Genomic DNA, 110,336 nt, shown 5'->3' with positions numbered 1-110,336 from the left:
TCAGGAGCCTGTAATTCATTGTTTGTCGTTTGTTTATGTGTCGCATATTTGTTGTTCGTTAATGTTTTGTATATAACATGTATAAATTATGCCGTTAGTTTGAATTGTTTTACATTGTCATTTTTGGGCCTTTTATAGCTTACCATGCGGTATGGGCTTTGCTCATTGTTGAAAACCGTACGGTGACTTATAGTTGTTTGATAATTTCTGTTTTATTCGGTCTTTTGTGAAGAGTTGACTCATTGGCAATCATACCACATCTTCTTTTTTCTTATATTTAGTAACATAATCAAAACGAGGATACCTAAAGCATTCCAAACCTAGGAGTTTACTCATAGAATACAATACATTTCAGTGATGATCTCTGTAGTATTCTATAAAGGAAATGCAAAATAAAACGAAAACAATCTTTGAATATGTGTTAATGTGAAATCGACTATCAAACCACAATATTAATGACATGAACAAACTTTATCTTTTTTTTTTGTTCGTGCATGTGACTTTGAGATACACATGCGCTGTTTCTTTTTGTGATTAAGTACGGCATATTCTTTGTCTGCGTACTTTTGTTGGTGCAACTCAATGACATGCTCTAAGTTTTGGATCATTACAACAATTCAAATATTCGACAAAAGCGTAACTCACAAAGGTTATCCTGAAAAGCGCGTCTGATGCATGCAATATATATCGTGTTAATCCCTTTTTTTTACATGTACTATATTTAACACGTATACACTCTTCTTTACCTTTGAAGATCATACATTTCTGTTCTTTTTTATCTCAAAATAATACTTTTTTGTTGTTATATGGTGTTGTTAAGTATATAACACCTATCTCGTTCTCTATATTGTGTGATACAATATGATGTTACATTGGATGATCATTCACGGTATTCTCGGTTATCACAAAATGTATTGAACTCACTGTTACCTTGTGTTAAGATTGCACTTAAGAAATTGAAAAATTATTATACTATTGAAAAATTATCTTCCACTTTTCACAGTTCTCCTGCAAAAGGTGAAAAAATAGAAAAAAAAATGGGAACCATTTCAACAACTTGTTTTATGATACAAGAAAGATAACTCATACTTGACTGAAAATAAATGTGTAACACAACTGGATAAACATCACAATTGGACAGTGGTTAGTGTGCATCCTATAGATATTATATATATATTTATGTATGGAAGAATTAAATATGAGTTACTATGTTATGATAATAGGAGTTAAATACTGTTTTTATATATATATGATTTCCAGATATTGTTGGGAGAGAGAAAATAACAACAAAATATAAATGTATGTCATTATATATATGCATTTCTTTTTTTTGCTTTTGTTTATGAGCACATGTATGAATAGAATAATTAGGTTGCATTAATGATAATTATAATCGTTTAATATCTATTTAATCGGATATGAATATAAGTCAATGATTTTTGATATTTATTTTATTTATTTTTTGTTTGTTTGTTTTTTGTACTTTTTGTGTAGTTTTTTTTCTTTGTTTTTTTTTTTTTTTTCTTTGTTTTTTGTTTTTTGTTTTTTTTTTTTGTATGGGGAGGGGGATGTGCATATAAGCACTGACACTGACAGGTCAAAATGAATAAACATGTTTTGTACTTTTCTTTGATAAAATGCATATAAGTATTGCATGAGAAGAAGAAATACAAAATAAAAAATTATGTATAAAAAAAAAATTCCAAAGACCATAGGTCTTAATTATATATGGTTCATAAGTTATATCACTTTATGCCTAATTTTTAATATAGGAGGGGAGAAAACTCCAATATAATATTAGCGTACACTTTCTACCACACTTCATGTGTTACGACATGTCGCAACTTACAATTTAGTAGAAATATGTTGTCGATATCTTATACGATTTTTACAAAGTATTAAAAATAAGCCAAAATCAAAATTTAAAATATGACCTTGACCTCTGACCTTGACCTAATTTTTTTTTTTTTTTGGATCAAGGACCTTAAATCAAAAGATCCTAGGTCTCTATCACTTATTGTTTACAAGATAGAAATGTATATCCCTTATATCAAATGCATAAGGGGAAATAACTCTCTTATGGAGTGTTCATATCGCTTCGGTCAAAATAGGACAAATCATGCGAAGGATATAACGAGCAATTTTATAAAATAAATTTGTCGCTTTCGTTTACGGTTACGGAGAAGATGTAGTCACAAGGAAAACAGTGCTCGGGGAGATAACTCCTACAAAGAAAATTGTTCGGCTAAGTATGGGTGAAAATAAAAATCGCATAAACTGTATGATACTATATAGAAAATATCTTAGCGATATAATGCGAAACAAATATTTTACGCGAGAACAAAATTTGCTCGAAAGAAAAATAATAATAATCAGAACAAATACAATAGGTCTTTCCACAGAAAATTGAAAAGACCTAATAACAAAACTGACTGAAAATGCAAACAAACATACAAACATACAAATTAACTTAAGATCCCAACAAAAATTTGATGTAGTTGATTGTAAACTTGTCAAACACGCCAGCAAAAAAAAGTTTTGTAGTTGGTGATAGACTAACAAATTGCGATTAAAAGATGTTGTAGTTGATAGTACATACCATATTTTGTATTGAATTTCTCGAAAAAGTACAAATTAGGTAAAATAAAGATACAACGGTAAACAAAATAGAAACAACACTGTAACATGTGTAAAACCCTCGTTCGTTCGAATCGTACCTCAGGACCCACCTGCACAAGAAATGTATGCGATAATGACCAAGGAACTAAATTACATAAGAAAAGTAGAAAAAAAACATGATTGCTTTCTATGTTTAGTGTCGTGACTTTGTATATAATATGTCCACCTTTATACACCGGCCTTTCTCTAGTTGTTTAACATGTATATGCTTGTCTGTGTTGTTGTTACGGTAACTATTCCTACCTGTTGATAAATTTTATTTTATTTCAAACTTTCACGTTCGATCAAATTTTAAGATTAGAGAATTTGCCTATATATATACCAATGCTTCAATTGAAAAGATATCGCAGCTCTATATATAGAAGAGATTTTTACCAATCCGCCGTTTTAGTATATCTTATCACCGCAACAGACGGGCTCGAGTTAAATGAAATGTGTTATCCAGTGAGGAAGGAACTAAAGAGAGTTTCAGGGTCATCTAAGTTCAACTTAGTAAATTGTAAGAAATAAAGCAATTCATGTGTGCGTAACACGGTAAATATGATGTATCAGGCTAGGGATATCGTCTGAATATTCGATACTCGTATCACTAAACCATTGATATATGTCGCATCATAATATTTCTTGTGGAAGAAATGTAGAACAATCGGATCATTAAATAACAAAATTCAACATTAAGACACTGTCACTAATTTACTTTTGAAAGAATTCAGTAAACCAATCTTAAAATACCTAATTTATGGTACAACATGTAAAAACTTTCTTCATTCTGACGGTTAAAAGACGAACAACTCTGGATATGCCGATATAAATATAGTCAAACTCAAAATACGGCTTCAATTTATAAATTCAAACAAAACATGCAAAAGCGTAAAGAAATTAATCCAAAGACCTAAGAGTGAGTACGCAAAAATGTTCTCTTACATTTATTTGACAGTTAAATCCAAAAATGGAATGTATGCACTCAAAAATTTCGAAAACAAAAGTCGATTTGTTCTGTCAATCCTGATGAAGACTTGGGGTGGTTATAATTTTAATCATTAATCAGTTGTAATCTATAATAGCTTTTCAAGTAATTATTGTAATCATTAATCACCCAAAATCTTAGTTTGATCAATTACTTTTCAATACATCTTGTAATCCTGATTTCCGTTTGATTACATTCTGATTAAAAATCTAAAATTGTGTTTATGGTAAATATATCATGTCTTAAATGCATATCTGATATCTTAACATTCTTATTATTTATATTTGATAAATATATAACTTGTTAATATAGTTTTATTTCTTTAAGAATGTTAAGATATTATGAAATATGGATACACATGTAATTAGATACCAACAAAATGTTATTTTAATGATTTGTATTAACTTTTATTAGTAACCATCACTGAAATGGACTATTTTTAAATTCGTCATAATCAGATGTTATCATGATAACTAGCTAATTCAATCCTTAATTCAATTAATCATTTTTGAAAGTGGTGTAATCATTAACTTACATTTAATTTACTGTACAATGACAAAGTAATTGTAATTCAATCAATGATATTGAATTTTGAAAACGTTATACATAATAAAGTAAGCTTATACAATTACAAACCGTATGTATGTAAGTAATAATAATGATTCATATCAATAGATAGGACACCATATATGTAGTCACCAAAAAAATAAATGTATTTGCATAGTTTCAGTGTACAATTTTATCACATAACGATACAAGTAAGTTGCAAGATATACTTTTATTTTAACGTTTATTTTTATCAAGTTCTGCATGGACATTATTGGCTCTCATTAAAGAGCTTTCGCTGGCCGTGTGCAGAGAGCCCAGGTGGTCGTGTGGTTTAGCGGGACGGCTGCAGTGCAGGCGATTTGGTGTCACGATATCACAGTAGCATGGGTTCGAATCCAGGCGGGGGATGAACCAAAAATTTGCGAAACCAAATTTACAGATCTAACATTGTTGGGTTGATGTTTAGACGAGTTGTATATACATTATGTACACAGCCATGTATCACCATCATTGATGGCGATCCGATGGATACATATGTTGTAGAGTTGTCACTGACTCAGACGTACTTATAAATATAATTATTTTCTGTGACTGAATATTACATTAATTTGTAGGATCCTTTACTATAGATGATTTAGCTGATCTGTAACAATAACATCTTCATGCCTTATATATCATGTACTGTAGCACGCCGCTAGATTAAAACTGACGAGGAAAGGTAACACACGGCCAGCGAAAGCTCTTTTTTGAGAGCCCAGGTGGTCGTGTTGTCTAGCGGGACGGCTGCAGTGCAGGCGATTTGGTGTCACGATATCACAGTAGCATGGGTTCGAATCCCGGCGAGGGAAGAACCAAAAATTTGCGAAAGCAAATTTACAGATCTAACATTGTTGGGTTGATGTTTAGACGAGTTATATATATATATATTTATAACTTTCGTACCTTGAAGTGGACTTATAACACACGTTCGAAAGGCATCCATTTTGATTTAATGAACGAAAAATGTTTTTAGCAAAAATCAACAGTTTCAGATTAATGTTTATTCTTATTGGAACTGAAAAAAACAACAATTTATAGAACAGATTGAACCACCTATTTCATTCCATTTGTCCTTAGGGAAATGTGGATTCTGTCTATTCGAAATAACTTACAAAAATGTGGTGCACACTGTTAAATAATCCGCTACGCGCGTTATTCAGTGTGCACCAAATTTTTTATGTTATTTCTTCATAGACAGAACAAATATGACAGTTATTCCTTAAATGTCATATCAAAAGCTCAAACATATCGAACTAATGGATTACAACTGTTGTATTCCTTACTTGCATTGGTACAGGCATATTCATGCAGAAAATTGTGGATTAAACCTGGTTTTATAACTAGCTTAACCGCTCATTTGTATGACTTAGATGACATTTATTGCAACTTTAAATCAATATTCTTTTAAGTTATTATGACTGGCGAGATTGGAATAAGCGTCCAAAACACTTGATACTTTTGTGTATTAATACAACCTTACAACAAAAAGAAATCCCTTTTTTATAAAAGATAATCTGCTGTTTATAGAAGACGTCCAGGTATGGTCACATTTACAAATAGTAGTCAAGCTGTCTGGGAACTAGTTAAATGAAGTATTTGTTACATTTATACAACATACATACATCATAAATGTAGACCTATACTCTGGAGAAACAAATCGTGTCACATAATTAGATAAGGTAACATATATAGCACGGAAAGGTTCAAATGGTTTATTATATAGAACAAGAATTATAACTTGAACGTGGATTATGTGTAAAATTATTCTTCTTGGTAAATAGTTTAATGTTATATACTATGATACCTTTCGTACGATCGATACAGATGTGAAGGGAAAAAAAACACGGAGGAAAAAAATGCGGTATATCATCTTAACCTTTAATAACAATACGAGCATTCACATTATTTTTCATAATTCATAAAAACAGTCGAACAGTATACAACATACCAATCCAAACACTTAAAAAGTGAACAATATTTGAAATAAACGGGACAGATCTCGCGTGTTCTGGATAATAACGCAATCCCATTTTAACAGTCAGGATAAATGTAAAAAATGTTTCAGATAAATTCAATACTAGTATGTTAAAAATAATCTTCAATTACAATTCATAATTTGTTAAGATATTTCAGTCGATCAACACATACTAGAAAAGAATGGAAACATCGGGCTGATGGTGGGTGTATCTTTCATTTATACATCAAAACAAAGAAAAATGATAGATATATTGGTAGGTATGAGCAATTGTTTTCTTCAGTTCTAATCAGAATTGGCATTTCCCACAAATATCCATTTATTCATATTGTGAAATGGGATATACTTGTATAATTTGTTTGGTAAAAGTATTTTTCATTTCAATAGCATTAGCAATTTTTGTAACAACGGCAGAAATATGTGAAGATGTAGATACTACAGCATGTGAAAGGGTTAAACTCATCAGACCTGGCATGTGCAGTGAACCATATATGTCAAAACAGTGTAAGAGGCATTGTGGAAATTGTCGTAAGTTTCCAATATATCACCATATTTGTTTAATCGTTTATGTAGAACAAATCAGGTCGTTGGTTTGGAATATCATCATAGCATATCAAAAAGTAAAAACACAAAAATACTGAACTCCGAGGAAAATTCAAAAAGGAAAATCAAAAAAAAGGAGGCATCTAAATGTTTCCTTAAAATACAGTAAAATACGGTAAAAGGTTGACTCAGAGTTACAGCCATAATGTTTTGAGTTTGTTATGAATATTAGACTAAGTTGGCAATCAAATCACACCTCCTTTTGACACCCTTGGCTTTCAACTGTTGATTTTTTTTTTATTGTATGGAGTGAAGATTAATCCGTAAAATCGATTTGAACGAATACGCCATTTGGTATTCGTAATATAATTATTTCCTTGTATTATTGACGCGATACATTGTATATGTGCTATGATTGTCACAATGCAGTATAAAAAAGCACATTTAATATTATTTAGAAGAAACAGCTGAATCTGAAAAATTATCTGAAAATTTTGTTAGAATAAAATGGGCAATTATGATATTTAGCTGCCAATTCCATTATTCGTAAAACAGTTTACATTTTTTATATTATCATTATTGGCATCTGGACGAAATAAAAAGGCGACAAAAAGAAATGTTCCTTCAATGGTCTCTTCAACACAGTAGCATCAGTTTCGATTCTGATATAATTTGTAATGAAATTGTCATGAATCTTCCGTTCACGAATTAAGAAATTTTAGGAAACCATGGTTTAAACACGCAAAGTTGACATTAGGTGAATTAAGCAATGTTTAGGTTATTTTTAAAATGCAGCTGGTTCAGTTCAGAATATTTATGGGTTTGTGAGTTCCTCATTAATGTAGATACACGCGGGTACGTTAAGGCAGTTTTTCTATTTCTTCCCCGGATTTTTTACCAAGTGCTGATAACTCTATGTTCCTCACTATTATTCATTACGTCATCAGATAAACCTCAGCGTCGCAAGGCTACATTTGTTAGTAGCACTTCTTTAGACGCCCAACTGTTAATAAAACTATTGAAATATGATGCATGTATATTGTTGTGACTGATATTTAACCTCATATTCAAAGATTTACGTAAGGTTTATTAAAATTTAGCTGTATCGCGGATTAGGCCGTGCCTACTTTTATCAAACGACCAATCAAATTTTGTCGGTGTCGTAAAGATGCTTGCAGTATGAATGAATCGAGCACCTGTCTTGTTTTTCAACAGAAAGGAATTGTCGTGTAAAAACGTGAAATGTGCTTTTGTAGTTTATTTGGCAGCATAGTCAGTGTTGATAGCAAGAATGATCGTTTTCAATAGGTAAGTTGTAATTCAAGCGATAAATACTCGTATTTACATAGAATTAATCGCAGAATGTCAATTTTAACGGGCAACCACGAGTGAAATGCCATGCTGTCGCAAGATTAATCATCCGGCGACAAAATGTCCCCTATATATGATTGATTCTAATTGAATAAGTAGTGTTATTAAGCGTGAAGTATTTGAGAGACCCCCTTGCGGCATTAGTCCAAGACTTCGATGGCGCAGGCGATGATACCAGTGTAATGTGATGTTTAGTAAACGTGCGCTTGTTTCTGTCAAAGGGGGGTTACTATCCACACTTGTACGAAAAATCACCAAATTTCGTACGAGTGAGCACGTGGATAGAAACCCCTCCCCATTTACAGAAAACAAGTGCCTGTGACAGAAAACGATATGTGATATTGCCACATGACTTGAACAAGTATATTGTTGACTGTAAAGCAATGCATGCATACTTTTTTCTAACCAGTAAATAACTATCATTTCCGTATAGTCTGCTATGTACACGGTTATTAGATGTTTCCCTGGAATAAGCAGTGCACTAAAAAATTGTCCGAATAGTAAGGAGTAAGAAGACCAGTATTCCCACATGTAATTTTGTTGTGTGTCTGAGCACGGGTTTTCCAAAATTTACTAGTCCGAATGAAACTTTACTATAGTCTAGGGCATCGGACTAGTTGCTAACTGTCCTGCAGATTAAATACGTGCGGAAAACTATCAAAAATGTATAAACATTAACCAAAGGTCATTATAATTTCAATTACTTGTACATGTACATGTATATATATGAAAAGCCCTGACATTTTTCTCACCCAAAAGTCTTGCTGTAAGTAATCATTACTGCTAAAATAAACCACTCCAAGGGTGATGTAATAGAATCTCTGGGGCACCGCCCATCCATTAAGTATTGAAATTGTCTTCTTGGAAATGATGGGTTTTTCTTATTATAGGTCATTTCTGGAATCATGTCTTTCACCGGAAAAGATCGTCAATTTCGCACGCCTTTATGACGTCATTTGCCAGACAAAAGGCGCGCCTGTATCCCTGCTCTCTTAAAAGTTTATAGCACTTTCATAATCGTCATTCCGTAGGGTAGTACATGTATAGAATTAATTAATATTCCGTAAGTACATTATCGTATGACTGAAAGGGGGGACCATCCTTTCAGATTTCAATTTCCTATATATTTTGTGCAGTTTAAAATAAAACCTGTTCACCCGTTTGATCAACATGTGTAGAAAATTTCTATGCATACATTTTTGCCAAGTGGTGATAGAAGTCACATGACAGAATCGTCTTATTTGCCTCATTTGTAGTCATACATCATCTCCTTGTTTTCCCATACAGTCTAGTTGCTACCTTTTTTCCTATGATATAATATATTATCTGTTCTGTAAATAAGAAAGGAACCTTACTGCTACAATCCATCAAAGTACATGTAGCTTAAGACATGTAAGATAGGAAATTATTGCACATACTGATAAAAACAGAGAATCGCAAGTAATTATCTTTGAATCTTTACTAAAATTACTAACTGGTAGGACATAAGTGTTAACTTTGAACTAGCTATATATATAGTCTAATATATTGTTGTAATAATGTTCCGAGTTTATCTGTTTATCCGGGTTAGATTTCATTATTACACGCACCATGTGCTGACACATGATAACATCAGAATTCCATGTAGTACAAAATTTGTCAATTTATATGTATGTAATGGATCATTATTTTAACCCACAGCATCAGGGGTACCAAATTATAAACTTAGTTGAATAATTTCAGTGGAAATATATGAAAATAGATCTTTTTGCTTAACTTGCCTCTGTTACAAAAAAAAACTTTTTTACATCTGACAAGTGTCTTTTGTATCTAAATAAGCATTGAAATGGATTATTCCTAAAGTTTAATTTACTTTCGATTGACACAAAAACAAATCAAATATACATTGTACTAGAAATGCAGAATATTAATATTGTCACAAAGATCATAGTGGGTCTCATTGGGGTCTAAGCGTGACGTTGGATTGGCGATTTTTTTGTATGCGTGACACGTGAAAGTCGATTCTTTGTGCAGTGAAAACAGGAAATGAGCGGGGTACGGAAAATTCACAAAAACTTACAATTGCTTACGTACATAGTGTAAGCAGGAAACGGTAATCTGACAAAACAGTTAGCGGATCTGGGATCAGAACCCCCTAACGAGACCCCCATTAGATCCTTATTAAGGCAGTCAAACTGTCATATTTTCACCAACTTATCTTCAGTTTTGTTTACTTTTCCTTATTTGATACATTGTATTAATAACATTTTGCATCCTAAGTAGTATACAATAACATGTTCTAAAAAGGCGAAACCAGGAGAGGGTTGTGTGCTTGTTAACCCCTAAACATATTGTTTTTGTACCAAGTGTTATCAGCTTTAATTTTTTATGAGATGCTGTACATGTATCCGGTAACATCGGCAATGGTCAACATGATAAAGACAAAACTTTAAATGAATCAATAACGCTTAGAAGTGAACATCAATAATTAGGAATATGGGCCCCTGTTTCATTAAAATTAAGAAAAGTTGTCAATTGTTCGTTGATATTTTGTTAATTTGCCATTATTTGGTTCATAAATTGATATCCGACAAATATTAAACTCATTGTCTGTAGTAAATCTATATTGATTGTTCGGGATGTAATCTTCTATGGACTCAGAGTTATCATCTGGAATAACGTTAATGGGATTAATCGTGCAAGTGCACTTGAAACTATCATGGTAGAGTGATAAAAAAATAACTGATTAAAATTTCAATACATGTATATTGTATTAATCCAGTATGAATGAGAACCTATTGTATAGTATATTATATTATTTTAACATTACTGGTTACATGTTTCATGACTGTAAATAACATGAATTCAAAGGCATTTCCCCAAAAAAATCCTCCATAAACAATTAAAAACAAAAACATGAATGTTATATATATTGGTTTCATTTTCTTGATCTATTGTATTTTTAAGAAATTTATTTGCCTCCATTTTCAAAATGTTGTTTGTTTAATTCCCGCCAAAATTTAATGGCTAACATCTCGAAAACAAGCACATAGACATATATATTGTTTTGCTCTTTTGATTCCTTTATTAATCACCCATCAATAAATACAGATTGACATGTATCATTTGTTTCATTCAAATTGCAACATATATTTCATGTATATATTGAATAACACACCTGACTTGAGATTTGTTCTTTTATAGATCAATTTTCCATCTTCCGTTGTTTTGACATGTAATAATGGAAGGACAAATTCAGATGATTGTCCACATTGGTTTACCACATGTCGTCAATGATAGCTTGTTATTTTTTCAAGGATGTTGATCTGAAGTTTGTAGTATCAGGACCTTGCATTCGGAATTCAGGCTCATCCACAGAGTGCCACCATATATTATATCCTGGAAGCAAAACGTCAGCAATGCGCTCAAGGTGTGACTGGAAAAGAGAGGAATTGATTCCAAAAATCTCTTTTGAAAAGATGGTGTTTTTCCGCTTTGAAAGTAATTTTGATTGTTGGCTTATGACAGAGTTCTGTTTAGAGAAGGAGCATATACGGTTTTCCGTTTGCTGGCTGTTAAATCTTAAAATGGTGTTGTCAACGATCCAACCAGGTTTTCGGTTTGTTGTACCTTTCGCGAGATGTCTTAGTGATTCAAAAGTTCGTTTTCCTGCTCGGCAAGGATAGATTTCGTAATGATAACTATAAATCGTTTGCAAATGCACAACCAAGCTATGGAAATGACAGCCGTAAAATTTTATCTGTGTCATCTTTACTGGAATTCCTATGATGGAATTAGACAAAACAGCGAACAGAAAAGTTTGATTATACAACCGTAAAATTTGTCTGGGAGCTGTTAGCAATATTAATTATTTCTACTATAGAATTAATAAGTTGTGAAATATCTGACGATATTTTTCCATCCAATTGTACATTTTCTATGAACTTTGAAAGTTTAATGGCCTAAAGACGTACGTCCGATCCCTTAATTTGGTTTTGTCTCCGATGGTGTTGTTACAAAATTTTTCCAACTCTAGTTCATGTGACAATTCTTGTATTATGTTTTGAACTATATTTGAAATGTAATGTAGTAGCTCACACGAGAGTACCTCATAACAGCTAACGTTACTCTCTGTCAAGGATTTGTTTTTCTGGATAATGTAGGAGAAGGGCAGGTGGGCGAGATATTGCATGCAGCAAATCTGACATTTCTTCCTGAAGTCTTGCTCTAGTCTAAAGCCTAAAAGTATCAATACCTCTACATTCGAGTTCTTCAATTAATTCGTCTTTACTTAAATTTTGGAATGGGTTGATATTTGCTTGTTTTATTTTGACCAGACTTTCCCCTTTCAAAAATACTGCCCTGCGGTCTTCCAAATCAGAAGGTGTTCGCTTAAAACAGCATTCCAAATTAATGTGTTCTTAACTATGAACACCGAATAAGTAAGAACAATTTCCCCCTCTCTGCTGACCAGTTTAAAACTGTCGTGCTAGTCCATCTCCGCTGAAAAATCTCAGTTGAAAAGTATATGGTATTCCATCAAATATTACTCATATCCTCAGTTCCTCTATATCTTTAGTTCTGGTATGTGTATACGATACTTGTTCGGTATTCTTTGAGCCTGCAAAAAAAAAATTAAAAATTAAAAACATTTTCTAGTCATAAGTTATATAGAAATTCTATTATTACAATTTTCCAATTTCCAAAATAACTGAGTATATATAAAACTTGCAGAATTTCAACATTTTATAGACTTTAACAGTGCTTGTTCAAAATATTTATGAAATAAATGAAGTAGGTACAAATACATTTATACATGATGTATTTAAACTAGAAATTAAAATTTATTTTGTTCTAGACCTTAAACATTGTTAAAATTTTAATTTAAGAAAACAATTAACAAAGGATTTTAGATATGTGCTAAAATATTGTCCAACAAAACCCATAGTTATTCATGTTACCAGCGCATCGATTTGAGTCTGGTCAGCAAATTGAGGGATATTTAGAAGTCCTTGGTTGTTATAAGTAATTGTATAGATTTTATAATATTGTTTGGCCTCATTTTCATACGTTTACTTCACTGGTAATGTTGATTTATTGCGATTATGTTTAAATCTCTTAGCACAAAGTTTAAATTATTTGGTGTATAGGCGAGTGTAATATTTGAAAAAGACGTCTAGTTAAGGACTTTAATGCACCCATTTAATACACGGCTAATTTCTTTTTTAAATGAAAGAATAATGATTTAACTTTGATTTTTGCCTGGTCGTCACAAAATCGTCATTGATTCCGCTATTTGTTGGTTTGTCTCTCTAATTAATGTCATAATTTTGTTCTTTCTTCAACGGCCGATTCTCTAGGTGACATGTTCATAACTTCTGCTAACGTTTTCTCAAAATTAATGTTATATTGGGTTTGAATAATTGGTTCTAAATCTTTAATACCATTTTGAACTGTCTCCCCCCTTTGATGAAGACGGTGACACAATAGTCTCATTGATGTTGTTTAAAAGGTCTTTACATGGCTGTACTAATAATGAAGCGTGAGAATATGTCTAATACAGAGATGATATGCTGCCATGGGTGGTCAAACAGGTGGAGCAATCTTGCAATTTGTGGCTTTCTTTTCATTTTCTGAAAGTTTAAGCCAATTAAATACAGAGAAGTTATCAGTAAACCTCATTTTTTCACCAGCTTTGCCATTAGGCACAAAATATTTGCTGTTTGTTACATAATTTTGAAGTTTAGGGAGATGGTTTTTGAATATGTCATATGATGGTATCTGTAGATTTCTGTATTTTGTCATAAAAATGTTGCAGTTTTCATGCCTCTGCCGAATTGATATACTATTTACTTTACAAAATTTGATCTAGTTTTGAAATTATCGTAAGTATTAAAAAAATCAATTACTGCACTGTTTTTCGTTGATCTGGCAAAAATAACCTTTGAAAAGTTGAAATGGAAATAAAATATGAAAGAGTGGAATACACATTAAAAGTTATTGTGGTAAGTTATGACATAATATAACCAAATTTGCCTCCTGTAATCAGTATGGCTGCTATGTCCTCGAATGATCCCTAATTAATGGAAAAGCCCCTTCCTACGCAGAAAAAAATATATCCATAAAAAGGCAAAAGACGCAGGGAAAACAGGTGAAAAAAATATACTTAATCATTAAACATACAAGTGAAATTTACATCATGTTATTGCAATGATAAATGGTTGGGATATATTTTCCTCAACTGTATATGGGACATTATACATGTACATGTATACCAAATTGTTAATTTATACACATTAACACCCTTCAAAAAAAAAATAGTATTTCAACAATATTTCACTCAAAAGCACTCAATAAAAATGTTGTCTCTTGTGTGTGAGGGTTTATGTTAGTGTTTTTCAGATAATAATAGGGCCATTAAATTGGCTTATTTTCAGTGAAAAGGTTTACTCTATATTTATAGTAAAGTTATATCATAAATGATTTATATATGCATACACAATTTTATTCTCAAATATGAAGTTTTATAAATATTTAATGAAGATTGAAAGAATCCTGGGCCTTAAATATGATGACTCAGCATAAATTCACAGTTTACAGTATGCATAGTTTACTTCAAGTCCTGGATACACAAAATGAATTCATTATATTTGCATATTTGTAAGCTAAATTACTAAGAAGTGCTTATATTTACTCTTCGCAGTCATTGAAACGCATAGATCTGTCCTGAATATTATTTATGGGGTGTTTGTGTCCTTTCGATAATCCAAAATAAGCCGCAACACCTAAATCAGTTTTTTTTTATCTCGACGGCATAATAAATACAAGCTAGATAAACAAAAAAAACCTGACAATAGTGTGTTCTTTCCTGAATATGTACTAAATATTCCAAATTGCTAGACACAGCAGAATGATTTAGGAAATTGGAGGCCCCAGGGGCAAAAAAACAGAGAAATTGCCTACCCAAGGGTCATAAAACAAATACTTTAAATTGTAAATGGTATGATTTTATGATTTTAAAGATCTTGATATAGAAAACAATAACTATGCTTCGAAGTTTTGCAAAAATAAGATGTTAGCAGTCATCTCTATAAAATTTTAAGTGAATTTATATCTCAGACTTGTATCTGCATACATACAGTTATTGCAAATATGGCTTTGTTTGAACTATTCTAGTATATATATTAGCTAAATTGTGTCAGATATATGGTTACAGATGACACTGTTGTGACAAGAATTCTAAATTGACCATTTGAGGCAGAAAATGTGTACTTTAATTGACATACAGTAAGATGTGGACTGGAGACAGAGGCTGAATTGGATACTTTATATAATATTGAATGTTGTAATGATTTTCTGCTAAACATTGCATTTATAGAATTCTGATATGCTTTCAATATATGTTATCAAAACAGTTTTAAACAGGTTCTAGGCATTTTTTATCAGAAAATATGCAAATAAGGTAAGCTGGCAATAATTAAAGTCTTGTTTTCAAATTCGTTAAAAATTTAAAACTGAGGAGGGGGTATAAAATGTACAGTAAAGAAAAACTTAGAGTATATGCAGTGATTTCTTTAAGGCTATAATGCTGATAAATGAGTATTAATGTGAGAAAAACTGATTTTAAAGAGTTTTCTATTTGAATAAATGTTTGTATAGGTTGCACTTTGTAAATACAGCTGTTTCTCAAAACACGCTTCTTTTGGGGAGATCTTGAATATTCATAGAAAAATAGTTTTGTTTACATACTTGATCCCAGTTATGCTCTCTGTGTTCCATCTCACACAGACATAACTTGGGAATGTTAACAGTAAATATACATGTGCATATTGTTTACATTGAAATCTGTGATAACCTTTCATTCGAGGTAGGGGTAATTAAGAAAATTAGTGTTAGTTTAAACTCTTAGAAGTTCAGGTCATATAAACGTTGAAAATATACCGCATAGCCCTATATTTTGACCTATAAAAAAAATTATGGTGCATATGAACTTTCAATTCTAGGATAAGATTTTTTTCAAAACTTCATAGTAAAAGTGGTAAAGTTTTAGCCATAAAAGGAGTATTTATGGAAAATTGCATTGTCAATATTAACAGTTATGCAACCGTAAGCATTTCAGATTCAGATAAATCCAGACGGTTTTTTTTAAATGCTGTTTGATTTGATGTATGTCTCTTAAATATACACATGGAAAAAAGTATTGCAACACCTAATTGAAATTGAACTTAAAAAACACTCTTTATTTTTTTGTGATATAATTTGGTAAAATAGAAGTAATTAAACATTATTTATGTATCACCTGAGTTTAATCAATAAATATCGACTCGATGAGTTTTTATCTGCACATGCAGCTACTGTACCCGTAAACAGCAAAACAGCTGTTTTTATCCTCATTGTTTTCAACACTAAAAAATAACCAAGTTTTTTAAGTTATGTGATTGACACCTTGTAATGGGTCCTTGACAACTTTTAACTGCAGCAAGATGGCATATTATCAGCATAACAGAAGCAGGGGTGTTGTTGTAACGACTGAACGTATTTTTGGTCATCACCATTCCACTATAAGTCGTTTTGAGAATAAAAATCAGGCAATAAACGCTGTTAAGACCTTCCGAGAAATCAAGCATAATGAAGGTTGGTCAGAAGGAAACCAATTGCATACAAGACAATCTTAAAAAGAGAGTGGTGGCCATCCAGGAAGCTTTTAACAAGAACTGTTCGAGATCGACTCATCGCTACTGGTTATCGTGCGATAAGACCATTTCGGAGACCTTTGCTAACGAACAGACACACAGTTTTCTGTATCCAATGTAGTGCAGAGCTCGCCAAAGTTGGAAATTAGCATCGTGGAGGAAGATCCAATGTTCAAATGGAATTCGGTTCATCTTCCTTGGCCCGATCGTAGCCCGAATTTGAACCATATCGAGCATATTTTGGACACTATTTGGCGGAAAGTGCGCGAAAGGACACCCCAGTTCAAACACATCATGACATAAACAATGTCCTTCATCAGAAATGGTTGCTGCTACCTTAGTAACAAATTAGTCGATTTATGGAAGCAATCAGAAGACGTTTAGATGCAGTTATCCGTTTGAATGGAGGCTGCGCACAAAGTACTAATTCTTTGGCGTATAACGATCAACCATGATGTGAACAGTCATCAGAAGATTAATTTTGAAATGTCTGACATTGCAAAGTTCGACTACAGTAAAAGTTGTAAAATGCATTTTTTTGTACAAATAACACATCATTTTGTTATTAAAATTGTGGTTATATAAATCTTTTTTTTTTTCAAACATTTTTTGTTCGTTTCAATGCCAATGTTATCATAAACTATGTTTCAATAATATTATACACATATTTTATTATATTTCATTTAAAAAAGAGGCTGATTTTTCAAGTTTTAAAAAATCAAAGGTGTTTCAATACTTTTTTCCATGTGTATAGTTTAATTGATTCATTTATTTTTTTATTACATAGAGCAGCAAGTTAATTAAAAGAGGGGCGAACGATACCGGAGGAACAGTCAAACTCATAGATCGAAAATAAACTGATAGCGCCTTGTCCAAATTTGTACTGTCATTTAAAATGTAAACGTGCACAGAGACATGTTCTGATATATATATATATATATATATATATATATTTATTTTTTGTCTTATGTTTAGATTTGTCTAATTGTCTATTTCACACAGCTTCAGTTTTTACTTTTTTTCGTTTTATTCATGAGGCAGGTATAAACGTATAAAATGAATTTGTTAATAACATATAAGTTATAGTGCAATTGTATACCCGAAAAATGAGTAAACATTTATTGTCTGTTGAAATACAACTTTTTGTTAGAATAACTGAAATACTGTTATATATATATATACTGTGAACCACTCATAAAACCTGCAAATTCTTAACAAATGTCTAACATCTATTAATTTTTAAAAATGTTATAGAACGATTTAAATTGTATTCGACTTCCCTACAATAACTTGTGAAATATTGCAGACAAAAAAAGACTCGAATTCCTTTATTATTAAGTTGCGGTCAGATTTCTTGTTCAATTTGTATAAGGACTGCGTTGTAAACGTGTTTGTCCTTTCGTTAGTTTTCTTTTTTTCATGACATTGTTAGTTTCTATTGATTAAGATGTTTGGGTTGTCTATTATGTACTGAGAAACCAAGTGTAAACAATCTTGTTTTTCTCATTATAGCTTTAGCGAAAAGAAACCCAGGCACAGCTAGCCAAGAGAGTCGTAAGTTATTCTTACTCATTAGTAAAATCGATGTCTAAATATACACGACCAAAGAACAACTTAAAAATTGATGATATAGATAGGTTGAATTGACATAAAAGTACGTAAAGAGGCCAACATCTATTATATATATATATATAGAGATTGTTAACTACGGTATTGATGGCCAGTTGAGTCTCAACAAGTTCACAAAGTTAATGAATATTTGTAGATTTATGGTAAATGCTTTGAAATGGGGAGGGGTTATATATGCAGTTTTGTGTGGACTAGTTTATTTGTTTGATTTATACATGTTATACTACATTTGTATTTGAAAACAAGTATTACAAGCACACGAGTTTGGTTATTATTACGTATTACAAGTCAGTTTTCAAATCGTGTTGAATATCAAGTTGGAATGTAAACAATTTCCTTTCTCAGTGACCTGCTACCAGTGCTCAAGGCATCTTGCAACTCAAGACTTATGCACGAAAACTACACAATGTCAGTCTGGATACGTAAGCATATCTCTATTTTTTCAGTTGAATAGAACCATAACCATATAGCCTTTATATGTAATACAAAGATATAGAAGGATGTGGTATGAATGCCAATGACAGAAATCTCCATCCAAGTCACAATTTATAAAAGTAAACCGTTATAGTTGAAGGTACGGTCTTCAACATGGATCCTTAGCTCACACCGAACAGCAAGCTATAACGGGCACCAAAAAAATACTAGTGTAAACCCATTTAAACAGAACAACCAATGGTCTAATATATATAACAATGTATATGTCCTTGTTGATTGCTTGATGAAAAGTTTTCTGAATATCACGTGCTTCATTTATGGTGGGTTAGTTGGTCGGTGTGTGTATTATTGTCTAATCCTTAATAATTGATAGATTTATTGACAGTTTCCATAACGTGAAGATATGCATATTTCAGTTTGATTAAATCATTAATAATTGCTTGATGTCCAGAGAAAAGTTTTTATTGAACATTTTGTAATCAGAGAAATGTGTAAAATTAATACCTTCATACATAATAGAGATTCGTCAGAGACCGCGTCCTGAACTAAATACTGAAAATCATCTTATTTTCGCGGATACTTTATTTCGCGTTTAACCCGTTCTAGTCCACTTTGCGGTTATCAAATTTCGCGACTTTCTTATTTTCTTGATGTAGTTTAATAAGAAAATATCCACATTTTAGATATTTTCGACGATTTATTTTCGCGTAATTTGTCTGCTTGTGATCAAAGTCGCGAAAATAAATCATTCGCAAACATAAGTTGGTACATGCACATGGGGTACGGTCTCAAATTATTAGCAAAAAAGAAAAAGAAAAGTTAGTTTCATATTGGAATGTCATAACAATAGAAAACAAATTTTGATATATATAACAAATGTTTAAAACATAACGTTTCAGGATCCCTAGACAGAAATCAAATCCATAAAGAAAAAAAAATTGAGAGGAGGTGCTATTTCTTACATATTCCCATTGAGGTCTATAAATTATCATGAAAAAAAATGTTTGGTAAGGGACAGGGGATGGGTGCTTCTCATGAATAAATGTGATTGTTTTTCGGTTCTTATTGCTTAATAGGATACTTATTTTGTATGTCATTTGTTTGCTATGCGTTTTTTTAATATTATTTCGAAAGGCTTGATAACTTGAATCGACACAAGACATGAGAACCAGCACACACACAAACATGCAAAATGACAAAAGACATTGAAAAAAGAAAAGAAACCAACTATTCAGCTGTTTTCTGTTCTTTGGTCGGGCTGTTGTCTCTTTGTCACATTCCCCATTTCCATTGTCAATTTTATATACATTAAAATACTGTCAATAGATATAGGAAGAGGTGGTATGAATGCAAATGAGACAATTCTCCATCTAAGTCACAATCTATAAAAGTACATCATTATAGGGTAAGATCCGGTTTTCAAACGGAACCTTGGATCACATCGAACGCAAGCTATAAAGGGCCCCAACAAATTACTAGTGTAAAACCATTCAAACAGGAAAAACAACTGTCTAATCTATATAAAACACGAAAAACGAGAAACACTTATGAACCGCATAAACAAACGATAACTACTGAACATCAGATTCCTGACATATGACATGTAAAAACAATTGCAGCAGGATTAAACGTTTTAATGGTACTGTTAAGCAGTTATTAGCCAAATTTCAACAAATCAATACAGCTTGTCTACTAGATGGATGTTATAGTTTTTATTGAACAAATGAAGTTGTCGATAATTTCTATTTGTAGGTTTGTGCCATTAAGAAGACATTATCTGGTGGTCATATATTTTGGCCTTTAATTGAAATGGGATGTATTTTGGAACAGGTATAATAAATTCATTGAAAACTTAGAGGGACCAAACAACTTGATTTGTCTCGTTTAATTTTCATCAAATTTAGAATTGTTTTTTAATTTGACAAAAATGTAGCAAGAATTTTGAACCCTAAAATTTACCATGTTTACAAAAACATTTTTGGGGGAATATAGCAGTTTGTAAAGCATTAATTGTGAGTTGCTTGAATTCTTTTAACTTATACATGTTATAGAAGTTATTTTAAATTAGTGTCATGTTCTCTAATGAGTCATGATTGAATAATCATAAAAAGTACATCGAATTATCATTCTAACCTTTTCTTTTTTGTGCATATAAGCAAAAAGTAAAATCACAAAAATACTGAACTCCGAGGAAAATCCAAAACGGAAAGTCTTATCAAATAGCAAAATTAAACAATAAAACACATCAAATGAATGGACATCAACTTTTATATTCCTAACTTGGTACAGGCATTTTATTATGTAGAAAATGGAGGATTAAATCTGGTTTTATAGCGCTCAACCTTTCACATGTATTACAGTCGCATCAAATTCCATTATATTGACACCGATGCGTGAACAAAACAGACATAATAGGTAAAATTGGCAAATAGGGGTACATCAGTCATCTACGTATCATAATCTCAATTAAACAAAAACAAATAAATTACGTCTCTACATTCAAACAATGACATCTTGTTTGGTCGTTTAATGTTAAGTTTGGATTTGATTTGAAATTAGTATATCACTACTTATCAGTATCTCTTATATATCTGTGTTCATTCAGAAACATTTTCGTTTCTCATATAGGTGAAATACCAGTATTGTTAGGGCAAATCCATCTGTGATACGCCCTATAGAAAAAAAGATGTGTTATGATATATAAAAGGCAATTTTGTTTTCTTACTATTTTCACAATTCAGTTTATCAATCCTTTCTAGTATTCTTGTACAAGCAACTAACGTCTTAACCATTTAACATACATTTCAATTAATCGTTTCATATTTTGATGGAATTAAAACTTGAAATTGATTTATCGATACTTTTCGAGATATTTCATTTCTGTAATAAGTTTTCACACAATGAATTGTAACGATGTAATGATTTAAAAGAGATTGCTTACATATATCTCTGTGATACATTATGTTCTGATTTAACCGATATGGTCACGATTATTGTCAAATTTATCGATTATTAATCGATAGCTTGTACGATTCTAGTGACAGTGTTTACTCTGTTTTGATTTTGTGCGTAATTGATAAGGATAAGTAATTACACATCTTTTTTATACACTGTCAATTACTTCAACAGCATTACATTGTTCAGTTCAGTTTCTTGTATGTTCCTCCATTAGTTGTGGAGCACTACCCAAAGGGTATAATTAATATCAAAATAAATCTAATCACAAGAATGCTGCTAATTGAACTTATGTCCGTTTTTTCATAGATCCACTTTCACAGAAAAATACATGAAATAAGGGGAAGGAAATTAGAAAAAAAAATCAAATCTGATGCTATGTGAAAAACAGAATATACGATTAAATCATAAAATGACAAAACAAAATTAAAGCAGTAAAGTATGAAACTTTATTCACCTAATCAACATATGTATGTTTGCCATTATATATCATTAAGAATTAATAATAATCATTGTAATAATTTGTTTGTAATTATACTACCCCCTTAGGACGTCCTTGATTGACAATAAAATTATTGTATTGTATTGTATTGTATTGTATTGTATTGTATTGTATTAAATTGCATTGCATTGTATTGTATTGTATTGTATTGTATTGTATTGTATTGTATTGTATTGTATTGTATTGTATTGTATTGTATTGTATTGTATTGTATTGTATTGTATTGTATTGCATTGCATTGAATTGTATTGTATTGTATTGTATTGTATGATCATAAGAAAATACCCGTTTCTGAGTGTATTTCTTGAGCTTTCATTGTACCAATAAATAACTCGTGTTTGTTTAAATAGTCTTGTAGCAAGATAGGAAGTGGCTTTGGACGTCGATCAGCAAGTTTTTTTGACCTTACTCCGTATTGTTGTAAAAATAATTTATGTAACGATCATCAACCTGTGGCACCTACTACACTCATGCCTACTATACCGCCAAATCCATGTAAGTAAATGTGTATTAGTTGTTCTAACACAATTATTATGTAAGACATTTTGATACAGTTTTTTTTTCTTCTAAAAACGCAAAATATTAGGAGTAAAATATATAATCTATACACTGTAGGCAGTACGATGTATGAAAAATGACTTATATCTTCATTTGATAATTTCTACTGTCACTTTCACATTTTTGTATTGTTTATTGATCCGTGTTGAAGATTATTAAGTATTATGTGAAATCAACATGTCAGAGTTTGTATTCCGATATATACAAATTATGTTACCCTATCAGATGTCTTAATTTGTAATAATACGAAGCGTATGCACACCTTTCAAAGCAAGAAGAAAAAGAAACATGTAAACTACAGAATAACAACAGACACCTCCAAAACAAGTAAATCTTCATTTCAAGGACTATGAACATAAAAGCATAATGGTTTGTTAAGCAGGCTAGACATGTCATCGTGTCCACTCTTATTGTATGTGTCCTTGATTTGTCATAGTAATCCATTAATGAGATTCGAACGCTGGTAAACTATTTTTGCCTTATCTTGTCAATCTAATAATTCCGACAAGTTTACCTTTATATATGCATGTTCATGAAATAATATAATGTTAAGTAACTATATGTTAATTCAACTATTTTCCAAATGTGTAATATAGATTGTCCAAGTGGATTCCAATATGTCGGTGGGTCGTGTTATTTGGTGAACTTAACTACAATGACATGGTCAAAGGCACAGGTAAATGTTATTTAAGTACATAGTATATAACATACATAAATGACAATATTACGTGATAAATTATCAGGACACTGAAATGCATAAATAAATAATGGAATTCTGATTAAAGGTTGGATGATAGATATTCACACATTTATTATTGTGCTTTTTCACTGAGTATGGATTATCAACCTTTTTGAATGTAATAATGTTAGATTTTACGAAGTAAGTAATAATCATGTTCCCCCATTTCTCTTATATCTTTATTTGATATAAACATTAGAATAAGACAAGATGACTCCACCACTAACCTTTTGAGATAGTAGTACGTAACTATGTATCACCGTACGGTATTCAACAAAGCACAGAGCCAATAGTTATCAAAGGTACCAGGATTATAATTTAATACGCTAGACACGCGTTTCGTCTACATAAGGCTCATCAGTGACGCTCAGATCAAAACAGTTGTAAAGCCAAACTAGTACAAAGTTGAAGAGCATTGAGGACCAACAATTTCAAAAAGTTGTGGCAAATACTGCTAATTAGGTAATCCAATATCATAAATTTAGGTTTAAAAGGACCAGAAATCAGAAATTATTTCAACTTAAATAATCGGAAGTTCTGGATTTTGGCGAATTTCTCTGAACAATTGGTCTTTTATTAATCGAAAGTTTCACTTATTTTAAACAAATTTCAAACGCTTAAACATGTTAAACATAGCACTTTAAGCACTGTTAACATTTTATTATCAAATTTGTCTTTCTATTTTTTGTAAAAGCTTTTGTTATCCCATGTTGATACTGTTTATTTTGTGTTATAGTATTGTTCAGCCGAGGAACAAATAGGAGCACCATAGTATTTTTTTTTCATAAGGGTGTTAATTAAAAGCTCTAACTGTAACAATATTAGTTCATATTGTAAAATTTTGTTCGTGTAGTGTACTGTGATTTGACTTGATAAATTCAAATAAATGCCGTATCTTCTTCGCTTTTATTTTTGATTTAAGGACTTTTGCCGAAGTCACGGTGCACACTTAGCTGATTTCACTACAAAAGATCAGATGGGACATGTACTACGAAAAGCAGTAAAACCACTGTCATCTTATTTTGAACTCCATGGTATAAGTTTTTCTAATTGCTCTATTTTATATTTATTTATAACGAATCTACGTCTTGTCATATGCATGTAATGAATAGCTATATTCATTAATTTATTAAATTTGTGTTTTCTTTTCTGTATAACATTAAGATAACCTTGCAACAATTTAAATGCCTTGACTAATGTTGATTCATTATTTTTAGCCGGATACCAATTTTCGTCGATTTCTTGGGTACAGATGAACCACGAAATTAAATGTTCAATGAATGACGCATGTTCTATAGGCTTGTATGCAGACTTTGACAAAAACCACACAATTAGATATCCATAAAACCAAACTCCGAAACAGTGGTGACGTTGCTTCGCTAAACTATCATTAAAGTGAACGTAGCGTAGTAAAGAGGACGTAACCGCTGTTTCGGAGTTCGCCATAAAACATCAAAGTGTGTCTTTATGCATGACAACTGGTACCCACGATATAAAATATCCAAAGTATGCGACAAGCTTATTAATTATAAATTTAAGTATAAAAGAGTCATAAGATAACAAAACACAATACAAAGAATGAACTCGAATTCAAAAAAGATTATACCTTGTTCAGAAAGAAAATTAAAAAATAGATAAACGGATGTCAAGAACAACTCCAAAGAACAAGAACAACTGAATAACACAAACCAAAAAGCAACTGGCGGCATTTTCAGATAATCCAGTAGAGTAGGTATACAATGCTTGAATACATGTACTTAATAGTTACTAATTGCAAGTATATGTTTGTCAAGTTTCGACAGAACGACATAAGTGCATCTCATTTCAACAATTCTCTGTAAGCGGGGCTTCATATGAGGGTTAAAAAAATCATGATAAGAAATGCATTCTATAAAATATTGTATCAACTGGGAGATATGTAATTTTTTTTATGTTTTGCTGACATTTTGCTACATTAAAAGGGAAATTGTCTTACCCCCGTTATTACTTTAGCTGCGCGAAAGTTTCCGCTTGTAAACATGGTGAGATACAATGTAGTTGGATACTACTTCATCAGGAACGTTCAAATCCCACTAAAAAAGGAAAACACATGATGCATACGAACTTAATATGTTAGGAGCTATACAACCAAAAGGCACATAAAAGATAGGGCAAAAATCAATCCCATCTAAGGCGAAGTATGTAACTAATAATTTCAGACAGGTATGATATAACCCGTACCATTATTGAAGCATTGCCTACTGACAAATGCATATAAACATGGAGTAGGAGTCCTCTATTAAAGAAGTATGTGGTACCCTTGACTTCAAGATCGATGAGATACATGAATGTGCATTTAGGAAAGTCCCAATATATATGTAGCATGAATGTTGATATGATCACGCTACATTGTCCTATTATACTCTATATTAACAACAAAATATTCATACCTTATTCTGAATTAGTATCTACAGTATCTACAGTTCATTTCACGTTTTGTACAAGGCACAAACGAAAGACGCCAACAAGAAAGTGTTCTCGATATCAAACAAATTAAACACACAAAGCTTAAAAACTATGTTTCAGTTTATTTTTTCAGATTTTTAGGGTTTTTTTTCCAACTTCAGATCCGCATTGTTGGATAGATGCTGTATATTCTGACAGCCAACACCACTGGATTTGGTCGCACAGTTCTGCCTTAATTGATTATCATTATTTTACCCAATTAGCACATAGTAGTGGTAAAACTTCAAAGTGTGCATTTGCTACCTATGCTGCGGGTATTACTGCATTTATATTTGAAGTCGATGTTGATTGCAGTCTAAGTTACATTCCTTTATGTGAAGTTAATCCCTTGTAATAACATTAAATAATCGTCGTAATGATAATTGCGAGGATATCAAGAATTATTTTTTTCTTCTTTTTTCCTTAGTTCTTGACCAAATTATACGTTTTTCGACATGATCATTTCGTTCTTTGACAAATAAGTTGATCAGGCTTAATGACGTCACACAACAAAAAGGATGACAAAACAAATTGGATATATTTTGCTAACAAAAAAAATCAAAAATTTAGAGAAACAGATTCTACCGCTGTATGTCATGCAATACGATTTTTGTCTATATCGGATATGTTCCTTACGTCGTAACTACAATCCCCTTCCCTTTCATGAATGTGACCTACCGAATTAGACTTTTTACCGGATTTGTAATCACATAAGCAACACGACGGGTGCCACATGTTGAGCAGGATCTGCTTACCCTTCCGGAGCACCTGAGATCACCCCTAGTTTTTGGTGGGGTTCGTGTTGTTTATTCTTTAGTTTTCTATGTTGTGTCATGTGTACTATATTTTTTCTGTTTGTCTTTTTTCATTTTTAGCCATGGCGTTGTCAGTTTGTTTTAGATTTATGAGTTTGACTGTCCCTTTGGTATCTTGCGTCCCTCTTTTGTCTAAGTTCGACCAGATATTTGTCTTACATGCATGACCTTTTTATTAGTTGTTAGTGGCTTTGAACTGGCTGTCAGTAACTGCGAGTACTCTCAGATGATCTGTACCAAGTGCCTTTTTTGTTGTTGGGATATACAAGTACCCGGCGACGTCCACTTTGTGTAGTATTTGCATTCGTATCTATATAAGCCTTTTGTAACTGATTTTTATAGTTCGTTCTTATGTTTTACTGTTAAACCACTGTCCCAGATTAGGGGAGGGTTGGGATCCCGCTAATATGTTTACCCCGCCACATTCTGAATGTATGTGCCTGTCCCAAATCAGGAGCCTGTAATTCATTGTTTGTCGTTTGTTTATGTGTCACATATTTGTTGTTCGTTAATGCTTTGTATATAACATGCATAAATTATGCCGTTTGTTTGAATTGTTTTACATTGTCATTTTGGGGCATTTTATAGCTTACCATGCGGTATGGGCTTTGCTCATTGTTGAAAACCGTACGGTGACTTATAGTTGTTTGATAATTTCTGTTTTATTCGGTCTTTTGTGAAGAGTTGTCTCATTGGCAATCATACCACATCTTCTTTTTTTTATATTTAGTAACATAATCAAAACGAGGATACCTAAAGCATTCCAAACCTATGAGTTTACTCATAGAATACAATACATTTCAGTCATGATCTCTGTAGTATTCTATAAAGGAAATGCAAAATAAAACAAAAACAATCTTTGAATATGTGTTTATGTGAAATCGTCGATCAAACCACAATATTAATGACATGAACAAACTTTATCTGTTTTTTGTTCATGCATGTAACTTTGTGATACACATGCGCTGTTTCTTTTTGTGATTAGGTACGGCATACTCTTTCTCTGCGTATTTTTGTTAGTGCAACTCAATGACATTTAATACAATATTTGCAATAATTGAAATCAGTTGTTAAAGGTGTCCATGGCACACAAATTAAACCTGAAAAAAAAACCGTTGAAATTAATTCACAAACATACAAATAGCAAACAGAATCGCTCAATATGCATGATGCTACGAACAGAATGGCCTTTCATGCACATCCTCCTTTTGTTTTTGTAATTGAGAAATGATATAAGTAACAGCAGATTTATAATTATGCCTGATTGCACAAGACTAACCGAAATTATTCACAACATGCTTTGAGTTTGAGGAACATTTCAACAATTCAAAAATTCGACAAAACCGTAACTCACGAAGGTTATCCCGAAAAGCGCGTCTGATGCATGCAATATATATCGTGTTAATCCCTTTTTTAACATGTACTATATTTAACACGTATACACTCTTCTTTACCTTTGAAGATCATACATTTCTGTTCTTTTTTTATCTCAAAATAATAATCTTTTGTTGTTATATGGTGTTGTTAAGTATATAACACCTATCTCGTTCTCTATATTGTGTGATACAATATGATGTTACATTTGATGATCATTTACGGTATTCTCGGTTATCACAAAATGTAAAGATAGCTTGTAAAGTGGAGGTTGTACAGAAATAATATATCTGTCGGTAACCAAATCATAGTGATGTGTGTAAGGGTAACAAATTAAGTGGACGTATTTATAAACATATGATTGTCAATTGTATCAATAACTTATAAAATTGGTATGAATATCGCTCATGTCAAATAGTATGTGTCTTCCAGTAAGTTTTAACTACTGTAAACCAACTTATTTTCGCGAGCGATTTATCTTCGCGACATTCGCGTGTAGAAAAATAACGCGAATATGTATAGCTTGGATCAAACTATATCAAGTAGAAAACAAAATCGTGCAATTAAATAGCCGCGAAGTGGACTAGAAATCGTAAAACGCGAAATAAATTAAAGTATCCGCGAAAAAAAGTTGGTTTACAGTATTTGCATATATAAAGACATACTGTTTACTCATTAGTATGTCAATAAAATCATTTCAACGCATATTTGAAACATGGATACTTATAGAAATCGATTCAAGTTGAAATGTAGATTTATATCATTGCCATATTAGCGGATATTTGGGTAGCCATTAAATCAGGTTTAACCTACCATTTTGTCTTAAAATGTCCTGTATAAAGTCAGGAATGTGGCAGTTGTAATCACAGTCAGCTTCTATGTATGTTGTCGTTTGCTTTTGCTGTTGTTGTCAGTGTTTCTTCTGTTCCTCTGTGTCATGTAATAGTTCACGTGTTTCCACCGGTTATCCGACTGTCATACATGAGAGGGGTTTAGCTATCTAAAAAACCAGTTTAAATCCACCATTTGCTACCTAAGATAATGCCTGTACCACGTCAGGAATATGATAGTTGTTTTCCACCCGCTTGGTGTGTTTGAGTTTTTGATTTACTGTTGGATTAGGGACTTCAGATTTTTTATTTTCCTTAGAGTTCAGTAATTTTATCATTTTACCTTTTTTTTTAAATCAAAATATGACTATTGACCATCAAAATACTACTGTTGCTTTTATGTAGGTTAAAAAAACAAGAAACCGTTTTATTTTATTTTCTATCTTATGTTAATTAATAATTAATGTGCAACACTTTTTCATTTTCCAGAGTGTTTTCTAAAGCAGTTATGTTATTAAATGCATGATTCCGAAGAAGAAATATTAGCATCAGCTTATATAAAAGCATATAACGTGTATAATTAACATGTTCATCATTATGTTTCATATTTGCATTTAGTGTTATGTGATATGTGATAGAAATTCTACTCGCGATGATTTGTCAATAAGACATCGGCTTCCTGAATCAATCCCCAAAACTTTTTTCTCCTTATAGCAAGAAAGTACCATAATGAGTTTTTAAAATTTAAATCATATTGGATTAAACGGAGAACAATTTTGATATTAAACATTTGCATGCATTGAAAATAAATAGGCCTTTGACATTCAGCTGTGCTTTTGTATAAGGTACACGTTTACATACTACTTGACAAGTAATAACATCATAATATTCATTAGATGCACTGAAGCTTGCTATTTGATATACGCTCATGAACGCTAAAACTGGTAGGTTAGAATTCAATGAATTATTATATTTTTAGAGCTCTTTGACCAAAAAGAAATTTGTGAGAGCAACAATTTCAACCTAAGAATATCCATAGTTTCTTAATTGCTTATAAATGTTTTATAGCATATATACAAAATAAATAAGTTCAGCTTCTTTATAAGGAAGCTGGCTTGTCATGTTTTGGATTTTTTGTCAGATTTTCGGAATCCTCTGGTTTTATCATTTTGAATGCCTTGAAAAAAATTGCCCGGTGACCTCCATTTTTCTTTTTGAAAATCTTTTACATGTTTAATGATAAACCATCTGTAAAAGTCTTATAAAATTTTAATTACTTTTTAACAGTTTTTGAGAACTTTCACTTGTCAATGATAAAGCTATGAAAAGTCAAGAGAGAATTTTTTCCCGCCAAAACTTCAATGGCTCATATCTCGAAAACAAGCACGGTGACCTAGGTATTTTTATTACTCTTTGGATTCCTTTATCACTTCCCTATCAATATAAACTAGTGCTTTGAAAAGTTAATTACTTTGAAACTGAGAAGCGAACTCCCTTATAAGAAGATACTGAAGATCCGTTTAGGAGGGTCCATTATTCTCCCTGAATTGGTATGCACAAACATCTTCGAGTATTTTTTATCATTATATCTTAGTACGATTCATTTCTGCACGCTGATCACAAGTGTAATACATACAATATGCACTCTTGATGATCTTCACTTATACATGTTATATGAGGGTGCTAAAGGGTCATTTTCGTGCAACGTGTTTGCCATTTTTATTTCACGTGCAGTCGTAAAAGAGTTTCGTTTTTCACCTTGTTTCGTGAAATCGGTACAAGGATCAATGTGCAAGAAATATTTAATTGTTCGTTCATCGAGAAATGGCAATTTTATTTCTCGTTCTTCCGTGTAGATACTCCCTTTACGCCCCTCTTATAATGTACATATCAAACCATGACAAATACAGTGTATTACATAACATTTCATTTTCGTTGCTAGATGAAAGAACAGTAATCAGTTTTTTTTTAAATAAAAATAACACATAATAAATTTAGAGATTACGATGCGAATATATGATTCTTTTTTGTCAGCGCTCAAAACACCTTTATTTTATTTCCTCTACGGTTGTTTGATTTCGCTCTAGCTTAGGCAAATAGTTATCAAAAGTACCAGGATTATAATTTTATACGCCAGACGCGCGTTTCGTCTACATAAGACTCATCAGTGACGCTCAGATCAAAATAGTTAAAAAGCCAAACAAATACAAAGTTGAAGAGCATTGAGGACCCAAAATTCCAAAAAGTTGTGCCAAATACGGCTAAGGTAATCTACTCCTGGGGTAAGAAAATCCTTAGTTTTTCGAATAATTCAAAGTTTTGTAAACAGAAAATTTATAAAAATGACCATATCATTGATATTCATGTCAACACCGAAGTGTTGACTACTGGGCTGGTGATACCCTCGGGGACGAAACGTCCACCAGCAGTGGCATCGACCCAGTGGTGTAAATAGTTATCAAAAGTACCAGGATTATAATTTTATACGCCAGACGCGCGTTTCGTCTACATAAGACTCATCAGTGACGCTCAGATCAAAATAGTTAAAAAGCCAAACAAATACAAAGTTGAAGAGCATTGAGGACCCAAAATTCCAAAAAGTTGTGCCAAATACGGCTAAGGTAATCTACTCCTGGGGTAAGAAAATCCTTAGTTTTTCGAATAATTCAAAGTTTTGTAAACAGATGCCAATACGTGAATGTTTTTTTGACAAATCAATGAAATTAGTATGTAAAAAACGTTTTACTGAAAGTTGACTTATCATTTAACTAGGTTTTGTCATATCTGTTTTAGGTTATTAAGTGAATTATATAGAGCATTGTTTAAAAATGTCGTGAGTGACATTTTCTCTGTTAGGTAGGTCAAAGAAGCTTCTTATCTCAAAACTTTAGCCCAGTTGTCATCATATTTGTATTGATATGAGATACGATTAATATATAATATATCAGTACAGTACAAACATTGTTTAAAAAATGCTGAAAGTGTCGATACACTTAAATTTTTTCATCCCGAATGCATAGTGTTGGGGTTTGACCGCCACTGAAGAATATTATAAAGATGAATGAAACAGTTGTATACCCCTGTTCAATAGTTATTAATCAATTCACCCATGAAATTACCAATGATTCTTTAGATTCTGAAACGACTAATTGTGAGAAAATAATTCATGTTATTGAAATAAAACCGAGGAAAACACACCAACTATAAGAGGAAAAGCAATGGACCCCAGTCTTTGTTTATTTAATTCATCATATGTTTTAATTAATTGAGTAAATGAATAACAAGTTCTCTATTTTTTCCTGCAGTTTTCATATTTCGTGATGGATGTGAGAAGAATATTTCTCCTCACTCCTGAAGTATTTGTTCTCTGCAGATGATTGGTCGGCATTTAGTTATAACGTCAAATTTTCTTCTAAATTGTTCATTGTGTCGTAACAAAAAAAGGCGACAATTTCTGAAGACATTACATATAAAGAGCACACTTTTCTACAAATCTTTCAAAAGAAAGGATACAAATCATTAGAAAGAAAAATTCACCATGAATATAACTTGTGTATAACGATATTCCAGCAAGCCTCGAGCTTCAAATAGTAAACTGTGGCTGTCTCGATTGGAGAAATATCGTTACACACTTGTTGCAGTGATAAAGTCTATATTTCTCAAACGAAATCCCAGACATTGTTTACAGAAAACTCTTTATTTAAAATGTACTTTCGGAATGGTATGTTAAGTAAGTGTTGCATTTCTTTCAGTTTAAAAATATGTTTGTGTTATATCAATACAATAACATGTGAAAAAATATAACTTGTCTAGTCAAATTAACAAATTGAACTACTAACACTGTAACATGTTTAAAACCCTCAGTATATATATGTACATTTAAGGTATAGCATTTTTAATTTTTGAATAGTTTTATCAATAACACGAATAAGTAAAGTATAACAGTAATGAAAAGTTTTTATTTCAAGATTGTATATGTCACCAATTTTATAATTAGTACTTTACTATTGATAAACGATTGAAGATATAGGGAGTTCTATTAAATTCAATACCAGTTCTACATGAAAGTCCAGTTTTCAGTATTTTTCCTTTGTATAAGGTGCATATATTTTTTTCATTTTTTTTTTTGTATGATAAAGAGGTGAGGGCATTTATAGTTTAATTGAAGATGGACTAAAATTAAATATTTCTGTGCACCTAACTTTTAAATACTCTTCATCGGATATGACTTTGATTTTTTTCACTAGTGTATGCTCAACTTATTCCAGGGTTCTTCGTCGAAATGAATGATCTTGTATAAACATTTTATATGTCTATGTTTTTTCAAAACAAAACAAACAATCATACCAATCCCTCGCTTTTGAAAATATAATCTCGTCTAAGAAAAAACTAGAAGCTCCAAAGAGCTAGTGTGGCTACCTTTTTTTCGCTGTGGTTTCAGGAATCATGTAGAATAAGTTTAAAAGAATTATAATAAGTATTATATACCCTTATAAGGATTGGGGTCAAGTTTTGTTTAATTTGGTCCAGTAGTTGAATCAAAAGCAGAATATTTTTCGGTTGCATGTTAGTCAAAATACACTTTGCATGTCTTATTTTGCTGAACATTATTGTTCCAGGTGATCTTAAAGCAAAATCGATTTCTTTTTTCTCGAATATGCATGCTAAAAACAATATTCATCATATCTTTTAAGTGTATTCAATAATCATATGCAGACAAAATACGTTAATTAAGGATGAATCTGTTCATTCGTCACAGTATTCCAATTGCGTACACATACACCCTTCTCAAATTGATATAAAAAGGTCAAACAGAACCTTGATAATTACGTCAAGTGCTATGAAGAGTAAACATTATTTGACTATGATATTATTGTTATTTATCTTAATATAGTATTTTTTCCAAAAACATTTAAATTTTGAAATAAATCCTTTGAATATGCTTTACACTGACACGTAAGATAAACTCTGAACCAATTGGATGTCTCTGATTGTTTTTTAAACATAACAACATAACAACAAAAGGTTGATATGGTATTCGTGTAAAATAGATAGTTTTATCTAAAATATATTGAGCGAAAACTATTTGCATGCAAAAACACGTTTTGTATTTCACAAACGCAGAAAAGATATTCGTTTAGGTGCATAAATGGTTTGACCTATTCCAAAACTGATACATGATGATTTTAAGATTGTTGCTTCTTTGTTGTACATACGTATGCATTCAAGGTAAGCGTCCTTTGGGTACCATGTATTCAAATACCGCTATTACAAAAATTTTCCTACAAAAGTGACAATACATTCTTATTTAGGCAAAATATCATTTTTTATCAATAAGTTTTTAAAGTTGATATAAATAAATGATAATTTCTTATGCTATTTTATAAGATAAACTTATGGGAGAGTTCAAATCTACCTATTACAGAAATATAATTATTAGATTATTATCAGAATTACATAAATGTCGTGTTTTTCCTATATATTTAACCTAGGAAATAAGGAAAAACAAAACAACTAAACACAAAAAACGAAATAAGAGCAATATATATCTAATATATGTCTAAATTTTGATTTTGTGAGGCTGAAATTACTATCTAAAGAAATTGAAATTATTCCACAAACACGCCTAATTGACACCCTAATTTTTAAGAAACGTGATGCGACTACAAATTGACATTGAATCTATGGAAATAACTATTTCCAACTTAAGATGAAAATAACAAGAAGTGCTCTAGCTTCTTTATGGATATTTTTTTTTATTCCGTTAGTACTAAATGTAATTATTTTTTGTTTTACATTTTCGGTTGCAATAATTTGGGTTTCAATTACATTATTATGAGCTTCGTGTAATTGATACCAAGAAAGACATAACATGCCATTAGTTTGTATATGAATTAGGCCGTTTATATTTCGAGGTATGTTAAAGTGGACTATGTGGTATGCTTATTACTTATTGTTGTAGACCATACATTGATCTATCTTAAGTTGCTTTTTTCTCGGTCATTTGATCTCATGTGGTCAGTTGTCTCCAACGTAATCGTACCACATCGGCTTATTTGTATATATTTGTAGCAACAGATGATGAAAATGAATTATCAATCCGTAAAAATCCCAGGCATCGGCTCACAAATTAAATCCGACTGTTAAAAGGATATACGATAATATAAAAGATTTTTTTTTTTTGATTTTTTTTTTTTTTTTTGCATTTCAAACAAAAATCTCTGAAAAAGTTCAAACTTCATAAAAAAGGATTTGATAAATCAAAACTGCGCTGTAATAATCTTGGTTTACATTAGACAAAGAAATTTAAACTGGTGACAGAAAATCATTAAATTACAAAATTCCTTAGAGATAAAATATACCACTAGGGGGTTATCATTTGTGTAGAAAATAGATTTTTACTTTGATCATCTTGCTATGCTTGCACTTATATGAATCACTGTGTATGACTAAACTAAATCAAGAGATCAAAAAATAGCACTTCATAGATATGTTTATATTTTCGACTATACCCGCAGTTATTTGGACTACATCTTTTGGGTACACAATTTATTTATCTCTAACTATTCAAACGTCTGTTACTTCTATTTAAACGAAGAATTCTCCTTTTTTTAGAGTATTTTTTCTCGATCCATTTTTTGTTGGCGTTTGTCAACTGTTATGCACTTTGTTTTCTATAATTTTATCTTGTGTGCGGGAGATACGGAGCTTGTATATTGTAGCGACAGAACTTTATTGATACGGTTAAAAAGTATGTACTAAGAATTAGTATAACTTTGAATATGAATCTGGCTTTGACAAATCTAAATCATAATACAAAAATTAAACTTCTAGATCTTATAATCCGAATGTGGTCGGTATCTCACTTTGCATGAGTACACAGTTATTGTTTTATCACCCATTCTAGAAGAGATTTTTATTTCAAGAAGCTACTGTCAGCAATGCCAGAACAGGTGTAAACCATGCTATACTCTGATAAATTTAGGGTTATTAACACGAAATTTAAATTCTATTTCATCACATTTTAGCCCAACGCCTAGGAATTTACACATTAGCTGGTAAGAATCATACCGCCCTTCAAGGACGAGTAGAAATAAGAATAAATGGAACCAGTGGAACTGTATGTGATGACAAGTTTGATAACAACGCAGCCACAGTAGTTTGCAGAGTATTAAACCATAAGTATGTATGCCTTTTACCTATACTTATTGACAAAGATTAAATTGGAATTGATGAAAACTTTTTATCTAGTTTGAGGTTTTTATGAATACTATCATTGTATAAATAAATGTCTTTTTTGTATCATGTTAATGTGATAAGAAACTTAATATAGCGCTAATGGATTAAATTTAATTAAAATATAACATATCAGGGTAATTGTTTTTAATAATGAAAAATATTACCGTGGCCTAGTGCTCCAAGGAGATACTCTACAGTTATCATTTACCTGTTAAGATAGAGGTTAAACGTTATGATCCTGTTGGTCCCCGTTGCATTTAATTGTTTGTTCTCAATTGACAACGATTGAAATGTTTCCTCTCAGAAGTTGTAAGTTCACACTGGATTAATATTTGTAACGTTTAACAATTTAAAAAGTTTTACACTTCGTTCGAAATGATTATAGGTGAAATACGTAGATACGGAAACAATATTTTTGCATAAGCTACTTGTCACGGAAAGTGTCTTTTAAAAACAGAAATAACTTTTTTGCAACCTTATTTTCTTGCGGCAAGATCTTTCATTTGTTAAACATAATATACAGAATTTGTTTTTTATCGTTTACTGTTATAAAAATAGTGAATATTCATATCGTGTTCAGTTCATCATAATCGTTCATGAAGCTTACTTTAATTAATATGTAAATAATTGTGATCATAATAAATTTTTCCGTATTATATTTTATTTTGATTATACCCACCATGATTTTTAAAATATTTTTTAGCTCAATTTATACAATTCTTCTTTTTATTATTTTAGTGGTTGTTTAAGAGATATTTAAGTTATCTTTCCTTGTCTTTTCTTTGTAGTAGAATTTATTTTTTAATTCCCTTTTTTACTATCCGTCTTTCAATTTAGTAACGGTGGTATAGCAGTGCTTGATCATAGATTTGGGCCAGGAACTGGACCTATATGGCTTGATGACCTGGTATGTCAAGGGAATGAGCAATACTTAAATCAATGCCAAACAAATTCAAAGTATTTGAATGCATCAAACTGTAATCACAAGGAAGACGTTGGTGTTATCTGCAACATCGATTCACGTTCCATGCAAATTTCGAATTCGTCAATAACTTCTCAAATAATACAACAACCATCAAATTGTAAGTAAAAATTATCTATCTTGTTTACGATAAGGACAATAGATCAAACTCGTAAATGAATTACCGTCCTGAACGTCGCTTGATCATCATCTTCTTATATAAATATAAATCAAGCACTATGTGTTAAAATAATTTTCATATATATAAAAGAAGAAGATGTGATTTGACTGCCAATGAGACCAGAGATTAATTACATTAACGGTACCAATTTTTCTGCACCAGATGCGCATTTCGACAATACATGTCTCCTCAGTGATGCTCGTGACCAAAATATGTAAAATCCAAAGCTTATATAAAAGACGAAGAGTTATAATCCAAAAGTTTCAAAAAGTATAGCCACAAAAAGTTCCAAAAAGTATAAATAACACAGAAATTAAAAACTACAGGTCAGCTATAGAAGGCGCCGAAATGACAAATGTAAAACAGTTCAAACGAGAAAACTAACGGCCTTATTTATGTACAATATATGAACGTTAAACAAATATGTAACACATAAACAAACGACGACCATTCAATTACAGGCTCCTGACTTGGGACACGCACGGGGTTAAACATTTTAGCGGGATCCCCAATCTTCCCCTAACCAGGGACAGTGTTGTTACAGAACAAGATAAGAACGAACTTAAAAATCTGTTGAAACAGTCTTAAGGCAAATAATTCACTGTTGTTTGGATTTGTTCAACCATTCATTTTTTTTGTGTTCAACATGTGATAAATAGTGAATCAATATAATTGTATACTATTGATTTAAACAAACTACTACACACACATTTGGCCTGGTTAAAACGTTTTATTAAAAGTTTTGCATTATAAACATGATTACATATATCTTTCCTAATGCTCGTTATTGAAGCGTTAAATAAATAAAAATGCATTAAAGAAGTTAACTTGTGTTCTAAATTCAAAACATGCATTAACGATTTTTTTCTTGTGTTTCAGTCTAATAAACCTTTTTTTAGACAGCAAATTAAAGTGTTTAACCACAACTTTTAATTACACAGCAGAAATTACTTTTTAGTTCTGTAGTTTGTTTTTTAATCATAGAATAAACTTTATAGGGGCTAACATTTTGCGTGTTATGCGCATTTGATTAAAACTGAGTTATGTCCGAGTAGTGTCTTCAAATTAAGACGCATCGTTCTTAAAACAATAACGCCATATATATATATATATATATAATGAGTAATAAGTTATACGATCAATAATTAAAAGAACATGATCAATTGTATTACTAAATTAGTGATAAAGAAACACATCTGTTTTAACTAAATGTGAAACTTGTTTTCTTGTTTTCTTAATCTATCTCAGCATTGACTTTGTAGGTCCAAATTATAGAACTAACCTTGATGTACGCCTTATCGGGCCCTTGAATCTTATTGGAATAGGCTATGTAGAGATAAAACACAATGGTGTATGGGGATCCATTTGTGACGACCTTTGGAGCCTGAACGATGCCAAAGTGATATGTCGAATGCTCTGTTTTGAGTAAGTTTTGAATATTTAGTTTTTGTATGTAATTGACATTTACTGATAAAAAGGCATGAAATTTAATGTTCAGTTCTGTTATTTAACATGTCATTATTTTGTGTCTGAACAAGTTATTCTTGTATAATTTAATTTTGGATGTAACGCGTCTTCTGATTGGTTGACGTTATTTTTTTATTAGCCCATAGACATAATTTAGTCATGTGACCGTGACGTCATCAACGTTTTTTTCATGGTTTTCTACGGTTTAAAATGGAATTTAGAATTAAATTATAAGAAATAACTGTAATATTATTTTCTGTCTATTCGAAATAACATAAAAAAAATGTGTTGCGCACTGTTAAATAACCCGCTACGCGCGTTATTCAGTGTCAAATTTGTTATGTTATTTCTTCATAGACAGAAAAAAAATTCCTTAAATGATCGTGGGTTTTTCAGATAAAGGGAAATAAACAAAAAAAAATATTCAATTTGATAATAAATTATCTAAAAAGCACCGTAGCGACTAAATAATTTGCAAACCTTTGACAATATAAGGTCTTACACGATTGACAGATTTGTTTTGTTGATTTTTCAAGCCCGTAATATCCTGTGTGTAGACAAATTGCAATCAACAATTACACAGTCAATCAAAAAAAAACATAAATCCGTAAGTAGCTAAATGTCATCAGTAGCTAAATGTCATCAGACGGCCTAAAACAATAAATAAACACATACCGTAGATATATGTTTTTGTGCAGCATTCAAAGGTAAAACTAAAAGAATGTCAAATACAAGGAAAATTCAAATAGGAAAGTCCCCCTTCAAATGGCAACATCAAAAACTTTAACACATTCAGTTTATATACGACGAAAAGATGAAATAATGTTTAAGCACTTAATTGAAAGATTATTGAAGTTCATTAAACAAAAACCAATTGAAATAAGGGAGTTATTTATTTGAACTTGGAAGTTTACATTTACGGAGGAGGGGTAGGTTCATTAGCCAGTAAAATGGCCTATCCTAAAAACTAATTTCAAAGTAAACAACAAATTGTTAATTTTGATGTCAGTGATACAAAAATACTTATAATTTTAAAAATCATTACTTATCTCAGATTTCTCGGACTTATATTTTAATTTCTTTTAAATTAGATCTAATGAATAAAATACTATGAAGAAATCACACACACAAAGTAGCATGCCTTAAGATAAGCAGCTGAGATCAACTTTATCATGATGCATATGGTATTTCATTGCATACTAATATAATTGGTAGAATAGAAAAACTTATACAAAATCAAGGATTTTCGGAAATCCTTTAGAATCTATTTTCTTTGTATTGAGTCAATAATACCTCCTAGTACTATGACTTATGATAAGAAGCTTATATAAAATACTTCATATTTTTGGGTTTTTTTTATCCAAAATATATTAATTTACCTTAAGTTAATACTCATATTATTAATAATATTTGACAGGTTGTATTGTGTTCAAGCTGGTGGACCTAAAGAAATGATTGCCGGTATTAATCAAGTTAGCACTAATTACCTGCTGGATGATGTAGAGTGTACAGGCAATGAATTAGACATAAGAGATTGTAAAAGACTAGATTGGTCCATACATAACTGCAGACCAGAACATCAAGAATTTGCAAGTGTCACGTGTATTCCTCTTAAGAATGAAAGACCACCAGGTGAATTCAATATTTTTCTTGAAACAGTTTGATTTCCATTCTATTTGTATACTAGTAATTGAAGATAATGATTCAGTTGATGAAAACAAATGGATTTAATTGTTATATTTGAATCTGTTAATTTCTAGACCCTGTAAATTCATTCAACTCACCTTATGACTTCATATAAATATACAAACATATCATAGGGTACAGCTGTTTTTATATTTGCTAAAAGCATTTGTTTGTTTTTAATTTAAATGTTGATTGTGATTTCATTTTATTGAGAAAAATATTGTGAAATCATATAACTGTAAATATGGAAACAAGTAGAGTTATGAAATAATAGTCGCAGTAATTAAAAGTACGTTAAATTAATTTTAATTCAGGAGTAAATAAACTCATCATAGATACCAGGACTGAATTTAGCATGTTAAGTATATACGCCAGACGCGCGTTTCGTCTACAAAAGACTCATCAGTGACGCTCGAATCCAAAATAGTTTTAAATGCCAAATAAAGTACGAAGTTGAAGAGCATTGAGAACCAAAATTCCTAAAAGTTTTGCCAAATACAGCTAACTTAAGGTAATCTATGCCTGAGGTAGAAAAGCCTTAGTATTTCATACAATTCTAAAATTTTGTAAACAGTAAATTTATAAATATAACCATATCAATGACAATTCATGTCAGTACAAAAGGTGCTGACTACTAAGCTTGTGATATCCTCGGGGAAATAAATCTCCACCAGCAGTGGCATCGACCCAGTGGTTGTAAATAAAGTCATTATAGATACCAGGACTAAATTTAGCATGTTTAGTATATACGCCAGACGCGCGTTTCGTCTACAAAAGACTTATCAGTGACGCTGGAATCCAAAAAAGTTAAAAATGCCAAATAAAGTACGAAGTTGAAGAGCATTGAGAACCAAAATTTCTAAACGTTTTGCCAAATACAGCTAAGGTAATCTATGCCTGAGGTAGAAAAGCCTTAGGATTTCAAAAAATTCCAAAATTTTGTAAACAGTAAATTTATAAATATAACCATATCAATGACAATTCATGTCAGCACAAAAAGTGCTGACTACTGGGCTTGTGATACCCTCGGAGAATAAATCTCCACCAGCAGTGGCATCGACCCAGTTGTTGTAAATAAACTGATCATAGATACCAGGACTGAATTTAGCATGTTTTGTATATACGCCAGACGCGCGTTTCGTCTACAAAAGACTCATCAGTGACTCTCGAATCCAAAAAAGTTTAAAATGCCAAATAAAGTACGAAGTTGAAGAGCATTGAGAACCAAAATTCCGAAAAATTGCCAAATACAGCTAAGGTAATCTATGCTTGAGGTAGAAAAGCCTTTAAAGTTAGTATTTCAAAAAAATCACAAATATTGTAAACAGTAAATTTATAAATATAATCATATCAATGACAATTCATGTCAGCACAAAAAGTGCTGACTACTGGGTCAAACATTTACGAGTAAACTCAAAATAATGTTGTTTTTTAGAAAGTCAGATGAGAAAAGTTAATACACGAAACATAACATGGATCTGTTTTCAATACATTGTTTATAACAAAATCTGCTATCCCTTTAATTCTAGTTAAACTTTTATTTCTAAATGGAATTTGAGAGACTTGTCCGCTCATGTCAAATTGGAACATTACTTTAAAACGAAATTAGATATAGTATGTCTTGTAACACATAACTTATATTTACAGTACCAGTTCCAACCATGGAGTGTACAAATGGGACATTCAACGTTCAATTTAGTCGATACCAAGATAGATTCCTACTCACTGAACATTTATCCGTAAAAAATAATAGCAGATTGTGTACTTTGACAAAAGCTATTAATTCTTCAACTGTGTCGATTATCATACCTTTTACTGAGGAATGTGGATCTCATGCATCGGTGGGTTTCAATGTTATCCTTTAATGCTCTTGAAGTTGGTTATATAAACCCCTTGACTAAAATAAATTTGGTTCCTTTAATTTTGATAGAATTGGATATCATGCATCGTTGGGTTTGAATGTTAGCCCTTAAAGCTGTTGAAGCTGGTTATATAAACCTCTTAACTAATATAAATTTGGTTCGTTTAATTTTGATTAAATTTTGACAAAACATTTCCTTTGCCCATTTGGCAAAAATATAGATATTTCAAAAACGTTAAGCCACAACCTAATATTCCTGAACAATATATCGTGATTAAAGCGTTACACTGACTTTTACATAGTTATCTCCCTGTAGTGTTATGTGACATTTTTTAAAATATTATTTTCTTCATTATATTCATCATTCCTTCACATAGGTATTTTCCTTTTTTGTTTTTGTGATTTCATTTTTTTTAGTTAATAAATCATTTCATACTCCCCTTTTAACGATTAACCATTACATTTTTATATACTGGAAATCATACCACACCTTCTTATTAATATGTGAGTTGTAACATTTGTAAACAATGGAAATTAAAAAAAAGCAAGTCCCTTATCAAATGGCAAAATCAAAAGCTCAATCACATCAAACAAATGGATAACAACTGTCATATTCCTGACATGGTACAGGCATTTTCTTATATAGACAATGGTTGATTTAACCTGATGTTAAAGCTAGCTAGACCACTCACTTGTACAACAGTCATGTATTGAAATCATATCAATTCATATTGTTTCAAACTTGTAAATGCCATTGTAAGTGTTAAAACAATTTTTTAATATTTTTCAATGGTTTTACTTTTCACAGGGAAATGCAACTCATATATTTTACACCAACCAAGTAGGCTATAAATACACAATGGTACAACTTCATGTGATACGTGATAATACTTATTGGATCGATGTGACCTGTATATTTGCCCGTAACCTTGAGGTATCAAAAGGATTTACACCAATCACTGACGCGTTTACAAAGACGGCTTTTGGAAGATTTTTTATAACAATGTCATTTTACCGTCAACAGGGTCCATGCAATGACACGTGTTTTATCGAATTACTTGATCCAGTCAGGTTATATGTCGGCGAATGGTTAAATGTGGCTGTATCGCTTACATCTTTTGTACAAGATGACTTGAAGCTTATAGTTCCAATGTGCAGAGCTACACCAACTTATAATCGCTACGATGCCATTTCTGCAAGTTTATTTAGCAATAAGTAAGTTTTAAAACAGCTAATACCATCTCTTCAATCACATCCAGCAATAAGTGAGTTTTAAAACAGCTAATACCATCTCTTCAATCATATCTAGCAATAAGTAAGTTTTAAAACAGCTAATACCATCTCTTCAATCATATCTAGCAATAAGTAAGATTTAAAACAGCTAATACTATCTCTTCAATCATATCTAGCAATAAGTAAGATTTAAAACAGCTAATACTATCTCTTCAATCATATCTAGCAATAAGTAAGTTTTAAAACAGCTAATACTATCTCTTCAATCATATCTAGCAATAAGTAAGTTTTAAAACAGCTAATACTATCTCTTCAATCATATCTAGAAATAAGTAAGTTTTAAAACAGCTAATACCATCTCTTCAATCATATCTAGCAATAAGTAAGTTTTAAAACAGCTAATACTATCTCTTCAATCATATCTAGCAATAAGTAAGATTTAAAACAGCTAATACTATCTCTTCAATCATATCTAGCAATAAGTAAGTTTTAAAACAGCTAATACCATCTCTTCAATCATATCTAGCAATAAGTAAGTTTTAAAACAGCTAATACCATCTCTTCAATCATATCTAGCAATAAGTAAGTTTTAAAACAGCTAATACTATCTCTTCAATCATATCTAGCAATAAGTAAGATTTAAAACAGCTAATACTATCTCTTCAATCATATCTAGCAATAAGTAAGTTTTAAAACAGCTAATACCATCTCTTCAATCATATCTAGCAATAAGTAAGTTTTAAAACAGCTAATACCATCTCTTCAATCATATCTAGCAATAAGTAAGTTTTAAAACAGCTAATACCATCTCTTCAATCATATCTAGCAATAAGTAAGTTTTAAAACAGCTAATACCATCTCTTCAATCATATCTAGCAATAAGTCAATTATGCAAGTATCATCTCTGCAAGTTTATTTCGAAGAAAGCTAGTTATACAATTATAGACTGTACAAATTTCTTTAACAAATAGTAAATAGTAAGTATCAGACTTATAATTTGATACGTCAGACGCACGATTCGTCTACATTTAACTCATCAGTGCCGCTTATTTTATAATTCATAACAGAACACAATAACAATTGCATTTGCTGTTTTTAGGGCTTAAGTATAAAAGTTTAAGTTTCAATGCACAACTATCCTCTTTTCTTTGTGCTTAAATCTATTATTTCTGTTCTCTGTTTGTGTTTTTAAGGTGCACTCTCTTTATCTTAAAGTTTGAAATTTGAAATTTTTAATGGAGAATTTCCATCTTCTAACATGTCTAAACTTTAAACTTTTTGAAAATATACTCTTCATATGCAAACTCTTTCTGTCTGTCCTAAAATTCGAGACAAACACGACATATATCATTATAATCTTTTTTTTTTCTTGAAAGATGTCAAGTCGAGCCAACACTTGGTTTCTACCCTCTGAATTCTACATCATTTGGATTCCGTTATCGGGCATTCAGGTTTGATACCACTGATAGTGTGTACATCCATTGCGATGCTTTCGTATGTCTGAAATCAGAAAAGCATAATATTGACGACTGTGACAGAACTTGTAACTCTACCAGAATTAACAGAGGAAAACGGGAAGCTTCAAGAGAAATATTCCATCTAGTTAGCAAGCCAATAAAAATACTACGTCGTAAAGATAAAATGGATGGCCAGACAAATGAACTGGAGTCACATTTAAGTAAGTAGAAAAATAAAATGGCAGACGATAATTTGTCATTGGCACTTTATGTGTCGTTCTTAATCAAAGTTGTATTTTCATAGACATGTACTGTATATACAGAAATGTTAACATCTTGGTCGTTTGTCAATTGTACAAGAGCATGACATTCAAACTCATAAGTCGAAAATACTGACCACGCCTTTGCTAAAAATGAGAAAAAAACACAGACAAGTAGTTGTACACAAACCATAATATAGAAAACTAAAGACTGCGCAAAACAAACCCCACCAAAAAATGGGATGGATCTCAGGTGCTCCTTTTTCAATAAAAAATGCACGCACTAATTGCTGAATTTTCTACTTATGATGACAGGGTAACAAGTTGTTTTTTTCGAGGCACATGTTCTCAATAAGGAAAGGCATTGTTCTATGGAACGCCACAGCTGTCTTATGTGGAACTATGATATTACTTTATGTTGTTTTGTCTTTACTTTATCTGGTTTTGACACTATGTAATGATGTTTTAATATAACTTAATATTGAATAGTCATTACTTAATGATGTTTCGATATTACACGATATGGTTTCGTATTGACTTGATATAGTTTTGTCATTACTCAATATGGTGTTGTCATTACTCGATGTGGTTTCACCACTATTCAATATGGTTGTGACATTAGTCAATGTGGTTTTAACATAACTTGATGTGTATGTGACTTAACGTAATGTAGTAGTTTTATTACATGATGTGGTTTTGTTATTTCGTAATGATGATTTATCTATTCTTTATATGGTTTAACATTACGTAATGATGTTTCAAAATTTGACGATTTTACACTACTTGATGTGTTTGTTTCATTATTTGATGTGGTCTTGTCATTCTTTGATGTGGTAATCCCATGGTAAAACCATATGACCAATTCGGAAAAAACCTGTTCTATACGGAGTGTTGAAGGCTGTACGGTTGCCTATATATAATTTCTTACACCTACTGTATTTAATCTCTGGTGGATAGTTGTCTCATTGGCAATCACAACACAGCTAACTTTATTTCAAATCCTATGTTGCGTTTTGTATACGGCAACATTGTTTATTTAGTACGCATATCCCAGAATCTTCTTTTCGGAAGCCCTTGTTCCGCGATAGAAAATTTAATGACGAACTCAGAAAGACATATAAAATAGCTCGAATTTCAACTCGAAATCTTAATTTATCTAAATAAGACTTAGATTTGAATCTTACTCAAACTCTACCTGAAGAAGTGACTCAAATTTAAAGTTGTAACTAGAACTCTGCATGCCTTTTAATGTGACTCAAACTCGAAGTCCAACTAGAAACTCAATGCTAGTTAGAACTTTAATTTTAAGCATGACTTGAATTCGAAAACTAACTCAAAGTTTAACTCAAACAGTAACCCGAACTTTAATTTGAACACTAATTAGATCATTCAAGGCACATACAACATAGAAATTTATCTAAAAATAGAATAGGTTTTTCCAAATTGGTCTCGTGGTTTTACCTCATCGAGTAATGGGATAACCACATCAAAGAATGACAAGACCACATCAAAGAATGAAACAAACACATCAAGTAGTGTAACATCGTCAAATTTTGAAACATCATTACGTAATGTTAAAACCATTTATAGAATAGACAAATCATCATTACGAAATAACAAGACCACATCATGTAACGAATCAACTACATTATGTTAAGTCACATACACATCAAGTAATGTTAAAACCACATCGAGTAATTACAAAACCATATTAAATAAAGACAAAACTATATCAAGTCAATACGAAACCATATCTTGTATTATCGAAATATCATTAAGTAATGACTATTCCATATTAAGTTATATTGAAACATCATTACGTAATGTCAAAACCATATTAAGTAAAGTAACAATAAAGCAACATAAAGTAATATCAGAGTTCCACATAAGACAGCTGTGGCGTTCCATATTGTTCTATCTTCGTTTTAATATATCCATTTGAGAGAACATAATAAATAATAGCAAAATACCATTTCTCTAATTTTTGTTCTATTTTTACATTTCCTGACCGGTGTGAGAAAAATATTTCTCCTCCCTAGTGAAAAATCTGTTCCCGCAAATGATTAGTCGAAATTTGATGATGACGTCTAAATATTTGGTTTTCTTCTGTTTTTGACAATTTTCCTATTGTGACGTCATGAAAAAAGGCGACCATGCCTGATGACGTCGCATATAAAGAACACAAATTTCTGAAAATTTTTGAAAAAGAAGGATAAAAATCATTAGAGAAACAGATTCCTACACTATAACACTTGTATTACGATATTTCTCCACTCTCGACAGTTACATTTTAGTTATTTAAAGAGCTCGGCAAGCCTCGCGCTTTAAATAATAAAATATAACTGTCTCGAGTAGTGAAATATCGTAATACATTTGTTGCAGTGTAGGAATCTATATCTATATTATTAGTAATGATAAAAACAATATACTGTATATGTATGATGAATACCAACTTATTGTTCATTTCAGCACAATCAGTGACCTTGTCAACCTCGGCTGATATGACATCGGCGAGACCATTCACGTCACTATTGTCTTCAAGAAAAGTTATCGACGGTACTACTAGCAATTTTAAAACTGTAACGTCAACTTCTAGTATTACCTCGCCGATTATAAAAACCAATTTAAAATCTACATTAAAGCAAGAAGGATCAGAAAACGGGTTCGCTCACATTACGTCTACTGCATCAAGGGAATTTGATAAAAGTAAAACAACATTTCACCCGACCTTGAAACTTTCGGAACACAATCAAAGAGACACTACTATAATTGCTACAACAGAGTCTGTGGAAAACGTGAACACGAAAAGGAAAACAACGTCATCAACTGCAATGTTATTTGATGCAATGAATGGAAAACTATCTACATCACAGTCACAAAAGCGCCGTTCAAAATCAAAATCCGAAAAAATTTTACCAGATTCGAACCAATTATATGCAGGTGGCCTAGGAGGGAAATTAACTATTCTGTCTGGAGGTGCATATCCAAAGTCTTCTTATATTTTGGTATTTTGTCTAATGATGTTTTCATTGTTTGATCTTTTTATTGTTTAATTTTGAGCTTAGGAGTGCGTATTCAAAAATTCGAATGTTATAGCGTTTTGTGATATTTACATTAACCGGATTATGATTCGTATGCAATTAGATTTTTACTTTTTAGATCAACTAGCGAAACAAACATTAAATTAGAAGATTATAACAAATATTGTTTACTGTAAATATATTCTCAAACAATATAATTTTCTGACGTGATATTAAAAGCATCATTGCATATAACGTACATTAGTAGGATGGTTTAACAATGTGTTACACCTTTGGTGTTTCTACAACAGGTTAAAATGAACTCTTAACAGTTTACAACTCATAACATAAAAGAAATCCATCGTCCAATTTTAAAGATCAAGTTTCTTTAAAACAAAAGTATTGTAATACCAAAATCCAATGCAATTCAAATAGGTGTGGTTCACACAAAATGACAAAATTAAATGTTAGACATTACCAACCAACGGAAAGCGATTAACGAATGAACAGCAACTGTTAAGTTTCTGTTTTGGCAGTTACCAAAGAAATTTGTGTATCAAAAATTAGCAAAACTTTGCAATTGTATGACAGTGGTTTACATGTAAAAACATACATTACAGACATAAAGCATATTTGACTAACATATTTAGACAAACAAAGCATTAAACATTACAAGGACGCAAAAAAGATTTGTAGATTTGTAGATTTGTGAAAGACGCAAATATGAAATAGAAAAAAAATATTAGAAAAAGACGCAGAACAGTTTTTGTAATTTATATTGCAAACAGTTTACTAGTATAGTATATAATTCGTCGATACCGTCAAACTTAGGTCATGAAATATGGTCGACTGTTCGGTCAATGTATATTTGGAAACTTGCAAGTTCAAAATATACATTAACTGAATACTCGAACATTCAACGAATAACAAAATCAACATGAGTATTCCAATTTTTTTCTCAAATAAAATATATATATATATATTCTGTTAAAATACAGCAAGTAAATAACGTACGATACCTTTGAATGGTAAAATCAAAGTGTTGTCCATTTGATAACTGATGCTATTGGTCCTTATATCAAGTTCCTTATATAAAAATGAGCAATAGAATGTGCTGAACAACAGATGTTAAAAAAAAAACAATTAAAAAAGACTGATCAAAGTAATACACAAAAACTGAGACAATTGCATGAACACCAACAGTGACAATTGCATGAACACCAACAGTGACAATTGCATGAACACCAACAGTGACAATAATTGTTGTAGTGCTATTGTGGGCATCTCCTACTCTGCATAAATCACCCGCCAAGTTTGTGAATCCATATTCAATCAAACTGTTACAATAAGGAATATGACATAATCGGATAAAAACGGATGATACGATTGTAGTGGTATTTAAGATTAAGAAATACAATAGTAAACCGCTGTTCAAAAGTCCTAAATCAATTGACCGAAAAATTAATCTGGGTAACAAACTAAAACAGAGGGAAACACATAAATTATAACAGCAAAACAGCAAAACAACGAAACGACAAATACTCTGAACCGCAACAAAAAAACGACAAATAAATGCGTAAGTTGTAGCATTCAAATAAACAAATATTATTCTTCAATTTTGTTGATTGTGTTTAAACTAAGGTTAAAAATTAAGGCCATCTAATCATGTTTAATATATCTCAGATATTTACATAGTATTGTGAATTCATTATAGATATTGAAACCTTTAGAGTAGTATTAGATAATAAATGCATGATACTGTATATCTAATAAATCATTTGAACTTCCTGTTTTATATTGATAAAACGCCAAAGTCTACATCCTTTCTACCTCTCATGTCTTCAAGACAAAACAGAAAGAACATCAATCTACTCATTGTCAAAGAGGTAAATTAAAAAAAAAATTATTCGAAACTATATAGCTATTGGCGTTGATTGTCCGATGTCTTTTTTTAAAATTATGTGAAAACGATGTACAATTTTCCTTTAGCATTTTTGCCGCTAAGAAAAAATATTTTCTTTTTATAGGTGTAAAAATGTGTTTTTTTTTCTTCAAAACATCGAAGTTACCATAAAAAAATGAGATAAGGAGATGTGATAAAATTGGAAATTGGACAAATATCCATCTCATTTATACAGTTATGTGTTATTCAGCAAAACGCATGTATATATTGACTAAAAATCATGACATTTAATTTATAAAAGGTGCAATCACAAGTTGGTCTATCGTTATGGAATATCCGTTTCATAAAACGAATAATATGTTGCAATTGTTGCAACCCCAAATAAACTCATCATAGATACCAGGACTAAATTTCGTGTATACGCCAGACGCACGTTTCGTCTACAAAAGACTCATCAGTGACGCTCGAATTCAAAAGAGTTTAAAAGGCCAAATAAAGTACGAAGTTGAAGAGCATTGAGGACCAAAATCCCTAAAAGTTTTGCCAAATACAGCTAAGGTAATCTATGCCCGAGGTAGACAAGCCTTAGTTTTTCAAAAAATTTTAAAATTTGTAAACAGTTAATTTATAAATATAACCATATCAATGACAATTCATGTCAGCACAACAAGTGTTGACTACTGGGCTTGTGATACCCTCGGGGAAATAAATCTCCACCAGCAGTGGCATCGACCCAGTGGTTGTAAATAACTCCTATTTTCCTCGAGTGTGACCTACCGAATCAGCCTAACTACCGGATTTGTACTTACATGATCAACAGCAGGTTCTGCCTACCAATCAAAGCACCTGATATCAACCATAGTCTTTGACTGGGTTCAAGTCTTTATTTTTCTATGTTGTGATTTCTGCACTGCTGTTTGCCTTCTCGTCGTATTCGTTTTTGTACATATCGTTATGTTGTTGTAAGCTTTTAGTTTTGAACGCTCTTTTTTTAATGATAATTTTTCATTGACCATTAAGAATACCTCGTTGTTCTTAAAAGGGATATTCTATTGAACACTACATTGTAATACATAAACATGTATATCATTTTATTTAAATGTTCGTATAATGTATTTTTTCAAAGAATTTAGTCACTTACTTATTGGTAATGGGAAGGTTTTATAATGAAATATACAAAGCGAAAACGTTTGCTTATAGAAAAATCAATATACATCATTAAAAAAATAAGACTATAAATAGCATGTTCTAAAGATATCACATTACATTTATTAGATTCTTTTATTTGTTTACCAAGTCAGTAAATTAAAATGGCCATTGTTATATTATAGTTCGTTTCTGTGTGTGTTACATTTTAATGTTGTGTTTCTATTTAGTCGTAGGTCTCTTATATTTGATGCGTTTCCCTCAGTTTAAGTTTGTAACCCGGATTTGTTTTTTCTCTATCGATTTATAAATTTCGTACAGCGGTATACCACTATTGCCTTTATTTACCACGTTCTTATCTTTCAAGTTTTGATTTGAATCATTTTTGTTGCCTAATTTGTTCAAGAGTAGGAAAGATGGATAGCAAAAATGCATTATTTTTGTAAATCTAGTCTATTTTGTCTCCCAAATACATCATTGTCAAAACAAAACACGTTCAACCGTGATGTCCAATGAAATGAAATGCAGCTTAATAAAGGATTGTTAAAAGACAGCAAGAAATTACTCTTTGGTAATCACAAAATAAGAAAGTCCATATAACACATTCGGGGTTTTTCCGGTTAACTCGCATCGCACAACCAAAAAACTTAATGTGGTATTTCAAAATGTTCTGTACCAAGTCAGGAAGATGGCAGTTGCTATCTTAAAGTTCGTTTCTGTGTGGGGTTTTTTCCTGTTGCACTTCAGTGTTTCTGTTGTTTCGTGGTTTGTATTTTATAATTAATGTGTTTCCGTTGGTTTAAGTTTATAACCCGGATTTTTTTTCTCTCAAACGATTTAGAACTTTCGAACAGCGGTATACTATTGTTGCCTTTATATATTATGTCTTAATATTATCGAAATACCTGTCAATCTAGAGGCATCTATAAACAAAAAATAATAATTACTCATCATCTAATGATAGACGACATATGAGCATAATACAATAAAAAAAGTGGTTTCAAACCTTTAATGAAAGAGGTACAAAAGATACCAGAGGGTCAGTCAAAATCATAAATCGAAAATAAACTGACAACGCCATGGCTAAAAATGAAAAAGACAAACAGATAAACAATAGTGCACTTGCCACAACATAGAAAACTAAAGAATAAACAACACGAATCCCACCAAAAACTAGGGGTGATCTCAGGTGTTCCAGAAGGGTAAGCACATCCTGCTCCACATGTGGCACCCGTCGTGTTGCTTATGTGATTACAAATCCGGTAAATAGTCTGATTCGTTAGGAAACGTTGTTTAGGAGTAATTATAGTGTATAGTAATACCATACGATACCTTGAATTGTGTTGATGTCTTATTGATTATGATATTGTTTTGTTTAGAAACAAGAATAAAAAGAAATAAAAGTTTTATGAAAAAAAATAAAAATCTAAATTTCAGGATTAAATTTATTCAAGTGAATTTGGAACCAAAATGATCAAACTGTACATACATAGTGATAAAAGATCTAAGATTATGATTGCAGTCATTATAATATAATACAACACAAAAACCAGCATTTCAACCGACAAAGTTCTTTGCGATCAAGAAACAAGTGATAACTTATATAGAGAGGCAACATCGAGACAAGAACGAAATAGGTTAAAATGGTAGATAAAGAAATTATGTAGAACTACATCATGTACATGGAAAACTAGTTCTAACATGGAATTCCTTGATCGTTTTTACAAACAATTGGTTTGTGCAAAAACTTGCAATTACTGGTTTGATGCATGTGTATATATTTTTCAGATCATTCACTTTTGTTGATATGGGCCATGATAATTCTAAGCGTTCACAGCAACAAGACAATCCAGTTGACCATAAAGAGAGTAAATCTGAAGGCAACGTATAATTTCATCATGATTTGCATACATCTCGTAGTCAATTTGTGCATAACAAAACAAAACAATGAATCTCTGCTATTATACCATTATTTCTCTATACAGTACTCCCAGGAACCTAGTACTCATTTCACAATTGTATCAGAAACATTTCTTTCCCCCAATATAATCAAACATGATATTTCATCAAGTAATGTAAAATTATGAAGTAAAATATTTCCTCGGGATGTAAATCGTAATTCTTTAAACAACTGAATGTTAACGAAACGCTTATCATGTACTAGTATGAGTAATTAGGGAAAACCTGTAGTATTTACAGTTAACAATACTTTTAAACATATAGTTAACTATAAAAGTTACTCATGCAACAAAATATATATAAATTATGGTTTTCGGTAAAAGAGGAAAAAGAGAAACTATAATGCTGTATTCAAACTCATCAGTCGAAACAAGTGACAACATCACGAATCGATAATGTATCTATGTGAAACCTGGGTTCAATGCATTTTTACTATAGATGGTACATGTACATTATACTGATTTGGTTTATATAAGCATATCCGAGTTCATTAATATGTCACAACGGGCAACTAACTACATCCTATGCCTAGTACATCATACGGATCACAACGTAGTCCACAGTTGAATTTGCCATTGCTTTTTAAACAAAATTGTGAAGTTATGAACACGGCCTTACCGATAATTTTCATCAATTAGATTGAAATATAAATAATGTTATCGCTACTTTACGAAATTTTCCCTTGATATTGCTGACTGATAATTTTCTTTCTCAGCGAAGTCGGGTGATATATGAAACAGTATTGCTAGAAACTAAGGATGCACGCGTACGTGGGGTTTTCAACGAAATTGACATAAAATCGACAACGTCGTCATAGGTAAAATAGCGATATACATATTATCATTGGTCATCTCACCTCGATTACTTTTCTCACTTAAGCCGTACCGGCTCAAGCGAGAGATTCAATGCTGTTGAGATGTTCAACGACAATCTATAAATATAAAACATTTTATGTATAAATTTTAAAAATCAATCAATTTAGAATTCCAGAGAAAAATACGTTTTCTAATCTTATCTTCGTCTTTGTCGACACAATATATCACTTTAATATTGGAGGCCTCGACATTGTACGCAATGGACATATAGCGAGTTCATGGCAAAACTTATAACATACCGAATTCCACAGTCAAGTATTCCTTAGAAGAAGATCGTCATATTACTGATGAATACAGTTATAAACAATGGGAAGTCACACTTTAAATTGAGCAAAATTTGTAACTTTATCTAAAACTAAAGAAAGTATCTGCAAAAGTTGTCGAAATTCCAATTAAATAAGATAAAAGGAAACTTTTTATACGAAACTGACAGTTAAATCAAAAGGGGATTTACATGAACTCAAACCTATAAAAAGAGTCCTTAGTATAAGACTTATGCGATGCAGTTATATAATGGCGACACTGTATCTTATATTTAAAGTCGCGTTACGTTGCACTACTTAACGTGTTTGTTTTACTTTGTTCAGATCAATTGCATGTTGGGCATGAATATTCGGAGCACACAGAGGGATCAGAACCATTACAGGACGGAGATCAAAATATATATGAAGGTGATATATAATTTTTTTCGATTTCAATACGACAAATACTTTATGCGTATTGTATCATATGATAAATAAGTGTAGTGTATGCTTTGTACTAAACATAAGGGCAAAAGATACCAGAGGGGCAGTCAATAGTTTTAGTCACATTATTTGTTCAGGGCAGAACATAATCGCATTATATATCCCCAAAAAATGTGTGGATGTTGCAAACGTTGGTATGTAAACTTTAAACCCAAACCGTTTATCCAAAGCAATGGTTTGATGTACATTATACGAAACACTCCAGATATAAAAGAAATACTACACACCTAATCAGAAATATAATATTTTGTCATGTCATTGGCGGTAAGTCGTCTTTCATTTACAGTCTTATCGTTAGAGATGAGATAAAATCATTTCCAGGGGACATTTCTTTCGAGAGGGTACACTGAAAATCCTGAAAAACATAGACATTATCAAGTTTCTGCCAAATATAGGCCTTACAAGGTTTTTTTTGGTTAAATGTTTATGAAAAATTCATGAAAAATTCAGGGAAAATTCTTCTTGAACTTCAATCTCGCATGCATGTATACTTTTGTACATTGACTAAAAAAAATTGCACACAGTCAAATGTTATTGCTTTGCAAATAATGATCAAAATTTTGCAGACCTTACCATGAGTCATCAGGAAACTTTCAGAAGAATAAAGTATAATGTTTGCTTCTGCAATGAAATATTCATCCAGTATTCATCCGTACACTGCTATATGTTATCCCCAACTTAGTTGGTAGAGAAAAATTAGAGATACGGGTGTCATTACAAATAAATGCACACATTGATATGCACAGCTTGTTTAAACGAGAATGCCAAATGTCTGTTAATCAAGATGTCTTTCAAACTTATATGTACACAATGGAAAAAAGTATTGCAACACTTCTATTGAAAACAATGTTAAATGACATAATCGTAGAATGTGTATAATTTGGGTTATATCAAAAACTTTTAATCCGTTTAAGGTTTAAAATTAATTTTGTGTTATTAACTTGCAATTCAGGCAAAATTAAGACTAGAGAGACACATCATTAAAGCTGCACTGAAAAAGTTACCCAAGCTGTGTCTTGTCTTCTATACCGAAATTTTTATAAATTAATTGTTAAAGCAAAACCTCTGACACAAAGAATGTGTGTCAAACTAGGCATTTCAAACAGTTCTGAATGAGTTTAATGCATACAAAAATGTATTTATTGCAGGACTATTGTTTTGAGAAAATTCGTCTTGCAAAATTTGCATTTTTTGTGAAAAACACGAAAAACTATTTCCGTGCAGCTGTTATGACCTATCCATGTAGCATTGATATTGGATAAAAAGTAAGTTTATATCGTGAATTCAATTTTAAACCATAAGCGGATTAAAGGAATTTGGTAAAAGCCCAAATTATACATATTCTACAATCATGTCATTTTGCACTGTTTTCAATGGAGGTGTTGCAATACTTTTTTCCGGGTGTATACATGCATATATGGTGTCAATCTAAAGACAGCACTTTGAGGGTCCCAATTTCAGTTAACTTCCTGTCAGAATCAGCATGATTATCACATAGTATATGTATCATTTGTATTTAATTTTGAACAAAAACATATTCAACAAAATAATTAATATAAACATGTTTACTTTTTGTTGGTTTTTTGTTTTGAACTTACCTTTAATGGGAAACTTATGAGATCTTGACTTAATTTCAGAACCAATAATCAGTGTTACCTATCCAGAAGCACAGATACCAGTGGCGAGACAGGATCTTCCTGTTTTTGTAGTTTTAAACAAGAGGATTGATTTATCGACGGACGATAAACAAAGTTTTCCTGATTGTGTTTTACTTGAAAATAAACTTGTCTTTACTGACATCAATAATACCAGGTTGGTGATTTTTAATGAGGATGATAGCGATATTAGTTATATATCCTTATCGTACAAACCTTGGGGTGTAACAGGTGTTTCAAGTGATACCGTAGCTGTATCCTATCCTTGGGTCCGCATTATTCAGATTATAAATGTTTGCACTAGAAGTGTTAAGTTTCAACAGAATTACAGAAATGAATGTTGGGGACTTTCATACTATGAACATTTGTTGTATTTCGTTAGTAGCAGTTCAATTTTAAAAATCTGCGATATTAAAGGAAAAATGAAAGAAAAATTTCGTTTACCATCATGCGATGTTACCTACGTGACTGTCAGTGATGATAGGTTATTTTGTACAGATCGCGACATATTGTATTGCTGTGAATTAAATGGTGCTATCATCTGGGAATTCAAGGTTGAAAAACTCAAAGGATTACATGGAGTGACCGTTGATGGACACAGAAATGTATATGTTGCTGGCGAATGGTCAAACAATGTCGTCGCGGTATCTCCTGATGGTAAACGATGCAGGGTCATTCTTACAAGTGCAGATGGGATCGACGCACCAAGGGGGATTTATTTTGATAAGAATGATAATCGTCTTATTGTTTGCAACTGTAACGGAAATACAGTTCTTGTGTTTGATTCCAAAAGTGATAAATTGATGGAATAATAATATTCATTTTAAATCAAAAATGTAGAAAAGTAAACATCTTTATCTTTCTTCTTCTTTGTTTTTTTCACAGTCATTTTTGAGTTGGTATTTCAAATCTTATTTAGATGTTAAATAATTATATTTATCAACTTTATTAAACCGCTTAATACAATGTAATACATTCTACACTTTAAAAAAGTAACGCAGTTTGCTATGGAGTATTCATATATTACCAAACAATATCTAATGAAAAAGAGGAAGAAGATAAGAAGTCAAGGGAAAATTCAAAGCGTAAAAGCCGAAGAGGGACTTACAATGTTACGAAAAGACAAATAAGTGACTGTGTAAAACACTAGAAATACATTTTATCATCGGTATAAGGACACCATTCGTAAATATAACTCAACATGCCGGCATCTTAAACGTTCGGGTATTTGACATCCAATCTGTTATGGTAATATTCTTTACAAAGCACAAAAATGTCAGTATTCACCTCATAAGCTAACAAAACCTTTAAACAGATTATTAAGAAGGGATATAGTTACGATACTGTTGTCGGGTCATTAAAAATTACATATTTTGGCTTTAATAGTCTTGTATCATATTTAATTTTAGTTTCTTGTGTATAATTCGGAGTTTAGTATGAAGTCCATTATCATTGAACTAGTATAATGAAAAATGTCGCAAGATAATGGTGTCACTTAACGTTACCTACTGGAAGACGTTATCCAAAAATAAAAACGTTAGAATGCACGTTTTTCAGATGGCTTTCTAAAATTAACGGATTTTATGAGCGAAATTTATGAACTTTAGATTCATGTTTTCTTAGATAATATACTAAGCTTTTTATTCAAACAAATAAAAAGATAAAAAAATGAATTGAAACTTTTTGTATATACATTTTACAAAGGAGGCGCGGGAACAATAGCTGTTTTCTTTTCTATGATTTTGTATTGTAGCGGATCGCCCTGTCGATCATAATAAGTTCCGGAAAACACTTCATGCAGTTCCGCGAGGAATTATTGCCCCCTCCCATGAATCAGTATTGAGCGTTTACCTAAAACATTTTAAGTTTTCTCAACAAGCAACAAAAATTATCCGTATTCTAAAACGTCTGTGAAAACCGCAATAATGACAATTGACGTAAATTTTGTATATTTTGTTACATAACGTTAAAATCGTATGTAGGTACATTGTATCGGACATTATAAATTTATCTGATGTCTCGAATTTAGATTAAATTTATGAGAATTTACTATCAAAATAGAGATAACTTTTTGTACTTTTTTCCCTTATATTTTGATTTATATAGCGAATAGCACTGTATTAAATAAATATCATGAAAAAAACAGAAAAACATCAACTGGGTTTGAAGGGGACAAATTGTCGGACATTGATACTCGACTCGAATGAAAAGAATTTGTTATTAAAATCCCTGATTATTACATGAGGCGAAAGTGTGAGTTTTGTACAAAATACTAGACGTATAATTATTATTTACCTACGACATGGTGATTGCTCTGGTATCCCTTTTTTTTATTGGACAATTTAGAAAAATGACGGCAAGTTTTTGTGCATGGGACACATAATTTGTATCATCTAGATCCTTTTTTCTCGAAATCCAGTCTTTTCAAAGAAAAAACCGACATTACATCATCGACCAATAATGTCGTGCTTGTTCTAGACAGACTTTTATATCGTTTGGTGGAATTTTTTATCTGGTTTTTACAATATTCCGAATTTCCCAAAACTTAAAGTGTAACGCGGGACAAAGAAATAATATTAAAAAATGAAGGTTTAATTGATTTTCACTTTAATAAGTAGAATTTAAAATGATATATAACACTTTAGAAGATCACTTTTAATGTTTATTAATTAATGACTTGAATGTGTCTTGTCCGCGATTTCACTAAAATAACACCAGTATCGTAATTCAAACATATTTGTTTAGGATCCAGCTGAGGACGCCTCCTGGTGCGGGAGTTTCTCGCTACATTAAAGACCGATTGGTGGCCTTCGGCTGTTGTCTGCTCTATGGTCGGGTTGTTGTCTCTTTGACACATTACACATTTCAATTCTCAATTTTATTTTTATTAAAACTGAAAAACATAAACTCTATTCAAAACCAACGCTGCTTACACGTGTTTCTGGTGGGTTATCCTAAATTATACTTATGCATGATATACATGTTAATCGCTATTTTGTTCATTTACCTTTGATCTTTTTTTGTGATAATTTTTCATATCATGCTACTCGCTTGAGATGGAAAATTATCGCTAGAAACTGAGGAGCCACGTGACGTTGCTAATGAAATTAACATGAAATTGACAACGTCGATAAAATAGCGATAAACAGGTTATCATTGGTGATTTCAACTCAATTGCTTTTCTCGCTTTCGCCGTAACCGGCTCAAGCGAGAAAAGCAATCTCGTTGAGATAACCAACGATAATCTATAATTATCGCTATTTTGTGCATTTTTCGTTTGATCTTTTTTTTGTGATAATTTTCATATCATGCTACTCGCTTGAGATGGAAAAATTATTGCTAGAAACTAAGAAGGCACGTGGCGTTGCTAACGAAATTGACATGAAATTGACAACGTCTTCATAGGTAAAATAGCGATAAACAGATTATCATTGGTCATCTCAACTCGATTGCCTTTCTGAGAAAATCAATCTCGTTGAGATGATCAACGATAATCTATAAGTATACAAAAGTTTGCTGATTGCAGGAAATATTAACATGTCCACTTAAATTAACAGTACATATGCCGATGCACCGTACAACTACATTCGTCTCAACTCGGCCGATTCCGTACCCTCAAGGAGAGTAGCGGATTCTACCGAGGATTGCCGAATGCGTACAACTAGGGTGCTATATGAAGGATGATTAATCAATTATGTGATCAAACTTTTCCCCCGCTGTCTTTCCTATAAATAATAAAGCTGAATACAAAATAAGGAGATATGGTATAATTGCCAAGGAGACAACTATCCACCAGAGCTCAAATGAAATTGATGTAAGCATTTATAGGCAACCGTACTCCCTTCAGCAGTGAGAAAACCCCATACCGTAAAGTCGACTTAAAAAAAGCCCCGACATGATTGTCTGTACCAGAGTTCCCTAGAGGGTTAACACGAAAATTATTATATATTGCGTGCTTTTCCTCGTTTGCACATCTACAAAAAACAATTATAATTCTAACTCGGTTTAATTATTTTATAATACAACGCACATCAACCTAATTATGAAATGGACCGCACTAAGAGATTATTAAATAAATAAATCGCGCAGGACGTATTATCTCCATAAAATTCATTACATGTATGTTTAATTTCGTACAGGAAAAATGTTTGTTGCAAAATAGAAAGGGTACACAGTGATGTACATGATATAATAATATTGTTGATACTTATATTCATTATTCATTAGTTTTTTTGTTTGGCAAAAATATGTTATTTAGATCAAATAGTGAACCCGAGACTGAAATGGTGGAATTGAAGTGTATCTTGTTGAAATGTTCAGGTTGTCTAATTTTGACACAGTAAATGGAAATAGAGGATTATGGCGCTGTAAATAAAATCAAAATAAGGATTTCTATTAAATAGTAATTGATTGATTGTTGGTTGCTTAACGTCCAGTGGCAAATATTTCATGCATGCTCAGAACGATCCATTAAATATTAAGCACGGTTTAAATTTCATTTTTGGGGAAAGCATAACATAATCAGGTGACTTGTATGAATTTAATTAGTCCAGTGGCAAACATTACAGGTTTGTCAGCAATTTGCAACACAAATCTAATCTTAAAATGGAGTAATGGGAATTCTAGTAAGTAAGAATGCCTTCACCGGCCATCATCGTAGGGGTCATTTGTTTGATGTGTTAGCTTTCGATTTTGCTATTTTGGGATATTTGTTACATCACTCTTTTTCATTATTCATTGATATTTCCGTAAAAGCGTTATACCTATTGAATCCCTGGAGTATATCTTCGTTTTCAAATTCGTTTACAGAGGGTTTCTACTGACAAGAACGATATTGAATCAGAGGTTCCAAGCGGTCAAGGAGAAATCAACCACTTGATAACTTTATGCACGTCATTGCAAGTAAGTTTACCGTTATGGAATCTCTGTGTTACAGATGACCACGGATATATTCTGATAGCGTAACTTTAATGCTGTTACCTTTTCCGAAAACCACTTTTATAATAATTGTTATCCTCGGCTTTGTGATTCATGAGCGACACGATGGATGCCACATGTTGAACAGGATCTGCTAACCCTTTCAAAGCACATGCAAACACCGTCACTGTTTGGTTGGATTTTGTTCATTCTTTTGCTTTTAATGCTTTGATTTTGAGTGCTGTTGACTGTTTATGAGTCTCTGTCTTTTTAAAGTCATGGCGTTATTCGACTAATAAGTTTCAATGTCCCTTTACTATACCTTGTCGCACTATAAACAGCTTCGTGATTAATATTTAGAAATCCTTTACCTCATGAACATTATATTGATCAACATGTAAATGTGTATTGAACCAAACAACAACGATAATCACTTGGGCCTGGAGGTTGGTCATATACACTACTACTATTTCTTAGCAAAGGTAAAATCCTAGGGTAGTGTTGCATATGTTCAGCCTTGAATTTCTAAGAGTTTGAAAATATACTAAACGTCTGCACTACTTCTCCCTTGCTTAACTTTGTTCTTGATTAAAAATATTTGAATGTCCTCTATTCATCATGCAGTTTACATTCTGGTTAAGTTCGGTCTTTTTGAGAAGATACATATAGATCATTGCTGGCAACCAGTACGTTAACAAAACAAAATAACTATGCATACTATTGTTATGCGTTTACTTTTCTACATTGGTTAGAGGTATAGGGGGAGGGTTGAGATCTCACAAACATGTTTAACCCCGCCGCATTTTTGCGCCTGTCCCAAGTCAGGAGCCTCTGGCCTTTGTTAGTCTTGTATTATTTTAATTTTAGTTTCTTGTGTACAATTTGGAAATTAGTATGGCGTTCATTATCACTGGACTAGTATATACATGTATTTGTTTAGGGGCCACCTGAAGGACGCCTCCGGGTGCGGGAATTTCTCGCTACATTGAAGACCTGTTGGTGACCCTCTGCTGTTGTTTTTTATTTGGTCGGGTTGTTGTCTCTTTGACACATTCCCCATTTCCATTCTCAATTTTAGACATCTAAAAAAAAACAGGTGGTTCGGGAATCCGAAGTATTTCAAGAGTTCAACCTGTAATTACATTTTCAACTTAAAGGATAGTTCGTTTTATAATTCAACAGTGATTTCTCTTTGTATTTATTTTCTCATTGAGTCACAATCAGAAAATGATTTTACTTGGTGGAATTCAACATAATTGAGTCCACGAACAAATCTGTTTGAATTGAAGTTTGGAAACATATATGTGTATCTTTAATTGACCTACCGAACTAGACTATATAGTTATTTATCGGATTTGTAATAACATGAGCGACACGACGGGGGCCACATGTGCAGCAGGATCTGCTTACCCTTCTGGAGCACCTGAGATCAGCTCTAGTGTTTGGTGGGGTTCGTGTTGCTAATTCTTTAGTTTTCTATGTTGTGTCATGTGTACTATTGTATGTCTGTTTTTCTTTTTCATTTTTAGCCATGGCGTTGTCAGTTTTTTTTTCGATTAATAAGTTTGACTGTCCCTCTGGTATCTTTCGTTCCTGCTTTTACATAAATCAATCCAACCAATGTTCGAAAATAAAAGTGATGTGAAATATTTAAATGAAAAAAAAACTTACTTTTTCATTATACATGTTTTAAAAATAGGATGCTTTCATTATGAAGAAGAAAAATAGTGTTATTACTGTGTTCTTTTACGTACGTATGCATCTTGTACAAACCCCGATTCTGAAGGTAAACATTTGCATTTCACCTGAAGATAAATGTAAAGGTATAATAACTTGAACTGGATCATGTGGATTTTAATAATTGTAAATCAAAATATCATTTGTACATGTTGTACTAGTAGATAAAGGAATTATAATTTTATTGTATTAGGAGGATGTTCACTGTAATAGGAGGTCTTTTTATCAACTTATCATAAACAAATATTATTCTACCTTGAATACAATGTATAATAATTCCTTTTCATAGAGTAATATTTTTTCAATAACTTTTGAGTCTTTTATTAAAATTTACAAATAAAAAATTAGTCTGTAGGTTATTTCTTCATATCTTCCTGGATTTAAAAAGAAAGAGATCTTTCATTTTTTTTTTTTACAAATTTCAATTCATGTTTAAGGGAACTACTTTTTTTATTGATTATTGTAACATAAATTATTTTCTCTGCAATTGACAATTAAGGTTTATGAGGAAGTAAAGTGATTATAAGTGATTACAGAAAAAACACTTATCACGCCTTGAACAAACTGTTATGGAGTTTTCATGGAAAGATTAGATAGGATATTAACACTTCTAAATTCATGACTTTCTGTGTAAATGAAAGGAAACGTTGTAAAGTAACAAAATTATGAAATTTTCCCATACTTTCAGTAGTAAATTTGTCTGATAAATATTCAGTAATTTTCAGGAGGTCAATGAGTAACAGCTGTTAATACAAAGTGGTAAGATTTCGTCTAACTCTTCAACAATTCTAATAGACGATAAAATGAGCTGCAGTGAAAAAATAAGAGCAAATACACGATAAAAATAGTTTGTGCATGTGTTATATTAACATTTTGTCTTCGGCAATTCATAGTTCTTATATAACACATGTATGTGCTGGAATGTTGGCGGTCATGTATATGCTTCGCGATACATTTTAATTGCCTAATAGAAATTATGGTATGCTATAAATGAAAAAAAAAACTGCGTCTTTACAGTAATCGATGTTCACAATAACCAAGGTACAAATATTATTTTTGTCAAAAATATAATAGGGGCGAGGTGAAAAACTTACCCAAAAATGTATATGATGAAAATTCCAATGAATTATAAGCAATTATGCGCAATAGATCCCTTTTGAGTTATATCCTTCAGCAAAAGAGTTATATACATGATAAACAAAAATTAAAAAATATAATGTTGTTTCGTAGGTACTTATTAATCACAACTACCTTATTACAACATTGGTCATTATCGATTATAAGAATTTAATTTGCCAAATAATTGGTGTATTATAGCATCATATTTTTTTCAGCCACTCGCTAAATATGGGAAGGAATTGACGTTGACCCTAAACGCACGAATCATGTACATCAAAATCATTGTTTTGGTATCGAAGTCGAAAGTGGTCTAATGTATTCAAATTTGAGAGAAGTTATGTGAACTTTGCCAGGCCGGGTTGAAACCTTTGTTTCTTAAACCTTCGTAAATAAATTGTTACATATCATGTCAGTACCGAATCCCTGACTATTGAGCTGCATATATCCTTGAGAACTTGCAGACCACCATCAGCGGTATTGGCCTATTGCTAGTAAATATGCACGAACATGTATGTTTAAGGAATTGACATAACAATAATTGTTTCAACTCCCTCAGGCAAAGTTTACTTTAGATGCATTTGGCTATTTATTTTAGGTATTTCTGACATATAGCTCTTCGACGGTTTCGGTACTTATACATCGTCGAATTTCAAATGTTTGGCTTTGAGCGTTCCTGATGAAGGTTAATCCATAAAAGCGCTTCGGACGCATTGAATTATTAAACGTGTTGTTTTCAAGTTTTCACATCACTGGGTCGATACCTCTGCTGGTTGACTATTAGTCCTCGAGGGTATCATCAGCTCAGTAGTCAGTACTTCGGTACTGACATGATTGAACAAACCTTTCTAAAATTGTCCGTTTATAAATTTTGAAATTATTAAGAAACTAAGGTTTCAACTCCCTCAGACAAAGTTGACTTTAGATGAATTTGGCTATTTATTTTAGGTATTTTTGACATATAGCTTTTCAACGGTTTCGGTACTTATACATCCTCGGATTTCAAATGTTTGGCTTTGAGCGTTCCTGATGAAGGGAAATCAAGAAAAATGCTTCGGACGCATTAAATTATTAAACGTGTTGTTTTCAATTTTTATTATAATACGTTTTGAATAAAATGGTTATCATGCCCAACACAAATATTTTCAGAATGATGATAAATATATATACAATATTAGGTCAATGTCAGAAAAATATATCCTTTTTTGTATGAGGCTGAGAAACTGGGGAAGGGCGAGGTTCTACCGAGCACTTCCCCAGTTTTGAGCCGAATGCAAAAAAGTTTATATTTTAATGACATTGCATAATATTGTTTTTATACTGCAACTTAAATTAATACATTTATAGCTTTTTAAATCGTAACACAAATGTCAAACTTATTTTCATCCCTTAATGGACCCCTGATTGGGGAGAAAGTGTTCCATGATGAAATTGACATTATACAAAATATTGCTATGTTACTATATTTAGGAAATAAATATAACCAGGAAGATTTGGACAATTGGGACTTAGAAATAAATCAAGTTCAGACAATATATTTTAAGTGCTAAAGTGACAATTTGTTAATCCGTCTATCTAACTTTTTATATTTCTTTTTGTTTAATTAATTCTATTGTTAAATATATGTTTGTCGTGATGGAAATCACTCTGGTTCATTCCCTCTATTCCCACTTTTTATAAATCTGGTAAGAAAAGGTAAAATTTCATGTGGGAATAGAAGGAAAACTTGTGCAAACAAAGGATTATACTGTACAAACATTTTTTAATCAACTGTTAATTGACCAGGTTTTTTTTATTAGAACAGGTAATAAGTCATTTTTGCATCTGTTTAAATTCTGGTGGTTTTTTTTTAAACAAGATAAATAATGAAGTAAAGTTAACAGTTTTCACCCATTATTTTATATCTTTGATTATTGGTCTAAGTAATCATATTTTAAAGTATACTTTTATTCCACATCTTAAGCCAACAGGAATCACCAAAAGCATGAAATTATCGTTTATATAAAGTTACTTTGGAGTTTGAGAAATATTTATTTTGGATGACCGGCAGAAATCCTTATTTCTTAAATTTGGAACTTTGAACATGAAATCTCCAATAGAAACTGGAAGATGGCAAAACATAGAAAGAGAAAACAGAAAATGTGTATTGTGTAATTCAGATGCCATTGGTGATGAATACCATTACATTTTTAATTGTTCAGCTTTCGATAATTGTAGAAAACAATGTATTGCATTTTACAATTATTATTATAGAAATAGAACAAACACATTGAAGTTTTATGACTTAATGATCATGAATTCCCCAAAATGTACAGAACTGAACAAACTTTGTAAACTTATTAAGGAGATCAATAACAAATTGAACTTTTCTGGGTGAACAATTGTGAATGCCTCTATCTACTTTCATACATTATTTATTTATGTAATTGTATTGAAATATGTATAATTATCTCTATACCTTTCTGTAATTTGGTTTGTGAGAATAAAGATATATATATACATATAAGATTATACTTGGTTATAATATTATTCATATCATGATTTATTAGTAAAGCAGACAATTTTTTAAAGTTACAAATTCAAAGATTTAAAAATAAATCTGACTCCAATCTATCATAATTTTTCTTCATTTTTAAGTACAAATTCAAAAGTTTAAAAAAATAAGTCTAACTCCAATCTATTTATCATAATTTTTCTCTATTTTTAAGTATCAATATGATGAAAAAAGAAACATTTTACAAATAAACAAGGTATTATACCTAAACAGTGTACCAAATATGTTATGCTTTAAAAAAAATACAGGTAAATCTTAGGTGAAATTCTAATTAACCCTGATTGTTATAAAAACAAATTATTTATCAAAACATCTATTGTTATTTGCAAGTGGGAATAGAAGGAATAGTATTTTTAAAAAGTGGGAATAGGAGGAAGACACCATCACTCTGACCATGACAAGTTAATCCGTTGGACACTAATCCTTTTCTATAGTAACTGTTTTTTATTTATGCTTTTGTATGTTATTTTGTAGTCAGTTTTAGGTCTTAGGTCTGGTACTGTCCGGACCTTGCTAATAAAGTTTAAAGTATTGGTATTCCGTCTTTGAATCACTATAACACGGAAAACGCCCGGTTATATAAACACAGCTAGTTGCAGTATAAAATGGTGTGAGGCGGGTAGTCACTGTATTTTGGTATAGATAAATACCACTTCATGCAATATTGAAATAATGTCCATATTGATGACGAGATGAATCATTTTAAATGTTTACTAATCTTTTTTCAGATTTCTTTTATCATTCGTACTATAACAAATGGCGGAAGCACAGGAAACTATCCGTTCACAGGACTACGAAAAGAGAAAATCTGAAGGCAAAATATATTTTTAATAAGATTTTGATACGATTGTTAACATTCAATAGTACATAGGACTTGTTCGCTGCATTGAAGACCCGTTGGTGGCTTTCAGTTGTTGTCTGCTCTTTGGTCTGGTTGTTGTCTCTTTGACATATACCCCATTCTCAATTTTATGTATCATTTAGTTATAATTCCATAGTGCAAAAATAGCAAAAGCATGAATGTACTGGAAAAAGTTAAAACAGCGGTGCCTTTCATGACGGAGTGTTACTAACAAATACGATTAAAAGAGGATTTCATACGAAAAAAGTGCATTAAACAATTACAAAATGAAAACGTTTGATTTAGTATTAAGTGCGATGTATTAATCTTTGAAAGAGAGTTTAAATATCAAAAAGGATATTCAAACTCATAACTCTAAAACAAACTCAAAATTCAATCGCAAAAGATATTTTTAAAATTCTATCAAAAGACATATTTAAAAGTCTGAAAACACAATATGGCAGATTTTGATAATACTGAGCAACACGAGCCTCATAGGAAAACAAGACGGGATTGTGATTCGACAATTGAAACATTTTGGTCGTCATCAGCGAACCTATCTCATAAGAATCAACCAAATCGTGATTGCATCCGTATAATTCTCGACAGCCTGATTTAACTACTTGGAACAAATGACATATTAGTTAGCAACTAGGGTATTCGTAGTGCCTTTAATGATATATGCATAGACATATTCAACAGACATGACTGTGGAGCGATTTAAGAAGAAATACATCACAGATAGTATTTTATATTCTTATACGCTTATTTGTCTTTTTTTCAAAATCATTATTTTACTTTTGCTGAAATTATAGTTTTTATAACTTTTAACGGTTAATCTTAAGCATATTCATTGATTGTGAGTTGATAAGCTTGCTTTACATTATACTTACAGTTAATAACAGTATATGCTAACATCATGAGATGTACGAATATTTCATATTTGGTGTTTAGCGGGCTGATATACTTCAAGCTTTTATCACATGCCTTTCCATAATGTTACCGCATGGCATTCCGGCTTTAATTACTCGGCGAATTCAGGAAAATACACCTCAATGGTATATATACGTTTTCAGTGAAAACCTAACAAAGTAGGGTACAAAACAATTATTAAGAAACAGGAAAATATATTATGAAAATTGCAAACAGTTAAAATAATGATACAATAAAAGCATTTTTCTAAAATTCAAGCATATTTTAGAAAGTTACTTTACAAATGTTAACTTTTCCAAACAGTGTGTATTGTGTACTGTTGATTTTACTTTATGGTCAGTATAAAACTGTGTTAAACTGTTGTTTTCCCCTCTGTTGAGGTATGAAATAGAATGATTTTATATTGGATGTATTCCATTTGGCGTCCGACGCCTGTAAACGTTTCGCTTTTTGAACTTCTACTTCAATATATTTTAAACTGTTATTTTCTCCATTGTTGAAGCATGTGATAAAAATATCATAACAAGTCATTTTTCATAGCAGATGTATTATGTTTAATATCAGTCCAAGAGCCAATGGCTCAAGGACTGCTCATAGGTCTGATGACATGTAATAATCTGATGTTAACATTCTGTTTTAAAATGAAACACTCAAATTATGTTTTCAGAAACAAAACTGGACGTTGTCTGCAGAGGAGCTCAGATACCTATAGTCGAAACTGGTCGTCATGTTTTTGTATCTCTGAACAAGGAGATACATTTATCAGCGGACAAACAGCAAAGTTTTTTTGATTGTGTTATCCTTGAAAATAAACTTATATTTACTGACATAATTAATAGTAGGTTAGTACTTTTTAATGAGGAAAATAGCGATATTAGTTACATACCCGTGCCGTATAAACCTTGGGGTATAACAGGCATACGTAACGATGCTGTTGCTATATCTTATCCTTGGGTCCATATTGTTCAGATTGTAAACATATGTACACATAAAGTGGAGGTTCAAATAGATAGTAAAAACGAATGTTGGGGACTATCATGTTTTAAAAACCGATTGTACTTTATAAGTGGCCGTATTTTGAAAATCGTCGATTTAATGGGAAAATATAAAGGCAAAATCATGTTACCTTCAGATGACGTTTCTTGCGTGAAAGTTGATGATACGAGATTGTTGTGTACGGATCGTGAAATATTATACCGTTGTGATTTGCATGGTGCCATCTTATGGGAATTTAGGATGGACAATCTCGCGGGATTACATGGAGTTACCGTTGATGGACATGGTAATGTTTATGTTGCTGGGGAATGGTCCAACAATGTTGTCGCGATATCACCTGATGGTACAAAATGCAGAGTTATTCTTACAACTTTAAAAGGGATCGACTCACCAAGGGGAATTTATTTTGATAAGAAAGAAAATCGGCTTCTTGTGTCGAACTGTAATGGAGATAAAGCCTTTGTCTTTGATGCCCAAAAATGATAACTTCAAAATATGTAAACATGAGACTATTTATTTCAAATTTAAATGTTTTGCTAATTAAATTTATTTATATATTTATATATTATTCTTTTTTATTCAATTCAAGAGCTAATTAGATAAAAATAAAATAACAACTAAGAATAAAGATGAAACTGCCATGAGTATCACTGAAGAGACAATAATCATTGCATCTTATCAAATCAATTACAACTAGAACACACCCGCGAAATCGCGGGCATTGGAGCTTGTGAGATTTTGTGTCTGGAGAATTTTAGTAAAAGATTTCATATCTGGAGAATTTCTGAAAAGGTATAAAAAGTCATAGGTACTTGGATATTCCGCAGAGGTGCTCAGCAGATAGATAACCATAAACACCGTTGCTCATATTAAAGTTTATTCATAAAGACAACTGTGTATGCAGGTAAAAAGCTGCAACAAGAATGAAAATACCATATAATATTTGGAAAGGCTATTATATTGAACCAAAAATACAACAATAAAAGTGTAGTTTTCTAGCTTAAAATTGACATAGTTGAGCAAGTTTAGTAGATACAAAAAACAGCATTTAACAACTTCAAAATCAAATTAAATAAATGAATGTGTTATGAAATATTCAAACTTGACAAATGCTTGAACAGAAACACTAGAAATATAGCTCAGACGGGGTTCCTTACTCAAAATATCATAGGAAAAATGTATGTAAATACTTTGCTCTAGAACTTCATAATTAACTTATTTGCATCAAAAATAAATATGCACATACAAAATATAAACCTTAGTAATAAATATTTAACTTACATAGTGGTTTGCCATAAACGGATGGTAAAGCTACTCGCTAGATAAAGATTAACATTGGTCCAATGTCATTGTGGTTCACAATTCAAAACAGGAAACAGGATATCAACAAAAGTAAAAGTGAAAGTGAAAGTAACTTTAAAGTGAAAGTGAAAGTACAATCACATAAGGTCAAAATGAAAGTAAACAATTAAAGTTCTCAAAAATGAAAGTAATTAATTTACTGATAATAAATATGATATACAAACAGAACACTCCCCGTCTGATATGAAAAATATCACCACATTCATAAAAAGAAAAATATGACCTTCAATACATATAAACCCTCAAAAATTAGTTTAACTAACTAATGTCAATAATACAGACAAAAACTCAATAATATCAGTCTTTTACAATGCATTGCGACACAAAAGAACAGTCTGTGTGATTGGTCGCACATATACACGAACTTGTCCATCTCTGATTGTTCTTACTAACACCTTCCTAACTAAATTGTCTTTACTAGGAAATATATGTTCAATAAGTCCTATTGGCCAAAGGTTTCTGTGTTGATCACCATCCTTGAGAATAACGGTATCACCTTCTTTAATGTTCTCCTGAGTTTGTTGCCATTTTCGTCGAGATTGCAACGTTTGTAAGTACTCGCAACGCCACTGAGTCCAAAACTGTTCAGCTAATACTTGAACGAATTTCCATTGAGTAGTGTATACATCTCGAATGTTCAAATGACTAAAATCTTCATCACAGTCAATGGTTTTGGTAGTTAGCAGAGCATTTGGCGACAAAACACACGGTGAATCAGGGTCTGATGAAATTGGAATCAATGGACGAGAGTTCATGATGGCCGTTGTTTCCGCCATAAAGGTGCACAGAACCTCGTGTGTTAGTTTGTTGTGTCTTGCATCATAAAGAATAGAGTCAATAATGCGGCGAGCAATGCCTATGAGTCGTTCCCACGAGCCTCCCATATGTGACGAATATGGGGTATTGAACTTCCAAACAGTACCTTTTTCGTTAAGAAAGGTTTTCAAAGTTCTATCTTCCACACATATTGCAGGAATTCCAAGTTCATTCGCTGCTCCAACGAAATTTGTCCCTCGGTCGGAAAAGAATTCCTCAACTTTGCCTCTTAATGACACGAACCGTCGTAGCGCATTAATAAAAGATGAGGTGCTCATCTCTTCAATAACCTCAATGTGTACAGCTCTAGATGACATACATGAAAATAGTACAGCCCATCGTTTTGAGTTGACGCTTCCTCCACGAGTTCGTCTAGTTACAATGTCCCAAGGACCAAAACAATCCACTCCAACGTAAGTAAAAGGTGGGCACGATTTCAGTCGTTCCTCCGGTAAATCAGAAATTTTTTGAGTCATAAGGTTACCACGAAATCTACGACACAATACACATTCGGAAATAACAGTGTTAACTAGGCGCTTAAGACCAATTATCCAAAATCCTGCACTTCTGATACTGCCTTCCGTTAAATGACGTCCTTGATGTCTAATTTGTTTGTGATAATGTAAGACAATAAGTTTGGCGAAGTGATGATTACCAGGAATAAGTATCGGATGTTTCTCACCAAGTGTCAAATCTGAATGTTTGAGTCTACCTCCTACTCTAACCACTCCGTGTTCATCAACAAACGGATCTAATTTCAACATTGAGCGTTCCTTTGAAATTGGTTTGTGTTCGTTCAAATTGTAAATTTCCTTTTCAAAAATCTCATTCTGAATTTGACGAATTATAAAAGATTCGGTCTCCTTTTGAAATTTTGGACTATCTTTGTCTTCAGACACTTTTTGACTAGAACGTTTTGATTTCCAAGTACATACAAAATGTCTCAAAAAGGAAACTGCCCTAATGAGAGCTTTCAAACTTGAAAAATTCGTAAAACGATGACAACCGATATCTGGATTTCGAATAACTGTTTTCTTAGATAATACTAAAGGACGAATTTCCTTGTCCTCAGTTGGTGTTACTAACGGATAAGAATTGTCTTCAATCTTAACATCATGTGATGATAAACATGTCGGACCTGTTATCCATCTAGTGACAAGAATCATATCTGGTGAGCTTGAAAATCTAGTTCCGGCATCAGCTGGATTCTGATCAGTTGATATGTAGGACCACTGAGACGGATTTGACGTTTTGTGAATTTTTTTCAACACGATTTGTGACGTAAGTGAAAAATCGTCTTTTGGTATTGCTAATATATCCTAGGACAACTTGACTGTCCGTGTAGTAATGACAAGTCTCCGGTAAAAGCTTCATGTTGTCGCAAATGACTTCACCTAACTCAGCGCCAAGAACAGCAGCACAAAGTTCCAATCTAGGAATTGTGTGACCTTTCAGAGGTGCTAGTTTTGTTTTTCCCATCAGAAAACCTAAAGATGTATTTCCAGTCTCATTAACGGATTTCAAATAGGCTACTGAAGAAATTGCTTGTTCGGAAGCATCACAAAAAATATGAATCTCAAGATGGTGCGCTGTCGACACTGATTCAGGAGTAATCATTCGTGGAATTTCAAAATTGCCAAGAGATTTCAAAGACTCAAGCCAAAGGTTCCATCTATCAGCATGTTCAGAACTTAACGGTTCATCCCAGTCAGTTCCAGGTGGAACTACTTCACGGAGAAGAATTTTACCGCTAATCACAATAGGTGATACGAAACCCAAAGGGTCAAACAAACTGTTTATTGAAGATAGGAGTCCTCTTCGTGTTATAGGTTTGACATCATTATTTACATGAAACACAAAATTATCGGAATGAAGATCCCATGTTATACCTAGACTTTGTTGAGTAGGTAATATATCTGAACACAAGTCCAACTGTTTCAAGTCTTTACCTAGGTCATCACTGGGGAAAGCTTTCATGACGTCAATATCGTTCGACACAATCTTGTGAAATCTTATATGTCCATTTGTCTTTAAATCGTTTTGAGTTTTCTTAACAAGATCGATTGCTTGTTCTTTGTTGGTGAATGAAGTGAGACCATCGTCCACATAAAAATCATTACATACGAAAGCACGTACGTCTTCATCGGAAGTTGCAACAGCTTGTCGAAGGCCGTAAGAAGCCACGGCAGGTGAAGGCGTGTTACCAAACACATGAGATGTCATACGATATTCGATGAGAGGTTTAGAAAAGTCATTATCCTGGTACCAAAAGAATCTAAGGTAGTCTCTGTGATGATTTGACACTCTGAACTGGTAGAACATTTGCTCAATGTCTCCAGTTATAGCAATAGCATTTTTACGAAATCGCATAAGAATTCCAACTAGGTTATTTGTAAGATCTGGTCCTGACATTAATAGACTATTTAACGACACATCTCCGTACACTGCAGACGAGTCAAATACTCCCCTAATTTGGTCTGGTTTTTTATGATGATAAACCCCGAAAAGCGGAAGGTACCAACATTCTCTTGAAATAACTTTAGGTGCAATTTCTGCTGCACCGCTGTTCAACACTTTCTCCATAAATGTCATGAAATGTTCACGTTTCGTTTGATTCTTACGCAAACTAGTGTCAAGTATCTGTGCTCGTTTCCAGGCTTGTGAGCGGTTGTTTGGAATAGGTGGTTTTGGTTGTTTGAATGGCAATGGCGCTGACCAATGACCAGTGTCATCCTTTCTAAAATCAGTATCCATCAAACTAAGAAATTGTCTATCTTCAACAGAAAGTCCTACTTTGTTGTCATTTGTTGTCCTGATGAAAATGTCATCTTTGAGATCACTTATCTCTATGTTGTTCTCGCAAAGAGGGAACGTGGTGCATCGTCCATCGTTGAGAACATGAGTTTTACGCACACTGATTTTGTTTGGAGCATGTACTTTGCCCAAGCACACTTCTCCTATTACCACCCATCTAAGTGCTAATCTTTGAGCGAAAGGTTCACCTTTATCTCCAGTAATTTGTTCTTGCACATGGTGAATCTCAGGTATATCTCGACCAATCAAAAGTTCAACCTTGATGCTCGGATCAAGAGGAGGTAAGCATGATGAAATACGATGAAGGTGTGAGTAGGCAGATGCAACTTCTGGAGTCGCAATCTCCGGTAATTCACTGGGAATAGAATCGCATTCAATTACGTCTTGTAATTCGAATGTGGATTTTCCATCAATTGATCGAACGCATATACTGTCAGCAACTCGACACTTCATGGTCGAATTACCATTACACGAAGACATGTTAAATTGTGCATGTTGTCCTTGAATTCCAAGGTCATCAAAGAGTTCTGGAGTAATCAAAGTGCGGTTACTTTGATCGTCTATGGCAGCATAGACTCTCATCGACTTATCCGGGGCGTTTGGTAAGTATACATCTACTAGAACGGTCTTTCCACAGGACCGACCAACCCGGATGTCACCACAAAGAGTGGTACATTTGACAGTTACATTGTCCTCACTATGCTCCCCGCCATCAGCTGTGAGAGGCTTTTGATTATCGGCTTGTGTGCGATTTTGAGTATATCGGTCTATATGCATTGCTGTGGCATGACGTTTGTTTCCACATACGGCACATTTAACATTAACTGTACAGTTGGAGGCGAAATGTTCATTTGTTTCACAGCATTTAAAACATATTCTCTTTTCACGTAGAAACTTCTGACGATCTTGTATTGGATATTTCCTGAATCCACGACAGTCGTTGAGGGTATGTCCTGCCTTGTGTAGTGGGCACCGAACTGAACTTTCGGAAGAAACGTCTAGTCTCCTGGATATCACTGACGGACGTTGTTTAGAATTCGTAGTTGAATTGACACTATTGTATGAAAAGGCAGGATCATTACGAATTTCACACATGTCTCGAATATAACTAACAAACAGACTGAATGGAGGAAAAGCTATGTCATGAGACTTCTTGTAAGACGAAGCACGAGTAGTCCATTTCTCTTGCAGAAAGTAAGGTAACTTGGCAACAATCGGATTTATACCAGAGGAGGAATTGTAGTAGCTAAGCAGTGTTGTGTACTTTGGATTTAACATAGATGATTCAATTTCAGTAAGTATGTCCAAAAGATCATATAGTTTTACACAGTCTTTGTTTGTAATTGTTTGAAATGCATTTAACTTACGTTTCAGTGCGCTTTCAATCATTTCAGGCCTACCGTATCTTTCTTGTAGACGATCATATATTCTTTGTAGACCTCTAGGCGGATCATGAGCATTAGCAGCACGGATGATTTTTGCAAATTTGGAAGATTCTGTACCCAACCATTTGACCAATAAATCCATTTCTTCAAAGGGTGTTACGCCAAGCTCTCGTGTTACACTTTGGAATGATGCTCTCCATGATTCGTATGCTTCCGGTTTATCATCAAAGTTTGTGAATCTTGACAGCAGAAAGTCTTTTCTGTACATAAATCGAGTTGTGTCTGTCATGGCATCATGTAGTAGAGAATTTGTAGAAGTAGCTTTTGTCTGTACAGGATATTGTGATAAAGATGGTTGAATGTTTGGTTGGCTAGATAGTGATGTGAAAACTGTATTTACAACACTTGGAATTTGAGGAACACTTGTCAAAACTGTATTTACAATACTCGGAATTTGAGGAACACTTACAGCTGCACTAAAGGCCTGAGAAGCAGATGAAGCAACCACAGGAATGTTTGGTTGTTGATTTAACCATGATGCAACTGGTTCTTGAAAATGCACATTATGGACATAATTACTAATGTCATCCTTCTTTTCGCACACTTCAGAAATTATATCCTGTTCTTGATCACCTTGTTCAAGTATACGCACCTCAGTTTCAGCTGCTGCAACTTTACTCTCCTGTTTCACAATGTTTATGTCAGCTTCAATTGCTGCTTTTTGTTTCATAAGTTCGCCTTCCTTTCTAACAAATTCAAGTCTCACTTTCTCGGCTTCTGCCTTTGCCCGCTTACTACTTGCTTTTGAACTTCCATTTGAGCTACTTACTTGTGATAATTGTTCAACTAAGTCAGCTTTCTTTTTCTTAATTTCAGAGTTCACTTTTCTGTATGTTGAAACACATGTCACAAAATATTCATTATACTCACTTATCAACTGTTGTGATTCAATTGTATCAGCTCTTGTTATGAAACTTTTGTATTCTTCGGACCGACGACAAAAGTTTTTATAGCGACTGTCAATATCTGTATTTAACTGTCTTAATGTTTCTAATGTGTTGCTAGAAGGAACAATTATCATAAGATCTTCGATTTTAGACCAAATCTTCTCACATTTTTCGCGCAGTTCGTTACTCTGGTCGTCAAACATGGTTTGTCCTTTAGGTGTAAACTTTCGGTCACGCTTCTCACGCGTTTCAGACATAAATTTACACTATCTTTTTACTATTCCGCAGAGGTGCTCAGCAGATAGATAACCATAAACACCGTTGCTCATATTAAAGTTTATTCATAAAGACAACTGTGTATGCAGGTAAAAAGCTGCAACAAGAATGAAAATACCATATAATATTTGGAAAGGCTATTATATTGAACCAAAAATACAACAATAAAAGTGTAGTTTTCTAGCTTAAAATTGACATAGTTGAGCAAGTTTAGTAGATACAAAAAACAGCATTTAACAACTTCAAAATCAAATTAAATAAATGAATGTGTTATGAAATATTCAAACTTGACAAATGCTTGAACAGAAACACTAGAAATATAGCTCAGACGGGGTTCCTTACTCAAAATATCATAGGAAAAATGTATGTAAATACTTTGCTCTAGAACTTCATAATTAACTTATTTGCATCAAAAATAAATATGCACATACAAAATATAAACCTTAGTAATAAATATTTAACTTACATAGTGGTTTGCCATAAACGGATGGTAAAGCTACTCGCTAGATAAAGATTAACATTGGTCCAATGTCATTGTGGTTCACAATTCAAAACAGGAAACAGGATATCAACAAAAGTAAAAGTGAAAGTGAAAGTAACTTTAAAGTGAAAGTGAAAGTACAATCACATAAGGTCAAAATGAAAGTAAACAATTAAAGTTCTCAAAAATGAAAGTAATTAATTTACTGATAATAAATATGATATACAAACAGAACATTGGACATAGTTTAAGTCCTCTCCCTTGTTTCCAAAGTCCGTTACTTTTTTTCTGTTAAATTCCATTATTTTCGCGTTTCTGTAAACTTTGAACATACGTATTTATATTAAATATATTAAAGTGTATTTAATTTTCTATTATTAACTATTAATTCTATAAAGTTTCTTCTCCATGGCGATCACTACTACATGTATATTATATAGAGAGTCTCTATATATTATAGAAGTATATAAATCATAGTCATGGGGATGATGCAGATAAACGTGAAAATAATTGTCTTGTCCCCGTCCGAGAACTTATGAAAATTGTGTGTAAGTTAAAACAGAGGTAAAATAGTAGTGGTTCTTACGACCTAAAAACCACGATATGGACAACGCTCTGATTGGCTAATTTATTTATAATTTTTTTTATCTATCATACGATTGGTTATCAATGTTAAAACCGGTAGTCATGTCCGACTTAAAAGTCGGTTTGATGACGGAAACTCACTGCTATATTGTATAGAGAGTCTCTATATCTTACAATAGCATATTAATCATAGTATACATGCAGATAAACGCAAAACTAACTGTCCTTATCCCGTCCGAAAACTTATGAAAATTATGTGTAAGTTAAAACCGAAGTAAAATAGTAGTGGTTCTTTAATACGATATAAAAACCACGATATGGACAACGCTCTGATTGGCTTGTTTATTTTTCATTTTTGTATCTATCATACGATTAGTTCTCAATGTTTAAACCGGAAGTCATGTGTGACATGAAAGTCGGTTTGATGACGGAAGCAATATTCGGACGCCTTATTTTTCGTTTTTCTCTCAAAATAACCCAAACTGAATAGTCATAAGAATGGATGAGAAATGCGACTATGCATAGTACCTATAGGACACAGAGGCATGATGATTAATTTATTGTGGAAGGAAGAGAAGCGACACACAAAATGGGGTCTTCTCGTTTAATAGTATAGATAAATGCGGATTTCGACAATAAATTTCTCTGGCCTAATCAATTGAAGAGCTAATGAAACTTAAACGAAAAGAAAATACAGCTAAAGCGGTGCATATAACCAGAGCTTAGCATGATGGAGATAGTATCCTTGATTAAGAATAATTTTTGAAATTTGGTATTTAACTGAAATATCAATGACACCAACTTACGTATTTCCAGGCAGTTCCAAAGTAATGACCATGGACTTGGCCGGTGATACCATTGGAAATTAATTCGTTTTAAATGCAGAGGTTAATTTTATCTTTTATTATTCACACTGAGTCAAAATTTCAGCTGGTAGTGTGTGCCAATGAGACAACTTTCCATCCAAGTCACAATTTATAAACGTTAACCATTATAAGTCAAGGTACGGTCTTCAACACGGAGTCTTGGCTAATACCGAACAGCAAGCGATAAAGGGCCCCAAACAGTTACTCGTGTAAAACTATTCAAACGGGAGAACCAACGGTATAATCTTTATAAAAAAACAAGAAACGAGAAACATTTATAAACCACATCAACAAACGACAACCATTTAACATCAGTGTATACATACGTGTTTGTACTTTTGATAAATAAAAGATAATTCTTTACACTGAAACAGTACTTCAGTATTTCATGCTGAATTATTGAATTGTACATCGCGTGTCGAAAGTCTCAAGAGTTAGTATCTACTAGAAATTCTGTCCCAGAGTAGTCTTGACATGTCATTCAGAGTATTCGTTCGTTGTGTGATCAGGCGCATCACACAGTTTTCAGTAATTCAGCAAGAGGCAATTCAGTCAGGCTCGTATTTCACAATCTTACAAGTCAACCATTTGATCGATATCAGCTTTTTAACATTTGTATTAGGTTTTGGAATCTTTTAAAATATTTTGGCCACTGGCATTACTGAAGAGACATTTATTGTGCATCTGATGACATGACTTTTGTATTGTTAATGTTACTGGCTGTTATATCAAATTATATTCATGTTTCGTGAAGTTTCTGTTTCACAGATGACTACGAATATGTTCCAATTTTCGTATCTACAATTCCGTTTCCTTTTCTCCGAATGTGACCTACCCATTCAGACATATCAACTGTTTGTACTTACATGCACAAGACGACGGGTGCCACATGTGGAGAAGGATCTGCTTATCTTTCCTAAATCACCCAAGTTTTAAGTATGGTTCGTGTAGTGCAGTCTTTAGTTTTCCGTGTTGTACAGGGTTTTTTTTCATACAAAATACGTGCCGTCCTAAAAGGTCAATTGATACCATAATAGGCTAGAAATTATAAGAGAAAAGACCTATTCCTGTGTTATATCAGTTCTTATTTTGATCGTCTGTTTATCTATAATTCTACTTGGAAATATATGAGAGATACAGTTAAAATAGTATTTAAGGATTCGCAATTTGTAAACACTGAATTTATCAACGATTATAGGGAGTTATGTAGTGATAAAAATAAGAAGATGTGTGTAAGATTGCCAGTGAGACAACTCTCCACCAGAGGCAAAAAATGAGGTAAAAGTTAACGAGTATATGAGTCATCATACGGTCGTCAATAATAAGCAAATCCAGTACCGCATATAGTAAGCTTTAATAAAAGGCCCTGCAATGACAATTGTAAAACAATTCAAAGGAGGAAAGAACGTCCTGATTTACGTGTAAAACAATAATCGAAAACTGAAGATAATATACGGCAACACATAGAAAGACAACCACTTAATCAAAAGTTTTTTAAATTTCTCATTTTCTTCCTTTTATAATTTGTTCAGGAAAAACTGCGTTAAAGTGAGTATAGATATGCATACACATACCCGATTAACAGACCAACCGCCGATATACGCATACTCAATATAGATTAACCGACCAATCTCTTGGTTAGCCGAGTGACGGCCACGTGTACAATGGGACACGTTATCTTTTATGAATTATCATTTCTAATATAACACAATATTGGAAGACATTACGTATACGAAGGTCATTTTAGATCAAATACCAATTGAGTTCAGTAAATGAACGACTTTTATTGTTTGATTTAATCTTATATAGACTATGTATTTCAATGGTTTAAACTTTCATTGTAATGATCTACATGAACATACATATATAAAAGAATTAACTTAAATGGAACATTTTTAAAAGGCTTATCAAATATTTTGTATCCATGCAAGAATATAGTTTACATTTCAGGATTTGTCTCTCAGCTTGCCACTAGACTTTCATCTTATTGATTTCCCCTTAATATAGTCTGGGGAGACGACCGTTTGATTTTTTTCAGTGAGTGGGGTTGAGGGATGTCTAGCCGGAAATGGAATGTTCATGTTCATCAGTTGATAGGTAAGCTGCTGCTAATCAATTTGCTCGGCAATTTATTTTCACTTTTATAGACACATTTTCCACTTACATGTTTACGTGCAGACTATTCATCTTTATCCGTTGTTTACAAGTTTATTTATTTCAGTTATTGCCAGGCGAGAATATAAATATCAAACTCCTATAAAAGGGTCTCCCCTTAAAGTAATTTAAATAATATACAAATGAGGAGATGTGGATATATGATTTAGTTTAGAAAAAAAGTCATTATTTACCAGGTGGGGGTTCCGGAATCGTAATCTTTTGTCACTTTGAAGGTTTCATGATTGTCATCCTCAGCCTAAGCAACGTGTTACTGTAATTTGAATTTCAAAATGACTGGGTGACGTTTTTTCTACGCACTGGTCAACTCCACCGTAGCAAATCACACATAACTTTAACATTATCAATAATATATAACAGTAATTACGAGCGAAAAATATCATAATATGCAAAGAATTGTCGCATAAACAATAAATACACGGGAAATGGCGTACCCCCTCTGGATCCGCCACTGATTATTCTAACTCGGTTTAATTATTTATAATACAACGCACACCAATATAATTATGAAATGGACCCTACTAAGAGATTTTAAAAAATCAACCGCTCAAGACGTATCATCTCCATAAAATTCATTACATGTACGTTAATTTCGTACAGCAAAAACGTTTGTTGCAAAATAGAAAGGGTACACAGTGATTTACATGAAACAATAATATTGTTGATACTTATTTTCATTATATTCATTCATTTGTTGTTTTTTTTTTTGTTTTTTGTTTGGCAAAAGTATTGTGTTTACATCAAATAGTGAACCAGGGACTCAAATGGTGGAATTGACGTGTATCTTGTTGAAATGTTCAGATTGTATAATTTAGACACAGTAAATTTATTTCTATTCCGTTATATTTGGAATTTCCCTATTCTATTTCTAGCTTTAGACTTGTGGTACAAGTTTGGCTAGTATGTAAATCAGAAGTGGTCTGATGTTACTGTTGTTTTCTGCACGAATATTTCGAGGGCGGTAGTACGGGTGGGGTTTTATAGGCATATATAAGTCCTGATTACGTTTGATTATTATCGATGTGCTCGAGTAACTTTGATAGACGAAGTTAACGTTAAGCTCTGCATAATATATTACAGTTATGTTTGTATTGATATGTATTTAGAGGACATTGTGAATGTATATAGATGGAATTGTGGTATATTTTTGTAAATTGTAAAATGTTCACAAGATATTAAATGTTGTTTCGCTGAGAAAATAAGAAAGTTACTGCGAGCAAACAAACCTAAATTATGACTTATCTCTTATTTAGCCATGTATTTAGTATAGAAATGTTTTAAATTCGGACGAATTCATGAGGGAGAATTTAAATGGGAATAAAGGTTTATACATATGGCGATGTGAATAAAATCAAAATAAGGATTTATATTAAATATTATTGGTTGATTGTTAATTGGTTGCTTAACGTACAGTTGCAAATATTGCATGCATGTTCAGGGCGATCTGTTAAATATTGAGCACGGTTTAAATTCCATTTTTGGGGAAAGCGTAACATAATCAGGTTATTGAATGATTTTAATTAGTCCAGTGACAAACATTACAGTTATGTCAGCAATTTGCACGACAAATCTAATCTTAAAATGGAGTAATGAAAATTCTAGTAAGTAAGTATGCCTTCACCGACCATCATCGTATGGGTCATTAAGGGGTACCTTTATTCGTCCGTACGTATGCTGGAACGTACGTCCGCCTGTCCGCCCGTACGTCCAAAAATTGATTTCCGTTATCTAACTTTAGTTTGCCTCAATGAAATGCTATTAAACTTATACACAATGCTTATTACCACAAAACTCAGATCAAGTTTAATTTGGGTGGCGTCACTTTTACCGCTCTCGGGTTAAGTCTCATTATAACGATATATTCAAGAGGGCACATCATCTGTCCTATGGACACCTTCTCCATCATTATTTTTTTTCTTCAATTTTTAAAAAAGAAAAAGAAGACGAAACCAAATGTTTTTGTAATCGCACACAATTGGGTACAACACGTGGAAAAGAAAGAAAATCAATTTGTACATAATTGAATAAAATTATTCACAATTTCATACTATGAAGATTAATTTTCAATATGTTGTTTTTTAAGTTCGCGAAGGTCCAACAGTTACTGTCCATGCAAGGGAAACACTTCAGAGGAGTTTCGCTTTTTGACTTTGTTCTTCATTTAACCATGTGTGTTTTTATGTTCCAACTTTAACTTCAATAATCTTTATTATGTAGGACTATATTATAAACTTGTTAACTAATTAATTTTTACGGAATTGCGTTAAATTAAGTAAGGCGAAAGATATCTAAGGAATAAGTTCAAACTCAAAATACACGACAAAGATTCATTCGGCAATCCTCGGTAGAATCCGCTACTCTCCTTCTATCCGTTAGATGAGGGTACGGAATCGCCCGAGTTGAGACGAATGGACAAAGATTATTATAGTCGAGAACCAACTGCAAATGCCATTGCAAAAAACGAAAAACGTCGAAAAGACAAACAGTTCACACAATACAATATAGAAAACTGAAGACTGAGCAGCACCTACCTCATAAAAGCCGGGGATGATCTCGTGTGTTCCACATATGACTCTCGACGTGTTACTCGTGTTTTATGTTTTAGAAATTGCCATCGGTTATTCTCTATTCTATTTTTGTTGTGGTCTACAAGTTTATTTCTTTGTTTTTCGACCATTATTTAGAACCTTTGGCCATTATTCGATATTCTGTAAACTCCTTCCTACATCATTGTGTATTAAGATTCAGAAGACTAAATTTAAGAATGATATTGATAAACATATATCACTTTAATCACTTATTATGTTCTTTACCTGAATACCCACTAACATTGACCTGAGACTACTATTACACAAATATTTGTCTCACGGTCTTTGAAACTAGACGGCAGTGGAAAATCAAGGGAGAGGGGGTTCCGATGTTGGAATCCCTCTTTTTTTTGGAGGGTCAATGCATTTGATTGGGGAATTATGGACCGCCTTTTATTCTGGGTTAGGAACCCCCTTTTTAATATTACTGGATCCCCCTATGACTCTATCATCACTTGAATGAATCTTATTTATTTTGATTCAAAGTAAATCGGAGGAGACAGTTGATTGATTAATGGAAGGGACAAAAAGACTTTTCTAGCCAGAAAAAATCATTTTAGCTGGTTGCTAGCCTAGTCAAGATTATTGTTTTGCACTGCAACTTTTGTACATAGGATCTTCATCCAAATTATTAAACTGGTTCTCTGATATCAAACATTCCATTTTGTTATCTACATAAGAAAATATGGGTTTTCTGTAAAGGGGGTTTAATCATAAGTTAGATTTATTTTTTTCATGTAAAAATTCTAATTTCTGATATCAAGGAACAAGATAATTTATGACATCTAGAAATTGAATTCTTGATATACGGTATATAAAAACAAAATAAAAAAATGATTACATGATATCAAGAAATAATTTTGATATAAACAAATATAATCTGATATAAAAAAAAAAAAAAAACTCAAACAACTCAAGTTTTGATAGCAGGAATTCATTTTTTTTTTATATCAACAAATATATTTTGACATCAGAAAATAGGGAATATGTATATAGTAAATCATCTCCTCATATAAAAGTTATGTAAATCTTTATGATATACAAATTAGAGATGTGGTACATTTTTTATATAATCAGTCTTTATTGTCATATAAGTAAAATTATACTGAAAGTCATATGAAACGAGTGACTGGTGAAAAATAATATTTATCCCATTCTTGAACCAATGCATGTATATATCATAAACTTAATTAGACTAAGTTCTCTGTGCGCGATTTTATCCATTTTTACGCAAAAATATCGTATAATCGTCTTTTTTTTCGCTCTGTCTTTTATGAAGTGAAAATATGGCAGCTCATTTTTTGTCGTGTTTTTAGGTCGTAGTTTACCGATTGTCACCTTAATACAGTAAACAATCAACAAAGAAGCATGGATATTGAGCACGTGAATATATAGCATGCATACAATCAGATACTAGTAATAGTCTATTTCAGTGACAGATCCACGTGTATTGCGATCACCGGATTTTTACGAGAAGGGTCATGCTAAGGTTACTTTGAATAATGAAAATATATGGGCGAATTAAAATAAAAGTAAACTTCATGTAAATGTGGACAAATTAAAGACTTTTTTATAACTTATGTTCATAAGTTTGATAATATAAAAAAGATGATGTGGTATGATTGGCAATGAGACAACTATCCACAAAAAACCAAAATGACACACATTAACAACTATAGGTCATCGTACGGCCTTCAACAATGAGCAAAGCCCATACCGCATATATAGTCAGCTATAAAAGGCCCCGATAAGACAATGTAAAACAATTCAAACGAGAAAAATAACGGCCTTATTTATGTAAAAAAAAATGAACGAAAAACAAATATGTAACATATAAACAAACGACATGACTACTATCCATTTTGTTATAAAAAACATATGCATCATTTTTTTTAATATCATCGGGTTTCATATGACTTTAAGTAAAGTTGTGACATAAACAAAAGTAATATAGCTGATACTGGTCGACCATCTGTATTTCCGGAAACATTGTTACCGATTTTGTGCCGTGATATACTTTTACAGAGTTACATCCCTTATTTTGGAACCCAAATACGAAAATCAAAACCGAAAAAAGTGTGGAGAAATCTAGCTTGACCAAGCCTCACGTTGTATATATTGAATCAGAGTATACCCTCCTATGAAGCTTAATGTAAGAAGAATTCCTATCGACTGTTAAATAGTAATATTGAACAGTCAAAGGTTCACACTAAAATTATGTTTCATTACAGATATCATAAAACTGACCCCCCCTTTGAATTTATAACAATATATTTGACCCCCCCCCCCTTATTCCACTTACAGAAACAAACTTGATCCCCATGAAATTTTTACCAATAAAGGGTCAATCTCGAAATCCCAAGCTTAAAAACACCCGATCCAGACGTCCTGTAAAACGTCCTGCCCCCCCCCTTCACAAAAAAATATGTTTCAATTAGTACAGATATCATAAAGGCACTGGCTACGGTTACATGGAAATGTAACAATAATAAAAATATTATTGTTACATTGGAGACTAAATGCCGGAATGCATGGTTGGGTAAGGATCTGTTTAATTACGAATGTAACAATAATTATTGAGGCTACGCTTACATAGCATTATTGTTACATGAAAAACAGCAATATACGATGGGACTAGTAATATGTACTAAATAATAAAAAATGAAGACATTTATTTTATATTTACAATATATACATTTATTACATGTATTACATACAATTTATTTACTGTAATTTTTTATTTACAATGACAATTTCTACAAATCAAGTAAGTGGTTTTTAAAGTTCGACACATTTTTGATGAACGAAATTACGTCCTCCACGGTTACGTGTACATACAGAAGTTCTTAGTATTTAAGTTACAGTTAGCAAACTTTGCTTTTGATGTATTAATTTGGGTCAAGTTGTATAGCTGTATGAAATTTATGTCTTGATTTTGTTTAAGTTTCGCCGGTTTAAAACGCATCCCAATTTGTTAAGTTTTTCACCCTAAACAAAATTGGTTCAAAGTATAATGACAGTAATAAGAGTAGGTGTGCAGTTAAATACTTTAAAAAAGTGAAACCATTGAACTATATGTTTCGCCTTTGACACTCCTAATCTTGAGTAGTATTGTTGAATAATATCAGATTATTACATGGCATTTTTCATATCGCATGTATTATCAGCCCTAGGTTCAATATCAGCCCAAGAGCCGCATGGCTCGAGGGCTGATATTGACCGAGGGCTGATAATACATGCGATATGAAAAATGACATGTTATGATCTTTTTATCATATGCTTCAACAGAAGAGAAAAATAACAGATTCATATATTGATCCTTTTACGTGGTTCCCGAAAAGAAGTTGAAAGAGTAAAAAGTTCACGGACGTCGGACCCAAAATTTGATACATTCAATATGTTTCTATCATATGCCTCAACAGAGAAAAAAACAACACATTTTAATATGGACGAATCGACAAAAAAATAATTCAACAATATACATAATAAACATTGTTTGGAAATTCAACTTTTTTAAAGTAACTTTCTAAATTATGTTTCAGAAAAACTTAAAAAATGCATTTTTTTTTTTTTTTTTTTTTTTATTTAATTTAATTATTTTATACAATATACTTGCCAGTATTTAAATAATTGTTTTGTACACTACTTTGTAATGTTTTTCACTGAAAACATAGCATTGAGGTGTATTTTCCGGAATTTGCCGAGTATCACCGGAATGCCATGTGATAACGTTACGGAAAGGCATGTGATAACAATCGAAGCATGTGATAAACTTTTCATATCAGCCCGCTAAGCACCAATTCGAAAAATATGGAAAATACTTTAATTTAATGCTATTATCATACGGTAAAAATCAAATGTTATTTAGTCTAAGTATATGATAATAATATTTATTATTGTATAGCAATATAATATTTCCCACAGAAAGTAACCAAAAGTTAGAGTGCAATAAATTCCAATATTGCACTAGTGCAATAAATCTTCAAATTCATGACGTCATCAACGTCAAAATCTTAGTATAAACCAGTTTTTACTTCCAAATATTATATTGCTATACAATAAAAGGGTTATTGCATGAATATTGGGGAATATTGTCCCTCGTAGAACATATATTGCACTCGCAAACTCGTGTAAAATTCTACTCGGGACAATATTCCCCAATATTCATGCAATAACCCTATATTATTTATCAGTATTACAAGTATCATTTAGTACATATGAAAGAATTAAGCAAAACAACTATAGAAGATTTAAGTTTAAGAAATCTAATGTACATTGCTGTTTTTCATGTAACAATAACGTAATGTAACCGTAGCCTCAGTAATTATTGTTACATTTGTAATTAATCGGTTCCTTACCCATCTTTGCATTCCGGCAATTAGTCTCAAATGTAACAATAATATTTTTATTATTGTAACATTTCCATGTAACCGTAGCCAGTGCCTATCATAAAATTGACCCCCCTTTTCCACTTACAGAAAAAAAACTTGACCCCTTTAAATCCTCACCTCACTTTGAATTTATAACAATATTTGAACCCCCCTTTTCCACTTACAGAAAAAAAAAATTGATCCCACTAATTATTTACAAGCCCACAACCACCCCCCTCCCCTTTTCCTCCCACATAAAAAATGAAAAGTCCCTCAAGGGAAACTTCTTTTAAAGTTAAACTTTTAAAAAATTTATAGAAAATTAATTATCTGATTATACCCATATACCGTAACATACATGACATACCTAGGATCCATAAAAAATTGCAAAAAAAAAATTAGAATAAATGAAAATGACCCCCTGTATTATTCAAACATTTATGTCTATTTTTTTTTTTATTTTTTTTATTAATAATGTGAATATTTGAACATTTTAAGAAGGACAATGTGGATAGAGATAGAGAGAAATTAAAGTAAACAGGCTAAATCATCAGCAATACAAGATCAACAGAACAGATTTTTGTCAAGAATTCTAATTTTGTCTACAATTAATGTTGGCCTCTGAAGTTGGAGAATGTCCTTTGATGAAGAAACAGGCTCTTTAATTAATCAAAGCCTCTAGTTAAATGTTCACCACTTTCTAACACTGACCTAGAACCTGCATACACAGTTTACTGATCATGAAGTAGTTTCATCATCAGGATTATAATATTTATATACATTGTACATATGAAAATAATGCATGATGACTGCTTATTTTTCTGCTACATCTACATGATCTACATGTATCTATTTTCATAATCCTGCATGCGCGCATGAAGAAAGGTCCTTTCAGGGGTGGATCCAGTCATTTAAAAAAAAGGGGGGGGGGGGGTCCTAACCCAGGACAAAATGGGGGTCTAACTCAACTTCATGTCCCCATTCAAATGCATTGATCATAAAAAAAAAAGGGGGATGTTCAACCCCCCCCCCCCCTCTCCTGGATCAGCGTCTGCCTTTAGATTTAGGTCTTTTTTTTTGCAGTGTGTACTAATTAATATATAGAATTAAAAAACAATCTCACACAATGCATTTTCATCTGTATGTAAAATTATTTTATGTTGTTTTTTTACATGTACATCTCATTCATCCCTCACCTCGGCTTGACAGTAGGCATCTGCCATATAAAGTGCACCACCAACATGGTTTAAAATGTAATGTATTGACTGACATTCTGACAGAATTGATAACATTTGAACACCATGCAAATATAGATTAAATATTTATGCTATGAAATATTTGCATGAATTTTAATTTACATGTAGTTGTTTGTTTCTTCAATAGATAAGCCACATAACATGCATTAAGGTGTCAAACAAAAGAGAAATTTTTTTTTTGTATTTTACTGATACAACATTTTGATTCCTTCACCAAAATTAGACAAATATAATTTTTTTAACAGACATAAAGAAATAAATATTCACTTTTCTCATCACTTGGCATCCATCGTCGGTCGTCCGCCGTCGTCGTCCATGGTTGTTAACTTTTACAAAAATCTTCTCCTCTGAAACTACTGGGCAAAAGTTAACCAAACTTGGCCACATTTATCATTGGGGTACATGTATCTAGGTTTAAAAATGTGTCTGATGACACGGCAAACCAACCAAGATGGCCACCATGGTTAAAAATAGAACATAGATGGTAAAATGTAGATTTGGCTTATATCTCTGAAACCAAAGCATTTAGAGCAAAACTGACGTGGTATAATTGTTTATCAGGTCAATATCTATCTGCCCTAAAATTTTCAGATGACTCCGACAACCTCTTTTGTTGGGTTGCTGCCCCTGTCAGAATTGGTAATTTTAAAGAAATTTTGCCGTTTTTTGTCATTATCTAGAATATTATAATAGATAGAGATAAACTGTATAAACCAATTATAATGTTCAGCAAAGTAAGATCTACAAAGAAGTCAACATGACCAAAATAGTCAGTTGACCCCTTAAGGAGATATTGTCCTTTATAGTCAATTTTTTACATTTTGTAAATTTTTGTATATTTTTAGCTCACCTGGCCCAAAGGGCCATGTTAGCTTTTCTCGTTCACTTTGCGTCTGTCGTTCATTGTCGTCATCATCTGTTAACTTTTACAAAAAATCTTCTCTGAAACTACTCAGACAAATTAAACCAAACTTGTCCACAATCCATCAATGATGTATCTAGTTAAAAAAAAAAGTGTCCCATGACCACCCCCGCAAAACAAGATGGCTGACATGGCTTAAAATAGAACATAGGGTAAAATGCAGTTTTTGGCTCATATCTCTGAAACCAAAGCATTAAGAGCAAATCTGACATGGATAAAATTGTTCATTAGGTCAAGATCTATCTGCCCTGAAATTTTCATACCAATCAGGCAACAGATTGTTGGTTGCCATCCCAGAATTGGTATTTTAAGAAATTTTGCAGCTTTTGGTTATTATCTTGAATATTATTATAGATAGAGAAAACCAGAAACAGCAATAATATACAGCAAAGAAAGAACCTACAAATAAGTCAACATGACCAAAATGGAGTTATTGCCCTTTATAGTCATTTTTTTATAATTTTCATAAATTTTGTAAATTTTTGTATATTTTTAGCTCACCTGGCCCAAAGGGCCATGTTAGCTTTTCTCGTTCACTTAGCGTCGGTCGTTCATTGTCGTCATCATCTGTTAACTATTCAGGGATCTCCATGGCCTGTTTAACGATGGCGCCCCGCCATCGTTCCAATGTCTTGCGCCATCGTCAAATGACTTGCGCCATCGTTAAAATGTCTTGCGCCATCGTTAAATTGTCTTCCGCCATCGTTCAAAACTTCATCGTTTTTTGTAGCCCGACGCCATTTTTTTTATCAATTATAATCAAATGCATGTAATTGCATAACCCTTGGGCTTTTTATGTTATAATCAATACAGTTCTAACGCCTGAGGAATATCCGGATTAAGATCGCTAATCACTTGTACCTGAGCTTGTATACAGGTAGATCAACAAACCAGACAGGAGAATACTATCTGAGGATAGACGATCCATTTGTCGAATTAATCAACTAAGTTTCAACAAATGATTATGATAATTTAGGTTAAATAAATAAATTAATAATCCAGTTACAAAGAAAACAGTTTAACAAGTAGAACACGTGCTTTATTTTGACTTACGCAATCAGCATCCCCCTTTTCTTAAGAAGTACAAGATGCAAAACAATAAATATTATTTCATCGTAAATAACTCGAGTACTGCTGTATCGATAATTTAGAATTACTTTAAAAGTTTAAAAGTAAAAACTTAAATATTTCCTGTAAAAAATATCGTATCGTAATTCCGAATTCATTTTGTATATTACAATCAAATTGATACATCCGCGTTTCCGGTTTCTATTCAGACTCGAAAGATGCATGTTGCACAGCATCAATTTGCCAGATAAAGTCATTAAAAACCTTTTCATTTGTCAACGTTTGCTTTACAAATCTCTTTAACCTTTCACATAACCCGTACGAATCGTTTTGTTATTGCTGCAAATCAGCCATACCGGTAATGGGTTCTGAATTTGACAGTGTCCATGAAAAATAAGCTCCACATCAAATGATTTTTAACCCCCATAACAATTACCAAAAATACAAGAAATCTACACGGGGACCTTCATGACAGCTTTTGGTCATTCTCGACTAAGGGGTGACCATGAAGACTTGGCATTTGAATGGTTAAAAACGACAATAAATGAAAATATTGATACTTCTAATTCTATAATGAAAATTAAAATAAATACAATTTAAATAAGCAATGAATTAGCTGCATGTTCACCATTCCTTGTATGGAGGGATAAAATACTTCCGATCGCGCTACACTGTACAGCGTAGACACGGTTTGTAATGGTGAAAGTTCCTCCATGGTTCAATTTTCATCCATGGAGATCCCTGCTATTACAAAAATCTTCTCCTCTGAAAACTACTAGGCCAAATTAAACCAAACTTGGCCACAATCATCTTTTGGGTATCTAGTTTATAAAATGTGTCCGGTGACCCAGACAACCAACCAAGATGGCCACCATGGCCATAAATAGAACATAGTGGTAAAATGCAGTTTTTGACTTATAACTGAAAAACCAAAGCATTTAAAGCAAATCTGACACAAGTTAAAATTGTTATCAGGTCAGGATCTATCTGCCCTGAAATTTTCAGATAAATCGGACAACCCGTTGTTGGGTTGCTGCCCCCGAATTGGTAATTTTAAGGAAATTTTGCTGTTTTTGTTATTATCTTGAATATTTTTATAGATAGAGATAAACTGTAAACAGCAATAATGTACAGCAAAGTAAGACCTAAAATTAAGTCAACATGATCAAAATGGTTAATTGACCCCCTAAGGAGTTATTGTCCTTCATAGTCAATTTTTAATAATTTTCATAAAATTCGTAAATTTTTAATAACCTTTTCAACTGAAACTACTGAGCCAAGTTCATTATAGATAGAGATAATTGTAATCAGCAAGAATGTTCAGTAAAGTAAGATGTACAAACACATCATCATCACCAAAACACAATTTTGTCATGAATCTATCTGCTTCTTTTGTTTAATATTCACATATACCAAGGTGAGCGACACAGGCTCTTTAGAGCCTCTAGTTACAAAATGTTTCCCATTGTTTCTACTGGGCCAAGTTCATTATAGATAGATATAATTGAAAGCAGCAAGAATGTTCAGTAAAGTAAGATCAGAAAAATGTCAGAATTAAAAATGTAGATCAGAATATATAACAAAAAGTCAATTGCAAATAAAATCTGTCAAATTGATGATTTCAATAACAAATTTTTTGATTGAGTGCTTTTGAAAGCTTAAAATGGCTGGTCTTAGTTTCTTTAGAATATATAAGGATGATGTGCATATAAAAAAAAACTTGCTTGAACTCTTTGAAATTATACTTTAGTTTCAATTGTCAAAATGGCTTCATTTTCACTTCAAAATTTATTCTTGAGTACAGACAAACATGTGAATCTGGAAAAGTTTTAAGGCATAGCATATGCTCTAGTAAAATAAATTTCCAATATGTTTTATGTTTTAGAAAAAAAGTGTTCTGAGTACAGAAAAACCTGTACATCTTGAAAGTTTTAACATGTTTAAGGAATAGAATGCACTAGATAACATTGTATGTTTTGAAAAATTCAAAACTTAATAACTTGTAATATGTATGGTAAAAATAAACAATCAATTAGCATGATTAGGCATATATATATATCAAACATGTACTACATTGTAATAGATTTCAATCCTGTCTATTAACATGGTTAGCCTGTTGACATAAAAACATGTCAAAATGCTTGTACATGTATTTCATTGTATTGTAAACATATATATATAATTATAATGCCAAATAAGATTGTTAACTTTAAATTGTGATTCAATGAATTGACATTGATATATATAATAGCTTGTGTTAGTTGTTATGTCATGATATCGATTCTGGCCTGCTGGTAGTATTATAGTTTGTTTTGTTTTTTTTTGGGGGGGGGGGAAGAAGAGTTTTAGATGAAGCACTCTTTTATTTCCCTCTGTCATTGTCACTGACCTGCATGTATTCATGCTATTGTTTGACACAATTTTGTGGAGGCACATGTACATATTTATGTACCTACTACTAAGGCAGCAACCATTTGATTTTCTGGGGGGGGCTATGGTTTTTTTTTCTGTGCAAACTTTTTTTTTCGCCTTCGGCGAAGAACAATCTATTTTTTTAGCGACAAACCTGAGACAATTTTTTTCTTTCAATTTTAGCATTACATATAGTGGCAGCTGAGGGTGAAACAAACAATTTTTTTTACTCAGGGTCCAAAACAAATTATTTTTTTCACCAAAACCTGGAAACAAACTTTTTTTTCCAAAAAAAACCATAGCCCCCCCCAGAAAATCAAATGGTTGCTGCCTAATATTATCTTGGTATTTTTACCTCAAGCTTTATCTTTTTCTGGCCTTAAAATTAAAATGACTAGAAAATGGGGAATATGGTATTACTTACCCCTGTCTATCTATCTGTCATTTCTTCTGTTTGTCTCTCTGTTCCAAAGTGGGACGTATTTAATTGTCATGGATGTTTAAAAATGTCAAGTTTATGCATATGAGATACTTGTAGTATTTAAAATTTAAAATCAATGGTTAGTAAAGCAGGTGACATTTAATCGCGTGCACTATTGTTTTTTGAATACCTTCTTCTAATTGGCTGATCAGTATGTTCTTTTTGACTGCAACCAAATTAATGGCGTTACGCAAATCAAAAATGTATTATATGAACCAGAAGAATAAATGATCACCTTTATACTATACAAAAGTACATTTATTTTATAAAGTATATGTATACATGGTATATATATATCTTTGAAATCACTCTTCATGAAAAATAATCTTTTAACTGACATTCCTTAATAATAACCTTTTAAACCCGAGGTCATATTTTTCTATCAAAATATGTGCAGTTTGCATGAACAACAATGATGGACATGGCAGGAAGACCTTCAATTATGTCCTTATCCATTATCTTTTTTATAATTATAATAGCATTAAATTATCTGGTCATAATATGAATTGTATGCTTATCATGCTTATTATTAAACTATAAATTAGGTTAAATCCTTTGTGAATTAATAATTGGGTACTTGTTCATGTTGTTGTTTTGCCAAGTAAGAAGTCCATGAATATAATCACAAAGACAAATTTTGTTAAAATTAGAGTGCAATGATGCTTAGTGTGTGGCTGGATTTCTTGTGTACATGTATGATAAAACCTCAACATTATTATAGTGGACCATATATCATAATTAACAGCTTTTTAGTATTTTAAAAAACTACATGTACTTTAGTAACTAAATTATAACAACAATCTAATAGTGCAAGCATATTTCAGAACAATTGTGCACATCCTGCTACAAGCATGAGTTTTGGCATAGACCTTCCTTAACTATTACTCTTTTAATTCTGATAGGGAAGCATTTGAAAAAATGTCTCACACCTGGTAAAATACAAAATGGTGGACATCATACTTAAATCAGCCCAATATCAAAGGCTAGTATCATAGTATGTGTAAAGTTTTTATTATCATCTTACTACATGTATCATAATGTTTAGTACAAACCGTAATAATGTACTACTTTTGGATATATTATATAGATTAGATGTCTTCCAAAACCCTTCTTCCGGTAAAATCTAATGTGGCAGACATTGTACTAAAATAAGCTTATTATTTAGGAAGGGTAATTGAAATATGTTTTAACGTATTGCTACTATCATTATATTGTGCAGGAACCTTACTTTGGTGCTTCTCATGAATACAATTTATGGGACATATGTCGTTAAAACCCTACTTCCCCGTTATATCCAATAAGGCGGACATAGAAATATCAATTTATTATTTCAATATTCTATTTGTTTCAAATGTAATAAAAAAAGTTAATTGTGCTGGTCTTTAAACCTTTGGCTTTAAGATTTTCTATAAACCACTAATTCTCTATTATGTTTCAAATGTTTTAATAAAAAGTTAACATTTCCGGTTAAAAAAAAACGATATGGCGTTAATTTCAAAGATGAAATTTCAATCTATATCCTCTATCGCCTACAACAAAATAAAGTCACTAAAGTACTTAGGGAGCTACCATTTGATTTTTATGGGGGGCTAGGATGAAATTTGAAAAAAATAGGCAGGACAGAAGTTTTGAGTAAACTTGCAAAAAAAAGGCCGGGACAACAATTTAGGTAAAAAAAAGTCAGGATAAACTTTTTTAAAAAAGGCAGGACCGATAAGAGTGAAAAATAAAAAGGCAGGACAGAAATTACAGCTAAAAAAAAGGCAGGACAGAAATTACAGCTAAAAAAAAGGCAGGACAAAATTTTTCATCCTAGCCCCCCCCCCCCCCCCCCCCCCCATAAAAATCAAATGGTAGCTCCCTTAACCCATTAACCCCCAATGACGCCTACAGGCGTCATGGCGACAACCATTCTTTGATGGCCCGTATGACCCTCCATACCTTTTTTGAACTGCCCCACCTGAACTGTCATGATAGCAGGGACTTCAACCAAGCAGTTCATGGTCCATGGTCTCAGACGTCTGTTTATGAAAATATGGCACGTTGAAAGTCGTTTAAGAGTTCAAAATCGGAAAAACGTGAAAAGTAGCCAAAATCAGGTGGGGGTGGGCATCTTTTGATGGCCACTACTTAACTGGTAGTCATTGTAGGTATAAACTATTATCGTAAATGCATGCATAGGTGGTATAGGAACACAAAGAGGTATAATATTTCCAATAGGAATCTAGTCTGTAAAATCAAGGTCACCGTTTTGTCAAAAATCCGTATAAACGGACATTTAGGTAGACCCGACTTGACGATAATAATTCGCCAGCAAGACACTTAAGTCCCATATACTCCCAGTTAGCATGGATGGACTGCTGTACCTATAGGGTAATACTTTAATGACAAAGAAACACAGTCTGGTTAATGTTCACCTCTCAAGGTCGTTTTAAAATCGGAAAATAGACGGAAAATGACCATTTTTCAGTGGGGGAGGGTTCAAACCCACGAGAAAATCTTTCACCTCCCAAATGCCATCCGCCCCCAAATTGCAATACATAGTTTATTAAAATTACTGCTATTTGGCTACAAATACATGTATATTCACAATCCCCACCACAAGCACAAAAAGCAGTGCATGGGAGATTTTCCACAATTACAACGACCGCGGCCTCAGACCGCGGCATCCTTTTTTACATCCACTATGTACAAGCTCTTGATAAGATGATGAGGCATCAGCAAAACTTTTTTTATAAAGGTTCCCATTGATCCTCTTTGTCTCTTCTTAATCCATTAGTGACAGGACTGGTATATAAGCATAAGAGCTAATTCCAAGGTCGTCCATCCAAACATCCGCCTAAGTATATTGCACGTTTTATATGCTTGAAACTAGACCGATTTGAGGGAATAGCTTCAATTAGCCTTCCTTTTTGCGCAAATAGTTATTTTTTTTGCTTCGTTAACCCAAATTTATAAGTTTGTGCGGTCTAACAGTAAGAACACGGTGATTTAAGTTGATCATTTATCATTCTTCATGTTAAAGTCACTTCTACAAATGTCATCAATGTCTCCCACGCAGTCTTCATTTTCAAGCAAACGGGGAACCGTATCACAACGGGTAAAGGTATTGTGTCACAACGGGTTGTTGTCGCTTTGACACATTCCCCAATTCCTTTCTCAATTTTATGGATTACGGGGAGTGTGTGTGATCACTCATTGTCTAGTGCATTTGAAAGGTCATGGATAGATATTAATCCACAACTTTTTGCCCTCCCTCACACAAGCCATAGTTCGTCTACCCCTATGTCACGGAATTACGAAACAGTAATGACAGCATCATAAATTACAACTGTTCGAATCATGACTCGTTTAAGTTCGTGTTTCACTGCATCAGACACATGCACCATGATTGTAGTGTCAGCCTCTTAATGTCAACATGGTGCTAAACTTGAAACATCATCATTTGATGATAAGATAGAGCACCCTCGGCATTTGTTGCTACAACTAACATAAGCATCCAAGACTTCCTCCACTCTTGTACAGGATTTTCTTAAGGTAAGGACATCCTACCAATTTAGCATGTACTCGGTATATGGAAATACTTTGAAACTGTTACATCAGTGGATGTAGTCTCGGATGCGTACATAGTGTTTAACCCCGCCACATTTTTGCGCCTGTCCCAAGTCAGGAGCCTCTGGCCTTTGTTAGTCTTGTATTATTTTAATTTTAGTTTCTTGTGTACAATTTGGAAATTAGTTTGGCGTTCATTATCACTGAACTAGTATATATTTGTTTAGGGGCCAGCTTAAGGACGCCTCCCGGTGCGGGAATTTCTCGCTACATTGAAGACCTGTTGGTGACCTTCTGCTGTTGTTTTTTTTCTATGGTCGGGTTGTTGTCCCTTTGGCACATTCCCCATTTCCATTCTCAATTTTATAGACAATAGTTTGAAAAGGTAGGGAGTAAATAATGCACAGACGAGTCCAGGGTGAAAAAAACCTCCTCAAAATTGGCAAAGTTTTCTAAGTGATGACGGCAGTAAGAAAGATTTTTTTAGTTATCATTCACAGCAGCTTGCTCAATGAAATTTGTGGAAAAGGTACTTGTAGCAACAAATGCTCAGGATGTTCTGTGATATTCATCACATGATGATGTTTCAAGTTTAGCACCATGTTCACACGGACAGGCTGATACTAGAATCATGATGCATGTGTCTGATGCAGTGAAACACGAACTTTAATGAGTAATGATTCGAACAGTCGATTCTTATGTTGCTGTCATTGCTGTCGTGCTATTCCGTGACATAGGGGTAGACGAACTTTGACTTGCGTTTTGGAGTGCGGAAAGCTTTAGATGTATATATACAAATGTATATATATATATATATATATATATATATATATATCCATGACCTTTAAAATGCACCAGGCATTGAGTGATTACACGTTTGCTGGACAGGGCAAAAAGACCGCATTTATGACATGGATGGCATTTGAAGATGTGACTTCAGCATTTACAATAGAATGATGATTGATCAGCCAACATCACCAGATATGGATTTGATAATGTCATTGATAGAACGATACGTGGTTTTACTGTAGGATCAAACAAACTTATCAGACAGGGTTAACGAAGCAAGAAAACATCTTTTCATGGAAGAGGAATGACTGAATGAGGCTATTCCAACGACTCGGTCTACTCTTTTTCAGCATGTAAAACGTGCAATATACCATTTCGGAAGTGTATGAGTAACAAGCTTGTAATTGGCAAAGGGACAAATAGGATCAATGGGAACCCTTTTGGGCAACTCTTTGTGATGCCTCTTCATCTTGTCAGGAGCTTGTACAGTATGGATGTAAGAAAGGGTGCAACGGGGTCTTTGTGAATGTGGAAAATCAGGTTTCCCATGCACTGCTTTATGTGCTTGTGGTGGTGATAGGGAATAAACATGTTTTTGCGGCCATAAATTAGTAATTCTGAAGATGTTTTCGTACTTTTGGTGACCTTATTTTGTTTATTCAATCTATCCAAAACTGTTCATCGAGGATACAGATTGAGGACTCATATCTGAAATTTACGCCATATCGTTTTTTTACCGGAAGTGATAACTTTGTATGAAAACATTCTAAACATAAGGGTGAATAAGTAGTTTGAAGATAACTTAAAGCCAAAAGATTAGTTACCAGCACAAAATAACTTTATTTACATTTTGAAAAAAGTTGATTATTAAAATAATGAATTCATATTTATATGTCCGCCATATTTGATAATACTGGAAGTAGGGGATTTAAAGACATATGTCCTATAAATTCTATCCAAAGAAAGGTTTCTGCTCAATCAAATCAAAGTAATGATAGTAGCAATACGTTTAAACACATTTCAATTACCCTCCCTAAAATACGCTTGTTTTAGTACAATGTCCGCCATGTTGGATTTAACCGGAAGTAGGGTTATTAAAGTTATATGATCTATATAACAATGTATAATACATTTGTATATCCACAAGTAGCACATAACAAAGGTTTGTGCTGGATATAATAATAGCAGCATGATTATAACACCTTTTCACATATTAGCCTTCAATATTGGGCAGATTTAAGTATGATGTCCGCCATTTTGGATTTTACCGGAAGTGAGACATTTTTTTTCAAATGCCTCCCTATCTAAATTAAAAGAGTAATAGTTTGGGCAGGTTCATGCCAAGTTTCATGTTTGTCACAGGATTAGCACAATTTGTCACGAATCCGCTGTACTATAATCAAGAATTTAACATGTGCAATGACATGATTGAATATAAAGGTCTAAGATTTTCTAATTTACATCAGACATTCACATTTGAATTTTTTTCAGAAATTTTCTTGGTTTTTTTTTCAGAAGTGACCAATTAAAAAATTCCTGATGCTGATTCATGATTTGTCACTATTTGATGTAAAAGTGATGTAAAAGTTACTTTATAAAACAGATGAAAAATGGAAGGTGATGGTTTAAACTGCAACAATACTTTTAGCAAACAGGCAGGGTCCGCTGTTCTTAGAAGGGAAAAAGTGGACAAAGATGAAATGGTTGATTCATTGTATGAAAAACATCATTCAATTAATATAAAACAAGAATATACTGATAGACAACAGTTCACCAACATAAAAACAGAATATGATGAAAAACAACAGCCAATTAACATTAACCTAGGATACTTTGAAAAGCAACATCAGCTAACCAACTCAATCATGATGAACAGAGAGAATTTCAGTACGGAACAGCCGATCTCTAACATAAACACCGGACAAATGCAGGTCTCCGACATGAAAACTGAGGACTCTGTTAAATCTCATAAAAAACAGAGGGTCCTAAGTAACTACACGGAACTCCCTTATAAACATCAGCAAGTTATAATTAATTACAACACAAGACACTCCGATAAACAACAAAGAATCCCTAGCATATACATAGAATGTGGCCCAAACTTACCCCACAGAAGAGATGGAAACAGTGTGAGCTGTAGTATAAAAAAAGAAAGTAAGTCAACAGAAACAACAGATGCATGTATGTCACATCCATCTGGTACAGATATAGGACAAGAAAAAACACCCCCAACTATGGAACAGGATACTATTAAAGATGTTCATGATGTTATGAAATTCCCCCAAAATCCAAATAGTGTAGACCTCAGTCATGTTAATCATGGCAATCAGTTTGTATTTAAGAGAGAAAATTCCAATTTTTGGCAGGATAATGAATTTCGACAAAATAAGGATACTGGTTTCAAGTTATATTTCCATGAATCAGAGGCATCACAGAACAGTAAATCAGTGCAACCTGGAAAAGTAACAGTTGAACAAAACAAAACTGTCTTGAGATGTTCAAAAGAAAGAATATATATTCATCAAAATGAGACATTTCAAAATACAAAGAAGTTAAAAAGAAATGACGCAAAACTTGATTGGTTAAAAAACGAGGAAAGGGAAGCAACTGTTCTAACTGGTACCTTAATGAAACATAAAAGTTGTTTATGTAAAGGTACACGTGATATAATGGGAGAAGATAAAATCTTGTTACCACATGTGTTTTCAGTAAGAGATGATGATATATTGGTACCACCGGTACATATGTCCATTGGTAAAAAAAATATTGGAGACAAAATAAGTAATTTTTCAAGCAAATCAGATAAAAGTGAAGGTCTTCAGACTATTATCCTTTCTGATAATTCTGATAATTTTGATGGAATGTGTAGTGTAAGTACCACAGGCCGACCTGTCAGTCAAAATACAAACATTGAAAAAGACAAAAGAATGACCATCATGTTTGAAAAGATTGACCAACATGTGAATCATAGCTCTAACATAGGTTATAGTTTAAACAAAGATGGACACGAGGAAGATACTGTTAATAAAAGGGATGATCATGCTAGACGATGTAAACAGAAAAGACAACAAGAGTGCATTGCAGGACTTAGTGATTTTGATTCTAGCTACAAGAAAAAACCGGACAAAAGTTGCTCATCCTCTGGACAAAAAAGGTGTAATAAAGATACACGCAAAAAGTGTTTAAATGATAAAACCCCCAATTCAAATGCTATGGTACGTAATGTAAAAATAACTAATAACGACATTTCAAATAAGTGCGGGAATAAAGGTTTATCCCTGCACGGCTTGGAATGCAATGTGTGTTCAAATAGATTTGCAAATATGTACAATTTGAAGCGGCATTACATCAGTGTACATGCCAGAAGAAATCAAGAAAGTTCAGATGATGAGAATACTAAAAACACAAATGCTAAACTTTCAAAATTGAAGGCATTAGAAAGAGACGAGGATTTGAAATCTTCCCCTGCTAATAATGAACATGATGAAAAAAATGAGACGGAAATTAAGACCCCTTCAAACATTGATTCTATGCATGTACCTGTTGATGGTGTGTGTGCTGAGGACAAGAACGTGTATTCTGATGATCATAATGATATTACAAATATCCCAACTGATGACAATGAATTCAGTAGTGTAATTTTAAAATGTGCACGATGTCAATTTTATTTGGGCACACAAGCAATGAAGGCTGAATTGTTACTTCGATATCCAAACATTGATGGATATGACAACAAGGAGCATCACATACAACACGTGAATAAAAGTAGACAAAGTCACTCAGGAAAACCACCTACTAAAATGTCTTCCTATCAAATGAGAAAAAAATTAATAAGAAAATACAACAATAAAAAACGTGGAAAGAAAAGTCTTGATGCTCTAACATGTGATATTTGTGAACAGACTTTTCAAACCAAAGAAATGTTGAGCAACCATATTCCTACTCACTTTGAGAAGATTTCTTTCCAATGCTTAATCTGTGGTGAAGATCATAACGATAGACAGAATTTGATAGAACACATACCAATCCACATTCAACACCAAAACAAGGTACGTTTGGAGTCTTACCTGCAACAAAGATGCAGTACTAAGCAAATTAAAACATACACTACCGCCCATGTAGATTTTGTTTTTTCCACCTCCCCACATGTACAGTTGTCAGTACATGCAGTACTCGTGCTCATTCTAGCTATAATCTCTTTTTAAACAATATATATATAAATAGGTTGTTGATAGTTGTTGCAAGTCTTTTGATTCAAGAAAGGAAATTGCATGTCCACTCTTACGAGTGGGCAGAGTGGACAAGCTAGAAATTCTGCCTACCGAATGCACTGAAGGCGGGTGGAAAAAGCAAAATCCACCTGAGCTGTAGTGAAGTTCCATCCTTAAGAATATCTTCGTTTGGTATTGCCTCCCCATGTTATTTAGGTAGAGATTTTTTGGGCTGACAATATAAGCTACGTGTTTAAGCATGGCTAAAACAAGAAAAGGATGTAAGAGTTAAATAACAAAAATGAAACAATTTGATGTTTTGGTGTAGGCTGCTTTTTAGATAGGTAGAAAGGCAACATCAATCAATTTTTAATTTAATTTTTTGTCTAGTCATGATAGTGATCTCACATTCTGTCATCACAATTAAAGTTTAGTTTGTTGTTTGAGATATAGTAGAAATTAATGAATTTGTCCAACCTTATTGTATTGATAAAAAAATTATTGGTCAACAAAAGCCTACGATGACCACGATGACCAAAAGACAGTTTCAAATGCAAATTGTTTTTTTTTTTTTGTCGAGCCTTCGACTTTTGTCGAAAAAGCGAGACATGGCGATCCTACATTCAATCTACGGCTTCGGCGTCGTCGGAGTCGGAGTCCACAAATATTCACTCTGTGGTTAAGTTTTTGAAATTTTAATGACTTTCTTAAACTATCCTAGATATCTACCAAACTTGTACACAGCGTGTTTACGATCATAAGATAGTTTCAAGCAGTAACTTTTGTAAAAAAAAACAACATTTTTTCCGTAGTTTACTTATAAATGGCCTTAGTTTTTCTGTCAGGAAACATAACACTCACTCTGTGGTTAAATTTAGAAAAAAAAAAATTGAACCTTTCTTCAACTTTTCTGGATTTGTACCAAACTTGAACTGGAGCTTTTTGTTTATGATCATAAAATAGTATCGAGAACTAAATTTATATATAGAACGCCGCTCAGCTGGAAAGTGACGTCACAGGTCTTCCGCATGCGCGATAAATAAAAACAATGATGGCGGACGAACTTGCGGTAGGGACGAACTGTCGTTAAAGTTTTTAAAATTTTAATAACTTTCTTAAACTACCAAACTTGGACAGAACCTTCTGACAATCAGAAGATAGCATCGAGAGTAATATTTTTATTATTTTTTTTCCTCGCTTTTGTCGAGCCTGCGACTAACAGCAAAAGAAGGCGAGACTGCTCTTCAACTTTACATGTATCGATCTAAGCGTCAACGATGAGTCTAATGTAGACGAAACGCGCGTCTGGCGTATCAAATTATAAGCCATATAGAATTGTAGATCCGTCAATAATGTAAATTCTAATTGGCATCATTTGCCAATCTGAGATCACCACCAGTTTTTAGTGGTGTTCGTGTTTCTCACTCAGTCTTTTATTTTCTATGTTCATGTTGTGTTTTGTGTACTGTTTTGTTTTGTCTTTTGATATTAAAGCCATTATCATGATTGTGTTGTCAGTTTATTTTTCCAATTCTCAGTTTGAATGTTTTCACCACTGCCTGATTCTTAGGCAGATTTACTGAGGGGGGATAGGACCTTTATAGGGACTTCGGGATCGGGTGTTTTGAAGCCCGGGATTTTCGGGATTGACCCTTTTCGGGATCTGGGAATTCTTTTTTCGAATTTCGGGATGTCGGGATTTAATTTGTTTAAATTCGTGACCTCGGGATTTCGTGTTTTTAGTGCTCTTCAACTTTGTATTTGTTTGGCTTTATAAATAGTTTGATATGAGCGTCACTGATGAGTCTTATTTAGACGAAACGCGCATCTGGCGTACACAATTACATCCTGGTACCTTTGATAACTATTTAAGTCGGGGATTTCGGGATTAGCACTCCTCCTACCCCCCCCCCCCCCCTTTTTTACTGCTTACTTGACTTTTAATAATTAACTGATATTCATAGACCTTTTTGTTCAAGATTGAATTTATTCCTACTCCCCTTTTAATCTCTTTTTAAGTGTATTTAACTATATAATAGATATAGGAAGATGTGGTGTGAGTGCAAATGAGTCAATTCTCCATCCAAATAACAATTCATGTAGAATAAAGAGTGGTTGGCCAAGTTTACAGATCGCGAATAATGGCCAAACAGTTACATGATTTATAAAAGAGAAAAAAATGCTAGAAGTCTAAAGCATAATGTTAAAGAATATTGACAATAAATAAAGTACTTATTAAACATAAAGAATAGAGAAATTGAGAAAATTTGGGAAAATAAAGAAAGATAAAAATGGCATCATTCAATAAAGTAAGACCCTGCTATCATGGATATCCTTACTTTCATAACATATATAAATCATGTATAGGACATCGATACAGTAGAAAATTATTCATAGAATCATACCTATCAGATCAGATAATGATTTTGCTTTTGATTTTCATACGGATCTGAGCAAATTCTTCTATTATGTTTTTTTACTTAACAAAAAAATAGCAAAATTAGGCATTTAAAAAAATTTGTTTCCATATTATTTATCATGATTATGTTTCAAAAACATAATAAATATTTATTTTTTTCAGGAGTTTTGTGAATCTTGTTCAAAAGTATTTAAGAATGTAGAAACTCTGAGAATACATAACAGTAAATTCCATCAAATATGTTTTGAAAAGAAGCATATTTGTTCATATTGTAAACAGGAATTTTTCACTAAAGGTAAATTAGAACGGCATGTTAACCGGAATCATTTCAAGAAACAGATCTGTAAGTATTGTAATAAAAGCTTCAGAGATAAAACGCATTTAAGGTGTCATACTATCAAGAAACATACCAAGGAATTTCCCTTTAGATGTCATATTTGTGGCAAAGGAGAATGTCTACCAAGTGCGTTTAGACGACATTTAGCAGAACATGAGGGCAAAGACGTTGAGTGTACCACGTGTGGTAAAATGATACCGATTGATGGTTCAAATTATAATCGGCATCAACGTCAACATGAACAAGAGGAGGTGACAAAAAATCCCGATCTTCTGTTTGTGTGTGATATCTGCGGTAAAAAGTTTGTAAGAAAATATCATTTTCAGAATCATCTCAAAGTACATTCAGGGAAAAAAAACTATAATTGTGATATTTGTGGTGAAAGTTTTGGACGAACTGACAATTTGAATACTCATAGAAGGACACATACTGGGTATAAACCGTACACCTGTGATACTTGTGGGAAGCAGTTTGCAAGGGGAGATAACTTGAAAACCCATATAAAGAAAATGCACAGTTGAATGGGTTTAAAAAGACTTATTAACTTACAGTTCGTATGTCAACGAAACTATTGATGCAGCTAAATCTTTACCTTGGATCAGCCTAGCACATAACTGAAAGCTTTGCTAAATTATTTTTATGCCCCACCTACGATAGTAGAGGGGCATTATGTTTTCTGGTCTGTGCGTCCGTCCGTTCGTTCGTTCGTCCGTTCGTCCGTTCGTCCGTCTGTCCCGCTTCAGGTTAAGTTTTTGATGAAGTTGAAGTCCAATCGACTTCAAACTTGGTACACTTGTTCCCTATGATATGATCTTTCTAATTTTAATGCCAAATTAGAGATTTTACCCCAATTTCACGGTCCACTGAACATAGAAAAAATGATAGTGCGAGTGGGGCATTCGTGTACTGAGGACACATTCTTGTTTAGAAAATATGTTTTATTTTATTGTAAATCTGAGTGATAAAAGGGGTTTCCTGTATAAATAAAAACGATGGCTTTACCATAGAATTTGAAGAGTGCAGTTGATACATGTACGTGTCTTCTGTGCATGTTAAAGACTGCCCCTTTTGTCAAGCCTACAAGAAAGTCACTTATGTTAGACATAGTGATCTAAAATGAGGTTACATCTGCTGACATCGGACTCGGACTTCTCTTGAACTGAATTTTAATGTGCGTATTGTTATGTGTTTACTTTTCTACATTGGCTAGAGGTATAGGGGGAGGGTTGAGATCTCATAAACATGTTTAACCCCGCCGCAATTTTGCGCCTGTCTCAAGTCAGGAGCCTTTGGCCTTTGTTAGTCTTGTATGATTTTTAATTTTAGTTTCTTGTGTATAATTCGGAGTATAAGTATAACGTATGTATGACGTCTATTATCAATGTACTAGTACACTCTAAAAATTGTGTTTAGAGCCTAAACACTTTCCTAAACACATTTGTGAAACCGATTTTTGACATGTTTTAAATCTAAACATGTTTAATATTTAATGTGTTAACAGCCTAAACGTTTCAAGCTATAAAGTGCTTAGACTGTAAACATGTTTAGATGTAAAGTGTTTAGACTAGAAACATGTTTTGCTAAAATGTGCTTAGACTGTAAACATGTTTAGTTGTAAAGTGTTGTATCTGGAAACATGTTTAGTTCTGAAGTGTTTTGTCAGGAAACATGTTTAGCTGTGAAGTGTTTTGAATGTAAACATGTTTAGACCATAAAGGGTCGTGAAGAAACATGTTTATCGTTTTAGTACGATAAGCCGTTACTTCATTAGACCCCAAATAAACTAATACTCCGGAAGGGTAGACTGTAAAACGTATGATAGCTTTCAATACTACATGTGTTCATACCATCACAAAAGGAGCCAAACGCATCAAACTAAGAAACTTGAATTTCCAATTCAAATTGATTGTGACTAATACCTTTTCAATCTGAATGAGTATTTTCTTTAATTCAATTGTCAACATTCGACTATTGCATTTTTTCTTCATTTCAAAGATTCATTAAACAGTCTAGAACTTTTGAAATGAAATTATTATAATACTTATTCTAGGATTAAAAACAAAATTACAAGATATGAAACAAAGGAATTTATGTAATTGTTTATTTCCAGTTAATCATTGAACACAATCAAATATTAACTCATAAAATCATAAATTCATAGCAACGTGCATATACATAATATTGACCAATCAAAACAATTTGAAAATGTCCTGTTTTCATTTTACAAGTCAATAAGAGCTTCTCCTTTCTTAGTACCCAACTGCTGGTCACTGGCCTGAAAGATAGAAAAATATTGATAAGCAACTAAGTAGAATTAATCTAAAAATATAAATATACGAACTACTACACCAAAAAGTAAATGCATGATTTAAGATCCAGATAACAACATTAGAACACTGGTATAAAAGCATAAATGTACTGCTGAGTCAATTGATATTTTTAATATAAAACTTCTTTTCATGCTTAATATCATTCATTTGATCAAATATATATTGACATTTTTAAAATCAAATACACTTCGGATTCTTACCTAGCAATATAGTTGCTACTGTGCATTATCTCCTCTTTTATCATGTCAAGACAAATGATTTTCTCTGCACTTCTCTCATCTAGAATAAAACAATACATATCAATAAAAATATAAGAAAGCACAACGGCTTATAACTATTGAAGAAAAACAAGCATCTTTTTATTTATGTTGAGCAAATGTTGATTGTGCATTTAGGAAGTGCTTACTAAAACAATGAACTCGATATGACACTGGTTTTGCGAATGATGCACTCGGCAGATTCCGCTTCCCTTCATGTTCCATTATAATCTGCCGAGGAGTACCAAATGAAAATTGTCCTCATGAACTCCTTTCAAAGAACATATATATATATAATACATTTGTAAGTGCTAGCTTGCATGATAGAACATTAAACAACTCTCATCTTTACACAAGATAGTTTGAACACTAAAATCTCTTACAAGCACTTGTTTCATGAAATGGTTCCCCCTTTTTCTTCTCCTGCATTGACTATACGGTAGTGTACTTGTACATAATACTTATAACTGTCAATAATCATTTGAAATTGGCAATACAAAATAAGAATCAGTATAATTATAACTCCTTACCTTTCTGAAACAGTTATGGTCAGAAGTAAACAGCGTGGCCTTTGACTTCGGGTTCTTTGTTTCTTCTTCCCGCTCAAAAATTAGCACGTGGTATGCATGCCGTCTTCGGCCTAAATGTGTTGTAATTCTAAACGTGTTTAGGAAAGTGTCTAAATATCGAAAGTGCTTAGAATTTAAACACGTTTAGCTTCATATACTTGACGATGTAGCTAAACATGTTTAGCACAACAACATGTTTATTGCAAAGTGCTGAGAGCCAAAACATGTTTAGTGCGAAGTGCTGAGAGCCAAAACATGTTTAGCTTTTAATGCTTAGAAATTAAACACTTTCCTAAGCACATAAGTCTTGCAACACGTTTAAATTCTAAGCACTATTTTTACAGTGTATACATATATATATTTTTAAAGAGCCACCTGAAGGACGCCTCCGGGTGCGGGAGTTTTTCGCTACATTGAAGACCCATTGGTGGCCTTCGGGTGTTGTCTACTCTATGGTCGGGTTGTTGTCGCTTTGACACATTCCCCATTTCCTTTCTCAATTTTATTGTCTTGCAATGCTTACTTTGTAACCCCTTGATTAAATTTTGTAGGTTTTTTTCATGATGATCAGATCAAATTTAATTGTCTGAAGCCTTTTTTAATAAGCATCAGATCAAAATTATTTAACCTTTATATCAATATTTTGTATAGTTTTCAGTATTTTACTGCTAAATCTTACTTTGAAGGTTAACATTTATTTACAACTTTTTAGCAATGTTTCGGTTATATGAAACTTTAACATATGCTTCTTATAGTACATGTAGTATATCCAGAGAAAGATTTTTAAAAGATTTTGTTTTCATTTTCAGCTTATAACTGATAAGACTCATATAGTTTTTTGCATGCAGTTAACATTTACATACAACAATCACCAATTACTTTGTAAACCTTAACTTTAATGTTGTACATGTACTTGTTTTAAATATATATACATTTCATTCATTTAGCTTTTTGTCAGAAAACATCATATTTTAATAACAATCACAAATATGACACATGTCCTTGGAATAATTTGCATTTGTTTTGTTCATGAAGGATGTATTTATAAGCTAGGCTATATAAAAATATAAAAATGGAAATGTGACATTATTGTCAATGAGATCATTGACAAGAGACTACAGAGTATGGTTAAGGTGAAGTCGGATTGTCAATGAGTTTAGCATGTGTTTTGTAGAATTCGGACTAAACCAGACTTATTTATAAAGTTCA

At 32.4% G+C, this 110,336-nt stretch overlaps 6 protein-coding genes across 7 annotated transcripts; 4 read left to right on the top strand and 2 right to left on the bottom strand.

The window, feature by feature from the left end:
• Positions 1-5,928: 5,928 nt before the first annotated feature.
• On the top strand, positions 5,929-26,499 carry LOC139501587 (uncharacterized). The gene is made up of 9 exons (XM_071290704.1): positions 5,929-6,007; positions 6,597-6,737; positions 18,308-18,349; positions 18,770-18,846; positions 20,612-20,689; positions 22,667-22,811; positions 23,471-23,550; positions 24,536-24,647; positions 26,220-26,499. Exons 1-9 carry the CDS (start codon positions 5,986-5,988, stop codon positions 26,450-26,452), a joined length of 930 nt encoding a protein of 309 aa, XP_071146805.1. The 5' UTR covers positions 5,929-5,985; the 3' UTR covers positions 26,453-26,499.
• Positions 26,500-34,208: 7,709 nt separating this feature from the next.
• LOC139500607 (uncharacterized) lies at positions 34,209-48,699 on the top strand. Its single transcript, XM_071289360.1, has 9 exons — positions 34,209-34,345; positions 36,145-36,298; positions 37,193-37,437; positions 38,760-38,922; positions 40,382-40,596; positions 42,298-42,491; positions 43,320-43,726; positions 45,121-45,422; positions 47,931-48,699. The coding sequence occupies exons 1-9, from the start codon at positions 34,294-34,296 to the stop codon at positions 48,512-48,514; spliced, it is 2,316 nt and encodes a 771-aa protein (XP_071145461.1). The 5' UTR covers positions 34,209-34,293; the 3' UTR covers positions 48,515-48,699.
• Positions 48,700-50,286: 1,587 nt separating this feature from the next.
• LOC139500606 (uncharacterized) lies at positions 50,287-58,248 on the top strand. The gene is made up of 4 exons (XM_071289359.1): positions 50,287-50,367; positions 53,319-53,410; positions 54,952-55,035; positions 56,748-58,248. The coding sequence occupies exons 2-4, from the start codon at positions 53,338-53,340 to the stop codon at positions 57,575-57,577; spliced, it is 987 nt and encodes a 328-aa protein (XP_071145460.1). The 5' UTR covers positions 50,287-50,367; positions 53,319-53,337; the 3' UTR covers positions 57,578-58,248.
• A 12,474-nt stretch (positions 58,249-70,722) lies between these two features.
• Positions 70,723-78,170, bottom strand: LOC139502139 (uncharacterized). Of its 2 annotated transcripts, XR_011658737.1 has the most exons (3): positions 77,926-78,170; positions 71,141-77,556; positions 70,723-70,771 (listed from the first exon to the last, which is right to left on the bottom strand). XR_011658737.1 is itself a non-coding variant. In XM_071291515.1 (2 exons), exon 2 carries the CDS (start codon positions 77,438-77,440, stop codon positions 73,250-73,252), a length of 4,191 nt encoding a protein of 1,396 aa, XP_071147616.1. In that variant the 5' UTR covers positions 77,441-77,556; positions 77,926-78,170; the 3' UTR covers positions 70,723-73,249. The 2 variants fall into 2 exon arrangements, 1 of the variants encoding a protein (XP_071147616.1); XM_071291515.1 differs by having other exon boundaries at positions 70,723-77,556.
• Positions 71,527-73,203, bottom strand: LOC139500167 (uncharacterized). The gene has a single exon (XM_071288907.1). It carries the CDS (start codon positions 73,201-73,203, stop codon positions 71,527-71,529), a length of 1,677 nt encoding a protein of 558 aa, XP_071145008.1.
• An 8,006-nt stretch (positions 78,171-86,176) lies between the features above and the next one.
• On the top strand, positions 86,177-107,360 carry LOC139500054 (uncharacterized). Its single transcript, XM_071288765.1, has 3 exons — positions 86,177-86,306; positions 100,520-103,053; positions 105,797-107,360. The coding sequence occupies exons 2-3, from the start codon at positions 100,615-100,617 to the stop codon at positions 106,490-106,492; spliced, it is 3,135 nt and encodes a 1,044-aa protein (XP_071144866.1). The 5' UTR covers positions 86,177-86,306; positions 100,520-100,614; the 3' UTR covers positions 106,493-107,360.
• Positions 107,361-110,336: the final 2,976 nt, after the last annotated feature.

The sequence above is a fragment of the Mytilus edulis genome, chromosome 13 (assembly GCF_963676685.1).
Source record: "Mytilus edulis chromosome 13, xbMytEdul2.2, whole genome shotgun sequence".
Lineage (NCBI taxonomy): Eukaryota > Metazoa > Mollusca > Bivalvia > Mytilida > Mytilidae > Mytilus > Mytilus edulis.
Note: the sequence above shows the minus strand (reverse complement) of the source record. Positions and strands in the feature narration are given on the sequence as shown.

Coding starts and splice junctions, on each gene's coding strand:
- LOC139501587 (XM_071290704.1), top strand. CDS start 5,986: ATGTGTAAAATTATTCTTCTTG. Junction 20,690..22,666: donor TGGGATGTATTTTGGAACAG/GTATAATAAATT, acceptor TTGTTTAAATAG/TCTTGTAGCAAGATAGGAAG. Junction 24,648..26,219: donor ATCTTATTTTGAACTCCATG/GTATAAGTTTTT, acceptor TTCCAACTTCAG/ATCCGCATTGTTGGATAGAT.
- LOC139500607 (XM_071289360.1), top strand. CDS start 34,294: ATGATGATTTTAAGATTGTTGCTTCTTTGTTGTACATACGTATGCATT. Junction 38,923..40,381: donor TGTCGAATGCTCTGTTTTGA/GTAAGTTTTGAA, acceptor AATATTTGACAG/GTTGTATTGTGTTCAAGCTG. Junction 40,597..42,297: donor TAAGAATGAAAGACCACCAG/GTGAATTCAATA, acceptor TTATATTTACAG/TACCAGTTCCAACCATGGAG.
- LOC139500606 (XM_071289359.1), top strand. CDS start 53,338: ATGGGCCATGATAATTCTAAGCGTTCACAGCAACAAGACAATCCAGTT. Junction 53,411..54,951: donor TAAAGAGAGTAAATCTGAAG/GCAACGTATAAT, acceptor TACTTTGTTCAG/ATCAATTGCATGTTGGGCAT. Junction 55,036..56,747: donor AGATCAAAATATATATGAAG/GTGATATATAAT, acceptor ACTTAATTTCAG/AACCAATAATCAGTGTTACC.
- LOC139500167 (XM_071288907.1), bottom strand. CDS start 73,203: ATGATTCTTGTCACTAGATGGATAACAGGTCCGACATGTTTATCATCA.
- LOC139502139 (XM_071291515.1), bottom strand. CDS start 77,440: ATGTCTGAAACGCGTGAGAAGCGTGACCGAAAGTTTACACCTAAAGGA.
- LOC139500054 (XM_071288765.1), top strand. CDS start 100,615: ATGGAAGGTGATGGTTTAAACTGCAACAATACTTTTAGCAAACAGGCA. Junction 103,054..105,796: donor ACATTCAACACCAAAACAAG/GTACGTTTGGAG, acceptor TATTTTTTTCAG/GAGTTTTGTGAATCTTGTTC.